Genomic DNA, 127,508 nt, shown 5'->3' on the forward strand with positions numbered 1-127,508 from the left:
ATACTAGGGTCAATAATGATATCAAATACTTTTTGGTTGAGAAAATACTAAAATATCCATACAGAGAATGTCAACATGCATCAGCTAATGTTTTAGCTTTCTATATTCCTTGATGGTAACTAATATGTAAATTGGCAATGGGCGACTCAACGACTGAAAAACCGATATGCATTGATGATATATTGATATCAACAGATCTTTGTATAAGTTAAAAATTAATCAAATACAAAAAAAAATAGATCAGTAATTCAATGGCAAAAATTTCCATATATGGTGTTTATATAACATGGCAATCAGTGAAATGGAGAAAGGTACATCTTTAAGTTTAGTATGTGTATGTAGCATAATGATGTATCCATGGAGGATATGGAGAAAAAAGAAAACTAGCTCTTAAACTAAATATAACCTCAGAGATATTGGATTGGAGCAAAACCCATATAACATCCTTGTGTCTAAAATCTACAAAAATTGTGAGCAACTGAAAATGTCAGACCCTCCAAATCCAATTGGGAACTGAAGTTATACACATTTGCAGAAGGAATACATATCAGTGAATTGGGAAAAGTAGAAGAAATGGGTAAAAAAGAAAAATGAAAGAGGAAAAATGAAAAGAAAAAAAAAAAAAGAGAGAGCAAAACAAGATCTTCAACAAACTACAAACCGGAGCATCACAGCTAGCTATGAAAATCTAGCATGTGATGGTGGTTGTTGATTCTTTGCAAGTAATTAACAGATTCTTGGGCAGCTTTCCGAATGATGTGCTTTTGAATCATCCAAGGACAATATCATCTCAAAAATTTAACCTGCAAATGCAGCAATATCTTACCTTACATGTTTGAGCATTAGGCATCACCGTCAAATCGTAAGCTCCTTGAACCCATCAATCTTTCCATTATCTGAAATGGAGTTGGCACTTTGATTGGCACCAACCCTTTCAGCATCTTTGAATATTTGATTGTTCACTGAGTTCGGTACGGCAGAACTAAGACTGCCTTCAAAGTATGTCGAGTAAGGGAATAACTCCAAACATCGGGTTTTCCATCCTAAGTAGAATTCACATAAGCAACACACAACACTAGATTAGAATATAATTATATGCCACCACATACTATTTGGTCAAATTTATGGCCAATAATATAAATCCATTCAAAACTTTAGGAGTGCACACTATGACTACAACATTGGACACATGAATTGGCAGGGATCTACACTTACTTGATGCGGCAGCATGGTCAATAAGGACTGTTTCCAGGAGCTTGTGAACGGCTATGCACTCCTTGAGCGTCCACTCCTTAATTGGCCCAAGTGCCCCATTTCTGATAAAACCAGATCTCAATTCCATTACTAATGCGAAGCTAAACATATAGGCATATGCAACATAAACAGAAGTTAATAGGACTCGGGAGGATGTATTAACCTTGGCACTATGCCGTTTGTTGACTCTTCAATCAATTTGATAGCCTCAGATTTTCTCTGAGGTTCTAATAAATTTAGCATTTCTGCAACTGCAGCTCTGTGCATTAAGGAATCTGCAATTCGAATAACGATTGTTTTAGAAGCCATAAAAAGCATACCGCAGTACATCTGGGGAGCAGTGGGCTCAGAAGCACAGATGCAAACACATTGCGTGATGAATATATGAATCCAAGCACATCATGGAGCTTTCAAAGGTTAAGAATTGTATTTGGGAAGTGTACAAGTATGTCCTGGAGTGGGTTTTTTTTTAATGTTTATTTCACCATTACTCTTTCAAGGACGTTCAGAGTTGAAAAGGGTCTGATGTTTTAATTGTTTGTATTTATAGGTTACTTTGGAACTTGAGAAATAAGACGTACTTTCTTGATAATATTCCAATATTCAAAATGAAAATTTCTGTTTTCACCAGGCGAGCGCCCCCAAAAAAAGAAAATGAAGAAGATATGAAGTGGTCAAGAACAAGATATCCCATGCATAATTAAAATAATGGTTTATGGAACTGCAATCCAGTGGATGATAACCTTTGTGTTTCTCAAGGAAAACTTCATTCGCCTCCATCAAAGATCTTCCATGCACTTGACTGCAGCAGGAGAAGATAAAACCATTTAGAGTAAACCACAGAGTGAATATTAGGTGTAACTCAAAGAAGTTCTAAAACCTGATCAGAGGACGCTCTGCATCTAAGACACTCCAAACAAGTTTTTCAGCATCAGTTGTTGGAGCAGGCATTGAGTCCACCTTGCAGAAGAACTTGATCTGCAAACAAGTACATAGGGCCAAAAAACCACAACATTCATACAAGTTAAAGAAGCACACATAGAAAACACAGATATAAGCCTTTTCAGACAATAAAACATTTATTTATAAAATATTGATCAAAATAAAGGATACAACACAAATATAGAATTTATTATGAAGTTCCATGAATTTGAAAGCGCATGTGATAGCAGAATTTGGTCGCAAAATTTTGAAAATTTAATGGAAATCAAATAATATATTGAATTGTATTTTTGAGACTTGTCCAAGATGTTAAAGGAAATAGAGAAAGTAGGTTTAGAGAGAGTAGTGAAGGATGATTGCTAGGTATATATATATATATATATATATTATATATCATGGTATAAAGATCTGATTGCACACACATCGCCTATTCTCAAACACAAGTGTCTTGCCTACTATATTTAGTCTTCAGAGCAGCCTGCAGGATATTAAATTGGGTTGACCACCCTTTACTTCCACACTGACCCTTGTTAACCACTAAGCCAAACCATCTTGTCTATCTTGTCAATAATGAGGTGCCATAAGATAGAGAGGAGGGCCCACAACCATGGATGGAAAGGGATACCAATCTAAGAGATGGAGAGGTTACAAGATTGAAGCCACTTGTCCATCTCAACATAGAGTTGAAAGAGATAACAAGCTAGAGAGTAGAGAGACGGATGGGATACTTGGAGGGAAAAAGTAGAGGATGAAAGATGCTTAGAACAAGAGGCTATGAGTTGCAAGAAAACACAGATTCCTTTTTCATTCCAATTTCTATACCTCGCTCTGTTTTTCTTTTTTATTATTTTTTTAAAGGAAACATTTTATTGATGTGATGAATTTACAATACTTATGAAAAATGAAACTCCAAAGGGCTACGAAGGGTGATAAATTGATTTTAAAGAGAATTTAATTAACACCAAGAAGCAATAGGTATATATAATAGAGGAGAAGAGATAGAGTTTCATGCCCTTTTTCAGTGAAGATAATGAACCACAAAAAGTTGTTTAGCCAAAGGTTTTTTTAACCTTTTTGAAAGGGATGTCCAAAGCATGATGGAAAGGAGATCCCAAATGTCATATTGAATGGCAGTGTGCCAACCAAAACGCCTTCAGAATCAAATCTGAAAAGGATCTAGCAAAGGTACATAAGCTGAAAAGGTGGATGAGATTTTCAACATCTTTTTTTGCACAAAAAACAGCAGCTTGAAGGAATATTTAGCCATGAAGATCTTCGTTGGAGCCTCTCGCGGGTGTTTAGAAAAACTAAACAGCAGTTTTTTGTTATAATTTTGAAATAATTAATTAAAAAAAGAAAAAAAAAAGTACTATAAAAATAGACTCGTTTTTTAGAACAATCAATCTCACAGTGTAAAGTAGCCATATAGAACCTACTGGATTAAAAAACATTAAAGCAAGAAAAAAATATATATATTATATCAAACAGCCTCCAAGTAGCTATGAAACTATTCACATTTCACGAAACATACCAAACAACGATGTGAATCTGGGTGTTCCACGTCCAACCTTAAAAGCTGCTTTACAGCCTACAGGAAAGCAGCAGCACAAAAACATAATAAATATAATAAAACTGGGAACAAAAGGAAAGAATAGCGGGCTTGGGGTTTAAGTCACAGCTAGATCAATTATTTTTATAAAAAATATCACTCAGAAAAATTAAATAACTGCCTTATACTACAGCTAGGGCCAGTATTCTGAAGAAAAGCAGGGGGGAATTCCAAGATCTGTATTTTATACGTATCACATACCTGGAAGGCAAGCAAAATTTTCTGCCTTCTTATGTTTACTTCAAAAGAAAGTACGTGTGTGTCCAAGAAATCGGGAGAATGCTTCTGAAGTAACTTCAAGTACTTTGTAGCCTCCAGTAATGGATCTTCAACCTATAAGAAAATTAAATGAAATTTATGAAACTTCACAAACTGGCCCACTCACATACATAAACACAGACAGAGAACAACCTGCACCAACTTTTCTCCATGCGGGTCTGTATCAACAGGCTTGACATGTCGTTTCCCTGACTTTGAGACACCGGAATTATTTGTTTCTTCATTCTTCACATCTGCCTCCTAATATGAAACAGAATATATTAGAAATCAACAGAGAGATAGCATCCCAACAAAAGGCAATAATAAACCACAATACTTTCTTAGCTCGTGCTTCGGCCTTTCTTTGTTTTTGCCTCATCTTCTTTTTCTGAGAAGGAAGCAAATTTGACATATCATCATCCTCTCCCGTACTTGATTTTGGAGGAGAGTCATATAATTTGATATAGCATCTGCACCTCAAATTTGAATAAAATGTTATGACAAAAAATAAGAGAAGACAACTCACATAGAAAACAAACTACACAAACATTTTTCCATTTTTCTAGGAGGGAAAGGTAAGAAACCAAGTAAACTTTCTTCAAAATAGCGGAGAAGGAAGAATGCAAATATGATAGGGCGAACAAAAGAATAAATCTCTTGATAGGTTAGACTTCTCAAGGCTCCCGAGCAATGTAATTGTTCCTTTTATCCTTCTTCAAACTAAAGTTTCAATGGCCTTTGTTATTTGCAAACATTTTTGTAACCCAAATCAATGAAACATCAGATTCACTATTTTTGGGAGGGTAAGAAACTGAACAAACATCACATCTCATTAAATTTTATCGCTAACTTTTTATTTCTTAAAAAATAACAAAGTCTTGGGGCCTTCTGCCTAAAATTATGTATACACTTGGCTACAAATTAAGGAGTAAGGTATTATAGTTCTGGAAACTTCTCAGTTCGAAATCTTGCGTTGATCTTTGGCAATTGATTGAACACGTCCACTAGATCGTATTAGATCTTTCATAATCTTTTTGTGGTGTGCTTAAAAGGAAAATTAGATTCATATCAAGGCAATGGCGCAAAATTGATTCATTGTCTCTTTTCAAATTAGGTGATGGTAGCAAAATATTGTTTTGGAAGCACCCTTGGATGGACATTATCACTTTGGAGTGTAAATTTACAAGATTGGTTAGAATCGCACTCAATCCAAATGGGTCTGTTTTAGATCATTGGGACTCTTCAACCAACTCTTGGTCCATCTATTTCAGAAGATTGCTTAATGATGAGGAAATATTAGATTTTCTGACCTTGTTGAATCGGATTTCTTCTTCACAACAAGCCTCCTTTCCAGATGAAGGTTTTGGTCCCTTGAAAACTCAGGTTTCTTCTCGGTAAAATCACTGGTTAAGCATCTTTCGACATCTTCTCCTTTGGAAAGTTCTTTGTACAAAAGGCTTTAGAAATCTAACAGTCCAAGAAGGATAGATATATCCAAGAAAGCTTTCCTCCCATGCCCTCTCACCTCATGCTTGCCCTCTTTGTGTTAAACATCCAGCATCTTTTATTTGATTGTCTTTGCATCTAAATGTTGGTTCCGCCGTCTCCAAGCATTCAATTTTTGTTGGGTTTTGTGTCATGTTTTTAAGAACAATGTGTCTCAAATTCTTGCTGGTCCAGACTTGAAGAAGAAGACAGCTGAATTATTGTGGGCAAATGCAGTAAAAGCACTTTTAGCTAAATTTTGGTTTGAAAGAAACCAAAGAGTTCCATGATAAGTCAACTTGGTTGAAACGCTATGACTCTACTCTTTTGAATGCAACTCCATGGTGCTCATTATCTAAATATTTTCAGGATTACTCTTAGCCTCCCCACCCTGAAGTTCTAGATTATAATGCCTTCCGAATCAGCCTTCTGCTCCAATCAGTTTTTGCTCAATCAAGGATTATTATTTTTGTTTTATATTCGGCTTGCTGCCTTGCTTATGTTTCTGTTTTTGATAGTTTTTTCTTCCATCTCGTTTGGCCTTGTATTGTGGTCTTTGATTTGATATTGTATGCTTTTAGAAACCTGGTATATGGGTTTTTTTTCACTTTTTGGATGTGATGAGGGCACTAAGGGGGAGTCAACCTAGTTGAGATGCCTGGGTGGGCCTGCTGATCTTCCCCTCCCCCCATCGCTCTATGTATACCCCTTATGTACATTGAGCTTTTTCTATCTATTTTCAATATTAATAATAGTATCCTTTTCAAAAAAAAAAAAAAGACAAATTAGAGAAACCCCTAATTAGTTTATTCACCTTCTCATACATGTTCAATATTTTATTCTTTTCTTATTGCGTTTAGAACATAGGCTTCTAACATGAAGAGTCGAAATGCATAAAATTTAAATGAACTTGAAGAAATATATTTTGATAACATTTGCCATCATGTCCAAGTTCTTAGAAATGGTATATCATTATGCATATGGAATCTTATTCAGAGTAAGAATAGCCAGAAGTCTTATTGGAAGTAAAAAGATGCATAAAGAGGAGAAAAACAACAAAATAGGTCCTATAGAAAGACTTCACCTGATGGCCCCTATAGCTGCTTTTTGAAAATATGGCTCTGAATGCAATCGATCTTGGAACCTAAGCATATCAACGTATGCACGCAGAGTCATCTTCCGCAAGCAATAAGAATGGAAGTCAAACTGATCTTCAGTAATATCAGCATAATGCTTCTCGACAGCCAAGAAGTTCTTTAGAGCCCGTCCAAGATCACCTTGGCGGAAGTAACTTTCACCAGATGCAAGTTCATACCTTTATAAAAGAAAAAATAAATGTTCAATAAAATTTAAATTAAGAACAATGATAGTTGATATTTGACAGACAAGACAGAGGATGAAGACAAACCACATGCATTGCATATCATGGAGGTTATTGTGCTGATCTCCATCTTTTGTGAACAAAACTGCCGTTTTTTCTGCCAAGGCCACCTTCAAGTATGATGCCATTTTAGAAACATTAATAGTAAAGCTCAGTGATAGTACACAAGCAACTAAATTGTGCATCTTTAACAATATAAAATGCAGAAATTAAGAAGGGAAAATCATTGTAAAACCTGATCTGCCTGCAGCATACGCTTGACACAATCACTATTTATGTACCGATCTGCCAAATCCATACACCTAGCTTCATCTGCCAATGCAGCAGAAGCAACTGCATCACCAGCATGCTTCAATATCCGGCTCTGTAGGATAATAATACATTAAAACAATAATAATCAAGCATGAATCTGAATCATAAAAGATGAAGACAGTGTTCGTCAATAGTTTAAAAAACTATCATCATTATTAACAATGAGATTTATTATAAAACCAAGTTTTGATAGTAAGTATCATAACATCTAAACAAGCCTACAAGCCTTAAGACATCAGTATGTAACGTTAAAGCCACCTTCTCTAGAAAACTTTGAATGCCTATGTATATCCAAAATTTATCTGCCCACTCGTTTGATGAAGATAAAATTAAATCATACCAAAACGAATCCTAAATATTTTTTTGGAGGAAAACATCCCCAACCACTGTAAAACAAGCACTATCTAGAACATAGTCAATGGCAACATTTTTTTCCCCATTCCGCATACCTTCACAGAGTACAAGTCAATGACAGTTGGAGTGTGTTTTATAGCCTCATCAATCTTGGAGAGAGCAATGTCACATTGGCCCCTTCTGTCATAATGCTGAATGCAAAATACCGTGACCATAAGAATATTTTGATGAAACAAAATCACCAGAAAAGCAATGTCAAAGTAATCGCCAAACTTACACACTAACCTGTGCCAGTAAGAACAAAATCCACATGAGTGTTGACGGGGGCTCCTTTTCAGTACTGTAGCAAAGACCATAAAAAAAAATTAATGTATAAATGATAATTGAGAAAAATATTTCTTAATCATCCTCCTCCCTATGATACGATTTTGCTTTTTCTTTGAACTATTTTTCAGAAAAACCATCCCAGGTGGATCATCAACGTCCATGGAGTAAAGGATATAAAATAATAACATAATCCCTACACCACGACAAAGATAGAAACCTTTTTAGAATAGAAGCCCAAGTTCTGTCTGATGCTTGCTCGTCAAGCATAGAAAACTTCCATTGATTTTATAGAACATACAAACTAGTAGGTAACAGGGAGATGGAGAGCCATAGGATTCAAAAACCATATAAACTAGTGGCCAGTGATCAGATCTCTCCAAAATGTTACAGAAAAAGAGCTGAACTGGTGACAGTTTGAGAGATTATAATTCCATAATAATTTGGAAACCAAAATTATTTTCAAAAAGATAAAATAGAAAACTGGATATTCCCTTGGCTGAACTTGGATGGGTCCCATCTCAATAAAGACTAGGACTTCTTAACTCAGATCCTATTTGCATTGGGTCAAAGCTGTACAAGGTTCGGATCAATGATGTTGGTTGCTATTGTTTTCATGGTCCGGATGTGGAATCATTAAAGTGAACAATGCCTAAAAATTTCAAAGAAATCTTTCAAAATTGTTGTTTTGAGCTTCTAGTTTGAGTACTTGATCCAGCTCATGGATTTCATCACAATATGAGACAGACCAAGAAATTCACATGAATGTCGGCCAAGAAGACCCCTGAGGATATTCTCCCATACTTCTAATATATTCTGCCAAATCAAATGAGAAGTTGTTTCATTTTTATTTAAAAAGATGAACTCATCTTACCAAAATGAAAAGGCCATTCAACGCACAAAATCATTGACATGATGAGCAATTACTCTTCCTTAATATTCCAAGTCCATGAAGTTCCTTCTCTTCAGCAACTCCAATGAATTTTATGGTAGAATGCCTTGTCCTTCAATTTGTACTTTCTTTTTTCTTAATAACACAGTGTATCCTTGATTCGTTGCTCTTTCACTAAAAAATATGCGGACAGACATTTTCTCCCCTTTCGGCTGGAGTACTGTAGCACAGGCAAATTCCATAGATCAGATGTTGTTTGATCATCCTTTCAAGTATGCTAACCTATCCTTTGGTCCTTTATAGAGAAAGCTGTTATTTGGAAGATATGGAGCAAAACGAATTCAAGGATATTTCAAAACAAAGAAAGATCTACTGAAGAAGTTTTAGATTTGTCCTTTTCTTATCTTTTGTTGTAAAAACATGGGTCCCTTCGCCAACTATAGTGTAGCCTAAATTCTCTCTTAGAGAATTCTTGTGTCATCCCATTGGATGGCTCTAGCCTTTTTATAATTTCATTTTATCAATGAAATTGTTTCCTATCCCAGAAAAACTAAAACAAAAAATTCTTTGCAGTTTGCACCATCAAGAAGGTAGCTCATTGCACTTCCAGAGTGGTGTACTAGAGTTAAAGAAAAACCTATTTATGATTACTATCTTAATCTTCTATGAAAGGGTGAACACTTGAGTGATAGGGTTTTTGTAATCTTCCTTTCGTTTGAGGGATGCTTTATCCCTTCCTTTCTTGAGCTTCTGGCTCTAATCCTTTGATAAATAGAATGCTATTTCTGTTTATCATCAGAGAGAGAGAGATTACCTCCCAGGGTACTGACCGCTAGTCCTGATCGAATGCTCCAACCAAAGAATTAATTGCTCTAGTATGTCAGCCTGAACAAGAATTCATTGAAAGCAACATTAAAAAAATTCTAAGAATTGATAATTATTCGAGAAATACAGACAGTACCAAAACTATTCTTTAAAGAAAAAAAGAGAAAAGAAAAAGAAAAACGAAAAGATTGGGCAAACTAACCTTTCCAGGCTGATCATACAAAGGGGAAAGATCAGAGAACAGAGAAGGAACTCCCTGAAGAAAACAAATTAATTAAAGAAAAGATTAATTGAAATCCAGCGTCCAGTAGAAAACAGATAACCAAGACACATATTGAATATCCATAGCATGAATACCTTTGTTAAGAGAGGCCGAATATAATTATCAGCTGCATCTTTAAATTTGTCACCTTGCAGAAAATCAAGGGGTATTCTCTGCCAAAGAACCATTTTCATCAATAAATTTTTCTTTTTTTTTTTTTTAAGAATTTTCATCAATAAATTTCAACTAGGAAAGATCACGAAATGGACAATAACAACATTAACAATATAACTAAAACAGTAGTAACATAAAAGACAATGACAACCGAATTATCCACAAAGTGCCAATAAGGTGCAGACATTAACAAAGGAATTCCCTATAGAAATATCTTTTATTAAGAGGTACAGAAACAAACATAAGATGACCACTCAGAAATAGGATACACAACTACCAGATTGACAAACTATTACAATAAAGAATATTAAGTGTAGGTAATAAAAGAAGAGATTGCATAAAATAATAGATTCATAAAACATGGCAGTACCAAAAACCCGCACCCTTCCAGAAAAAAATTTAAATAAAAGATGATTGTTTGTTTCTTCCAAACCCTTCACTGAAGCTCCTTTTCGTGTCAGTCTTTTGTTACTTTTGGGGGTGAGGAGGGGGAGGGGGGTTATATATAAAAGGGAGGGAAAAAACCCACTAAATAAAGGGTTGCCAGCTATGAGGAATAGGGTAAATAATTAAGGGATGAAAGATCACGACATAATTAATTTCGTTAAATAAAAAATTAAGTGAGGCAAAAGCAGTCGTGGCCCTTCCAAAACAAAAAAAAATCATGATTTTAGGTTCCTCTTAACAACTTGCATGGTTTTGAAGGGAGTAAGGGTAAAATGAGATTCTACTCAACATACTTCGAATGAACATAGGACCCTTAACTCTAGTGGTTCATCTACTTTGAGACCTCCCAACTACCAAATTCTAGAGAAATGATACTCTAGGCTCGTGGCCTAGTAAGTTATACACTTATATTACATTTAATTAATTCAAAACTTTTTTTTCAATAATACACATTCTTGACTAACATGTCATGCTAAAGTTTCATTCCACATATAAGTAGGCAAAAGTCGCAAAACATTCCCTTACAGTTTTCTAGTCGTATCAAATTCTATAAATGGCCCGATATATTTCTCAAGCCAGTCTTAAACTCGCAGAAAGAGAGTCGAAGGAAAACTTCAAAGGATTTATAAAATATCGTCAAGATGCATACCTTAACAGCAGATGACCACCCATTTTGCTGCCCCAGGGATTTGTACAGTTCATCTAACCGTTCGATTTCTTTTGGAGAATACTCCGAATTTTTTGAAAATAGCCCAACACAAACTTGTAGCCCCTCATAGTATCTAGTCAGTGGGAAGAAAAAAAAAAAAAAAATATATATATATATATATATTATGAGACTGTATACACACGTCGATGCAAACTGAAATAAAGTGTGTGTATACATTATAGTTGTTAAAATCAGCTTATGCATATCTTAATTAATCTCAAGTGTCTAACTTTGACTTGGGTTCCGCACGTCTCAACTACTCTCACAAGACTACTACCAACCCTAGTATATTTATTTTTCCTTTTTATAGGAACCATAATCATTTTATGGATGGTATGAAATAGCAGTCAACACAGCTACATTTGGTTTCTAAGTAAACTCAGGATATTTAATTGTAGGTAGGTAGTCATATCATGCTTTGAACTCAATCGCTCTTAAGTTTTTTTTACTTTTTCATCTGCCATTGATCACTGATTCACCATTATGCCAACTTATCACAGTTTACAAATCAAAGTACATATGATCACACATTTAAATATGGTTATGTAGACCTGCTATGAAATTATCTTCTCAAGCTTTTCAAGATGTTAAAAACTGTTCGTCTCTTATAGAGAAGGGAAAAAAGGCAATTGCCTTTCTTTCTTATTGTAAGACCGTTAGTTATGGAATTGGTAGGATTATAGAAAATATTAGTATGGTTATTAGAAGGAGCATATTAGTAATTAGATAGTAAGTTGGCAAGGGCTTTCAGTTATAAATAGTGAGAGAAGGTGGAGAGGAAAGGGGAAGAATTTTGTAGTGTTTTCCAATAGGATTATTGGGAGAGAATAGTCCTCTCGAAAGGCTATGTTATATTGTAGTTTCTTTATTGATATTCCAATAGAAATCTATCTTTAGTGTTCTTTGTCTGTTCTTTGTGTTACTGAGTACTCTTGTTAGGAGGTATTCTAACACTTATTTAACTCAATGTACAAATATGGAACCTACCAGCCTATGTAGTAGAAAATAAACTTTACCAATTTTATTTCGGTTCCTGTAGGACCTTAGAGCCAAAGAAATAAACCAAGCCATATAATTTGAGATCTTTTCACTCAAAGAGAAGCAGCTGCAGGAGATCGAAATCCTAGAAATCAACCTAGAAAAATAAATCCATCTAATACCTGTAGTTGTCAGGATTAATGGCAAGTAGCTTCTTGTACAAATTTTCAGCTTCTTCCAGACGTCCAAGCTTCACTAACAGAGAAACCTCTTGTTCCTTGTAAGACAATTTGTCAACCTGAAATGAGCAAGAGTGGTCAGTACTGCCGCTTCGAACTCTGTATTTTTCTTTTTTGGTGGGACAAGAAACAAAAACTTCTTTTAATGAGAAATCAAACTTCCAACATGAAAGTATTTTTTTTCAATATCCGTGACTGTTCGAACCAGCTTATGCGCACCTCAACTAATCTCACAGAACAACCCACCTAACCTTAATTCCTAGGTAGGTGGCCACCATGAATTGAACTCGTGACCTTTAGTTAAAAGCTAGATATATATATATATGATTTTTATTTAAAAGAAAAAGGCCTGAAATACTAAAGTAATTCAAAAGTTACAAGATACCAAACACCCAAAAAAAAAGGCCTAACAAGGCATAATTCCATGTTTTAAAAAATAATACTACGCAAAACAAATAAAAACACAAAATGGGTATAAAAAATTCAGTCCTAACCCATGTTAAGTGGAAAAATTAGTTTAGATAACCAATGAGACGGAATCGACAAAATCAACTTACAATTTTTGGCTCTTTCTTGTGCAACTCACCCAGAGCTCTTTCAAGAGAGCCACATTCATCCAGCAAAGAAATCTGAAAGAAGAATACAGATGGGTTATTGACCAAACTAAACTAGCTAATAAATACTGCCAACAAGGTTTAATCTTGTGACATGTATAGAAACCTCATCAAAGAACTACAAAAGCAATTATAACTTTGTTAATAGAAAAGACATGTATAAATAAAGAACAAACCTTATACAAGAGCATCTCTCCATGCTCACAACGTTCACTCTCTGGTGGATAATCATCTTCAAGCGTACCTTCGTATGCTTCCAAAATTTCAACTGCTTTTGATGGACTAAAAGTGACCCAAAAAATTTAAGCAGAAAACCGTGTGTTACTCTTTAAGTACACAAAATAATAAATACTTGCGTCAAGTAATCTGGCAACTGTTACAAATAAAAACCCAGAATAGTGAAAAATCTACTTAAGGCTGGATAGAACAATGAATTGTCTAACATATTAAAGTCACAAGGTTCTCAACTTCTTTATCTAACAAAAACAGAATTAAAACCAACCTCGAGATGGGGTTTTGAATAACCATTTAAAATGTATATTATATTTATATATACACACCTATTTTATTTTTATTTTTTTGATGAAAAAACACAACTTTCATTGAGAAAGAATAAAATAATAAACGGGCACTGAGAAGTAAACCCACAAAAAGAAGGAATCCCACATTTGCGTAATAGGCATTTTTCCATTCTCAGGAGCTCTCTGAGAACATATGTGAGCATAAAAGGTTTCCCTGGCATTGCTGGGGATGGTGATTAAAAATACTCTTCCTTTTTCTGAAAGAATAATTTTTACAATTCCAAAGTAGAGAAACCCATTCGTACATTGTAATATAAATGGCTCAAAATTCTGAATATCATACTGTGAGGCTATGCAAAATAATTGATACAACTATAAGACATAATTACAAGTCAAACAGATAGAACTGTACTTTGAATTTAAGTGATGAGCAACAGAAAATCCAATCCAGTTCATGCGATGGTTTGGTTTCAACGTCAGAAGTTGTTGTCTCGTTTCAACAAAACCTTTCAAGTCTCTCATTTGAGCCTGCAGCATTAAAGGTAAGAAACATGAGCAAAAAAAACCATACCCCAAAATAAATGAAATAGTAAGGAAAACAATTGCGAAAGAATAAAAGTCATTAAAACTAGATCAAAATAAAGATCACCCGCTATCTAATAAATGGATATCCACAAAAATATACAATTTCTCAGTTCCTATCCTTTAACTTCCCTTTTATGCACGTTCTAGACCATGTAACTTAGCAAGATAAAATCTCTAAATAATTCATACAAAGTGAAATTAGATGCATTAAGAGGCCAAGACGAAAGATATGGAGAAAGGCTAAAATATCACTTACATTATATCCTGAACAGACGCAAAAAAATAGCAAAATGATAACAATCCTAGAAGCATCCCGAGGCTATGTTCCCAGTGAAAAAGATTCATGATGAATGATAAGTCAGTATGATCCAATCCCTTGTTGCTCCAATTTGTTGCAACTCCCAACTAGAAATCTACTTTCCTCTTAATGGACAAAGCTTGAGCACCCATATTAAACTCTTCTCTTCATCTCTTCTCATCACCGCCTATCTAATACTTTTTGTCAGCTTGGAGTTGGTGCAAATTTTAGTTACTTCAACACAAATAGGTGCTATTCATTCAGAAATTGCAGTGCCTTCTATGTCTATGTCAGCACCAAGTGGAAGTCAGTGGTTAGACACAAATTTTAGGATAGAAAACTTCAATGTTTGTTTCTCTCAGTGACCAAAATTGCATATAGTTCAACGAAAATTTTTACTTGAGCTAATTAAAAGTCCTATTGTCGGAGGCTTGGTACCGTTTGGTACTACTTATACAATAAATGAACTTCCCTAATAATAACCTCAATTAGATCATTAGTTCCATTAATGCCAGTCAGAAGCTCTTGTAAATTATAATTGTTCGTAATAGTAGCTCAACTTAAACTTTACAGAAAAACAAATACTATTACCAAGATTCAGAAGTAACAAACGGAATTTCAATGTTGCACAAATATAATGCAGAAAACCATAGGCAAAAATGAGATATGGTTCAAACCTGTAGAAGTGACAGGTCACGTAAAATTTCAATATTGTCAGGATCTATTTTCAGGGCATTTCTGTAACATTTAATTGCCTCCCTGTATTCTCTATCCGAGCGGTATAAAAGACCATAAACATGCCAGCAAACATGACTTTTGAGGTCATTCTGCATCAAAACAATAACTCAGATGATCAGGAACTATGATACAAATCGGCTACTATAGAAACAAAGAATCTCGAGTGCAATGAAAAACACACAAACCTTCAATCCTAATCGAACAAGGTCATATGCTTCGGCCTTACGATCCATGCAATTTAATGTTAAACCCTTCATGGATAAAGTTTCTGATATCATGGGGGAACAACAATTATTCGAGATAGTAAAAAAGATAAAATACAAGATAGTAAATAGTACTCGTCCAATATCCAATATTTCGGCCCCGGGTGCTACATACAATTTCCACTTGAGTGTTGATTAACCAAGAGTTAGAATTACCTCCATGTTCAGGAAACTTCTTCAAAATTTGATCAGCTGCTTTCAGGCCCTTCTTGTACTGTTTTGTTTCGTATGATTTCTACAACAAACAAAAAAAAAAAAAAAAAAAACACAAGACTCAATTAGCCATTGCAACAACACAGCTGTTGGATATCGTAACAACTAAAAAAATAACCAAATCACATCATAGTACTAACCACTGAAGTAGCATACAACCCAATTATAATAAAAACTAGCTTACATATTCCCTATTTCGAAGGAAATGAGAATGTAATCAAATAATGTTCGAAGTTTCCTTTATTCTCCACATTTCTTAATGAAATAACACAAACCCAGTACAAAGTTCAGTACAAAAACTAGGGTTTATGTTCTAATAAAAACAAAAGAAGAGAAAAGAAAAAAGAAGGGGGAGGCAAAAACATTTCAGTTCGATCGAAGTATGATTAAAGTGATGAAGATGAAGGGCATAGAAAGCAATCGATGAACTTACGACGATGAGCTTGAAGAGGTTAGCCTCCTTGGGTGGAAGTGACGCACCCATTGCTGCAGATAGTGGGAGATGGGGAAGAGGATGAGAGAGAGAGAGAGAGAGAGAGAGATAAGAAAGGAGAGTGAAAAAGAAGTGAAAAGAGAAGAACTTTGAGGTTTGTATGGTGTGAGCTTATAGAGACAGGTGGGTTTGGAGTGGTGGCGTTTATCTGCTGCAACCCTACGGGGAAGGAGAAGATGAAAAAATGTATAAAATCAATCAATTAATTAATTAATATTGACCGAAAGGAAAAAAAGAGAAAAAGAGGAATTTTAGGGAATAAGCATTGATTTGTATTTCTTTTTGTAATTTGTTGTAATTTACATCGCAATGCGCGCGTGAACTTCCCCTACAATAATTTGTCTTTCAACTCTTTCCTTCTATTTTCGTTGAGGTGAAAATTCAATATTAAAGCTAAATAATCATTTTTAAAAATTACCAAAAATATAGCCTTTAACAATATATTTATATTTAGTAACAAAAAAAACACATTTGTTGTAAATAATTTGTTTAAGTTTTTTATAATAATAATAATAATATGGTAGGGTGATATTTGCCATTATACTTTTAATTTTTTAAATAAAAATTTGAGTACCAAATTTATCCAAAAAAATTAAAATAAGATACTTAAATTATACTGATTATATAGATTTAAAATTCAATATTTAGCATTTATAAACTTAAGGGCCCATTTGTTATTACTAAACATTTGAGACTTAACGGCCCATTTGTTACTATTTTAAGAGGAGTGTTCATAAAATATTGAAAATCAAACCTATTTGACAAACCAAACCGAATCGAAATCGATTGCATATGATTTGGTGTCGTTTGGTTTAATATTTTGAATCGATTCTAAAACCAAATCATATTGCTTCTTTTAAACAAATTTAAATAAATGTTCATTTTGTTTCTAAAATTTAGATAAACAAGTTAACTCGGGATCCAGTAAAATCTAAAATATAGAGGAAAATTTTATAGGACTCAGTGTTTTGGTAGCTCGAGATTGTTCAAGATTTTAAACATACAAATTTTATCAAACTTGATGCTTTGATAGCCCAATATTCTTCGAAACTTAAAACATAAAGGCAAAGTTTCCAAAACTCGGTGCTTTAGTAGTCTAAGATTGTTCAGAATTTAGAATAGATAGGAAAACTTTTACCAAACTTGGTGCTTTCATGGCTTAATATTGTTCAATATTTAAAACAGAAAGGCAAATGTTATCGAATTCGATGTGTTTGGTGTCCTGATATTCTATGGGATTTAAACCGAACCGCATGTACTATTCGATTTTGATTAGGTTTTACACACATGTTTTGTTTCGTATGATATTTTTTTACATTTTGCGGTTCGATGCAGTTTTAGCTTGAAACTAAATTCAATCGGACCGTGAACACCTCTATATTTTAAACAGCAAATTGCCGAAAATATTTTTAAATACAGCATAATGTTGTCATTTAGTTACAAACACTGTTTTGTTACTTCGTTTATCATTAGTACATATATTAGTTATAAGTGAAATTTGTATTTGTAAATGTTGTAATATGTTTTGTTATATTTTAAAACAACCATAATTTTTCTTATCAATGAACGCTTGCTCAGTTTTAAGAATATAAACTAACTTGTATTGTACCATAGATGTTTTTTTTCCTTCTTGATTGTAGTTCAATACACTTAGTGAGAAATGTGTGTTTGAGTTCCCAACTTCGAGTGGATCGTGTGAGCTATTGTACCTCATGACATAATTCATATTGCTCCAATAGTTAGTGTTTCAAACTATTGTAACCTACAAACTATCATATTGCTATTTCACGTCACTTCTTGTTACAATGTTCTCTACCCATATAGAAACATATTGCACTTAATCATAGACTAATACAATCCATATGAAAATGTATTGCGCCCAAAACACGTGCTATGTTAAATTCACATTGTTACCACCCACAACCGATGATACAGTCAAACAAGTACTTCAAACACTCTTTAACAATTAAAAAAAGAAAACCGAATTCAACAAGCATAAAATTTGTCCTACCAACTTTAATCAAATCTCTAATTTCACTCTACAAACTGTAGCAATAACAAGAATGTCCATGCAAGTGGTGCACTTTATATATTGTTGAACTAAAAACATACACAAACAAAAACAAATAAAAATGACATAGTTGTATGGTTTTACACGTAAGACTACCATGGTATATTATACGTTTTCAAGTTTAAATTTGATAAATTTAGTATGCATCATACAAAAAACTACAACATTCTTATTTTAATTTATTTCAAAACGACATGTGTGTAATATTAACTATGTACATTTTGTTTGATAATTTTCATCTTAACCATCATCTAACTATTATAATATCTAAATATATTGGATTTTGTTGTACTATGAATGTACAGATAAAATAAAAAATACAATAGTTTACCGAAAGATTTGTTTAACCATCTACTTTCAAAGCTAAAAATTTAGCCAATATATGTCTAAATCGTCTAAAACACAACTAGTTTAGTCAACTTTCTATATAAGAAAAGAATATTTACATTCTTATTTCAATAAAGACTAACTTTTAAATAACAAAATTATAAAATTCCCAAGTCATTCAAATTATTCTTTTAAGTTAATAGACTAGATATTGGAATATACTGATTTGTACACAAATAAAACAAAACAAACATGGAGTAGACTACAGTAGAAGGACGTATAAAGTAAATGGACTAAAACATATTTCAACTAAAAAATATTTTTGTTTAGACCCAGAAGTACTTTTTTGTTTTTTACCCATTTGAAAAGAAAAGCATCAATTGCCATCTTGCAACTTTTTAGATGCATATATAAGAAAACAAATGTAAAGGAAAAGAAACTCCTTTTTAAAAAATAGTTTGGGTTACTTCTATTTTTATTTTAAAATTGTAATATGATCTTTTTTCCTAAGAAATATATGAAAATTACAATATATAATTTTATGGCAAAAATATATCAGAGTAGCAATTACATTAACCATATCAATATTCTGAAATTCTTAAAACATATTAGGGGAAACCAAAAAGTTCTGATTTATATTTGTATCCAATTATGATATTTTTTATTTGCTTATTTTCTGTTGTGATATTTGAAATCAAGAAACAAACAAACAATATGATTAAACATACTAATTTCATAAAAGGGTGAAACCAAAAATAGGAAAAAAGGTTCTCATGACTCTAGAAAACCATTGGGTTACTTTTTTTTTCTCTGAGTTAAACTAAGTTTATTTGAGCATAAATATTTTTGACAAGTTCTCTAATTTGGATGTATAAGCTTAAATTATCCCTAAACTTTTAAATTGTTTAAAACAACGCATTAAAAGTATTAAAATACTAAAAATGAAATTGTAACTTCTCGCTCTAAATTTGGTGAACCACCATCGATGAATTTATGTTGTAATTTGATAAAAAAACCAATATTTTGATTGAGCATTTTGAATTAGAATTGTAATACAAAACTCATTTGGTTTGGACACTTTCAATTTGACTATATTTTCAAGTGTTTTCACGTTTTACGAACTTACTTACACTTCTAGAATTCCTAGTAATTTTCTAATTGCATTCCCGCTGTCCAAACACCACGAAAAGATAGCATTATACAGCTACAAAAGGTTAACTATTGAATGTTCAAATGTTTGAGAGCAATTTTAAAATCCCAAAATCAAAAGTGATTATAATATTTTAGAACCACTCTCAAACATGTCAAACATGTCAAGTAAGCACGAGAATATAGAATCAATGGACCCATTCTCACTTCTTTAGATTAACACAAGCATACTATGGCAACAACGCATACCAGCAAAAGCGTTTCTCTTTGTAAATCTCAAAGGACCTAAACTAAGAATTCTTACAAACTACTTTATGGAATGCCACGTCTATCTCCTCCTCAGTCATCTCAATCGTGTCATCACTATCATATTCCTTTGTTTCATGACCATTCTTCGACTCTTTCTTGACAATTCGCTTCTTCTTTCTTTCTGGGGAACTCTCAAGAAGAGAATTAAGTTCTACTTCATAAATGCTTTTAGAATCCGTGGCCTGCCTGCAAAGTTCCTCCTTTGATATCGACTCTTTCTTATTGCTAAGCTTTGCCAGCTCTTCCACCACCTGGGGAACGAACTTCCATTCTTCAGTCATCTGATTGATGTCCTGCACAAGAATTAATTGTGTTTAAAGTGCCAATCTATAAGGCTGAGAGCAGATACCTTTTCCATTTCACGTTAAATAAAATAAATGAACAATGAAGCATGCAAGCATATTGCGAGAAAGGCGAGATAATGAGAGAAGTGACAGTGGAATATTTGACAGGACGCTCGCATGAACCTTGAAGGAACAAAATCCAGCACCAGTTGAACTCAAAATTATTCCCAGCCAATAGAAATTCGTGATAAAATGGTTCTCATGCTAAGTTGCAACTGTCAGGGGTTGAAATGCCTGATCATTCACAGTATAGCTGATTGGTCGGTAATATCATCTGTTTTCTCACACTAGCGAGACACCGAGACCATTTAGAAAATCTCAATAACATACATTGATGTTTTTTTTACACGTTATCTTATAGTTAGGCAAACATTTAGTAGCACAGTGAGTGCAAAGGAGAAATAGATAGATCATAAATACATAAATAGGAAAAAACTGTCTACCTGATTTTGATGAAGAGAATCTATGGCATCTTGTAAACAAGTTAAAATTCCTTCTGCTGCTATTTTCTTTATCTCACTTGGATCTGGCTACAAAGGTTAAAAATAAGAATTAAAATCAACGAAGTCTCACAATCTATCCAAATTTGAAGTGTGAAAAACCAAAGAGCCCATACATTCCTAAGAACCAACCAAGGGATTGAGAGAAGATTCCAGGTTGCCATTGAACTCAATTGGGGTACTTTGTGCTTGAAGTAAAATCTATACATTGCATAAAACAGAAAAGCATGTGTGTTACCTTCTCTTCTTGACTCTCTAGCCAAGAAAGTGTCTTATGGTAATCATCAATAGCCCATTTCTTTAATTTCGAAGGAGAAAAGCAGTCTCTTGAAAAATTACTCCGTCTACTCTGGATATCTCGCACAATCAATGGTATAAATAGCCATATATCAGCATTTGTATGTATATGAATATAAAAGATGTAGCCGAACAATAACCAGCATCCCACAAAAGGTCAATTTTGTTTTGTTACGTCCCATATAAAGCATACAAATACTAATCAGAATGGAAAGACAAAGACGATATAATGGAATATAATTTCAAAAGAATTAGACTATTTACCTGAGCTATCTCCGGCTCATGTGGTTTTAAATGTGAAGTTTTTTCAACCACTCTCTGAGGTTTCTTGGATGGTGATGGAATATCTGCAACCATAGACCCCAGGATGAAAATGGATGATGGGAAATTAAAAAATGATTCTTCGGCATATCAGGTACAAGGTGAAGGAACGAAAGGTATCAAAACATTGAAAAAATCAGGAAAACAACGAAATGATAGTTACAAGACTTCAAGTGTCCAACGCCATGACACCAACCAAAAAAGTGGGTGTGGGGGGGTGGGGGAGGAATTTTCTTTGGTTTGCAACTGTAGAAGCCAAAGATTCAAACTGCCAAGGATATTTTGCCAAGGCATCAAGTTCTCACTCAGGGAGAGGAAATTTACTCATCAGATTCTCTTTTTGGGTCATTAGATGATTAAAGGTGTCTTTCTCTGGGTATAGTAAGCTCCCGTGTTTTTTTATGGGCCTACTTTTTCTCCTTTATTTGGCTGACTTCAATAGTTGGCTTCTGTTTCTTTCTTTCTTTCTTTCTTCTCTCCTATCTTTTTGTTTTTTGTTATTTTTTTAAAATCACTTTCTCATAGAGTTTTGTTTTGGGGTTCTTTGTTGGAGGCTTGGAGCCTTGTTCTTGAGGGCTGCCGAACCTGGATCATTTCACTTGATGGCTCATTGCTTCTGATTTTCTTTGTCTTTTTTGGTTGCAATGCTCTAGTTGAGGTTGTTTGTTTCATTTTTCTTTCCTTTTCCTCCTCACTCCATCGGGAGTTTGTTTCCTGAACATTTCCTTATCATATTATGAACGAAATGTTTCTGGTTCAGAAAAGAGCACAACACAGTAAATAATATACTGGGGGAAAAACACTTCACTACTAATTGTTTTTTAGGGTTTTGATGTAAGGCAGTGAAAATAAGAACCATATTTTACTTAGTTATAGAATCATTTACAAATGCTAGAATGGGGTTTTTAAGGAACTTAACCTTGGTGTATGGTAGATTCTCTAGTCATGAACCTTCGCTAACTCCTTTGTGGCTTCTACAGAAATCTAAGTTTTCATGGCTTTGTGTGGTAAAAACACTTCAGAATGTTCAGTAGAAAAGGAATTAAAGAACATTTTGAAGGAATGAGTAAGGTTGGGAGAATATTTTTATTTGGAAAAAAGATTAAATTCTATGTCGTTTTGGTTTACTCTCTCTTCCTCTCAAGTAATAATAACACCTTTCTCATTGTAGCCAATTGGTGTGGCTTTTGTAACCTCCTATAATTTGTATATCTCTTTGTATTTTTCATATGATCACTAAGAAGTTTGTTTCTTCTAAAGTTGGTCAATCGAAAACAATGCACCATAGTTTGACTATAGTTCTATGACTACTGTGTCAGCTGTGGCCATGGTGGTTTTGAGTCTTGTGACTAACATTAACATTCAGTGGAACTACAGCCATGGAAACATAATTATTTTTAGATCACCTTGGGTGGCTTCACGTGAAAGATCGCATCTTCTCCAAGGTTTTCCAGCATAGAGGAGGTAGCTTTCAATGTCAACAAGCCTCTTCTGTGCATAACATTCTGAAATCCACTCCTAAGAAAGAAGACAGAATGAGAGCACTTAGAACCTAAATCAACGATTTAGAATCCCCGTATCAGTGACAATCAGATATGATACAGTCAGATTTTAGACTTGATTTCTAGATACATCTAGGAGAAAATGTGCCGATATTGATATGCTTGAAAGAGAGCAATATGATATAACATGCTTAATGAAGAATAAAACTTGTTAATTTTCATGATCCAAGAAAAAGAAACCATGACAAAAGCAAGACTGAGAATATTTCAAATAAACCACAATGTTCAGAACCTACTAAAATAAGCAGAAAATTTATTTCATATCATCAACATGGTTGAATAATTGACACCAAACATACAGCTATCAAGTTTTCCCTTTAATCAAATCTAGCATCAGAAAAAATTTTAGCAACCAACTCTCCGATTCCTACATATCAAAGCCAACACATTTTTTCTTTGTAACAATATCTGGTTAATGCTCAAGTTTTTGTACAAAGAAAAAACCTTTGATACTATGGTTCCACAATCTGACTCCACTTGCCGAAATTTTGGGGTATTTGGGAAAGCACAGATCAACAAAGTGCAATCTGAGTTCCAATCAGGTTTATATTGAGCTCCCATTTCTAAAGCTTGAGATCGCAAAATGCTACGCTCAGGATTAACAAAACCTGACAACACGAAAACTACTCCTTCCTGCATTTAACGTTGGCCTTTTAGTTTAGTGCGACTGTCAACTATCAAAATATGTAAAAATAGCAGGTAAAAGGAAGACAATGGGTGAAAAGAGACAATATGTAAACCAGAAGTCTGGAGAAATCATGGTGTAATGAACTGCTCACTGGACCTTCACCATTTCCCTTCTCTTGCTTAGGCTCTTCAGCTTCGACCATCAAATCATTTCCAACAGAAGCAGAACTGTTTGGTTTCTTGCCTCGAGACGTACTTCCATCGTCCTTCCCACTCATCCATGAAGGAAGACTGCGCTTAGCACTGCCGCCACCCTCATTGGCCTTTGAATTTGACATATCGCTCCTGCTAAAGCGATTCACTTTCTACTACCAGGCTGAAATTTGTCAGCTCATCTCAAATGCAATGAAGACTTGCATGAAAACTCTAAAGACACCCGTTCTCAAAGCACTAAAGAGGTGCGAGTAAGAGCCTACAAAGATTATGGACGCTGTTTTACAATACTGAAACAACTTCAAATTATTGCCAGGTGACACAAACATAGAATCAAAATGCACTAGTTACAAAACCTAACCAAACCTAAACGAGTTCATGTCAATTTCATCTCATCAATTCTCAATACCCGATCGAACTTGAAAAACTAATGTTGCCACTTCATATCAAGATAATTACGAATAATAATAGAAAATTAACACAACATTTGGTAGCGAACCGACAGGAAAATGGAAGGTATTAAGCTCAACGAGGTCAAAACATATTAAGCAGTGCATTAAGTTTGATATGCAGTCGCCAAGCTGAAGTGAAATTTGACCACTGGCATTACAGCGTATCGTGATCGGGTAGGTTAGCAAGAAACCGGCAAAGATTGTAGGAAGATGATGATTGAAATTAGAAACGAAACGATACCTGAATTTTACTTCCAGTGAGTTGATTCGAAAGGTTCAGAGTCGATTCAAGAAGTCAGCACATAGCCCGCGATTGCAACCTTCCCATATTTCCACCGTTCAGAGTTATAGAAACTGTTAGATTTACTCTTCAATCCCTTCAATTTCATTAATTTGTATCTTTGGTAAGTTTTTTTCCTTTTTAGTTTTTAGTGAGAAATATTATGCTCAACATTTGTAACTTTAACAAAGTTATAAAAAAAAAGTAATATTTTTTGTAATTAATGATAAATATTAATATCCTATAAAAAAAACGTTTTAGATTATAAAATTGATTATTGTAATTTTAAAATTATTATAGTAGGACTATGTTAATTTTAGTTTACGTTTGAGTTTATATTAATTTAGTTTGTATTAGAATAGTATATATTTGAAAACAATTTTTTTTTAGTTAAAAAAAATAGTAAACATGTTGTTATATACTAAAAAATAATGATAAAAAATTAATGAACTTAAAATAGTCAAAACAATAACGAATAAATATAGTAGGAAATAAGAATTTTGAATCGCAACAAACACAATTTCATTGAAATAAGTTGGCTAAAAGGAGAAAGATGAAAGTTTTGAAGGACCTCATCTGCAAAACAATAAAAATTTGAACGGAAAAAAACAATACGAGTTTTCGCGCTTTGGTTCACTCTTTCGAATTTGGAGTTGTTCTAGGGTTCGGTTCAAACGTTGGAGATGATAACAATGGCGAACGAAGAAGCTCGACACTCCGATGTTATCGATCCTCTTGCTGCTTATTCTGGTATCAATCTTTTTTCGACCGCATTTGGTACTTTGCCGGATCCGTCAAAGCCACATGATCTTGGAACAGACCTCGACGGCATCCACAAGCGCCTCAAATCCATGGTATTACTATCTTTCCATAGTCGTTGCATATGATGCTTCCATTTTACTGATTTATTTGGTTTACAGTGCTTCCTGCTTGCTCCAAGAGCTCCGCCGGCCATTCAATCGCCGGTGTTTTTTCTTATTTTTTTTTTAAAATTTCTGCATGTTTTGAGGATGAATTGGAATCCGTATACTGTTCCCACGTTGTTAGTAAGTATGCCAGCGTGCGACATGGTTTTCCTTCTTAGTCGTGACGATTTAGCTCAATGGTTGAATTGGAGACTCGGGTTTCTTGTTACTGTGAAAATTTGGGGAAGTGAAATGCTCTTGGCTTTGAATTTAATGGTTTCTTCTTAACTTAAACCCAAACGTCCTGCCTACTTTGGTTTTTATTTGTAATATCTGGGTAGTTCACTTGGTTTGTGAACTTAGATTTGAGATACTTCCTGGCGTGATGTTTAGTTCGTCGGTTTGAGACGGGGCTGGGTTCTTAAGAATATCGATGCAAGAGTGATTGAAATTACAACTTCTTATGGTGTTAGTGTGGTACAGCCTTGTTTATCATTCTTCCTATCCCATCTCATCCCCATTTTCTCATCATCTTGGCTCCTCAAGATGCATTTTGTATCTATTTCTACTTTTGGTTTAACTAACGACCAACGACTCTCTTCTAAATATGTCAGGTGTTAAGGAGTCCCAGTAAACTATTAGAACAGGCCAGATCAATTTTAGATGGCAACTCAAATTCGATGATATCTGAAGCTGCCACATTTCTTGTGAAGAATGAGAAAAATGAGGAAGCTACAGTGAAGGCAGAGGAAAATCTTCAAGAAAGAAGGCCGGCCTTAAACCGAAAGCGGGCTAGGTTTTCTTTAAAACCCGATGCTAGGTAATGCTTTTAATAGTGAAATTTTCCTACTCTTTCAAGAACAAAATTAACATTCTGGCCAACTTTTATGAGATCTTCTTTTTATAGGCAACCTCCTGTGAACTTGGAACCAACATTTGACATCAAACAATTGAAAGACCCCGAGGAGTTCTTTTTGGCCTATGAAAAGCATGAAAGTAAGTTGTTCTTATGCTTCTTTTTTCACTCAAATTTCAAATAATATAGACTTGTGTCAATATTATCTTCCCATTTTGCAATTGGTCCATAGATGCCAAAAAAGAAATCCAGAAGCAGACGGGAGCAGTTTTAAAGGACTTGAACCAACAAAATCCGTCGACGAATACACGCCAGCGTAGACCGGGGATTCTTGGGTATAATCACTTATATGTTATATTATTAACAAAGTTTTGTACCTTTTCCTTTTTGTGTCACGTTTTCTTGTGGTTGACAGTCCAAAATCTTCTCGTGCATGTAGAAGATCTGTTAGATACAAGCATCAATATTCATCAATAGCAACTGAAGATGATCAGAATGTAGATCCTTCTCAAGTGACATTTGATTCAGGCATTTTCAGTCCATTGAAATTGGGCACAGAAACACACCCAAGTCCACATATAATTGACTCAGAAAAGAAAACTGATGAAGATGTAGCCTTTGAGGAGGAGGAGGAGGAGGAGGAGCTCGTTGGTAGGTATTTTATTATAGAGATTAGAGATCAAAATGCAACTTTTTGCATGCATCATGGTTCAGTTGATTTTATCTATCTCACATGCTGCCGTCCTTTTCCTCTCTTCTTTTTCATTTCTCACTGTCCCTGTTAAAACTAATGGTGGTTTGCATGGACCTCTTTGACCCTTTTTTCCTTTTCCCTTTTAGCTTCAGCTACGAAGGCAGAGAACAGAATAAATGATATTTTGAATGAATTTCTCTCTGGTAATTGTGAAGATCTAGAAGGTGATCGAGCCATCAACATATTACAGGAGCGCTTGCAGATTAAACCTCTTACTTTAGAGAAATTATGCCTTCCAGATTTAGAAGCCATTCCAACAATGAATTTGAAATCTTCAAGAAGCAATCTATCAAAGCGTAGTTTGATCAGTGTGGACAATCAGTTACAAAAGATAGAAATTTTGAAATCTAAGCAGGACAATGTAAATTTGGTTAATCCTGTTTCTACACCATCATCAATGAGAAGTCCATTGGCATCGTTATCAGCACTAAATAGACGGATTTCACTTTCAAATTCATCAAGTGATTCATTTTCAGCTCATGGCATTGACCAATCTCCATCAAGAGATCCTTACCTTTTTGAACTCGGTAATCACTTATCTGATGCAGTTGGTAATACAGAGCAGTCAAGCGTTTCTAAGTTGAAGCCACTTTTAACCAGAGATGGTGGGACTGTAGCAAATGGAATTAAACCATCCAAAATTCTTTCTGGAGATGATTCCATGTCTAATATATCTTCAAGTAATATTTTAAATGTACCCCAAGTTGGGGGCAATACTGCTTTAAGTGGAACTTATGCCAGCACGGAGGCTAAAAATGTTAGTGTCAGCAGCACAGACGTGGAAATAAATGAGAAATTGAGTTGTCTTGAAGCCCAAGCAGATGCGGTGGCTAATATGCAGATTGAAGATCACGAAGGATCAGCTTCTGAGCAACCAAAATTATCTGAGGTGGATCTAATCAAAGAGTACCCGGTTGGCATTCGGAGTCAGTTGGGTATGATCTTCAATGCCAGTATCATTAGTTACTAGCTGATAATTTCTTTTATTGTCATGTAAATAGGAAATTAAAGCCCAACATTATGTTACTGCCAAGTGCTCATTTTAGCACGTTTGATGGTTGAACTTTTTTTCTTTTTTGATAAATTTTGAACACATATGTTTTACTTTTACTAAATATATCTGAGAAATAATAGATAACTTAATGAGAAATACATCTCGGATATTTAACTAAATTTTAGTAGTTGAAGTGTACCATTTAATGCTTCACATTTTGAAGAAACCCTATAATTAATATTTTGTTTCTCTGAATGAAAAGACACATTCCAATTTTTTTCAGTCATGTCATAGTTCTGAATTGGCTTAAGCTTTCTCCTATGAAAATCCATTTCCTTTCTTCATGGATTTAGCTGTGCTTATTTGTACTTGTATTTTACATTGAAAAAGCAGAAATTTATTCATGTTTGCTTATCAATTCCTAGTAGATATTGATGATTTCAGGCTCTGTTCTTTGTTTTTTAACAGATCAATCAGCTGCTACTTGTACTGAAAATATTGTTGATGGGTCATCTAGAAGCAGTGGTACAGAACACCGCGATGAGGTTTTTGACCTTTTCTTCTTTATCATTTGGGCCTTTATTTCCAGTAGCTCATGATTGATGACTCTGAGTTCTTTGTCAAATTGTGGTATTTGTTATAGATGAAGCTTTGCAGATTATGTTTTACAAAAAAAAAAGCGTTATTGGGGTTATCATTGTTAAAAGGAAGTGTTCTCAGTTTCATTAATCATTTTGTCGGGCATATATTAGTAACTAATGGTAAACGCTGATAATATGCAGATGGAAGATCATGAAGGATCAGCTTCTGAGCAACCAAAGTCATCTAAGGTGGATGTGATTAAAGAGTACCCAGTAGCCATTCAGAGTCAGTTGGGTATGATCTTCAATACCAGAATCATTAGTTACTAGCTGCTAATTTCTTGTATCATCATGTAAATAGGAAATTAAAACCTAACATTATATATTTATGTTACTGGCTTCAGCTGTATGCTCATTTTTGTGTGTGAATTTTGGACATGTATATTTTTGTTTCATGATAGTTAACTAAATTTTAGTAGTTGAAGCGTACCATATTTTGAAGGAACTCTGTTTGATATATAAATAAACTTGCATTCACCCATTTGCATAAGCTTTTGGGTCAATCGGTGATTTAACATGTTGTCGGACCTCGTGGTCCAGGAAGGTCCCATATTCAAACTCCTGCAATGCTATTTTCTCACCATTTAAGATTGATTTTCACTTGTTGGACCTTCGGCTCACAAGTGAGGGAGAGTGGTAGATGATATATAATTAAATTTGCCTTCATCTATTGGCTCAAGTTTTTGGGTCAATTGATGATTTAACAAATCCTGTATTTAATATTTGTTTCTCTGAATGCATAGGTAGATTTCAATATTTTTCAGTCTTGCCATTTTTCTGAATTGGCTTCAGCTTTCTCATATGAAGACCCATTTCCTCTCTTCATAGATTCAACTGCTTATTTTCACTCCTATTTTTATGTTGAGAAAGCAGAAATTTGTTCATGTTTGCTTATCATTTCCCAGTAGATGGACTAGATGATTTCAGGCTGTGTTCTTTGTTTTTAACAGATCAATCAACTACTACTACTTGTGCTGAAAATATTGCCGATGGGGCATCTAGAAGCAGTGGAACGGATCACCATGATGGGGTTTTTGACCTTTTCTTCTTTTCTTTTTTCTCATTAATCATTTTGTCTGGCATGTGTTCGTTTCATTATTCTCACAATTACTATTATTGTATGTTGACCATTGCTTGACTACCTGTGCTATATTTTGTTAACGGTATATTGCCATCTACAATTTTAAATTGGGAGTAGCCTACCATCTCCACTCAGCTTCCTCTCTGTACATAATAATAAGGTAGAAATAAGTCAATTAATTTACTCTGCTACCCCAGGAAAGAAAGAAAATGATGAGAGTCCGCCAGTTGTTAACTCTACTTGTTTACTAGAACATGGTTATTTCTGGTTTTTACTTTTGAGAGACGATCAAGGATTTTTTTTTTGGTTGCTGATGTAGGAACAGGTCAAGCCAAAATCTCGTGCAAACAAACAACACAAAGGCAAAAAGATTTCTCGGAGGCAAAGCCTTGCAGGTGATTAGCCGTAAATTTAACCAATAATTAATCTTTATAGTATTTAGATTTTCCTTTTTAAAATACTTCGTTATCTACCAATCTTCCTAGGTGCTGGTACAACGTGGCAAAGTGGGGTGAGAAGAAGTACCAGGTTCAAAACACGACCCTTGGAGTACTGGAAAGGTGAAAGGCTGTTGTACGGACGTGTACATGAGAGTAAGTGAACATCGGAAGAAATCCCTTTTAACAATTCCACACTTATATATGTTTTGGACTGATAATGTTTTGTTTCAAATCAAGCGAAAACTTTTTAAATTGGTATAATAATAATGAGAAGCATTCCTTCTATCTTATACTCCACGATTCTCTTTTTTCACGTGCTTGTAAATTAATTACCGGATCATTTTTGTTAGGCCTGACGACAGTAATTGGGTTGAAGTATGTGTCTCCAGCAAAAGGAAATGGCAAACCAACCATGAAGGTGAAGTCTCTAGTCTCCAATGAGTACAAAGATCTCGTCGAGTTAGCAGCCCTTCACTGAGAGTCATCTACTAAAAGGAACAAAAAGCCTTGAAGCTTCTTAGATTTTGCATGTATAACAACAAGCAATTCCCTTTGAATACAAACAACATCCAGTCTCTTTGTAAAAACTGTAGAGGAGAATTAGGCTTATGACATTGCATTGTATATTTCTAAGCCTTTTCTCTATCATATATATATCTATCAAGCTGTTTCGCTTGTGTATTTGAGCTCATGTACTTTGTCATAAGATTTCATATTTTACCCATTGACAACTAGCTTTCTGTACCAATTTTCTAGAATGAGTTGTAATCCTTGGGTGAATTTGTTTGACGCTCACTCTTTCTTTTTGTCTCGGGGCGAAGGCAACTAGTTTTGTACTATAACATTGTAGGTCGCCTGATGTGTATGTCTATACAATATCATTAATTCGTCCCAAACACTAATATCAAACTTTTATAAATTAGAAACATTACAAATATAGCAATCATAGTCAAACTGTATAATGTACAGTAATAACCTTTAGCAAAATCTGTCGAGTCTATCAGTGATTGTCAATGATAGATAACATTACAAATATTGGTACACTAAATTACTAACCATTATAATTACCCTATCTTATTTCTTCAGGTTGAACACCCTCTTACATTCTCTTACATTGCATAAGATTGAAGTGAACTATTGAAATTTGGTTAATATATTTGGTTTAAAGCTGTCAAATGTTAGATATAATTTATTCTATTGGGACCTTTTGTATTGTAGTATGCTGTACTAATCGATCTCCATCCTATTTAGATTTTTAAGCTAACCATTCTAAAACAAAATGATAGTAATTTGACTAAGTTTTGTGAATTCCTAAACTATTTATTGATTGGGGATTGCTCAAAACTTTATTGAAACTTGATAGTAGATATTCAAATTAATTTTGTTTTAAAAGTGGAAGGGCCATCTAAAACATTCTCTGAATTCATCTTCTAAGATTGAAAAATACTAAAGTATTACAAAATCAAGTTGTAGCTTATAAATGGAGTATATATGGGATTAGCTCTACTGCATGTTTTACATTTCTTGAACATCAGCACAGAAAATCACAACATATTTACCAAACTTTTTTTTTTTTTCTTTCTTTTTGTTGTTGCCTTTCTGACTCAAGCAATCAGACACTCCCACGTAAATAAATAAAAAAAGAAAAAAGGAAGAGGGGAGAGAGAGAGAGAGAGAGAGAGAGAGAGAGAGAGAATATAAGGAACACACATTGAATGCAGATTAACCTATCCAAACTCAGCCAAGTAGCCAATTTGAATCTTCATATGACGTATGCTATAAGGCCCTTCAAATTTTGAAATCATCTACCATTGAGATTAGAAAAATGAGCAAACATTGCACTTCCTGAATGATCATCAATGGCTTGAACCTCTGCTGGTTGCCTATTCTGTTCTGGCTGCACGACAGAGCGGTTGTCGGAGTTCGATGCATTTGTCGAAGCTTCGACAGCGGGAGGTGTGGCCGGGGTGACAGTTGCCGTCGTACTTGCAGCTTTGTTTTCGTCTTCAGTTTTGCCTTGTGAGAAAGCTTCTTGTAGTTGTAATGCATACTCCAAATTCCACAATACATCCCCCATGCTTGGCCTGTCTACACCATGTTCAGCTAGACATTTCTCTGATGCTTCTGCAAACTTTTTCATGGACTCAGGATTTATAGCTCCAACTAGAAGTGGATCCATTATCTTTTCCAAACACCCTTTTTTCTTACACTGCATTGCCCAATCAGCTAAGTTCACTTGTTCTCTTGTCAAAGATGGGTTGATTGCTGGCCTTGCACACAAAGCCTCAAGCAGAACAACTCCAAAGGAATAAACATCTGATTTTTCTGTTAACTGTTGTCTCCTAAAGTACTCTGGATCCAAATATCCAAAACTTCCTTTCACTGCTGTACTGACATGTCCTTGCCCCATTGGAGCATCCTTCGACAATCCGAAATCGGCAACTTTCGCGGTGAAGTTTTCGTCGAGTAAAATGTTGGTTGTTTTGACGTCACGGTGAATGATTCCTTGTGCTGTTCCTGTGTGCAGGTAATGGAGACCTCGAGCTGCCCCGATACAAATCTCCAGCCTTTGCTTCCATGACAATGGAGATATGTCCTTTCCATATAAGTGATCTCTGAATGGACCATTTGACATGAACTCATATACCAAGATCATTTCAGCATTTTCATCACAGTACCCAATCAAAGAAACCAAATGCCTATGTCTAAGTTTTGAAAGCATTTGAATTTCTGTTTGGAATTCTGTTATGCCTTGTTCAGATTGTGGATTTCCTCTCTTAACTGCTACTTTAGTCCCTTCATCAATCACTCCAAGGTACACATTTCCAAACCCACCAACACCAATTATTGAATTGGGATCAAAGTTCTTGGTGGCTTCTTGAAGTTCTGCCAAAGTAAAGAACCTACCAAGGCCTAAAGTAGAGGAATAAATGTTGGTCTTATGTGATCCATATGAAGTCTTGCTTGTCATAAAGCTTGAATCACCAGCATGTACAGGAAGCAACCAAGAAGAGAAACTGTTCCTCTTCTGCCAATCCTGAGGCCTTTTATGCCATTTCATCACCATCGCGCCGAGCCCAACAAACGCTCCAAACATCATTGCAAACCCAACGGCAGCAACTGTCCCACGGTTAGATCCATTTGCAGACTTACCATCCACTCCAAACTCTCCATCCAAACTATTAACAGAGTTGCTTATTTTCAATACCTCTATACCATTTAGAATGGCATTCGAATCACCGGTATCGACATTAGCCGGACTAATTTGAACTGTCAGTCCATCTACAATCAAGGAAGCATTAACCACAACATCCTTGTAATATGCAGTTGCCAAACTTCCTAGCTTGTGTGACAAATCCAAGTTGGTTATAGCAGCTTTCCCATTTACATAAACATTGAAATAGATATCATTGAGTACTTTGCTGACAATATCACAAAAATGGAAGCGAACTAGATACCCAAATGAGGGATCTGCTTCAAATTTCCACGTGATATTGAAATTTGGTACACTAACTTGAGCATCTCCCATTTGAACTGCACTTGCATACACACTTGGAGGAGCAATTAACATGCCTGTTTCTTTCAATCCTCCTTGGTATTTGATGCTATTAGTCTGAACAACCACACTACTACCAGCAGCTTTCGGTGTCCTATAAACTTCATCTGTCTCCCATGTTCTCCCAAGAGTGTCATTTCTTGGAGTAATTATAGGACCTCCCATGTTTAACCTATACAGTGTCTGAAATGCATATTTTGACAGGCCCTCAATAGTTCCAACTGGAGACAACTCCACGTTGGAATCGGCAATCAAGTCCACAGGAGCCGAGACGACCTCGATGGCGTTGATGAAAGCAGCTGAATTCCTCATAGGCAAGAACTTGATTGAGAGTTTTGGTTCAGTGATATTGAGGAGAAACTCCTTGAGAACAAATGTGGATTCATTGTTGATGTTAAAGCTATGAAGCAACACATAATTTTCAGTAGCTACTGAAAATTTGGCTTGCAAGAGATCAAAGTCATTGCTTTTAACAGGAAGGAAATGTAGGCGTAGCCAATGCCATCCAGGCTCTGCCATTTGAAAAATGTAAGTAGCTTCTTGGAGGAAGACTCTGGCTGTCAAATCGACTGGCGACGGTGCCTTCATCTCCGGCGTAGCGGTTGCTATAATGTCATCCTTGGCATCTAAGTATTGCTTGGATTGCTCATCAGTTTTGAAAACTCTCCCATCAGGGAGTGCACCAACTTCCTTGTTGGCACCACAGTCAATGAGAAAATTATCTTTGGGAATGAAGGAAGCGCCGGGGCCGGTAGCAAATGCGATGTTTGGACAGTTAAAAATGAAACAGAGAAAAACCAGGAGGATAGCCATCGAAGAAGATGACATTAATGGAGAGGAGATAGTCGAAGTTCTCTTCTTTTCTTTAATCTCCATTCCCTCCTGGGTGAGGAGGTCTGAATCAAAAAAGAAAAGAAAAACAAAACAAAGCTAAGAATTTCTAAAAAGAGTTTGTGTATTATGCCTTTTTCCTAAACCAGTTGGTTATTTTTATCCATCTTTTTTAAATGGATGAGATGTAGCTTTGAATCATTTCTCAACAATATTCAGCCAAGAATTGGTTGTCCCAACAATTTTGGCCCACTGAAATTCTTGTTGGTTTTTGGCCAATTCCTTTTTTTAGCTTTCACTATCCAAATCACAAGTAGCTCACATTTGAAATAGTCAAAATGCCATCACTTTTGTGGTTCGCCATTCACCTCTTCGTAGTTTTTTGCATTATAAATTCACTTTCATAAGTTATCTTTTTTCCAAATATTTTTAGTATAAGACTGTCAATTGCATAGTATAAGACATACAGCATAATGAAGGTCCAATTTTGTGGGGGAATTAGTTTGTTGAAAGAGTACATATATATCAAACAACTAAAATCTTTTTTTATTTTATTTAATCTATTGAATAATGAGATTTATATTTGGATGGACATATCAAACTCTAAACTAAATATTTCAAAACCAAACCAAAAGCCACCAGCACTCATTACATGCAAAAATGGAAGTTTTTTACACTGTTAGAGTCAAATAGGGGTACGAAAGTCATATTTTGTTCAAAGGACTTTTCTTTTTTTAACAAACTGAGGTACTGAGTTATACTCAGGACTTCATAAAAAAAAAAAAAGTTATTTGTATCTATAATGTATTGACATATTGATTAATTGAAATTCTTAGAGAAAACATAACATTCTTGAAAGTGCTCCCATTAAATTTCATAACCATATATTGTAATCCTTTGATTGAAGTATCATTCATCATGTTGTAGTGTCATCGGAATATAGTTGATTCTTTTGCCATTAAACCTTTTTAGATCTCATTTATTTCAAAAAAGAAAAAAAAAAAAGTTTTTTTAGTTCTATGTAAGGCGTTGAATAATCCTTAGTAAGTCGTATGGTAAAACATTAAATTTCTTTTTTATTACAAGTGCGTATTGGAGATCAAAAAAATTTCGAAAATTGAATAGATAAAAAGACGTAGGGGATGTTTGGTACGCAAAATTGAGTTGATAATAATAACGAAAGAGTGGTCTTTCTTTTTTCTCCGCTCCTCCAAACCCATTTTGGGGCCAAGCGCGCTCTAATGATGTATTTAAAGAGAGAAAAATATAAAAGGGTAGACCAAATTATGTACATGTACACAAGGGAAAGAAAAAGAGTATTACTTAAGACGACAACATTTATGTTGAGAAAACCGAACCTGATAGAATCATATTACAAAATTTCAACTCAACCTTTGCTTTTTAAAGCAAACTGAATGTTCAATAGGTAGATGAATCAATATTTTCAAGTACATTAAATGTTTGAAATATATATATGCGCGTGTGTGTGTGTATCACAATACTTAATAAATAGAAAGTGAGATTGACATAGAACTCGTAATGGTAAAGTAAAGCAAGACTGATTATTATACTGTCACGCAAATCGAATACTAATGGTCTCATTACTTGACAGCATCCTAAGTATTGAATCCCACATTAGAGAAAATACCATATCATACAAAGAAAAATACTCAAACCATAGTGGTAAGGTAACAAACAAATAAACTTCTTAACCAAAGCACTATATATATTATATCATATATTCATTCATATTATAGAATAGAGAATAATATCAAACTCCAATTAGCACATCATAGCTATAGCTTCTGCTAAAACAAATTTTCTTCACCATTTCTCTCATTTTTCTCATATTTGGGGAAGCCCTTTTTTCTCACTTGCTTCATTCAAAAACCAAACCACAAGAAAAACCTGGCACCATGGAGTCAACAACACCCAAACATAAAAGTTACTTCTTCTGTATATTATATAACTTCCTACCAAACAAACTAAACTGAAGCATGCATTTAAACAAACGCCGTACCGCAATTTAAACAAGGAAAAGCCCACACGTCAAGCTGAAAAATACTGTTCTCAGATTAACGGCAGGAGAGGAGTTCGTCGTATAGTCCTGTGAGATGAACAGACCAAAACGTATATATATATATATATCTATGCTGCCTGTGACTGTCAGTCCATATTTATTTATATCTTCTTTAAGCCAAACTAAGAAGAAGGATCTAATTCATTTACCTAATACTTATTGGAACCTATAGCAGCCCAAAGTGCTCCAGAATAAAGCTAGAGATCACGAAGGGCATAGAAGAAGGCCTGCAAAATATAAAATATCAACTGTTAGAAACTGGATAGAGATGCATATAAACACATATAAAAGAAGTTTGGTTCATTTTTTCAGTTCCAAACCTTTGATTATTGAAATAGGCTCCGTCACATACGCTTGCTTACTTCATTGGCCAAAGTTCATCTCTGAATATCTGAAACGAGAAAAGTAAAGGCAGAGTTTTACATCAAACCCAATCAAAATCTACACCATGATATCTACAAGTGAGCCAAGGAAAATAAGTTTTTGAACCTTGTCTTCTACTCAGAAAAGAGTGAATAGACAATATATCCAAAATTACCTGCGTGGCTTATTTTGTCGTTGTCCAACATCATCACTTTCGAGTTCTGCAAAGGAGAAAGATCAGTTGTGCCATAACTATGTTTTTGCCATCTAAGAAATATACAAAATCAATCATGTTCTAGTAAAAATAAGACAATTTTACCATTTTGTGGAGGCTTTGACTCATTACTGGATTTGTTTGAGTTATTTTCTTTGCTGCAGAGAGTAGAAATAAATCAAGATCTAATGATCAATGGAAAAACATATGTCGAAGTGGATTCATAAAATATATCAAGAAAGAAGTACTAAGTAATCCCTCTGGTATATAGATACATATATACATATATATAAAAGAGGCACCATCTTTCTAATCTATCCCCAAAATAATTCTAAACAAAGAGCATATTGATAGTAAAAACTCTACTAGCTTTCATACAACATAGTGAGAGTGCAAGTGTGACAATCTCAAATCTGTATCTGAATAAAGCACAGCTCATGAAGTGTATTGAGGCAAACAACATGATGCACTGACAAGACAACAGCATCCAGAATTATCAAAACCAGTACAATATATACTAACCTCAACATTCCTGCAGATGATGTCTGTCCTGAGGGTCGAGCATGATAAGCCCCATCCATAGCTATATAAGGCGAACAATATGTAGCTCCCAAAGCCCCAGCTGCACCAGCCAAAACTGGTAACCTGAAGAATATATAGCTCCTTAAATGAGAACCACCAACAGGCGATAGGGTGGTAAAATGAATTTTTATCAGAAAAAGAGAAAAAAAAGGAAGATTCAGAGGAATTGCATGGAAGAATCAAAATCGAGACATTGAATTGGATCCTTTTTCTTAAGTTTTGTCAATCTAATCACATAAAACCAATTAGGCAATTCCATCCAGAGATTCCAGACAATAAAAAAATGGAAGAATCAAAATCAAGACAGACATCACAAATCATTAAATACAATGAATGTAGAACAGCATTTGCTTGGTGAATTAATACATTTCATCTCAATGTTTTTTATTGAACAAAATGAACTTTGCTTTGCTTTGGGCTTGGGTCTTTTTATAATTTCATATATATGAAATTTACCTTATAGAAAAAAAGGAAAAGAAAAAAATAACACACACGTATATATACATTCGTCTGTGTTAAAAAAACTTCAGTTCATTGGTCACCAAAATATTGCAAGATCAACAACATCCACCAGAGCACAGCATATTTATGGCATGCAATATAACATCCTCATGAAAATGACTACTACCATGTCATTTCTGAATTTCCCATGCCAAGTTGGGACTGAGCAACATATCCTGGAAATGCCATGCCAACAGCAGGAACTCCAATGCCACCAGGATGCTGACCTCCAAATTGCATAACTTCGCAAGTATTCAACGATAAAAGATCAATAGCATAGACAATAAAGAGAAAAAGAACTAAAAACATTATTTAAAATAACAAATTCTTCATTGATCAATAAAACTATAACAAACCAAAACAAAACACATACTTCATGAACTCAATTGCACATGGCACCATATCAAACTCAGGTAATTTTATTTTAAATGATATAACAGGGATCCACAAGAACCCATGCATTTTATTATTCTCCATTTCCCATAAAGATAAAAATTAGGTATGCAATGTAAAGCTTTACCTGGCAAAAATGCTGGAGTATGAGGAAAGTTCTGGTCTCCATGAGTAATATTCATGTTCCCAGAAGTTCCCATCATCTGAGCACCACCATAAATGAAAGAACCGGCACCAATACCCTGGGCCACACCCTTCCCCTTTCCAACCAAAGCAGTTTTCAACTTACTTGATTCTGAAGAGGAATCACCCTCGCCAGATTCAAGTGAGTTAACTGAAGTGGAAGTTTTTGGTGGAGATGAAGACTGAGATCCACTACCAGGTCGTTGACCCAACTGCTGGACAGGAACCTGAATGGCAGATTGAACCCTAGTTTGACCAGGAGTTCGTGCTACACCATGTGATTGAGCAGGTAAAGAGACCTTGTTAACTTGGCTATGGAGTGATGCAGGAGGGTAGCCAGTTGGTCCTACAGCAGCACCCCTTCCATGAGGTCTAGATTGGGGAATTTGACCACTATTGACCATGGAAGAACCAGAAGATGGCTTGGATAAAGGATTTCCTAGAGATGGATTGGTTGAATCATTTATGTAAACCCTCTCCATGGCAACAGTATCAACTACATGCTTTCCATCTACCATTACAGTTGATTGTGGCAAAGAGCAAGTATCATCATACATATTCTTTTCAGGAAGTCCAGCTTGTACTTCACTTTTTTCCACTTTAGGGATGTTTTTACTAGACGTCCCTGAAGGGTAGAAAGGCGGAGAAGCATAATTCAGGCTTGATGCAAAGGCATGTTTCCTAACAGAGATTTGCTCACCTTCGATGTTTGGAGAGGGTGCAAGGGATCTCCCTGTATTATTATAAGATGCTTTCTCAATAGGCTTCACAGATCTGAGGTCATATGCAAAATGGACATATACTAAATGAGTAAGCGCCCATGAGCTGTAAAAAAATTCTAACAAGTAAAAGCTATTAAGATTCATTTATAAGAATTGATTACTTACTGTTTTTCTTGTGAAGGAGAGGATCTAGCATTGTTGTTCATAGTTGGTTCATACCGTCTAGGTCCTCTTCCTCTCACAACTTTAGGAGCAGCATTGCTTTGAATGTTATTTTTATTGTATGCTCGAGATCTGTTCCCTCGAGCATAACCATGATCCATGCCTCTGCTTTTACCCCGACCTCGTGGGTGACCCTTGGAAGTTCTCCTCTAATATGGTGTAAAGAAAACAACACATATGAGAGAGATAGAGAGAGACTCATGTTTACATTTAGTGCAAATAACAAACAAATCATTACCTCATCACGATGCCTTTCTTGCAAAGTCATTTCTTCAAACTTGTCATGCCCCCATTTCATGTCATCCTTGGACTCCCACAACCTCCTTCCACCATGTGTTCTCCTACAGATGTTTTAAAAACAAGAAGGTAAAGGGAAGTACAGTTTGACAGAAGTTGTAGCAATAGATAGGCTAAGAGCTTGAAGTATGAAGGAGGTATGCAAGTCCCCATAGTATTTCTTAGAAAATTGGAATCAGTAAAGTGCCTTTATCTTCAAAAACCTGTTCCAGAGCATAATTTCAGACCCCCCAATTCCTAAAAAATAACTAAATAGAATTTTTAGAGGTGGAGTTCTTCATTTAGAGGTCGACTTTAGGCTCTTAAAACACAAACCATGGAGGGATAAAACTTACCTAATATATAGACTACGGAAAAGTGGACAATTAAAGAAAATCTCGTTCTGATGGGTCAACCACGCAACTCCCAAGCATAAATTGCTCCCTAGGAATGATAACACTCAATTCTAAAAATTTACTTAAGAATGCCTTCAATTATGTTTGTTCACAATTTCAGCCAAATCACAATTTTTTGAAGGGAAAAAAGGTTTAAAACACGCGCATATAAGAGTGGCTTAACCTATAAAAAGAAAAACTGAACTGGTTCTTCACTAAATGAGAAAGAGAGTGAGAGCTATACCTGTGTCGACCACCTGCATTGTCTCTAAACCTATCATCATGCATATAGAAAGCCCCGGCAGTGGGAACAGCGAAGGGCTCATTCACCTTCTTCTCCTCATCAAATTCCCCCTCTAAATTTTCCTCGTGCAAATCAGTTTGTTCTTCAGGTAATGGTCTTCCATCATCATCCAACTCCTTCGCTACATTGCCGGAGGCAGCATCCAGTTCAACATGATCGCCCAACTTCCTCTCCTCATTATCATCTTCCTCAACTTCCTCCCCCTCATCAACATCCTCAACTCCTTCACCAACCTCATCTTCATCTACATCTACATCTTCCCCCAATTCATCCTCATCGTCGTACTCCGCAGCTCCACCTTGACCATCCGAATCATCCGAATGAATCCCCATCCTCCGTATCGTCCTCCTCCCTTCTCCCCCTTCTCCTTCACCCTCCTCATCATCACTCGCCTCCCGCCTCCGCATCGCCAGTGACCGCTTCGCTTCTTCCGGATCACTCTCATAATCAACCTCTTCTTCAGTCGCAGTAGCCATCAATCAACTCCCAAAAAAAAAAAAAAAAAGAAAAAAAGAAGAAGAAGAAGAAGAAGAAAAATAAAACAAAAAATTATATCCGAACCCTCACCCTTCCGATCAAACCAAAACACAAATCTTCGTGCAGAAATCAATCAACAACAAATCCAAAATCCTCAAGCACCAGAAACCAGATAGGAATTCGATAAACCCCTTGGAAGGAAGTTGAATTGAAAAGTGACAATCTAAGAGAGGGAAGTGAAAAGATATTCCTAAAATGAGTAATTAGACACTAAAATTGTTGTTGAAATCTAGGGTAATACCATCGGCCGGAACCCTAGAATTAAAGACAGTTGAAAGATTATGGAGTTCTTTTCTCTCTTTTTAGGGCGGAGAAGACCGAGGCTGGAAAAGTAATCCTTAATAGAGAAAAATTAGGGAGAAATTGTTGGGAATTATCTAATTTTAAAAGGGTAATTTGGTAAATGTGTCAGACTGAGGAAAGAGAGATATGAGATGTGAATCACCAACGACTTTGGGCTCCGGCTAAGTGAAAAACGTGAATCTATGTACCAAAACACTCACCAATTACACCTCCCCACCTCAGCTCTCGAATCACGAATGCCTTTCTAACTCAAGTGGGTTCCACTCTTTTTTTGAATTTGTATTCACTATTCAAGTCATCTCCTTCACACACACACACACCGAACCCAAGTCACAACTCAAGCTCTCTATCACCCATAAATTATAATATTTTCCTAATATTTTATTATTTAAAACAACTTTTTTATTTGATTAAATTCTTATTTTTTTAGATTTTATATAGATATCAAATAAGAAAACAAATACTTCAGTATTAGATATATCAACTATTGCTTAAATATATAGACTATTGCGATTGAGAATGTAAAACTTTTTTACATTCATTAATGGAGTATCATTCATAGTATGAGTTGTTTCCACTTCTACCAATAATCATTCTTATCATCTGTTACCATCCTATTCTCGTTTCACCACTATCATATATCTCACCTTAATTCATTTACTCTACCATGATTTGGTCAACTCTTTCATCTCTCCATACTTTGTTGTTTCTACTCAATTATATTGTTATATTGTTTTATTATTTGATTTAGAGATTCATCTACGTTGTTCTTAATAAAGAAATCTAATCTATATTTTTTTTCAGATAGTCTAGGTTATTTTTTTAAATCAAATTGACGAGGATAACAACAAAACTCTCTGTATATCTTATGTCATAACTTACATAGTACATAAACAAAACCCTTACAATTCTTTATCTTTAGAACCATTCAAAATGGCTCGTACAAGTCCAAATAATCTAATAAAGAAAGCAAAGAATTAAAATCCTTTAATCCATTTGTTTCACAAACTTTGCCATGAAATTTCAAATAAACGTTTTGTATTTGGTAATTTTCACAATATTTCCATTTTAAAAACTGATTTGTTATTGAGTTTTGTAATATGGTCCATGCATGCATGTGAGAGAATACTAAAAGTATATTATTGTTATTGAATAAGTTAGTATGAATGAGTTAAAATTAATTATAAGATAATATAGTATAAATTAATATTTTATGTTATATAAAGTACGTCATCACTTAATCGTTTTCATCGTAAAATAACATTACTCATCTTCAAAACATTTTGCCTCTAAAGTGTATAGTAAACTCGTAACGAACAATAATGTCCAATCCGTTTGATAATTAGTTTAATGGATGATAATGATCGGATATAATTTTTGTTTTATGTAAGATTTAATGTTAGTTTAGATTTAAAAAATATTAATCTTCAATTTCAAACTGTCAGTTAATTAATTAATCAAAAGGGTAAATTACTATATCTATTTCTTATGCTTTTATTGATTGAATCTAAATAATAATAGGGGTTTTTATGGTCTATTATTATAGCTAAATTTTAGCACAAAAAACACAAAATTAGTTAAAACTAAATTTAAAAATAGAAATATTTAAATTTAGGCTGAAATGAATAGATCTAAAGTTGCACACCTATTTAAGTGTGTCCACATGCAATAGAAGAGGATCAAGAGAGAACAAATATATTGTTAAAGAGAAAAGCTTTTGATTTAGAGAATATCCTCCGTCTTCATCAATTCATCCATAATTAATAGAGATGGGAGCAGCAATGTTATGGCAATCAAATGTGGTTTAATTGTTTGTCTATTCCTAAGCTCGCTCTCCATCGCCCATTCCTTCTTCGACGATAAAACTCAGGTTGAAATATGCTTCAAATCTTGTTTAAACGTATGTCTCTACGATAAGAAAAGCATTCGTTTTTTGTGCCCGTTGAAATGCACCAAAATTTGCGTGGCCGACCCGTGGACCAAAAACTTCCAAGCCCTACTGACCAAAAAGGATTCGTCGTGTGAGCTCGACTGCGCAACTTCTAAGTGTACCAACTCAATTAGCACGAACGATATTATAGGTTTGAAATTTACACTCCTCCACTTTCTCACTTTCTTTTTGTTATACTTTATTTGCTAATAAATTTCTTATTTGAAGCACCTATCATACAAAGACTATAATAACAAAACATATATACGGTACCGTGTTTATTAATAATTATTTTCACAAACTAAAATACCTTCTTATATTTTCACAAACTAAAATACCTTCTTAGTGAACATTAAGTTGTTTTTGGAAGATTAAGTTTTGTGATTGATACACAATATTTGAAGTTAATTAGCTTTGTTTGTTTTTGTTGATGCAGATGAAAAAGAAATGGGGAAGTGTGTGGATTCTTGCACTCAAAAATGTTCCAACAATGAGAATTGATGATGTGGATCTCCTAAATCAACCTTTACCTCTTTTTTTTCTTTCTTTTTCTCCACAAAAAATATAAGTCAGTTTTGTATGAAACAAATTTATTGTTGTATTGTTTCATCATATTATAAATGAAACTCCATTATTTCTGTTGGAAGAAAGTTTATGTTTTTTAAATCGATTCACACCTTTTATAAATTTAATTGATAGAATAAATTCATATTTAAATTGATACAAAAATCTTTTTTTTTTTAAATAAAAATTCTATAACATATATGCTATATAAAATTCAAATTTTAAAATATATATCAATCATTTTTTTTCTTGGATTTTGGTCGCTTACTTCCTTCTTTCGTTCGAAACCCTAAAGAAAGTTTGAAAACCATTTGAAACCACCAATTCATCAAAGAATTCAAAACGAGAGCATTGTTGATATTATAATAAAGATAAAATTTAAACATAAGTTTTATGAATTAAATAAATAAATATTTAAATTATAAAATTTAAATTCAAATTGTTATTAAAAATATTGTCATAAGTTTATTTAGGAGAAAAACGCCATTGAGGAAATATTTATTAAACATAAGTTTTATGAATTAAATAAATAAATATTAATTAATTTGATTTAAATACTAAAAAATCCAAAATTTAGTTTATTTAGTAGATATTGGGAAAATTTTACTAATCCAGAAAATAAGTGTGTAATCATAATTAGCACGATTGTATGGATGAAATATAATGACTCAGGAATGGTTGAAATTGTCATAACCATTTTTTATATTAACCATACTTACTATTTATTACCAAAATATAAATATAAATCATACGAAAAATACTGAATTAGTGATTGTCATTATTTTAGAGATTAGATTTCATAATATTTGAATTCAAAATATTATAAAATGTAATGAATAAGGACCGTTGAAAATCTAGCAATATTTTAGAAAAATCTTTATTAAACATCTTTTATGAATTAAATAATGTTATAACAAAAAATGTCTCATCATCCATGCTTTTATATACCGTAGAAAAGGAAATATATATTCATAGAAATTAAAGAGGTTAGCTTAACGGGAGTAACATACCCTATCATTTTTTATTTCCTATGTTACTTAAGTAAATAAGAAAAAAAAACCAAGTAATGAATAATGTTGTATTCTTCTTGAGTATGCATAGCTAGCTAAAGTGAGTTAGGGCCTAGGATTGTCAAGAAATTAAATGCATCTTTGCCTCTTTACCCTCTCTTTATATGAATTTGATCTTCTTCAAATGAACTTCCATCTTCACATGCTGGATATTGAACTTTTGAAAAAAAAAATTGAGAATGAAAGAAAAACAAACTAATGGAATAAAATATTCAATAATGTTTGTAGAAAAAAATCAAGAAAACTCTTTATATAGTAATGAAAGTTGAAGAAATGTAAATGAAAAACCATTAATCTTCTGTAACTAATTATATTACAAAAAATTAAAAATTAAAAGATATTTAATTTCTAAAATGTAGATGAAAAACCATTAGTCTTCCCTAACAAATTATATTCTAAAAAACAAAATTAAAAATGAAAATATATTTAAGTTTTAATTGATTTCTAAAATGTAAATGAAAAGCCATTAGTCTTCCATAACTAATTATGTTATAAAAACAAAATTAAAAATGAAAAGATATTTAATTTTTAATTAATTTCTAAAATGTAAATAAAAACCATTAATCTTCCCTAATTAATTATATTACAAAAAAACAAAATAAAAAATGAATTTACCACAAAACCAAAAAGTAAATTAAAAAATAAAATTAAACTTAAAGGTATAACGGAGAAGAAAAATTTTCTCCACATTCACGCTTTATATATATATATATATACACCGTATTTTGTCATGCATTTTTTATTTATTTATTTATTATTATTATTATTATTTTAAAAGAATTCAATTTTAAATTTTAATTCTTAATTCCTAAAATTTAAATTTATGTTTTTCGTTCGTCTGGATATTAAAATTAAAAATAAAAGTTTTTTCTCCCTATTTTTTTTTCAACCATCTTCGTTTTCCTTTGTCATCACGCTCTTGCTCTTTTTCCCACTATCTCCGTTTTCGTTCGTCTTGCTCTTTTTCCCACTATCTCCGTTTTCGTTCGTCTTGCTCTTTTTCCCACTATCTCCGCTTTCGTTCTCTTTTTTCCACTATCTCCGTTTTCGTTCGTCATCACGCTCTTTTTACCACTCCCACTACCATATTCACCTTATCCCACTATGCCATATTCTCCCATTTGTTTGCCTAGTCTGCACTTCACTTCACTATCTAAAAAATTTGTCTTATAAAAAGAGAAGAAGAAGAAAGGATTTTTTCAGGAGAGGATTTTTTCTGGAATTTTACGGTTATAAAATGAATCTCGAATGTATGAAGAACTTGAAGAAATCGCACCGATGCATATCTTGCTAAGATGTATATAAGTTTTGAATTTTATGGTATAATTTTATGATTTTATCTTTATTATAATATCAACAATGCTCTCGTTTTGAATTCTTTGATGAATTGGTGGTTTCAAATGGTTTTCAAACTTTCTTTAGGGTTTCGAACGAAAGAAGGAAGTAAGCGACCAAAATCCAAGAAAAAAAATGATTGATATATATTTTAAAATTTGAATTTTATATAGCATATATGTTATAGAATTTTTATTTAAAAAAAAAAAAGATTTTTGTATCAATTTAAATATGAATTTATTCTATCAATTAAATTTATAAAAGGGTGTGAATCGATTTAAAAAACATAAACTTTCTTCCAACAGAAATAATGGAGTTTCATTTATAATATGATGAAACAATACAACAATAAATTTGTTTCATACAAAACTGACTTATATTTTTTGTGGAGAAAAAGAAAGAAAAAAAAGAGGTAAAGGTTCATTTAGGAGATCCACATCATCAATTCTCATTGTTGGAACATTTTTGAGTGCAAGAATCCACACACTTCCCCATTTCTTTTTCATCTGCATCAACAAAAACAAACAAAGCTAATTAACTTCAAATATTGTGTATCAATCACAAAACTTAATCTTCCAAAAACAACTTAATGTTCACTAAGAAGGTATTTTAGTTTGTGAAAATATAAGAAGGTATTTTAGTTTGTGAAAATAATTATTAATAAACACGGTACCGTATATATGTTTTGTTATTATAGTCTTTGTATGATAGGTGCTTCAAATAAGAAATTTATTAGCAAATAAAGTATAACAAAAAAAGAAAGTGAGAAAGTGGAGGAGTGTAAATTTCAAACCTATAATATCGTTCGTGCTAATTGAGTTGGTACACTTAGAAGTTGCACAGTCGAGCTCACACGACGAATCCTTTTTGGTCAGTAGGGCTTGGAAGTTTTTGGTCCACGGGTCGGCCACGCAAATTTTGGTGCATTTCAACGGGCACAAAAAACGAATGCTTTTCTTATCGTAGAGACATACGTTTAAACAAGATTTGAAGCATATTTCAACCTGAGTTTTATCGTCGAAGAAGGAATGGGCGATGGAGAGCGAGCTTAGGAATAGACAAACAATTAAACCACATTTGATTGCCATAACATTGCTGCTCTCCATCTCTATTAATTATGGATGAATTGATGAAGACGGAGGATATTCTCTAAATCAAAAGCTTTTCTCTTTAACAATATATTTGTTCTCTCTTGATCCTCTTCTATTGCATGTGGACACACTTAAATAGGTGTGCAACTTTAGATCTATTCATTTCAGCCTAAATTTAAATATTTCTATTTTTAAATTTAGTTTTAACTAATTTTGTGTTTTTTGTGCTAAAATTTAGCTATAATAATAGACCATAAAAACCCCTATTATTATTTAGATTCAATCAATAAAAGCATAAGAAATAGATATAGTAATTTACCCTTTTGATTAATTAATTAACTGACAGTTTGAAATTGAAGATTAATATTTTTTAAATCTAAACTAACATTAAATCTTACATAAAACAAAAATTATATCCGATCATTATCATCCATTAAACTAATTATCAAACGGATTGGACATTATTGTTCGTTACGAGTTTACTATACACTTTAGAGGCAAAATCGTTTTGAAGATGAGTAATGTTATTTTACGATGAAAACGATTAAGTGATGACGTACTTTATATAACATAAAATATTAATTTATACTATATTATCTTATAATTAATGTTAACTCATTCATACTAACTTATTCAATAACAATAATATACTTTTAGTATTCTCTCACATGCATGCATGGACCATATTACAAAACTCAATAACAAATCAATTTTTAAAATGGAAATATTGTGAAAATTACCAAATACAAAACGTTTATTTGAAATTTCATGGTAAAGTTTGTGAAACAAATGGATTAAAGGATTTTAATTCTTTGCTTTCTTTATTAGATTATTTAGACTTGTACGAGCCATTTTTTAATGGTTCTAAAGATAAAGAATTATAAGGGTTTACTTTATGTACTATGTAAGTTATGATATACTATAGTGAAGATATATATATATATATATATATATAATATATATATATATATATATGTAAGTTCTAGAGTTTTGAATCTAATTGCTAAATTTGCAACTATCTATTTTCTTAATTCTAACAAAGCGGGAATGATGATGGCGTTAAGGGGATATCCACTTAGGAGAGATGTGCAAGTGTATCGATTGAACCATGTATTTTTTTTTTAAAAGAATACATGTATTTTAGAGGGTGCTAACTCACAATGCACAAATTGTTGTAGAGGCATCGAGAACAATACATTATTTTAAGGAATATTTTCGCACCCTCCTCGGTAGTATTCGAAAATAAATATATCCATTAACGTTTGTAGAGGCATTAAGAACACATTTAAGGATGCCTCCTTGCTGGTATTAAAGAATAAATACATTAATGTTTAATGAGTCTTTTTCCGTATTTATATTTTAGCATTTATTTGGTTGCTTTCAGAAAATATTATATGGTAGATTTCAATTATATATGTGTTGAATAAGAAATTTTGAGACCAATCACAAGTTGCCACATCATTTATTATGTTAATGATGAAAAGTACAAATAATTAAATTTGTAACTAATTAAAATTGACATATGCCCCAAATTAAAGAGTTAAAAATAAATAAATTGGTCTTTCTAATAATGCCACATGTTTTCATATTAATCGTTGGATTAAGTTAATCATTTTAGTTCAATTAAATATTATTTACTTGGACTAAGTTCAATTAAGCCCAAAAATAAGCTTAATTGAGCTCAAAGACTAAATATAACCTAAGTCCATATGGTTGAGTCCATGAGTCTGGTCCATGGACCAACCAGGTTAAAACCCATAAAACCCACCAGTGAACTCTATAAATAGAGGAATTCTCCTCATTTGTAGGGGTTGGAAAATTTTGACTGATCTAGAGAGAATTCTTCCCAGAGCTAGAAGACCCCCTAACTCCTGAAGTCGACCATGCTCGAAGATTGAAGCTTCTTTAAAGATACAAGCTTTCTTCCAAGGCTCCAACTTCAAGAACATCACGTGCTCCGCTTCATCCAAATCAAGCTGAAGCATCCAGTCGAGAGAGAATCAGAGGATCAAATTCTAGAGATTGAACCGCATCGCATCAAATCAACAAAAATACAACATCAACCCAAGTTCAAGTCCACGAATTAAATTTCTTCGGAAATCTCGTGTGAACAACATCCACAACTAATGAAAGGATTTCTAGGTCCTTAGAAAGGTAAATAATATTATTTTGCTAAATTTTCAACGAGGAAGTCAACCAAGGGTACTTCAACCAAGGATATGTGTTTTAGATGCACAATTGAAAGAGACGTTTGGTGTTTGATAAAAGAGATGAAAAATTGTTTGGCAAAGGTATAGTTTTCCATTATCCAACAAAAACAAGTAAAAATTATCGTTGCTTAGCTTTAACAAAACTCTAGAACTTTATAAGAGTTCATTAAAAAAACATGCCTTATGGACGAGAGCAAGAATACACACACCTCCCCACTTCTTCTGCAGCTGCATCAACAAAAACAAATCAACTAATTACCTTCAAATATTGTGTATCAACCAAAAAAAACTTAATGATCTTCAAATATTGTGCATTGCTAGCACTTCTCTGCTGCATCAATCAGAATATATAGTATAAAAGGCTCCATCCTGTTCAATTACAATTGCCGTGGTCCATTTGGGTCGAGAGAAATAACAGAATTTTCAAGGACAAGACTAGAACTCAGTTATTATTTTTAACACAATCCCTCTTCGACTTTGTCTCCCACGTTTGATTAGCAGATAAAAAAGAGCAAAGTAGTGTAAATTTCGAACCTGGATCTTCCTTTGTGCTAAACTTGGTACACGAGGGAAATGCGCAGTTGTGCACGCAAGAGAATTGATTTCCCTGCTGTGACCCGCGGATGAGATTGGCGCTCTTAGATCAGCAAGTTTTGAAGCATCTCTTGAGGCATTCGGAGACAGGAATGCCGGGTGTGACGGCGCAGGTGACGACGCAGGTGCCGTAACAGTCTTGGAAAGAGGTATAAGAATTGGCCATGGAGAGCAAGCTCAGGAATAGCCAAGCAGTTAAAGCACATTTCATTCCCATATTGCTGCTCTCCATGATATTGATGTTTATTGATGATTGATGATGGGGATCTAAATGAAAAGGCCTGAACTTTATTGCTGTGTTCTTCTTCTATTGTGGACATTTAAATAGGTGTGTGGAACTTTAGACTTTTTATTTGAGCCTAAATTTAAATATTTCTATTTCAAAGAATACTTAACTAACTCTTTGTAATTACTTTTTTTTTTTTAAAATTATCTATAGTAGGCATTCTTTTTAAAAAATATAACAAAATATTTACGTATAGAACAATTTCGAAAACGGCCGCATACCCATAATAAAAAATACAAAAAATGTTCATGATTAATTGACATCATCCCGTGCGTAATATATTTGGGAAACGATCGTTTAGATTTGTCTATTCTTTTCCATACGATCGTTCATATTTTTTGGTACGCGATCATTTAGATTTGACACACCATCGTTTAATTCAATCGTTTAAATTTGCGTGACAAAATCTAAACGATTTTTTTAAAATTTTTTTGGTATATGATGGTTTAGATTTGACACTAAATTTGATCATTTAAATTGCTAGCCAAATCTCAACAATTTTTTTTACACGATCGATTTGGCTATTTTTGTACACGATCGGTTCCATTTGTCAATCCAACACAGGATCTTAAAAAAATCAAACAAAAGTTTGAAAAAATATAAAAAAATTAGCAAAGAAAGAAAAAGACATGAAAAGAATTACAAAAAAGAGAAAGAAAGAAAAGAAAAATGGCAGAACATGAAAAGGAAGGGCATGCAAATGGAAATATTTAAAAAAATTGTAGAAGAAAAAAAACGATGAATTTTTTTTTTTCGCAGAAGCGAAAAAGAAAAAAGATCGTATAAGAGAGAAGAAAGACGATGATAGGAAGGATAAACTTTAAAATTTTAAAAAAACAGTAAATTTAATGTACTTTTTCAATTTGTCACACATATTGTAAATATTTGTCCGTTCATTCTATTTAGAAAAGTTAACCTTAAACAAATAAAAAGACGAAAAAAAAATGCATAGGTGAGATGCTTTCATCTTCTAAATCTCAAGAGCGGCATCAGTTCAAATATTGTCAAGTGATATTTTGATTTTTTCTAAAAAATTATTATTCTTTAAATCTTTTATTTGTGTCATAAACAGGAAGGAGTGTTGTAATTCGAACTGCACTTAATCATTGTTCAATATAAAATAATAAGAAAATACATATAATTAATTACTTTTAACATCCATCTCGCTCTTAGCTAAAAATATATTAATTAGAAAATCTTGAACAAAACTAGAGTTTGGTCTGTGATTCATAAATTATTTTACGAAGAAATACACATTTTCGATTCTAATTTAAAATTTTGAAAATTAAATTAAAAAAATACAATTTATGGTTGATGATGAATTTGAAATCGCAAGTGTTTCATATACATGAATTTTCTAAAAACAAAATTTAAATACAAAGAAAAGACTTATTGTTTTTTTAAAATAGGTAATTTGAAAGTTTGTTTTGGAAAAACCATTTATCAAAATAAGTATACCAAATACGTTTTAATTGTTTTCATTGTGTTTTTTGTTTTGAAAACATAAAAACAAAAACAAATCTAAAAGTCCCGATTTTCAACCGATTTCAATATACAACATAGAAGTTAATTGGTAGTAGGGAAGTGTCCACCTAGTGTGTGTGTTTTTTTTATAAAGTTAATTTGATAGTTGGAAAATATTAATATTTTTTTTTTCTAAACTAAAATAAATTTGTCGTGAGAATCTAGACTAATATAAAAGATAAATTATCCTAATGGAAAGTTAACTGGATTTGAAAGATTAATTAGGCATATCATCAAGAGTTATCAATGATATATACTAATATCTATGGTGGTAGAAAGTTCTATTAACGATAAAACTCTAAACATTTTTCTATATATTTACAATTTTTTTATAAATGTTGTTAGCTTGATATAATATATATATATATATATATATTATATATATATATATATATATATATGTATTTATTTAATATTAGCTATTTGTTGGCCTCTCAAATCAAGTTTAAAAGAAATTCCACCAATATATAAGTCTTCAACCCTAGAAGAGGAAGGGGAAAACAAAGGCTTTATTTTTACATATCCTCATCAATGGAGAACGTTTTGGCAAAGAAATGGGCTTTAATGGCTTGGCTGTTGCTGACCTCGCTCTCCACCGCTAATTCCACCTCTTTTCAAGAATGCTACGCCACCTGCTTCGTCATATGCGCCATCACACCCGGCGTTGCCTTCTCCGACTGCCCATTGAGATGCCTGCAAGCTTGCATCGTCCCGTCTTTTCCTATTGACGATGCCGATGTCGTCCATCGGCAACAACAGCAAAATCATTTCTTCTGCAAGCTTGGCTGTGCAGCTTCCTCCTGTACTAAGTTTAGCACAAAACAAAATCCAGGTTTGAAATCTACCATTCATTTTTAACAATATATCGTTTGTAAAATACACTTCAAAATAAATGTTAAAAGTTATATAATTTTCTTTCAAATAATTAAACACTTGAAAATGTATATCAAACACGTTACTCGTATCCAATAACTAACTCATTACCTTACTTACGGCAAAGATGAACATTTTCATATTTTTTAACCTGAAATTCTGATAGAAAGCGACTTAATACATAAAATTTATCTCTAATTTGGTTGGTAAGCATTTTTATTTGGAAGATTAGGAGTATATAACAAAGTTGTGACGAAAAGTAATTTTTTTTAATGAAATTTATTTGCTTGGTTCACATGTGAAGTTTTATTTATTAATATTATTATAAATTTTTGTGTGATGCAGGTGAAAGAAAAGTGGGGAGGTGTGTGGATTCTTGCTCTCAAACATGTTCCATGAATTGATGAAAATTGCATCTACTAAATGAAGCCAATGTACTATTTTTTTTTTCTTTTGGAAAAATAAGTGCATAGTATAAGTAATATATATATTATTGTGTTTTATTAGAAATTAAACTATTATTATTGTTGTTGCAATTTCTTTCTATACTAAATTAGAAAGAATATTGGGTTGAAGTGTGTTAAAAAAGGAAAATCAAGTTAGCTTTATATTTTAATTGTTATGGTTACATTTTAGGCCCTTTGACATTTTCTTTCTTTTGAAAATAATGGAGGCTATAAAACAATTAATTACTTCACTTTTAAATTTATTTATTTGTTATCTGCTTTTTTTTTTTTTTTTACGGACCTTTTAGAAATGGAAGCCAAGGTTGGAAAAGTAGAAAAAATGTTTGTTTTTAACTAAGATAATATATATTATTAACTTTTTTTCACTCCATCTACTTAAGTCTTTTTTTTTCTTTAGTCAATTAGTGATTTAGAATGGCGTATGATGATCATAATAGGTGGTCTATATTAAATTTACCCTCGCTCCAATCAATTCAAACTTTTGAATCAATTGATAATTTAATTAAAATGATGAAGTTAATAAAAAATATAAAGAAATAAACTTAATTAAAAAGAACCAAATTATTTGTTATTTAAAAAATTAATCAAAATAAGCTATAAATATATTTAGCTGAAAAGATGAAAGAAAAGCTATGGAAAAAAGTTGTAAGAAAACAATCACAACTAAAAAAGCAAACAAAATATAGGTTTTTCTTTTTTTCTTTTAAGATAAGATTTGAATATTTTCTAACCATGTTATTTTGGGGTAGTGAATACTAAAACCACCTCAAAACATACTTATACATAAAATGTGTATAATGAAGGGACGTAAACCTTTAATATTAGAGGTGTGAGAATTTTAGTGGTGTAAAAATATTTAAATGGGTTTTGTGTTTTGGAGAAAGTTTATTGAAATTATTATATCATATGGTAAAGTAGAGAGGGTTCACGTGTGGGTATGTATTATTGATATTACATTGGAAAGGCCAATTTTTCTTTGGATCTTTGGCAGTATATAAGCCCGTGAACTTTCCTTGACCAATGGGGATACCAATGACAACTCACCATTTTTAAACTTTTAAGAAAAGGATTAAAATATTAATATGAATTTGATATATTTGAAGAATTGTTTTTTTTATTTGATTTTAATTTAGTCTATAGATTTAAAAATATATTAAAATTTTAACTTTTGAGATTGATGAACATGGATGGAACATATGACCTTTAGATATTTAGTCTAATGCTCTCTCAACTAAGCTATCTCCACCATTGATGTAATAATTCTTCATCATTATATATATACAGTGTTTAATATATGAAAGTGGTATATATATGTCACGCCCCGCCCTGGCCTACATGTGTCCAAAAACTTGCAATGTGATAATATGCAACATAACTTGAGCAATCTTGACACCTCTAAAGTGAAAAGATAGAACGCTCAGCTTAGGTCTATTTTTTTATTTAAAAAAAGATACGATGGGTCAGCAGGTGCACCTAGACATCTCAATTAGGTGGACACCTCTTTAGGACCCTCATCATCCCCACTTTCATTAATATGAAGAATTAGTATAGTTACAGCAGGGGACAAAAGCCCCACAATAGCGCATAACCTAAAGGGCTAGAGTTAAGCCCATAACAAAAAATTTTTAGAAAGCATTTAAATTGATAGCGATAGAAGAAGCCCTATAATTTGCAAACATAGAGGATTTGCTAGCACACAATCTCGAGAGTGAAAGAATGTCTTCCCAAAGATCAATGATAGATTTTTCCTTGTCCTTGGAAATGCAATTATTTCTCTCCAACCATAAGTTCCACAACACCGATGCAATGATATTAAAAATGATGATACCCCTTTTGTTGCGTTGATTCATTGAGCAAAGGTTAGAACACAAGGATACAACATTCTATTGTTGGTTTTTCCATCCAAGAAGACCTTCAAGATTGTTCCAGAGAACTTTAGCAGTACGACAATATATGAAGATATGATTAATCTCCTCTAAGTGTCTTTTACATAAAGAAGACCAATTTGGACTCAGATTGAAAGTTGGAATTTTCTCTTGAGAATGTGAGCAGTGTTAATGCAACAGTGTAAGAGAGTGACCATAAGAAGAAACAATATTTTGCTTTATCGCTTAGCACCTTAAATACATAAGCTTAAATGCAAACTTTTAGGCGATAAGAAACTACAACATTACATCATTTAAAACGGACCAAACAAATATTCAACTACTTTTCATTAACTTCCAGTAATGCAGTCTACAATACAATTTGTATACTTCTCTTAGAATACAAAATATACAACTTAATGCAAATCGCCTTGCAGGCTAGGCTTCCTCAGCTTTAGCCTGCTGATCACCTGGAGAGTGAAAACTTAAAACGTAAGTCAAAAGACTTAGCGAGTAAAACTTTAAGAAAACATTTGAGAACACATTTCACAATTAGTCATTTCAATTACATAATAAACCTTAGTCTTGCATCCTTTTTGCCTTTAACCTTATGTGCAAATAATAGTTAACTCTTTAATAGGAGTAAGATAAGACTAATGCTTTTAAATCAACACTTTCACATTCATTGAAACACATAACATTGCTTTTAAAAACATAAACTTTCATTTAAATCTCTTTATAAACATTCATTACAAAACATAAATTTCAAAGAAAAAGCCTTAAGTATACAAACACTTGGAAATATCACTCACAAAAACTCAGTTCTTTCTAAGCTAAGAACGCTTAATTTCACTTCTTCTTCTCACCTAAGAGCAGCTCAACACTTAGTTATTCTTACAAATTCTTAGAGCAAAACTTCTAAGCACTTGTCTTCTTCCCTCTTTTAGTTATATCCTTGAGTTTCTCTTAACTTGCCAGCACCAATTTATAACTGTATACGTGCAAGCTTAATATTTCACTTAACTATGTTTAGCTCTTAATCTTACATTTAAACCTTTGTCAAATCAAGATTAGACATCTTTTCGCTTGGCTTCATCTTGCAAAGTTCTGATCGCCCAATTGTCCTTTAATCGCCAAAATCCTCCTCGCATCGCCTTCCTTCATCTCGGACTTAAACATCTAAACGCCAATCTTCAAAATGCAAGCTTCTTCTCAAAACACCTATTCAACACTTGGTTAAAATTTTGACCCTTCTATTCCAAACACGAGTCTCACAATATAAAGGGTATTAGTATCTCATTTCTAGTAGAAATTATTACACGATCTTCATAAAACCTAACCATATCTCTTTAGTCAACAAAATACATATAGGTTTTTCTAAAAAATAGAAAAAAATTGACAAAATATTTACGCTCCATAATGCAAAACCACTAAAAGACAAAGTTTACTACACTTGATTTTTCTACGAAGTTTATATATTTAATCAAATATTATATTTTTGACAATTTTCGAACCCTAAAAAAAAGTAAGCAATAAAATGTGGAAATAGATAACATTTAAATTGATATAGTTATTAGTTGATACAATTTTAAAATTTTAAAAGAATAATACGATAGTTTTTAGGGTTTGGAAACCAATGCATTAGTGCTGATATGATCGCACCTAAAAATATATTCAAAATTTAATCATGTCAAAGGAACTTAAAATATGTGCTCTATCGACTAAAAATGTTAAAAGGCTGGAATCTTCGTGAACATTAACATTGTTAACTTAAAAGAAAAGGGTACCAATGAAATAATTTCAAAGAAGGCACCAATTTCATAAATCCTTAAAATCAAGAAAATCACGTAATGAACCATTATTGTAGTAAAGTAGGTATCTATATATAAATTCATATATATTGAACACAAATAATTACCACCATTCTAATCCACTATCTTTGTGGAAAAGGATGTAAATGAAATCCTTGATTATGTTTTTTTGCCAGCATATTAATTAGTGGAAGTAATTTAAGATAATACCAATCAGGTTTGATAATTACCACCATTTTAATCCACTCTATCTTAGTGGAAAAAGATGTACTAAATCCTTGATGATGTTATTATCCAACAAATTAACTAGTGGAAGTAATTTAAGATAATTAATACCAAGCAAGTTTGATAATGGAATTTTTTAAAAAATATAAAAAACTGGTAAAACATTTACGCGGTAGAGAACAATTTCGAAAATAGAAAAAACCCGCAGATCTACAATAAAAAATACAAAAAATGTCACGTAGTTAATTGACATTCAACGCGTAATATATTTGAAAAACGATCATTTAGATTTTGCTATTCTTCCCTGTACGCCGTTTTATTTTGGGTAGAAAAAAAGATTTTTTTTTGGTACGCTAGATTTGACACACGATCGTTTAAATTTGAGTAGCCAAATCTAAAATGATTTTTTTGGTACACAATCATTAGATTTGATCGTTTATAAATTAAGGTAGCCAAATGTCAACAATTTTTTGAAGACTTTTTGGTGTAACGATCATTTAGATTTGGTACATGATCGTTTATATTTGAAACACGATCGTTTAGATTTGACTATTTTTTTGTACATGATTTTTTACCTTTGCCAATCCAATATCCCAATGATTTTTTTTAACGATCTTAAAAAATCAAATAACAATTTGAAAAAAAATAGCACGATCTTGAACGAAATAAAAATTTGATAAAAAATAAAAAAAGTTATGGAAGAAGGAAAAAAGACTATGACTGGAATAGAAAAAAATTACAAAAGAAAAGAAAACTATGAAAGGAAAAACAAAATTGCATAAGAAAGAAAATGAAAAAGGAAGAACAAAATATCACAAAAGAGAAAAAAAATGATTGCAGAAGAGAAGGAAAGAAAGACAATCTGGAATTTTCTTTTCAAAAGATAAATTTGATGGAATTTTTCATTTTCTTACATATCCAGTAAATATTTAATTTTAGAACAAAACTCGTGACAGTTCATAATTTGAAATTTGTTAATTTTGCAATTTTGAAAATATAAATCACATGGACTCTATTATCATAAACTTTTTGCTATTTTTACAAACTTCCTCTTTTCTTTTATAAGAAGTTCTCATTTTTTCAACTATATTTCTTACTATATATATATTCATATAAAGAAAATTGCATCAAATGACCAAAACGTTAAAAAAGAACATCTCAAGGTACTAATTTTTTGCATATTGCAAATATGATAAAATTAGTGATATTAGACGACTGTCAGACGATAATAATAAGTTATCAGAGGGGTGCCAAACACTAATCATAAGGTTATCAGATGTTTATCACTTAATATTTTATTATTTTATATATTTTTATTTTAATATTAATTTAAATAAAAAGAAAAGGAAAAGAAAATTTCTTTATGTGGACAGGACGAAAATTGTAGATTGTGTTTGTATGAGATGCAGATGCAGATGTGAACTTGTGATTTTCGTTTAGATTGGGTGTACGTTACGCTAAAGTATGACTGTGTGCTGGTGAACTGAGGGGTGTATTGACTGTATAGTTTGATTGATTGACGTATTAGTATATTATTGACAGACATATGACTAAAGTGAAATAAGTTGACTGTTAGGACGTTGAGAGAAAGAACTTTATGTTTTTGAAGTAACTGAAAGATGGATTGAATGGAATGAGGGGAAAATTGTTAGCTTTTATTGGGATGTGTGCCTTGTAGGTGTCCCACGGGATCACCAATTTATTTTGCACCTTCGGGAGCATTAGACTGATATGTGTTTCTGCAGAACACTAGACTGATATGTACGTCCCTCGGGGCGTTAGACTGAGATGTGCATCCTACGGGATCACAAGACTGCGACTGTACAGGGTGTCCCAATAGAACGTTAACAATTTATTTTTCCTTGACGAGACCAGTAGAGGGTCTCTTACTGAGTATTTTTAATACTCACCCTTCTTATGTTTAATTTTCAGACAAAGGTAATAAAGGCGGCAAACCGGCGAGGGGCAGGAAGGAAACGTGATTGCCATAGGAAACGTGTTATTTGCTTCCGCTTATGGTTTCTTGTGAGGTTTAAGATGTATTGAAACTTAGTTTACAAACGTTTATTGTAAATAGTATTATTTTTATGTTTTCTTGAATATTTGAAAATCAGGTCTGACTTAAAGTTGTTTTTAAATTGGCTTACGTTTCATTTTGTATTAATCAAAGTCTTTTATTTGTTAAAAATTATTGACATCGACTTACCTAGAAAAGTTGGGTCGTTACAGCGCTCTTATGTAAATGACTTTGGCATTATTTGACGGAACCAAACGCGCTTTGGAGGAAAACTATTAGTGCCAAATACTCATCTAATTCATTCACTGGAGATATCCCTTCAACTCGAAAGCACTGCCGTTTAAAAGACTCTTGGATGTCTATAATTAAAAGCAGGTTACGGTTTGAAAGCAACTTCAAATGGAAAATTAACAGCGGAGAAAACATTTTTTTCTCGCATGGGAGATGGAATGAAAAAAGTCTCTAGCCATTACTTACCCAAGACTTTATGCGTTATGCAATTCAAAGAATGAAGCGGTTAATGAACTGTGGAACCGTAGCTCCAATGCTTGGAATATTAAGCCTAGAAGACCTTTCAATGATAGAGAGATCGCTTTATGGGACAGCATAAAGCCCCTGCTACCAGCCCCAACCCTTTGAGAGGTATTATAATTAGCACACCAACTTGGATATTAAATGGAAACAAAGTGTACACCATGAGAAAATTAATACGATGGATGTCATTCAAAAAAAGTGTCCGTCTCCATGTCTGAATCCAAACATGCGTACTTTATGCTATGCAAACAATGAAGAACAAGATCATCTCCTTCTAGATTGCATAGTCACAAAATTGTTGTCGTAGCCACCTATTTTTATCCTACATATATATCTTTTTTAAAATACTAATATTAGTAATAATGACTAAATTTTTTTATTTATTTTAAGAAAGGTAAAAAATTACTGATAACGGAACATCTCATTTTTATCATTTTAGAAAATAAAAACAAATCAGTTTATTTTAAATAAAATCTCTTAATATAAAAAAATTATTTAGTTTTAAATAAAATATTTTTAAAAACTTATTTCTACTCATTTTAAAAAAAAATAAATTAATAAAATCTTTGACTTATTTGTATCATTTTAGGAAAAAAAAAGGAAAATCAAATTTAAACAAAAATATTTTAATATCCATTTAATTTATTAATTAATTTTTCATAAAATCTGAAAATATCTCATTTAATTTAATTTATTTATTTTAGGAAAATAAAATTTTATTTTGTTAACATAATATCCAATTTTGATTTTATTCTTATTCTATTTTCCTAATTTATGGTATACCCGAAGTCTATAAATAGATGTATTTGTCATTTGGAGAGGGGAGAAAGTTTCTTAGAGAGAAAAAAATTCTTTAGAGAGAGTGCTTAGAAATTCTTTTATTATTTAAAGCGAATCTCTGCGAACCTTATTGTCTCTGTTTTTTTTTTTTAAACATTATCTTAAGGAAATCAAATCTCGTGTAAAAATAAACTTAGTTGGAGGTTGCATTTGGTAGAGATTTAATCCCAAGAATCTGCACCTCATACAACAAGTAATTTCTTCGAATCAGATAAAGAGAAAGAAAAGAAAATGTAGGAAAATTTTAGAATTTTTTTTACTTTTTTATCTTTTATCATCATTTTAAAAAAATTCTTTAGTTTTTTTCTTCTCTCTTAAAAAAAACAGGGAGAAAGGAAACGACATAAGAAAAATGTTTGTTTTCTTATTTATCTGTATTTCACTACTTTTTTTTAACACAAGTCCTAACCTTTATTTTCTTTTCTTTAAAACATAGAGAGAAATAATGAGAATAGAGAAACTTTTATCATTATTATCGTTATTACCATTATTATTATTAATAAAAAAATTATTATATTTTATTTATTACTATTACTATTACAATTACGGATCTTTTTTCTTTTTACTTGTTGTTCTTATTATTATTATCATTATTACTATTTTTATTATGATTATTTTTTTTTATTTTTTTTATGGGGTCGCCAACCCTCTACCATTTTTCTTTATTCATTCCTTTATTTTTTCTGTTTCTTTCCTTAACTTTATTTATTGTTATTATGTTTCCTTTCTTTTTACTTATTCACATTACTATCAACATGCACTTAAAAGTAACTTTTTGTATTACAATTGTTTAATGCTTTAAAATCCTTCTAATTGAGATGCCTTGAATTTGTTACGCGGTGCTACAAACAACCAAGTATCAATGCCCCGTTTGTATTCAGAAACCATTCTCTCTTACAACAATTTTTCTCTCTATCTCGTAAATTTAGCTAACACACTATTCGTAAACCACGTATATCTTTGTGTCGATTTTTCCATACGTTTTTTGTAATTTTGTAGTTCGTCTTTGATTTCTTTAACAAAAATTGTGACATCTCTCCTTATCTTTTCAATGTGGGTGATTCTCAACTTACTCCAAAATATGTAGCCTATTAGAGTTCACGAGTCCTTGATCGAATATAAATATCTTTTTGTACTAATTGTTACATCAACTTTCTCTATTTATACTAGTCGATCTAATATTGAATTAGTAATAATTTTGGAGAAATATGATGTGGGTGCAGTGATTCAAATCATAAACCCCATGATCGCTTACACACGTCAAATGTCAGTTGAGCTATTTATTTTATACTAATAAAATTCTTTATGTCGAATGATAACTCGGCTAATTAGGTGAAGGATCATGTTCTACTGAAAAATAAATAAATAAATAACTGCAACATAGTTTATATCTAGGTTTAATAATTTATGCATATGGTAATATTTTGAAAAAAAAATACAAATATAACAAAGTATACTAATCCTATTAATTGAAGTGGTCTAGGTATATGTGTGTTTATTTGTTATATATACAACTAAAAAAATCAGTTGAAAATGTCAAAGATAATTTGAGGGTATGTTTAATTAAGTAAATTTGTGTAATGGCAACTTTGTAAACTACAAATGGATCTTCCACATTCGTAGGGCTTTAACGCGTATTAAGCCATTAGAGGAAATTAAAATTTGTCAAAAACCATGAGGGGATCAAGGAAATCGTGGCAGTGTGTCATCGCAAGTCGTTCGTTTTCCGATAATATCGTAATGAATACCGTTTCATCCTCAATCCGATTTGTAGGGCCGTGGTTTAAATTAAGAGTGCTTATTTTTTGCAATATATATACAGTGTGTGTGTGTGAGTTTTACTCAAACTTATTTTCTATAAAACAAGTGTTGAACTATATATAAATTTGAACAAAAAAAATTGAAATTGAGAATAAAATGAAATCAATTGTAATTTGTTTGATTGTTCTTAGCTTATTTGGTGGAGGATCCACAGCCACATTGAAAGATTCCCCTATGGATACCAACCATGTGGTTGATGCTCGTAAATTTTGCAGACTTGGTTGTTCCCTTTCTCTCTGCACCAATCTTTCCACACCAGAAAACTTGAGTGAGCTAATTTCTAGTACTCTTGTAGTATGTCTATTTTAATCTTGTAACTCTTTTGGGCTTCTGACATCTCAATCTAAATGCTAGTATGAGTGACATCCTTTGGTGTGGTTCTTTTCTTCTATGGGCTTCTATAATATTGTTCCTTTCACATGGCTTTTTTGATTATATTTATGAATGTCACATTCTAATTGAGTTATTCGGATCCACCTATTGAGTCACATTTTCTTTTCTTTTTAACAAAAAAACAATGAAGTTTTAGGTCGATTGGTGATTCAATGTTTCTTTTTATATTTTAAGCACTAGTACTAATGTTGGCAAACATTTTCGCAATGAAAATAATTTCGTTGAGGAAGACATTGTTTGCTGGCATGCATGGAGCAGAAAATGTCATTAGAGGTTATATATCTTACTCATGACTAACATTCAATTAGAGTAGTATTCATATACAAAATTTTCATCTCGAACTCACAATCAATGAGAGATTAGTAGCAATGTTAGTATATACGAAAATCTGGTCCCTTTCTTTAATCATTTTCTCTAGTTTTGATGGATGATTATCTTTTTTAAATTGTTTTATTTTCCTTTACTAAATTGGCAGATATTGAGAAAGTAGACAGTTGTTTTAAGGGATGTGATCAAACGTGCATGAAGTACTGATGCTAAAGAACAAAAGATGAAGTGTCCTGAGAGGAGAAAAGGAACAAGGATTGGCTTTTCAAGATATACCTATCATATATGAATAAACAAAATTCAATGGTGAAAATTAAAACCATTGGCTTAAAAGCATATTATTTCATATTTAAGCATATGTTTTGTTTCGATATAAATGTAGTTTCAAGTTTTTGCATGTAGTTGATTATGAGCAATATGTCAAAAACATCAATGTTTCTCCTTTTAAGCAATACGAGAATGAAGAGTTATGTCACAATTTTTGCCTTAGTATAGATTATGTGTGTGCATTTGTGGTGGAATGGGTGATTAAGGGTTGAATAATCTCACAAACAAATTTTATTTCAAATATTTCTAAGGCACCAAATTATCTTTTCGATGGTTTTGTTGAACTTATCTCGGTCCACATGCACCTTATAATTATTGAACTAAAATTTATCAATACAATCATAATCATTATATATATATATATATATATTTTTTTTTTTGGACAACTAAGGTTACACCTAATCTTATGCCTCCCATATTTTAACCTAATATTATTATATTTGACTTTTTATAACAGATTTATATAATAAAATATTTTTACTTGCATTTTCTATAATGTCGCAAAAGCACTGGTTTTTTTATAAAAAAGGAATTGTATTATTTTTAGTGACGCAATGCAATTTGTCGCAAAAGATATTTGTAACGGTTTAAAATTAAATTTTAGCAACAACATTATTTATCATTGAAACATCATCTTTAGTAGCGAGTGGAATAGTCACTATAAACGATCAATAATCACATAACATATAATCAATATATATATATATATATATATATATATTTATTTATTTATTGGGACTATTAAGGTTGCACACCTTACCTTAATCTTATGCCTCCCATTTTTTATAACTTTGAATATTTAGTGATGTGTCCTATCTAATCTTATAACCTAAAACAAAGCAGAAGCTGCAAGAAGCTGCAAGATGTAATGTGTTATCGGTAACTGCCGTAAGGTGGCTGCTGAGGGGCATAACTACCAGCACCCATCATCGGGTTGTATACGTCGGGCAGGGGTTGCTGCATATAGAATCCTTGTTGCCCCCATATCCACATTCGTTCCAATGCCACCCGTACCTTCATAGCCTCTCATCCCCATCCCCATCCCCATGCCCATGCCAGAATTGGGGTTCATGCCCATTCCCATGCCCGAACCGGATCCTGACATTGCATTTGGAGGTGGCCTTAGCGCACTCCCTATTCCAGAAACCAGATCCCATAGCTTTAACCATGTTAATGATAGACACGATTGGAGCTGTACTAGGCTTCTCCATCCTCTTCTCCTTCCTATTGAGGGCTTCATTAATCAACACCAATGTATGCCAATGGGTTTGGTTTAGGTCCAGATATGTTTAAATTAGAAAAAATAGAATAAAACTTATGCCTCCCATTTTTTATACCTAATAAACAAAAATATATTTCATAATCAATTTTTTAACGATGAATTGTTTGAATGTAACACCCAAGTTTTATTCAAAAAAAAAAAATTCCATTAAAAGACTTGTTTATAGAAAAGTTTTGAAATTCTAAAAATAGTTATGGGGAAAACATCCACTTCCTACCCAAAATAAATAAGAAGAAAATATTATTTTTTAATAGAAAAAAGAAAAGATCATTTAGGGACACATGCTATATATACATATGTGCCAGTTGCTATGGAGGCTTGTGCTACCACACCCTTCATTCCCATTAATGTGTGTGGTGCTTAATTAGGTGAGAATGTGTCTTTCAGTTCATCATATAATTCTCCTTATATATGGATTATTCCAACCATTTTTGTAAATATTATTCCTATAAATTATATTTATTTTTTTTTAGTTTGTGCCGTTTGGTACAATTTTTCATATTCTTAATCGCGTCCAAACGCATCCGTCCACTTCTATGTTTCACCTGTTTTTTTAATTGCTTTATACAATTGTCCCTTTTTCCTTTTAATCACCCAACAATTTTCTCTTTTTTCTTTTCATCACCCAACCATCTATAGTTGGATAACGATTTAGGGATGAATTCATGTAGCATTATTTTTTAATTTGTTGATTTGTTGATGGCAGTGAATTTCACAACAATTTTTTAAACCACTTTTATTGGTGTATCAATTGCTTGCACTAAAGGTGGGAGATTGGTTTGTTTCCAAATCAAATTCTTTTTTACTTTCTCAATGATAGATAATAGAAATGTGTGTGATTTAAGAAACACTTCTATTTTTTTTTTAAAGGTAAGCGTGTTTAGACGTTTATCGTAATCTCTAACTTGTTTGATTATTTATAAAAGAAAAGGAAAATTTAATCAAAATAGTTAAAACTTTAGGTATTAGTGATAGGTAGAGCTTGCAACCTTCAAACTTTAAGATTTTTTTTTCAGTAGAACCTATTTTAATGTAAAGAACTATTTTCGAAAGGAAACTTGCAACAATTATTTTTAAAAATATATAGAAAAAAAAGTTATTAAAGTCAAAATTCTAAACATATTTATTTTATAAAAAGATTAAAAACAACTATAAATTCAACCACTTGCCATGTGTGATGTTTTTAATTTTTAGCTAATTATATAGATTGAACGATCATGCATTCTTGAAAACAAATACGCTGTTTTACTTTTTTGTTTTAAAGCTAAACTATAATTTAAAGGGAGAAGAGAAAATATTTTATTTATTTATTTAGTTATATGAAAATTTCAATTAATTTGTTTGGTAGAAGAAGAAATAGGAACAAATTATTTGGTATATATAAAAAATCATGACATATATTCTCTTGGTACAATATTTTTTATATTTTTCCACAATATATCTAAAAGTTTTAACGCTATATTTGCAAAAAAAAAACAAAGGTACGTACTTAAGGTATGTTTGAATTGAATTAAGAAAAAAATATTTTTCCAATAATACATTTTCTTTTAAACTTTTTTTAAAAAAATGAATTTAAAATTTAAACACTTAATGTTTGGTTAGTGTTTATATGTGAATTTTGGTTTTAAATATTTCTCCAAAATAGATTATTTTATAAATATTTTTTAAAAAAATCCTTTATTTTAATTTGTCAAACACTACCATTTTCTTCAAAATAGTTTTTTCTTTTTTTTTTTTACAAAACTAAACACTTTATAATCTAAACCAAACACCACACTCTTAGTCTACCAACTTTTTTTTCGTAAAAACTCAAAAGTGATTTTCAAAAGTTTTTTTTTCTTCTTTTCACTGATTTAACTTTTCCATGCAAATATCTTCGAGAGAAAAAATATATTTATATTTTAAACGTTTCATTTTACAAATATGTTGGAGAAAAGTTATTTTTCTAATAAAGTGAAAAATACTCTAAAGTGCTTCGGTGAGAAAGTAGTAATTATAATATAGAGTGAATTTGAGTTGATTGTTTAATTTAAATACTTTTAAAGGTGTAAAATCAAATCGATTGATTTTAAGCATTTGAATTAAGTTCTTTTCTCTCTATATACAATAATTAATGGAAAATAGTTCTTATATGGATTTCATGTTTACAACTCTTTAAGGCTATGGTACCTAAAATTGGAGTGGATAATAATTTTGTTTTTTATTAAAAGGTTTAAAAATAAAGATAATGCTTATAAACATTACTTCTTCCTTGACTCGTAAATTCTATATTTTGTTATTAACTTTTTACTAATGTTTAAAATATTTAAAAAACGAGTATAAAAATAGTAGTTTGTTTTTAATAATATTTTTGGATTTTATAGTTTGACTAGAAATTTTGAATTGTTTTTTTTTTTTTTCAAAAACGATGAAACCTATAATTAAAAGTTGGTATGAAACCACCATTAATTTCAAAAACATAAGATGGAAACCATTATAAAGTGAAGTAATTAAGTATATAGTGAGTTGTTAGATGAAAAAAAGGTAACTATAATTTAAAAGGAAAACTAAAGAAAGAAAAAGGAAAAGTAAATGGTAAAGGATATGTTTAATTATGCCATTCTCCATACTAAACCTTAAGAAAAGAAAAGAAAAACGAGAATCATCTCACATGTAATAATATAACTAAGCATCATGATATACTTATAGTTTCCATGGAACAAATATAGCGAAGAAGATGGAAAATTAGAAAAAATCTAAATTAAAAAGAAAAAAAGTAATTATTCAACGAGATCGTCATAATATATAACAATTCTTTTAACTATAAATGAATAAAGATTAAAAAAATTTGTTCCCATAATTTTCTAATAATCAATAGATACAAATTCGAGATACTTTTGTTGTTTCTCCCTCGAACAATTTAACGGATGAAAAGAACTAGAAAATATAAAAGAAGAAAGTTGGGTGGTAGGTTTAGTTTTGATTTTGGAGTGATAGAGATATTGTCGAGGGGTGAAATCTAAATAATATTTATGGTATAATTGTCTAAATGAAATGGATTTGTGAGAAAAACTAAAATTAGACATTGGTGACCTTACGATATGGGTCGGGAGACAACCCGGGATATGAATTTCCTCTCTTCTTTGTTTCACTCTTCTAATTCTATTGTCCAACTCCAAGGAATCACATGCTTGGTTCCTAACAAACATCTCTCTCTTTCTCTCTTCTCCCTTCTTTTTGCTTAATATAACCATATACTTGATCGTTAATGGCACAGTTAGCCTTTGGTGTTCCAAAATTAACGATCGGATAAAGCAACAAAGAGTAAACTCAAGAGAAATCGATATAGAGATTTATTTACTTCACTAATAGTGTGTTTAACTACGTCCTTTTGCAAATAGAAAAATCATATTTTATTAAGTTTAACATTGTGTTAACAATGGGTTAGTTGGTCATCTTTCTAAACCCTAAAGTAAAAAACACAAATAACATAAATATGAAATAAAACTACGTTTAAGGCACTGACGTACAAATGCTTAGTGGTTTGAAGCACTAGATAACAAATTTAAGACCACCTCAAAATTAATTTAGAATAATTTTTAATTTTATTTTATGTTTGAGTTGTTTATTTATTTATTTATTTATTGTGTTATTTTATTTGAAATTAGTTAAATGTATGTATGTAATATGTATATTTATTTAAGATTATGGTTTTTGGTGGAAATAGTATCGGTTATGTATATATATTTGATGGTGAAAAGAAAAGATTATCGTTGGAAGATAATTAATGGGGGAAGGGTTGATGTGATGGGTGGTGATGAGATAACAAAAGTCGAACCTCTCGTTTGGATGGTGAAAGTATAACCACTATGTTAATTGAGTTATGTTCGTGTTGACATGTTGACATTTTATCACTAAGTTATGTTCATGTTGGCATTTTTATTAAAAAAATAAATTTAAAAGCTAAAGAGTTCAAATAGATATGGTTTTTTAACTTTCAATATATTAGTGTCGTCTCTTTTTTACTTTCTTTAATCTAAATTCAGTATTGCGTAATTTATTAGACACAACATTTGAAAGTTTAATAAAATAATAAAATATATAATTATATCGGCTTCATCAACATAAAATACGTTATAAACACTAACACAACCGTTTAAAAAGAAAAAGTATGTAAAACTACTGTTAACAAAAAGCAAAATTTGCAAAATTTTCTAGTACTCATTTGATTAAAACTATATTATAGCTAGGATATAATCTTAGATTTCAAATTTCAACAAAGAAGTGAAACTAAGATACAAGTAATTTTTTGGACAATATATACTTAACAACATTTTGTCAAAATTCATTGTTAAGCTAAGGTAAAGCTTACTCAACGATAAAGATGCACTCTAGCTAACCCAAAATAAGTTAATTTAAAATTAAAAAGTGTATATATGTGCAAGGTACAGGGTAATACACTAGGTGAGATTAAATAGGAGTTGTAATACACTAGGTGAGATTAAATAGGAGTACTCCTCTTCTTGATTTTTCATCAAATAACATGTTTTATTCACTATTTTATGAAAACTATTTATGTGAATCACATAATATGTCAATTTCTCGACATAAAAAAGAGAGGTTAAATTACTATATCTTATTAATTTGTACTATCCAATTTTCCGCATCATTTTTTTAATTAATTAAAGGTCTATCTCGAACCGTAAAAATAATAAGTATATGATAGTTAAATCAAGTGATTATCTTCTTTAAAAAGTGATTGTGATACTTAGATAGAAGGGTGTTTTATATTTTAATATAAGGTTAGTTGCAAAATATAACAATTAGATTTAAAATAATTAAACATATAACATTTATAAAAAAATTGCAAATATAGCAAAATCTGTCATTATAAGTTATGTTACAAATATTGGTATATGATTGATAAACCATAAGAATGTATCAGTAATAATCTATCACAGATGAACTTTTCTATATTTGCAATTTTTAAAAAATGTTGTTGTATGCCTAATTATTATTATTCCTAAAATTACTATCCCTTATAATTTCGATTACATTAACTTATAAATTGGTTTCTAACTCCACACAGAAAATGTGGGCTGTTAAAGTTCTTACAGGAAAAATGGGACCTACTGTTAGAAAAAATAATACTAATTATACAAACCATAACTAACGAACACCTTTATTGAATTTTGCTTGCTTATATAATAACTTCCTACCCACGACCCAAAACCACACAAGGATAACTCACATCCAAATTTGAGCAAAAATGAGGTCAGTTGTTCTCATTTGCTTCATTTTGAGCTTAGTTGCCGGAAAATCCACAGCTGTAATAGAGGTGTCGAAGTGCTATCTCAACTGCATGGCAGTGTGTGCTGTCCCATCAAGCCTTCTCACGGTAGGCCTTTGTGCTTTAAAATGCACAGCTGATTGCATTGCCATTGCTTCTTCCCCTATGAATTTGAACCGTGTGGACACTCGTTACTTTTGTAAACTTGGTTGTGCCACCTCTTGTTGCACCAAATCCAGCACCAAGAAAGACTTTGGTCAGTAACTTTCTAATACTTCCGTTACTACTTATTTTAATTATTATATATATATATATTCTGTCATTTAGATTTTCTGTCGATTGATTCTGTGACATAACACATTATTTTTCTCAAATTTCTAGAGTTAACCCTTGTCATGAGTGACAGTCAATAAGACTGGTAGTATTTATATATTAAATTTTTATCTCATTATTTCTAGAGTTTTGATGGATGTTTCAATCATGTTGGATTATTTTTTATGAACTTGGCAGCCGAGAAGAAAGTAGAAAGCTGTGTGAACACGTGTGATCAAATATGCATGAAAGCTTAAGAAGCCAAAAAGATGAAAGGAGAAAGAGCTGGGATTGGCTTCAATGAATAAACAAAAATCAGTGGTTAAAAAAAAACCATTGGTTTAAAAGCCATATTCCAAATTTAAGCGCATATATATATATATAGTCTCAAGGTTGTTCACGTTATGCTTTACTCAATATGAAAAAAAATACGGTTGTAGTGCTTTTTCTATGATTATATGAGAAAATGAAGTGTTATGCTTTACTTTTACCAATGTCTATTCATTAATTACATATTTAAGTGTGTGTGTTTGAAGTGGTGTTGTAATTAAGAGATATATAATTAATAATCTCACAATCATATACTTTATTTATTCTATTAAAATCCTACCAGAATTAATCTAACACAATATTAGAAAACCTAAAGAGAGGTCATCTTTGATCACATAGACTAAAAAAATATAGTCATTAGTTCCTAGAAAGACGGTGTTAATTTTTCTTCTATTGAAGTATTATACGAAACCTATTTGGGTTTGTCGTCAAGTAGTTGATATGTGCCTTTGTACCCCTACTTATCTATATCTTCCCATTCATATATACATTTCTTCAAAAATTTAATAACTCATCCAAAAATTATTTATCCTAATTAATTTCATACTATTTTTTTGGTGTGAGAATTTCCTCGTAATAATATATAATCCCTAAACCGTCAAAGTTATGATTAACAAACAAATATTAGGGTTTAGGATTTAACTTCTGCAACACTTCCACTATTTTCAGTCGGAGGTACCAAGCGAATTCCAGCAAAAGGATTTGAAGATGGGGCAGAAGCAGTAGAACCACGACGTACTTTGACAATTCTTCTTATGGCTAGCACCTCTTCACTAGTACTTAGTCTACCGACACTTTTTCACAAAAGCCCAAAAGTGATTTTTAATTTTTTTTTTCTGTTCAATTAATTAACTTTTCCATGCACATATCTTCAAGAAAATAAATATATTTATATTTTGAACGTTTCATTTTAGAAATATTTTGAGAGAGGTTTTTTTCTAATAAATAATGAAAAATACTCTAAAGCGCTTGGGTGAGAAAGTAGTAATTATAATATAAAGCAATATGTTTGAGAAAGTTTATTTTTCTAATAAATCAAAAATACTCCAAAGTGCTTCGGTGAGAAAGTGATAATTATAATATAAAGTGAATTTGAGTTGGTTGTTTAAATATTTTAAGGGTGTAAAATCAAAGTGGTCGATTTTAAGCATTTGGACTAAGTTATTTTCTTCTCTATATACAATAATCTGTGGAAGGTAGTTCTTATGAATTTCATGTTTGCAACTCTTTAAGGTTATGTTACCTAAAATTGGAGCTGATAATAATTTTATTTTTTTATTAAAAATTTTAAAAATAAAGATAATGCTTATAAACATTACTTATTACTTATTACTTCTTCCTTGAATTCCAAGTTCTATATTTTGTTATTAACTTTGTACTGACGTTCAAAATATTTTTAAAAACGAGTATAAAAATAGTAGTTTGTTTTTAAAAATATTTGTTGGTTTTAATAATTTGACTAGAAATTTTGAATTACTTTTTTCAAAAAAGATGAAACCTATAATTAAGAGTTAGTGCCAAACAACCATTGCTTTCAACAACATAAGATTGAAACAATTATAAAAAGATCTAAGTGTATAATGAGTTGTTTGGTGAAAAAAAAGGTAACTATAATTTGAAAGGCAAAGTAAAGAAAGAAAAAGGAACGTAAATGGTAAAGGAGATATTTAATTATAACGCCGTTCTCCATACTAAACCTTAAGAAAAGAAAAAAGAAAAACGACGTGTAATAATATAACTAAGCATCATGATATACTTATACTTTCGATAGAACAAGTATAGAGAAGAAAATGGAAATCAGAAGAAACCTAAATTAAAAAGAAGAAAGGTAATTATTAAATGAAACTGTCCTAATATAACCATTCTTTTAAACGATAAATGAGTAAAGATTAAGAAGTTCGTATGCATACTTTTCTATGGAATAGTTTCTTGACGTGAAAAAGAGAGGTTAAATTAATATATCTTATTAATTTGTACTATTCAATTTTTTGCATCATTTTGTTTTAATTAAAAGTCTATTTTGAACCGTAAAAATAATAAATATATGATGGTTAAATTAAGTTTTTTAAGATTTAAATATATTTAATGTTAAATCTATCTATTTTGGATGTGTGAAACAAGTGATTATCTTTTTTAAAAAGTGATTGATATACTTAAATAGAAGAATGTCTTGTATTGTTGCAAAATATAGCAATTAGATCCAAAATAATTAAGTATATGACAACATTTTAACAAAATTGTAAATATAGTAAAATCTGTCAAAGTCTATCAATGATAATAGTCTATCACTTATAAACTATGTTACAAATATTGGCCTATTACTGATAAACTCTAAAAGTCCATCAACAATAGAAATCTATCATAGATAAATTTTGCTATATTTGTATTTTTTTAAAGAATGTTCCTATATACTGTACTTAATTATTATTCCTAAAATTTCTACTAATAAAATGTCAGTTCATCTATTTATTTTATACTAATAAAATTCTTTATGTCGAATGATAACTCGGCTAATTAAGTGAAGGATCATGTTCTACTGAAAAATAAATAAATAAATAACTGCAACATAGTTTATATCTAGGTTTAATAATTTATGCATATGGTAATATTTTGAAAAAAAAATACAAATATAACAAAGTATACTAATCCTCTTAATTGAAGTGGTCTAGGTATATGTGTGTTTATTTGTTATATATACAACTAAAAAAATCAGTTGAAAATGTCAAAGATAATTTGAGGGTATGTTTAATTAAGTAAATTTGTGTAATGGCAACTTTGTAAACTACAAATGGATCTTCCACATTCGTAGGGCTTTAACGACTATTAAGCCATTAGAGGAAATTAAAATTTGTCAAAAACCATGAGGGGATCGAGGAAATCGTGGCAGTATGTCATCGTAAGTCGTTCGTTTTCCGATAATATCGTAATGAATACCGTTTCATCCTCAATCCGATTTGTAGGGCCGTGGTTTAAATTAAGAGTGCTTATTTTTTGCAATATATATACAGTGTGTGTGTGAGTTTTACTCAAACTTATTTTCTATAAAACAAGTGTTGAACTATATATAAATTTGAACAAAAAAAAATTGAAATTGAGAATAAAATGAAATCAATTGTAATTTGTTTGATTGTTCTTAGCTTATTTGGTGGAGGATCCACAGCAACATTGAAAGATTCCCCTATGGATACCAACCATGTGGTTGATGCTCGTAAATTTTGCAGACTTGGTTGTTCCCTTTCTCTCTGCACCAATCTTTCCACACCAGAAAACTTGAGTGAGCTAATTTCTAGTACTCTTGTAGTATGTCTATTTTAATCTTGTAACTCTTTTGGGCTTCTATAATATTGTTCCTTTCACATGGCTTTTTTGATTATATTCATGAATGTCACATTCTAATTGAGTTATTCGGATCCACCTATTGAGTCACATTTTCTTTTCTTTTCAACAAAAAAACAATGAAGTTTTAGGTCGATTGGTGATTCGATGTTTCTTTTTATATTTTAAGCACTAGTACTAGTGTTGGCAAACATTTTCGCAATGAAAATAATTTCATTGAGGAAGACATTGTTTGCTGGCATGCATGGAGCAGAAAATGTCATTAGAGGTTATATATCTTACTCATGACTAACATTCAATTAGAGTAGTATTCATATACAAAATTTTCATCTCGAACTCACAATCAATGAGAGAATAGTAACATTATTAGTATATACTAAAATCTGGTCCCTTTCTTTAATCATTTTCTCTAGTTTTGATGGATGATTATCTTTTTTTTTAATTATTTTATTTTTCTTTATTAAATTGGCAGATATTGAGAAAGTAGACAGTTGTTTTAAGGGATGTGATCAAACGTGCATGAAGTACTGATGCTAAAGAATAGAAGATGAAGTGTCCTGAGAGGAGAAAAGGAACAAGGATTGGCTTTTCAAGATATACCTATCATATATGAATAAACAAAATTCAATGGTGAAAATTAAAACCATTGGCTTAAAAGCATATTATTTCATATTTAAGCATATGTTTTGTTTCGATATAAATGTAGTTTCAAGTTTTTGCATGTAGTTGATTATGAGCAATATGTCAAAAACATCAATGTTTCTCCTTTTAAGCAATACGAGAATGAAGAGTTATGTCACAATTTTTGCCTTAGTATAGATTATGTGTGTGCATTTGTGGTGGAATGGGTGACTAAGGGTTGAATAATCTCACAAACAAATTTTATTTCAAATATTTCTAAGGCACCAAATTATCTTTTCGATGGTTTTGCTGAACTTATCTCGGTCCACATGCACCTTATAATTATTGAACTAAAAATTATCAATACAATCATAATTGTTAATTTTGATAGTATGGGGTTTCATCTCAAAACCAATTGGCTATCTGAGGAGTGACCAATCGACCTTATATGGAGTATGAGTCCCCTTGGTTTTTCCAACGTCTGACTCTCAACTTCTCAAACATGCTCCCTCAAGATGGTACCTCTTTGTGTTCACCTATCTTGGACAGAATATCGTTTGAGTTTACTGGCGCTAATACCATGTTAATTTTGATACTATGGGATTCCATCTCAAAACCAATTGGCTATGTGAGGAGTGACCCATCTACCTTATATGGAATATGAGTCCCCTTGGTTTTTCAAATGTAGAACTCTTAACTTCTCCAACAATAATCATTGTATATTATATATATATATATATATTTGGACAACTAAGGTTGCACGTAATCTTATATATGCCTCCCATTTTTTTAACATAATAAAAGAAGGATATTATAATTTATTTCGAAAAAATAAATTATCACAATATAAACTTTTTATCTCTGAATTGTGTTGTGTGTGTCAACTAGGTGGTTGCTTTATCCTATTGTGATCCATATCCATGCATGCATTTTATGTTGGATTTTTTATATATATTCATTCACTAATTTCTCTTTAAAAAATTAAAACCTAAAGGAAATTCTAGAAACCTACACGCCTACGTATGAATCAAAAGTAAACCTCTATCGTTAGTCTCGCGGCCACCTGATTCCATAGTGTGTTTGTGTGTATTGTCAGTTTGAAATTTTGAGTTTTGATTCCCCCACCCCATTTATTGCTAAAAAATATATGAAACTATTTTCATTTCATTTTTTTAAAAGAAAATATTATAGAGAAAGAAGGAAAGTGTGAAAATAATTAATTTGAATTATCAGAGAACAAGGGAAGGATAGAAATAATTTCATTTTATCCAACAACAATCATGGTTATTTCGTTAAGACGACTTTTTATGTTTCTCCCATGGCCTCAAGGTGTAATGAATCGTTTGTCTTCCAAAATAAGAAATGTTATTTAACATCTCGTGAATGCGACATGTTTCAACCTGAAGACTTAACAAATACTATAGTGTGCAACTAATTTGTAGATAAAATGACAAAAATGAAGAGAAAAGAATTAAGGGAGCTGTTTTTTTTTTCTATTTCTTTTAAATCGATAAGAAAACCATATATTTATAAATTATTTGTATCCATTCAAATCTTCACACATTTGAAAGAAAAACATATCCTTCAATTAATTATAAGCTTTTGGGGTGTCCTTTGAAAAAAAATTTAGATATTCTTTCTAAAATGAAATATTAAAATTGATGAGCAAATGACATAAGAAAACAAAAAAAGTCCTCTAGCCATTACTTACCCAAGACTTTATGCGTTATGCAATTCAAAGAATGAAGCGGTTAATGAACTGTGGAACCATAGCTCCAATGATTGGAATATTAAGCCTAGAAGACCTTTCAATGATAGAGAGATCGCTTTATGGGACAGCATAAAGCCCCTGCTACCGGCCCCCAACCCTTTGAGAGGTATTATAATTAGCACACCAACTTGGATATTAAATGGAAACAAAGGGTACACCATGAATTGGACCGAAAAGGCACTGCAAGATACTCATCAACAACATTACGCTCTTAGGAAAACCTCCAAATATTCCAAATTATTTGGTCCTCGGTTGTGCCGAAAAAATGCAAAATTTTCCTGTTTACTGTATTCCATAGGAAAATTAATACGATGGATGTCATTCAAAAAAAGTGTCCGTCTCCATGTCTGAATCCAAACATGCGTACTTTATGCTATGCAAACAATGAAGAACAAGATCATCTCCTTCTAGATTGCAGAGTCACAAAATCCTTGTCGTAGCCACCTATTTTTATCCTACACATATATATCTTTTTTAAAACACTAATATTAGTAATAATGGCTAAACTTTTTATTTATTTTAAAAAAGGTAAAAAATTACTGATAACATAACATCTCATTTTTATCGTTTTAGAAAATAAAAACAAATCCGTTTATTTTAAATAAAATCTCTTAATATCAAAATATTATTTAGTTTTAAATAAAATATTTTTAAAAACTTATTTCTACTCATTTTAGTAAAAAAATAAGTTAATAAAATCTTTGATTTATTTGTATCATATTATGAAAAAAAGGAAAATCAAATTTAGACAAAAATCTTTTAATATCCATTTAATTTGTTAATTACTTTTTCATAAAATCTAAAAAATATCTCATTTAATTTAATTTATTTATTTTAGGAAAATGAAAATTTATTTTATTAACATAATATCCAATTTTGATTTTATTCTTATTCATTTTCCTAATTTATGGTACACCCCGAGTCTATAAATAGATGTATTTGTCATTTGGAGAGGGGAGAAAGTTTCTAAGAGAGAAAAAAAATTCTTCAGAGATTTATAGCGAATCCTGCGAAAAAAAATTCTGCAAAAGGTAATTTTTTCTTATTTTTTCATTACCTTATTGGCTATGTTTATTTTTTTTACTTTATCTTAAGCAAATCAAATCTCGTGTAAAAATAAACTTAGTTGGAGGTTGCATTTGGTAGGGATTTAATCTCAAGAATATGCACCTCGTACAACAAGTAATTTATTCGAATCAGATAAAGAGAAAGAAAAGAAAATGTAGGAAAATTTTAGAATTTTTTTTTTTACTTTTTTTTTTATCATCATTCAAAAAAAGTTCTTTAGTTTTTTCTTCTCTCTTAAAAAAACAGGGAGAAATAAAACAATTCATTTTCTTATTTATCTGTATTTGAGTACTTTTTTTAATCCCAACTCCTAACCTTTGTTTTCTTTTCTCTAAAATATAGAGAGAAAGAATGAGAATAGAGAAATTTTTATCATTATTATCGTTATTACCATTATTATTATTAATAAAAAATTATTATATTTTATTATATTTTTCTTTTTACTTGTTGTTGTTCTTATTATTGTTATTATCATTATTACTATTTTTATTATGATTATTATTATTATTTCTTTTATGGGGTCGCCACCCCTCTACCATTTTTCTTAATTCATTCCTTTTTTTTATTATTATTTCTTTACCTACTTTATTTATTGTTATTATGTTTCCTTTCTTTTACTTATTCACATTACTATCAATATGCACTTAAATGTAACTCTTTGTATTATAATTGTTTAATGCTTTAAAATCCTTCTAATTTAAAATTCCTTGTTTCTAATGTTATGAATGTTTTATGTTTTTTAAAAACTTTCAAAATTTGACCTATGATTTCATAAGGTTTTCTAAATCATTCATTTCTAAAAACTTATATCGTTTTCCTTAAACAAAACCCTACGACAGAATCTAGGAAATTTGGAAGTCCGATTTTCTAGACTTCTTGAGGTGCGGGATTAATATCTTTGGGTGTTCGAGATTTTTTCTCAAGAAGAAATGAATTTAATCAATGTTTTAAAAAAATCTTTATTCAAAGACTAACCTATGATAAATTTTGAGAAATTGTAATAATTTCTCATTTTCTTAAGGTGTGAAACTTTCCTTCAATATATAGTCTAATTAATATGGAATATTATTTCACTTATTTAATGAGATCATTGTTTCAAATATTGGAGTAATGAGGGGTAAAATAAGACATTAGTTTTAAAATAAATTAAAAAATATTTTCAATTCAAGATTTGAATTTTGGCGACTGTTTTTCTAAATGGGTGTTGTGGGGTGCTAATACCTTTCCCACACACAAATGGCTCCCAAACTCAACTCTATTTTTCGTAGACCATTTTTCAAAAAAATGTTTACTTTATTTCAGTGTCCAATCACACCGTAAAAATGATTGGTAGCGACTCCTAATTTTCTTTTAAAACTAACTCTTTTGAGGAGGTCTGTTGCTCAGCGTCGTCTCGGACACGTGGCGACAGTTGTGGAACAAAATGGCGAGAGCACTTGGAAATTTCTCAAACTTTGAAAACTTTATTACCATATGTAGAACGATATCCAAGCTAAAGCAATTAAGTAGAAGAAATGTCATTAGAATCAACGTGATAGCTGACTTACTTTGGACTGTCTTTATAGAAAGAAACAATAGCATTTTTAAGAAAAAATCAAAATCTATTGTTAACTTATGGGAAGATATATGTAACTTGATAAGAGTTTGGTCTAGGCGTCATTCATCTTGTAACCAATATGATTCTACTACCATTTCTCTTAAGTTTAGAGCTTTGTTAGAATAGGTTGTTGCAGACTTTCCTCTAGCCTTTCAACCTTGTAACTTAACTGTTTGTTAATAGATAATGCTTCTGATTCTAGGATTATCCTAGTTTGGAGGGTACGGTTTCTTCCCTTAAAAAAAGTCATAATATTAGATCATAACTACATGAGCTAGCTTTTCATTTCATACATCAATTGAATAGTGAAAGAAAAGTAATTGTATAACATATAAAAATAGTTGAGATGCCTTGAATTTGTTACGCGGTGCTACAAACAACCAAGTATCAATGCCCCGTTTGTATTCAGAAACCATTCTCTCTTACAACAATTTTTCTCTCTATCTCGTAAATTTAGCTAACACACTATTCGTAAACCACGTATATCTTTGTGTCGATTTTCCATACGTTTTTTGTAATTTTGTAGTTCGTCTTTGATTTCTTTAACAAAAATTGTGACATCTCTCCTTATCTTTTCAATGTGGGTGATTCTCAACTTACTCCAAAATATGTAGCCTATTAGAGTTCACGAGTCCTTGATCGAATATAAATATCTTTTTGTACTAATTGTTACATCAACTTTCTCTATTTATACTAGTCGATCTAATATTGAATTAGTAATAATTTTGGAGAAATATGATGTGGGTGCAGTGATTCAAATCATAAACCCCATGATCGCTTACACACGTCAAATGTCAGTTGAGCTATTTATTTTATACTAATAAAATTCTTTATGTCGAATGATAACTCGGCTAATTAGGTGAAGGATCATGTTCTACTGAAAAATAAATAAATAAATAACTGCAACATAGTTTATATCTAGGTTTAATAATTTATGCATATGGTAATATTTTGAAAAAAAAATACAAATATAACAAAGTATACTAATCCTCTTAATTGAAGTGGTCTAGGTATATGTGTGTTTATTTGTTATATATACAACTAAAAAAATCAGTTGAAAATGTCAAAGATAATTTGAGGGTATGTTTAATTAAGTAAATTTGTGTAATGGCAACTTTGTAAACTACAAATGGATCTTCCACATTCGTAGGGCTTTAACGCTATTAAGCCATTAGAGGAAATTAAAATTTGTCAAAAACCATGAGGGGATCAAGGAAATCGTGGCAGTGTGTCATCGCAAGTCGTTCGTTTTCCGATAATATCGTAATGAATACCGTTTCATCCTCAATCCGATTTGTAGGGCCGTGGTTTAAATTAAGAGTGCTTATTTTTTGCAATATATATACAGTGTGTGTTGTGAGTTTTACTCAAACTTATTTTCTATAAAACAAGTGTTGAACTATATATAAATTTGAACAAAAAAAATTGAAATTGAGAATAAAATGAAATCAATTGTAATTTGTTTGATTGTTCTTAGCTTATTTGGTGGAGGATCCACAGCACATTGAAAGATTCCCCTATGGATACCAACCATGTGGTTGATGCTCGTAAATTTTGCAGACTTGGTTGTTCCCTTTCTCTCTGCACCAATCTTTCCACACCAGAAAACTTGAGTGAGCTAATTTCTAGTACTCTTGTAGTATGTCTATTTTAATCTTGTAACTCTTTTGGGCTTCTGACATCTCAATCTAAATGCTAGTATGAGTGACATCCTTTGGTGTGTTCTTTTCTTCTATGGGCTTCTATAATATTGTTCCTTTCACATGGCTTTTTTGATTATATTATGAATGTCACATTCTAATTGAGTTATTCGGATCCACCTATTGAGTCACATTTTCTTTTCTTTTAACAAAAAAACAATGAAGTTTTAGGTCGATTGGTGATTCAATGTTTCTTTTTATATTTTAAGCACTAGTACTATGTTGGCAAACATTTTCGCAATGAAAATAATTTCGTTGAGGAAGACATTGTTTGCTGGCATGCATGGAGCAGAAATGTCATTAGAGGTTATATATCTTACTCATGACTAACATTCAATTAGAGTAGTATTCATATACAAAATTTTCATCTCGAACTCACAATCAATGAGAGATAGTAACATTATTAGTATATACTAAAATCTGGTCCCTTTCTTTAATCATTTTCTCTAGTTTTGATGGATGATTATCTTTTTTAATTGTTTTATTTTCTTTATTAAATTGGCAGATATTGAGAAAGTAGACAGTTGTTTTAAGGGATGTGATCAAACGTGCATGAAGTACTGATGCTAAAAATAGAAGATGAAGTGTCCTGAGAGGAGAAAAGGAACAAGGATTGGCTTTTCAAGATATACCTATCATATATGAATAAACAAAATTCAATGGTGAAAATTAAAACCATTGGCTTAAAAGCATATTATTTCATATTTAAGCATATGTTTTGTTTCGATATAAATGTAGTTTCAAGTTTTTGCATGTAGTTGATTATGAGCAATATGTCAAAAACATCAATGTTTCTCCTTTTAAGCAATACGAGAATGAAGAGTTATGTCACAATTTTTGCCTTAGTATAGATTATGTGTGTGCATTTGTGGTGGAATGGGTGATTAAGGGTTGAATAATCTCACAAACAAATTTTATTTCAAATATTTCTAAGGCACCAAATTATCTTTTCGATGGTTTTGCTGAACTTAACTCGGTCCACATGCACCTTATAATTATTGAACTAAAATTTATCAATACAATCATAATTGTTAATTTTGATAGTATGGGGTTTCATCTCAAAACCAATTGGCTATCTGAGGAGTGACCAATCGACCTTATATGGAGTATGAGTCCCCTTGGTTTTTCTAACGTCTGACTCTCAACTTCTCTAACATGCTCCCTCAAGATGGTACCTCTTTGGGTTCACCTATCTTGGACAGAATATCGTTTGAGTTTACTGGCCGCTAATACCATGTTAATTTTGATACTATGGGATTCCATCTCAAAACCAATTGGCTATGTGAGGAGTGACCCATCTACCTTATATGGAATATGAGTCCCCTTGGTTTTTCAAATGTAGAACTCTTAACTTCTCCAACAATAATCATTGTATATTATATATATATATATATATATATATATATATATATATATATATATATATATATATATATATTTGGACAACTAAGGTTGCACGTAATCTTATATATGCCTCCCATTTTTTTAACATAATAAAAGAAGGATATTATAATTTATTTCAAAAAAAATAAATGATCACAATATAAACTTTTTATCTCTGAATTGTGTTGTGTGTGTCAACTAGGTGGTTGAGATACCTTGGTGCGCCTAGTGGATCATACATTGTTGTATCTTCTTTCAAAAGAAAAAAAAAAAAAACTTACTTTTAATCTTCTCAAAATTTGATCAGAATTTTTATTTTTGGAAATTAGAAGATATATTTTTGGTCTCTTAGTTTTGGTTTAGTTTTAATTGGAACAAGGTCATAAACAAGGCGTTAGGGGTGTGTCAACTAAGTAGAAATATACGGGAGCACCTTCTTATCCCACGATTTCTAATACTTAATTAAAGAAAATTGGAAGTATAGTCTCTATTTGGTTCCTAGGCTTCAAAATTGAGCTTGATTTCACTTTTAGGTCTTTCAATATTCATTGATTTTGTTGAATAATATACTAGAGTTTGCTTTATCCTATTGTGATCCATATCCATGCATGCATTTTATGTTGGATTTTTCTTCCACATAACCCAAATATCTCTCGACTCCCTCTTCTTCATCCTAAAGAAGTGGGAAGCTGGAGTACGATGGTGGAGATCGATTTTCGTGATTGTGTGTACTCTGCAAATCTCTCACAGAAGATAAATTCTTTATAACAAATTTCCTTCCAATTTTGGGTTCCACAAACCAAATCTCTCTCTCGGATGATAGAAAGGTCTCTAAAGTGGTGGTGCTCCAATAATTTGGTGTTTGACAGATCTAGAGTCATCAACGACGTAAGTGTTCTTTCCTCTTCTCTTCTTTAGATTTTTTAAGAAGCATGCTTAGCTTTCAGGTTATAAAAATTGATTTCAATAATTTGTCAATGTATTTGATATTTTTAAGATTTGAATTAAATTGCATAATTGTCTCTATTATATTGTCTGCTAGGTAGGGCTCTTATCCCCTTCAGGACTGACCCTAGCCCACCCAATGATGAGGCTAAACTAGAGATCCCTATTGTTTCGACATGTCATGACAAGTCAAATTGTGAGGAACACAATTTAACACAGGACTAAAAGAGACGCCTTGTAAGCCCTCATTCCACTCTCCTTTTATTTAATTTAATATTTTTTAAGTTGTAAAAAATAAGTCAAACCCGAGTTTTAAGTCCTCTAAAGGTTAAGCCATCGTGATAAGGAAATTGCAACAAAATTAGTTTAGAATAAGATTTGGAAATTTTATTAAAAGGATTTGAAAAGCATGAAAATAAGGGCAAAAGGTAAGTTAAATTTGAAGTGAGGGGTAGTTTGGTCATTTTCAATATTATTATTAGTTACTAAAAAAGGAAGGAAATGGAGTCTTCTTCTTCGTGAAAAACCGACAACCCCCCTTTTGGAAAATTTCCATATGCTGACTTCCTCCTCTTTTTGTCATCTCTCCCTATTCTCTCTATCGCTCTCTTCCACTCACCTCTCTCTCTTTCGTTGTCTACACGCCACAATCGATAGGCTATGCACCTCTGTTGTTGATACCCATGAACACCACCACCCAGCCACTCTCGTTGTGTTGCTCGATTTGTCAAATGAGAAACGCCACCACCCTGCCACACCACATGTCATCCATGCCAGATTTAGAAACGCAGCACCACCTTTGTTTGGTTTTGTCTAAGTCGCGTCGTCCTCAGTTGCTTCAATAACAACTCACACTACTAGTGTGTGGGTTTTGAATAAATCTCAATTGCAACAATATATATTTCCTCTCACTCGAAGCTTGTTGTTTGTAGTTGGATCTTGAAGTTTTGGGTGAGAGTGACAAAATTGTCGACTTAATATGATTATCATTTTGGAGACAATACCAATTGGGGAGCTGAGAACATAATCACACAAGATGAAATTTACTCATTCTCGACTTTAGGGTAAGTAGAGGAGCGATCCCTTAAATGGTATCTCTAGAGCTTGAACAAAGGGCCTTACTCTCTCTATGACACGAGAGGAATTTTTGTTTATTGGTTGGATCATAAACATGTTGTTCATTAGAGGAGCACCGATATTTAAGGACTAGAGGAAACCTAGGAGTAAAATGATCATTTGACCCAGCCGGTGTTACGAGCACTCGTGAAGGACTAACTTACTGTTATTGGTCTATATCCATGGACACAGAAATATATCTACAGTGAGAAGAGTTCAGCTGTGAGTCTATAGTGGAGTGTACACAAAGTTGACAAATATTGATTAATTTGGTTAATGACTTTAGCCAATTAATCTCATATCGTTGTAGCTTCTGATCTGTAGGTCCATTGGGTCCTATTCCTAGCTTGTAAAAAGCAATGAGATTTATTTATATTGGTTGTACGTAATTTGAAATGTTCAAGTTTACTTTGGGAATTAGTATAATGTATGGTGATACATTATAATATAAAGTCTATATTTTAATCAAACTTTATTATATAAATTTAATTTTTGATATGATTCAAAATTAATTTCTAAGAGATAAAATATTAGGATGAGTCCAAATAGTAATTTAATATGAATTGGATTCTTATTAAAATTATTGGCTATGAAAGAATTTATATTTGAATATGATTCAAATTTAATTTAACTTCAATATAATATATTTAATTTAGTATTAATTAATCCGGGAATTAATTAATAGTTTTATTTTATTTTATTTTATTTAGTTAAATCAATTTAAGAGTATAAGATATTTGAGAGATATTCATTAAATATGATTTAAATGAAATATTGATTAGCTATAATTTAATTAATTAGTTTATTTGAAATTTCTATTAATTTAATCTTTTTTAAATTAATTTAAAAAAGTTTAAATTAATAGAATCTTATGATTTTCTCGTATTCTCTTTAAGGAGAGGGAGTTATAAATATGCAGAAAAAAAAACAGTTTTTCTTAATTAAGCCAATATTTTTGTTTTTTGCAAAAATAGTTTGTCTCTAAACTTTTTTTTATCTCAATTGGTTCCCACAAACCAATTTCATCCCATAGGATAGGAAGGTCTCCGATGGGTGGTGTCCTTTTAGAATTTTTGCAAATTCAGAGGCGTCAAACTACGTAAGTTTACATTCTCTGAAAGGGTCAGTGGTTATCACCAAACATTATTTTCATGACGATTGGAGTCGAATTATGGCTACACTGAAGAGACAAACTAAGATTGAGTTCTCCTACAAACTATTCCACGCAGACAAAGCTCTCTTGACAATGGCTCCTGAACATGCTAAACTACTATATAGCAAACGGTATACAAATGGATGGACCACAGTAGGAAAACATTATGTTATATTTGATAGATGGAACTTTGATGTCCACGACTCACAAACCTTGATTTCAAGCTATGAAGGATAGCGAGAGTGGTGCTAAGGACTTGTGTTTTGAGATATCCCTCATTAATTATTTTGTAAGTGATATCTAGTTTGGTCATAAACTCTAATTGAAACTTTGGAATAGTCTGGATGAGTGTGTAGTGAGACACACTTGCTGTGATGTGGAGTTTAAAGATTGTATATGTATATATAGAAGTGAAATTTTCTTTCTTTTCAGGTTTCGCGCCCAATCCATATTTTAAGGGAGATTGTCACACCCAAACCGTATTGTCACTAAAACACTGAAGTAGGGGGAATAGGATCTGAGTTGGTTACAACCTTGAAATTTTCTCATCGCAACTCTTATCCTCAACTCCTTTTAAACTATCAACACTCAAAACGCAACAGAAATCGCATCGAACACCAAACACATTCAAAGACATTCCTAATGCGAAAAACTAACGCGATCAAGTCGGCCAAAACTTACACTTTATTAATAACAGACGTTTAATTCAATACTATAGAGAAACAACTCTTAACCAAAAGTTACATTAAATAAACTCTTTAAACGCTTAGTAGCTTCCTCATCTTGCCGCAAATCTTTCAGCTTTCTTCATCCACTTAATATTCCTCACGATCTAACAAACTTTTATTTGCATAGAACTCTGATCGCAAATATAAACTCCAAGGCTTCCTCGCAGACTTCTTCTCCACGAAACACTTGGTACTTCCCGCGAAGACCACCCAAAATGCCTAGTCCAACACTTTCAAAACTTTCACTTCTTAACTTACCCAAAGATTCTCTTTTTATCACATAACTTCTTTCACGATTATACTTAACCATAAAAGATTTTATCGCTTAGTCCTTTCCACGGATTTATTCAAACACCAACTTCTTAATACTTTGTCAAATTTACTTCTTATATCCAAATTAGAAATGGGTCTCACACAAAACATGTTGAAAGGACTTGTGTTGGTTTGTGGGGAGAACTTTCACTCTAATAAACCTTTAAGAAAGTAAGAATGATGTCGTCATGTCGCAGGGGAATATCGGTGATCTGAATTCTGAATCCTGGGCCTGGGACGTTACACTGGAATAGTCTGCATGAGTGTGTGTGGTGAGTCACACTTGTTGTGATGTGGAGTCTGAAGATTGAATATGTATATATAGAAGTGAAAATTTCTCCCTTTTCTAGTTTGACACCAAACCCATATTTTATGGGAGATGCTACCAAAATTTTTGTAGGATTTATAATACATATCATATTATCGTTAGTTGAAGTTGAAAATGATTGCTTTCAAAAAGTGTTTTCATGCTACGATCTAATCAAAATATGCTTTAACTCCACCATAATCAAAGTGACCTTTCTTTAAAGGTTAGATGTTCGAGCCTAGTATGTATACTAATCTCTCTCATTGAAAAAGTCATGCAGTATGCTCTAGTTCACTTTAAGGTTGGGAAAAATAATAAGATTTAATTTTATTTGTAGAAATTTTAAAATTGAAAGTTAAAAGAAGAAGCTTTGAATTGTTACACTTTTTTAAAATGGTGCAATCCGAAAATTTTCCAAATAATCACCCAAACTTATTACCACTCTCATCTAAACACGCTTAAATGTGAAGTTTGGATGCATTAATGTTTGTACAACTGCAACCTTTGAATTGTTATACTTTTACAAATATGAAAGCATAAAATTTCACTACACCTCCCTATCCCACTAAAAGAAAGGACCACCAGTTTCTAGAACTTTTATTATTATTCAATAGTTTTTAGGATTTTATTTATTATTATTCAATAAAAGTATGAGGTAGTTATAATTTTGGACAAATGATGCTAAAAATGTTTACATATTTTTTATTAATTTCGTTCGTGAAAATATCCATGCACTATCAGAAGGTTATCTATGTTTAAATTGACTATCTTTACAATTTAGAAAAGAAATATAGTTACGTAAGTCCTATTACCATTAAAAAAAGAATACTATTTTTGCAATGTTCCTTCCTAATATACTTTTATAAGCAATAAATAAATAAAATTGTAAACAGAAAACAACCAAAAACTTTCTTTCTTTCTTCTTTTTATATAAAATTTGGAAACATTATTCCATAATAAAATTTGTCACTGACTTTGAAATTAAGGAAGTCTACCTTAAACTGTTTTGGCAATTATGGAAGACCCATCTATACAAATCTTCCAAATGTTATATTAAAAATGGTGGGTTTCTATCTGATGCATTGCCTAATGGGAGAGTTACAATTTTATATTCTCTCCCAATATTATAAATTAAATATTAAATTATTTGGTGGATATATCAAGCTCCATTTTCTCTGATTTTATTCAACACTCTAAGCATGGCAATTGGAATTTTAAAATTGAAATTTAAGTGAAAATATGTCAAAGCTTAGTGGGAAGAACTATGAGATGACCATGCAATAACATTGTGACATGTGGATTTCCAATATAGCAAATAAGTGGTAGTAAAGAGGGTTGGTGATGTATTCACTAAAACCAAAAATAATCATTCTATTAAATTTTATATTAAAAATTATGCTTATTTAAGAAGCATTCTTCCCCACAACCTCAAAACCACACCAATTAAATTAAGTCTTAACTCACATCCAAATTTGAGAAAAATATGAAGTCAGTTGTTCTAATTTGTTTCATTTTGAGCTTAGTTGCAGGAAGATCCACAGCCTCATTTGGGAAGTGCTACGCCAAGTGCTTTATAGTGTGTGCTATCACACCAGGCATTCCCGTTGGCACTTGTGGGGCAAAATGCTTGGCTGATTGCCTTTTCATTGCTTCTTCCCCTATGGATTTGAATTATATGGACACTCATTACTTTTGTAAACTTGGTTGTGCCACTTCTCGTTGCACCAAATTCAGCACCAAGAAAGACCCTGGTAAGAAACTTTCTAATACTTCCGTTACCACGTATTCTAGTTATACAAATGTTTATAGAGAGACATTTAGATTTTTCATCGTTTGATTTTAAATGTTGTTGACCGTAAAAGTCACATTAATGTATGTAAATAATTTTCTATACTATTATATTCTATTAGGGAATTAATGTTTTCAACCCAAATCCTTATAATTTATGCTTTAAGCATTATGATGGTTGGCAAAAGGTCTCTCCCGATAAAAATTCATTAGAAGACCATTTTGCTGATCTCGAGCAAAACGTCATAAAAGGTTATCTTGTTGTGAGTGACAGTCAATAAGATTGGTAGTATTTATATTAAATTTTTATCTCATTATTTTTAGAGTTTTGATGGATGTTTTTAATCATGTTGGATTTTCTTTTAATGAACTTGACAGCCGAAAAGAAAGTAGAAAGCTGTGTGAACACATGTGATCAAACATGCACAAAAGCTTAAGAAGCAAAAAAGATGAAAGGAGAAGGAGCTGGGATTGGCTTCAATGAATAAACAAAAATCAGTGGTTAAAAAAAACATTGGTTTAAAAGTCATATTCCAGATTTAAGCATATATATATATATTTATAGTCCCAAGTTTGTGCATGTAGTTAATTATGGTCAATATGAAAAAAAAAAAAAAGGTGTGGCTTTTTCTATAATTATATGAGAAAATGGTGTGTTATGTCAAAGACTTTTACCTATGCCTATTCATATGATTAATTACATATTTAAGTGTGTGTTTGAGGTGGTGGTGTGAGTAAGAGATATATAATTAATAATCTCAATATCATATACATTATTTATTCGGTTAAAATCCTAAAAGAATTAATCTATGTAACCTTAATAAACTTAAAAAGTAGTAATCTTTGATCACCTACACCAACAATAAGATTACCTACACCAACAAAATATAGTCATTACTTCCTAAAAAAAGACGGAGTTAATTTTTTTTATATGATAGTTACAAATTTAGCAATTAGATTCAAAATAATTAAGTATATAACAAAATCTTAAAAATTTACATAAATAACAAAATTTGTCAAATTCAATCAATGATAGAAGTCTATCACCGATAGACTATATTGTAAATATTGGTATATCATTGATAGACCATAACAAGTCTATCAGCGATACAAGTCTATCAATGATACAAGTCTATCAACAATAGTTTTGCTATATTTGTAATTTTTTTTTAAATGTTGTTATATCCTTAAATGGTTAACCATTACAATTACCCTTTTTTTATTAAAATATTATACAAAATCTATTTTGGTCGTTTGTCAAGGAAGTAGTTGAAATGTGCATGCATACTTGATCTATATATCTCCCTCTCATATATACATTTCTTCAAATCTATTTGGGTTTGTCAATAGAGTATATTGGTACAAATCGTGAACCTCATGAATACTAACACATATTACATATTATATATCAGTTGAGTTATGTCCGTTTTATTGTGTTTTATATTAATAAAAAAAAATTGTCGAAAGATAACTCAACTAATTAGGTGAAGGATTATGTTTTCCTCTCAAATAAATAATTGCAATAAATATCACTTTTAAGTTTAATAATTTAGGTGGGTAGTAATATTTTAAACAAATATAGCAAAATATACTTCTTTTAATTGATGTGGTCTAGGTTATCATTAATGTGAACTGTATATGTGTCTCTATTTGTTATATTTACTACTAAAAAAAATCAGTTGAAAATGTAAAGATAACTTAAGGGTATGTTTAAGGCCGAAAAAAATATGTCCGGGAGTCGATTTTTATTTTCGTCCCAAAACGTTGAAAAAATGGCCAATGTTATAGCCTATGAAGAAATGACCCAATTTAGAACGACGTTAAAGGTCTCGAAAATTCACATCTAACTACTGGGTGCCCTCATCTTGAGTGATATTAAAGTTTTTTGCCCATAAAGGATGAAAAAAATATACCTGGGAGTTAGTTTTTATTTTCATCCCAAAACGTTGGAAAAATGGTCAATGTTATAGCCTACGAAAAAAGGACCCAATTTAGAACGATATCAAAGGTCTCGAAAATTCACATCTAACTACTAGGTAGCCTCATTTTGAGTGGTATTAAAGTTTTTTTGCCCATAAAGGCCAAAAAATATGTCTAGGAGTCAATTTTTATTTTCGTCCTAAAACGTTGGAAAAATGACCAATCTTATAGCCTACGGAGAAAGGACCCAATTTAGAACGATGTCAAAGGTCTCGAAAATTCACATCTAACTACAGGGTAACCTCATTTTGAGTGGTATTAAAGTTTTTTGCCCATTAATGCCGAAAAAAATATGTCTGGGAGTCTATTTTTATTTTCGTCCCAAAACATTTGAAAATGGGCCAATCCTATAGCCTACGAAGAAAGGACCCAATTTAGAACAACGTTCAAAGTCTCAAAAATTCACATCTAACTATTGGGTGGCCTCATTTTGAGTGGTATTAAAACTGACATTGAAGAGCCCAACAATGTCGGTTTAAGTTTTGTTTCAAGGTCCATTTTTACAAATTTATTTTTATTAAATTATTGTATTATTGTCCATTTTTTTATTTCGCCAAATAGTTAAAAACCGACATCATGGATCGATAAATAATTTTTCTTATGCCAACAAATAAATAAAATAATATTATTTTATAAACTATAATATTTCTCTTTTACATATGTATATACATAATGAAATCTTAATATTGTGTTTATATACACATTCTACAACAATTACATGAAACAAGATCTTAATACAAGACTTAAATAAGGAAATCCTAAACGCATTCTCAATCTTCAACCTTCAACAATTGTTTGGCTATCTACACAATCGCTTAGCTTTCAACCCAATATGACTTCAATCATTCTACAAACAATATTTAATCAATCGTTTAGGTATACAAACTTCAACAACAGAAGTACATCATAAATTCATGTAATTTGGCACAGAAATACAGCAGAATGAAAGTAATAAACGTCCAAAACTGCTAGTTCCAATTTAAAAGTGGCAAGAAGAGAGAGAACTAACAAAAGTACATTATACTAAAAAAAGTGGAACCTTCTCCAAAGCAAAAATAACATGCCCTGTAAGTAAAGTTAATCAGGAGCTTAAGAAAGAGTGGAAAATTAGCACTCTTGTGGAAACTTAACAGTGAAACCAAACTTCAATTTTAAGCTAGTAAACAAGAATATCAAGAACAAGAAACTAAAGAGCTCGATCTTCATCATGTAGCAAAGAAAAAGGAAAATGCATGAAATTTTTAGTTGTTTGAAGAGCTCAAACTGAAAAGTATATGACTGTTTCAAACTTACAAGAAATAATATACAAGAAATAAATTTACCTGAAGCTCTTTAGCAACAACCACCACTTCATCGAAGTTTGCATTAGTTTCCTATGAAAATCATACAAACAATAGAAGCTTAGTTTGCGAAATTAATGTGATCACAATCTTTTCTCTAAAAGACAATTAATATACGCTTTGAATTCCAAACACTATAGTGAATAAAGAAACAAAACCTTCATTTTCTTCCCAAGAATTTCCTCAGCCTAGCTAGTTATAAAGTAATAAATTTCAGCCTGGTTATAAAGTAATAAATGACCAAATGAAAAACTAATTCATTGAAAAAAACAACATAAATATCTTATGATCTAGAACTCTGATGAACTCTAAGGAAACAAGAAGACTTCTTTGGCTTCCCATCGGTGTGAATTACCCGTAGCTTGTGCATAACTATAAAAAATCATTTAAAGGGTTAGTAAGATGGACATTCCTAATGTATTTTCAAATATAAAGTCAATTAAATTCTAGTACATCAAACCAAGTTTTAGTTCATAACTAAAAGATAGTAGATCACAAAAAAAATCAAACCTAGCAAACGAAAAGATGATCAAGAACAAAGCAATCAAGGAACACTACAGAACTGAATAGCTTCCAATAAACACTCCATAACTCAATCAAGAAACACTACAAAACTCTTATGACCGATATGGTCTATTACTAATAGATTCCAGAAGCTAGATCTAATTCTTATCAATATAACATGATTTGTTTTTGTTGAAATAGTGTGTGATCTATATTCAAAGAGTCTAAAAATTAAACCCACAATTATTATTAGTTTTGAGTAAATAGTTGATAATTGAATAGTTGTTAAATAAATCCTCCAAACAAATAATGTGGATTCAGTTTGCCACATCCTTAACCTTAATTCCTACAAATCATCCTTAACCTTAATGATTGCAGGAAATATAATCCATCTAGTAAAAAAAGGCATTCCAAAACAATACCCATATAAAATGTCACATTCCAAGCCATATGTGTGAAATGAAAAGTTAGGGGAATGGAGGTGAGGGGTGGAGAAATGAGACCTGAAGCGAGGCATCAGGAGCACAACCAAGGTCCAAGATGGAGGAGCCTAAAGTAATCAATTTGAAGTTAGTAAGTAATTCCCTAATGTCTTGTGCACCAAATTTTGACCTGTTAAAAGGAAAAGAGCGATGCACCTGAGAATATATAGTATTAGAAAAAACATAATGGAAAGAACCTAGTATTATTATAACTTGAGTAATACACCGTTTTATTGGACAATTTATACAAATCATGTGGTAGTAACAGTTTCAGCATGGATCCAAAATTATATTGTCGAATTTTCAGATACGACTCAACAAAGGATATCATTTTTCAAGTGCCACAGTTGACAAGTCAAGTATCCTCTGCTACAAATTTAACCATTGAAAAAGATGAAAAAAATTGCAATGCAGAAATTAGGGAATTATAATGTTGATTGAGTCATGTGGTTCACGTGTTTCTTTCGCATGTTAGTAATATGTATTATTTTGAAAGAAGATTAATTTATAACATGACCTTCAGCACCGTTAAAAAAAAAAAAAGAATCTCTTAAAAGAACAGTGTGAATTGTAGGTAGCCCGTTTGATAATGCCCAGAAACGCTTGTGAGATTCCAAGACTACTAATTATCACATATGAAGGCATAGTCGCAATCAAATTTTGAAGGTAAAGATCCCCAAGCCTGGTAACCAAAAAAGTGGCAAATTGCATTGAATTTCTTCTCCTTATAAGTCCCTTCTTTCCGTTAAAAATGCAATGAACAAAACAATCAAAGAAGTTTAAGGAACATGGCACAGACCAAAAGGCAAATCTTGTAAATATCTCCACAAGGATGCCCATAGAATAAAGTTAAAAGAGTAAATACACACGATTACACCAAAAGATAAACCAAACATAACATTATCAGATGCTTCCTAATTTCAGCCTCCACAAGATGAAATATCTAAAGATGTCCAAAAGGACTTATTCAACAGCAATACAGAAGATGCTTTCCATTAGCTACATAATTCAAAAGTTGAAAGAAGAGAGGTCCTATTTATTGTCCACAGTCAGAAGAAGGGTAAAGTTCAAAAGATGTTTCCTCTTGATACTTGAACAAGGTAAAAATTTGTATCTTCACATTAAAGATAGAATTATCATTTATGGAGGGAGGACAGAAAGCCAAGGAGACTACGTAAACAACTTCAGGGTTCAGAGAAGAGCCTGAAGAAAATGAAGAGTTATAGAGTTCTCTTAGAAAACACACCATAAAGAGGCCAAGTATTTCACTAATTTTCAAAACCCCAGTCCTTTACCATTTTTTATAGGATGAGCACATAGGAGTTGATCAATAATTTTCTATATTCGCAATATGTACAACTTAACTGATGAGAGATATCTGTAACTAAAGGAAACTAAACAAAATTGTGTGGAAGGATACTACAATTTTGTAATGATTTAGTGGCTTCGAATTGTCCTGCACGTCATACATTTTGACGATAAATAAATAATTTGATGGCAAGTGGGGTAAGTGGATTCGAACCATGGTTCTCACGTTTTATTAGGAGATTTTTTTTAAAAAAAATTGTGCATTTTACCTCATAAGAGTAACACATATTTAATATTTTTTCCAACCTCAAACCACAAAAAAAAAAAGTAAAAACAAAAACTTACGGACGAGGGACGAACGGAGACAATCGTGAAAGGGCAGGAGTGGAGAACGACAATAAGGAGAAAAACACACAAAAGAAGGCTTTGATAATAAAATAAAAAACATATGTATATATATATATAAACAAAAATTATATTTCAACTTTTCTTAAGAAAAAATTATCACATAATATATATTTTAACGAGGAATTGTTTGAATCTAACCCCCATGTTCTATTTTTTCCATTAAAAACTTGTTTACATAAATTTCTTAAATTATAAAAATAATGTGGAAAACATGAACTTCTTATTAAAAAAAAAAAAAAGAAGAAAGAAAAGATCATCATCAAGCATGGGAAAATTGAGGGTTTGGTTTGGCATTGATTGAGAAAGCTTTAGAGTTAAAACTAATGTAATGGCATAAAGTTTGGCGTTCCTATTCCTAGGTATCTAAAAATAGTAGAGAACTTCCCATAAAATTAAATAAATAAATAAATAACAAGAAAATATTTTTTTAAAAGGAAAAAGAAAAAAAAGAAAACTCATGGCTGCCTATCATTTGAGAATGTAACCTTGGAAGAAGCCACTTTGTTTGAAATTAATAACGCTCAAGAATATAAAATATGATGTCCAAATTTAGTCCATATTATATATATCAATCCTAAAAATAATAGTACTTTATATTTGTGGTTCATGGGTTATTAGTGTTTCCATTACATGAAGATTGTCCTAGTAGTTATTGTGAAAATCATACTAGTACTTTTTATGAAAATCAATTACATCAAATAAATGATTTTAAAATTTATTAAAAACACGGGAGACTAAATTTAAATATTTAAAACTAACATGATTGAAATGAACCAAACGAAAACACTACATACTTCAATAAAAAATAAAAATCTTAAACTTCAAATTTAGTCCCTAAAATCTATTTAATCCCTCGACTGTCAACAAATGTTGACAAATATTAGTTAAGTTACATTACACAAAATTCATGTTTATATATATTTAATATATCAACTATGTATCATTTTTAAAATTTTAAATTTATTAAATACAAAATTGAAATTTTAATAAACTACAAGACACAACACACAACGGTTAAACGCTTCACTATTAAAAACCAAAAACTCAAAACCTAGGATGAAAACCAGGAAGGCAGTTTATAGAATCTCAACTTTCAACGGACAGTATATACTTGTTTGTGATATCATCATGATCCCATGTCCAAACAGAAGTAGCATTTTTCCATTTCATTCTTTTTTGCCTTTCTATATGTGAAGAAAATATTCAATCTTAGAGGGCACGAAAGCTGGTTCATATCGCAAAGTTAAATGGAAAATTATGAGATTCTGCCAATTCCATGGTTTGGGAGCATATTCAAGCCTCAAGATATGTTCCATCCAAAAGATATGCGTAGAAGAGGAGTCTATTATGACAAATACAGCTACAACAAAATGAGTAAGATTCTATGACTCTGCTACATAATGGCTTATGGTACGCCGAACCGGAAGAAAAAAAAAGCTACTTGCTTGAGCTGTCCTTCGAGATAGATGCTCCCACTACAGAGTAGAAAATATGCACCTTTTCTTCACCATGTGTAACTTTCAGATCGTCGAGTTCTTAAGGAGAATTCTCAGGCGTTTTCAGAACTGTAGAAGAAGCTTTACCTTTATGCTCGGTGACTGCTGCTCGAAACTCCTCCACTATGGATACATCCTTGAACTTCACACCCAATGTTGAGAGACCAACCTTCCCATCGTTGGTGCTATTCATGCAGGCAAAGGTGATACCTCTCTTGTCCATGTTTGTGAGCTTCATGTCAGGGTAAAGACTTGCATTCAAAATTAACCTGTAATTTCCCCTAGCTCTCATAAGAATCCTCCCTCTGCCGATCCCACTCGTAGGGACATTGACTTTCAGCTCCCCCTTTCCACGTTCTTTCCATGATCCATCGATGAACTCAAACAATATAGAATCAGCATTGAAAACCACTTTTTCATTTTCTTCACCAGTTTCAACTGCGACCTCTTGCATTGATGGAAAGCCACTTTTCTCACTCTTGGAAACAATGGAAGACCCTGAAGTACCAAAGAGGGCGGAGCTCCCATTATTAGAGAGACCAAAACTAGTAGTTAGGCCAACCCCATCCTTAGGTATGTTACCAAAGGAGAATGTAGATGTCGAAAATCCAGTACCCGCAAGACCAGTGAACGCATTCTGGCTGCTCGATAATTGTTGGAATGAGTTCAAAGGAGCAGCCTCCTTACTAGGCTCTCCTTCACTTTTGTCTTCTTTGTTTTCTTCACTTTCTGTTTTTTCTAGTTCCCCAGTTTCCTTGTTTTGAATCTCATTTCCTTCACTGGGTTCTTCACTTTCGTTCTTATCACCTCTTTCAGGATCTGCATCTTCATTCTTATTACCACTTGCACATTCATCATTCTCAGATTCCTTCTCAGCGTCTCTTACAAGCTCCTCATTGCCGGTCTTGTCTCCTCCCACTGGTTCTTCATTTTCAATCTTATTGCTTTCAGAAACTAGGTTATCATCTACCTTAGATATGGCAGATTCACTTGAAACAGTGCTATTCTGATCGACAGGCTGCACCTTTGGAACAGACTTGGCCTCTGATGTGTCAATTTTAGATTGGACTGGATCATCACTATGATCCCCATCTTTTTGAGTCATTTCATGGGGAATGTCTTTTCCATTTGCCTCATCTGAACCTGCTTTCTCACCAGCTGCCTCTGTATCGCGTCTAACTTCTGCAACACTTCCACTATTTTCAGTTGGAGGTACCAAGCGAATTCCAGCAAAAGGATTTGAAGATGGGGCAGAAGCAGTTGAACCACGACGTACTTTGACAATTCTTCTTGTGGCTAGCACCTCTTCACTAGCCCGCTTAAAAGTTCCAGTCTCTTGCTCAGAAACATCTTCATCATCGTCAAGCCCGGGGTTATCTCGTGATAGCTCCCTTCCAGCAGCCCTCTTCTTAGTAGATGTTGCATTTTCAGCATCCCCCATTGAAGAGTCAAGCAAATCAACAAGAGCTTGGAGTTCCGCTATAAAGCAGAAGCAGAAAATATATATCTGGAAATTGCACAAACATTATAACTCAACAAGATCTAGGGAAGAACTTCTTACAAACACAAACAGATTAAGCTAAAATTTAAAGGTAAAGCCTAGAGAAAAGTGAAGGGGGTGATTAACGGCAACAAAACTAACAACTAAGAGATGAGAACTACACAAATAGACAATCTCTTTTTTAGCAAGATAGTAGCAAGCAATCTCTTGTAGACTATTTGTTTCAGATGTTTGAATGAGACTCAGATGCAAGAAATAGGATATCTGGATCTGGATATTAAGCATACATGAGAATAAAAATTCCTCGGTTTGACTTTTACAAGGAATCACTCAGAAATTCTTATGAATAGAAGTTGTTTGTCCTTGTGTTTGACATATTTGGAATTTCTATTTTGGAACTTATTTATCAACTAAAGTTATTAAAAATTAAGTACCCCTACTAAAATAAATCTCAATTCATAATAATCAACATAAGCTATGCCTTGATCCATAAATAATAGTAATCCCAGGGCCAAAAGGTTGAATATGGTGCCGAAAGAAATAATCATTAGTGACTACAATAGAATAGCATTGGAGCCAAATATATTTATAGAACATTTCGACATATTTATTATATTTAAAATTTCAATAATTTTACAATATTAATTATGTTGATATGTCATCCAACCCCTAATATTTCAATCCTCATATTGCTTATGGGGCATTATTTTTTATTTTTTATCAATTTCTTAAATAGTAATTATATCCAAAAAGATCCTATCTCTCCCCTATCTTTCTGCCTCCTTCACACCACCAAAAAACACACTTGTGTTCTCTTTCTCCATCTACTCAATTTCCCACCCACCAGAAACCCTCGTTGCCTCATACTTGACATAGCCTGCCATAATCTTCTCAAGATAATCTATAGCACCACAAGATGAGGCTAATCAGAGACAGCTATCTTTATGATAATAAGGGTTGATGCAAACATTAATGATGGTAATGAGTTGAGATAGATAGGGTAACGTAATCCTCAAAACCATCTAGTACCAAGCATTCATCATTTTAAATTAACCCAATTCAACCCTCATTCTTAGATTGAATGATGAATATAACTCTGAATCCTGACAGGCAGGTACAGTATAAATGCACCAGGAACTTTTTGATGGGTCTTAACCCAAGTCTAAAGGCATAGTAACCATATAGAAAATTGCCTCACAGACATTTAATGTAAATAGAATGAAGTAGAAGATATTGAATTAAAAACAAAAAAAGTTTAAAAGATCAGTTACCACCCTAAACTATTTAACCACCGCTTCATTTTAAATTTATCTGCATGTATATTCCAACCACAGAAAATCATATAACAGTCGTTACAGCATAAATAAGAACTCAAACAAGAAACAGATGGCCGTCTGTCAAAAGAAGCCAAAAATAATACAACACACAATAAAGCACTTTCACAATTTAATTGAACAACCAAGCTACATTGAATATGCATCCGTGAACAGTCAGTGACAGTAAACAATAGCCTTGTAAAAGCCCAAGAGATTGAAGGGTTTCCATGATTGATAATTCAAAACTGCATCTACGATGAGAAGAGAAGACTACTAATACATTAGCCACCAGCCATTGTATAAAAAAGCTCAAAGATCAAGAGAATTATCCAGTCAAGTAGTACAGCCAACAGAATTCAACAATCCACTTAATAACCTCATAATATTCACTAAACTCATTAGTGCAATGATTACGCACAATATCAAATAATTAACTAAAAAGGTGAAACTCTTGGGATTGCATCTTAAACCTCCAAATCTTTTGAAAGGTTCTGTTTATTAATACCCTAAAGTTCAATACCGCATCAAACCAACATTAATTGCTTAATAAAGCCTCTGTTTATTAATACCCAAGATAATAAAAAATGAATAATAAAAACCCAATCAGTAAATGCCTTTGTTCACGGAAAGAAATAAACAACAAAGATCAATAACAGATAACGTAATAATAATCCAAAAAAGTTCAAGCCAACAACTAAATGAATAAAAGGAATCTCTAAATTGAACATTCCATTTTGGGGGTTCATTTCTTTCGTCCCCTTTTCCCTTTTCTCTATAGCAGAATAAAATCACCCAATACTCTCCCTGGCTCTTTATGTTTTGTATTCACCCACAATTGAAACCCAAAAACCAAAAAAAGGGCGCAAGGGGTTGAAGTGTACCAATCCAAACACAAATTAAGATCAATAACATCGCCACCAGCTATCATTATAAAGAAAAAGCTACCACAACTCTAAAACACAGAAAAAAATTCAAAGATTCAAAGAACAACGAAACAGAAAGACAGACAGACAGAGAGACACAGAGGCAGTGAAATTAGAAAATAGAAACAGCAAAAGTAGAAGAGAAAATCGAATAGAATAACACATCTAAACCTGCTGTGCTCATAAATGGAAAAATTAAAAAAATAATAATAATAAGGGAATGGAGCAGGAATTACCGAGAATGCAAGCAAAGCTGTATGAGAAGTAGAAGAAATGAGAGAGAAACGAGGGTTCGGAAAGAGAAAAAAGAGAGACTGAAATATGGAGGAGGGTTTTTGGTTGGGTTCTCCTTCTTGCGGCTTTCTTATTTGTTATTATTTTTTTTAATTGTACGTTTTTTTATCCATTAATTTACGGCGAGCGAGGTAGCTAAAACGACGTCGTAATAAGAAGAAAAATGCGGGTGATTTGATTTCCAGTAAATTCATACCTTTGAAATTAGTTTCTAATTTTATAAATTAAAATTTATAGAACTTTTATTGATGATAGAATTGAAATTATATTCAATTTTGCTATATTTAAAAATGTTTTTAAGTTAAACAACCTAATTTGTTAAAATATATATATTTATTTATTTATTTATTTATTTATTTATATGTTGGATGAAAATAAACAAATATTATTATGGTCAAAGAAATTATAATGCTTATCCACAAATATTATACTTTTAATTAAAAGTATAGAAAATGACAGATATTAATTTTAAACTGTAATTTGCTAAAAATAGAGAGAGGTTGGGAGAAAGAAGTAGGGGCCCGGGTCGGTTGCATCGAAGGATTTTGCGGAGCTTTCACGCTACCCGAAATAAATTGGATGTTGGGCTGCCTTTTTGGGCTTATGTATTCTTGTGGAAAGTCCATTGGCTCAATAATGTCAACAAGTAAGTCACGTTAATGTTAAGAAAGGTTTTCGTTGTGCGTTTAAAATAAAAATGAAAAAATAGAAAGAAAATCGAACAATCATTGCGACATGAGAATTTCTGTTCTTCATAAAATTTGAATCAAGTTTAAGTAATGTATTCAATTTGTGCTACTGAATTTGCTAAAATGCCTCTCTTTCTTTGTTCAGCTTGCACTCAGTTGAGTTTTATGGCCATTGGGCATCCACTAATAGAAGGGGAAAAAAACAGAAAGCTTGATTATTATACTGTTCCACCACAAACATGTTTATGATGAATAAAATCATTTTTGTGTACTGTAACCAAATAAATTTTGTTATTAAAAATACTGATGCATTGCACTGTAGGTTCACATCAGTAGAATCAAATACTTTATTCCTAGGAACAAGCACGTCTCAGAATCTAGCAATAAGAAAAGCAACTTTTTGTTCTAGCTATAATAATAGCATTTGTTCGTTCTTCACAACATGAAAGAAGGGTTCCTTGCTCCAGAACCTATTTTGAAGGACTTAAATGTACTTCCAAAGTTATTCCAAACCAGTTTATACCCTACAAAAACATGATAGCAAAAGCACTAACGAATAGTCAAGAACAAAATAGGCAAGCGAGTAAACTATATTTGCTTATTGGTATTTCAAATTTTCAATGAGTATCAATAACCAAAACAACTTGAGTGGGGCTACTAAAAGTAAGATACAATAACATACTGCAAATGGGGCTATATGGCTAAAATGGAAAAATAATCAAATCTACATGCACAACCTATGCTCTAAAGAGGCAATGTCCAAAAATGAAATAGTAGCAGTACAAGGTAAACTATTCTAGAAAAAGATTGGAGTACATATATCTATAGTTACAAAAATTGACTTGATAGTCAAAAAGAATGTAAAATTCATTAAATTTTCTATTTTCCAAAACGAACCATCATATAATTGAGTATCCACGTCTGCACAATACCCCATCTGGCTTCGGTAAAGAAATTTTCCTCACTTCAGCATCGTATCAGCAGTAGCTGAAACCTAGTGATGTGATGTTAACACTGCAAAATAAGGAAATTAATACCAAGTGAGAAACAACTGTGAAATGACAATAAGAAACTTGAAGATAGTGAAGGCTTCTTTCATCGTAATCGCATAAGCAATGTCACATTATTCATCAAGAAGACACAAAAGTAGCACGAACTACATTATAATAATCATCATCTGAGCTTGTGTGATTTACAGCGAAGAATGGCCTCGGAACTATTTCAATTTTCCATAGGATATGAGAGAAAATTTGATTACATTCTGAAGTGAATATACCTAAATTAGGATAATGCATATTAGAAAGGTACAAGTAAGCAAAGAATTATGAGCGGGGAATTCCTATCAAATGCTTTCCAGGCATGTGTCAAGAAAATGCTGCTATAAAAAATTATAATGTGAGATGCAAGAAAATGGTGGCAATATTCTTGTGAACTTCAGTAAATATTAGGAGCACTGATTCGTGATAATCTAAAATGTTATCAATGCTTTTGCTGCTTGTTGTGGACAGAGATGTTCAGGTAGTAGTAATACAGAAAGCAGGTTGCATAAATGCATGCAAAGCTAGCATTTTAGAATCAACGAATCACCAGAGACAACAATTGGATTTTCACACTTGTGCAACCAATTGCCTTTAAGCTGACTGGGTTCCTTCATTATTCGTACCCCACTCTTCATCAGCCTCGTTACCGTTAACAAGAACGGCACCATCTGTTGAATCAGCATCCACCACAACAGGATCCTCTTGGCTATCTTCTCCATTTTGGTGCCCTTCAGTTTCTTCATCTCCATTCTGATCAAGAATCACCACAACTCAGAAAACTAAGCTCTAAACCTTAATCTTAATGCATGCAGGAAATAAAAACATATCAAGAATATCAATTCCATCGCATGGATATACAAAATGAGACAAAATGGCTGCAACCTTCTAATTCGTTCCCACTACTACCTTGTACCTACTTGCGTGATATTCCTAACAAGCCCATAAAAGGGCCATACAACAACACAGCATGTACCCATTACACCAAAGGCCCGTCCTTCCTTGTCCTACGTGAATTTAAGAGCTGGGTGCCTACTCTTAGGTTCAATTTTGATGGGGAATTGTTAAAAGAGCAGAAGGAAATCATTTGGAACAACTTCATAAGGGCCTTTCTTTCATCAATAATCGAGAGAGAGAATTGAATCGTCATCGACAAGGAGCAGATTTGTTATTGTTTTTCAATAGCTGTCTTTTAGATTTAACTTGGTATAAAAAATTTAATCTTCCTTTCATGGCTAGTTATAGAAGAGTACTTTTTAATTCTTAATTTGTAATTTCATGTTATCAATAATTCTCCACGGAAGTCTCTTTCAACAAAATAAATAAATAATAAATAATAAATAATAAAAGTAATAACTATCTACCCACACCCTACTGAATTCCTTCCATAAAGCCGTGTACTCACAATGCCAGCCTTTAAAATGGTGGTCTAACTGATAGTTAAACGTAGCTAGAAAAATAGGAATGGCCAAGAGCAAGTGTAGAATCAAAAGGCACCATTTCAAAGCCTTTTTGATAAGCTCGAACCCGAAAAAGAACTTTTCACCTTTAAAGTATATTATGAAATTTGCATACAGCACATACCTCAAGATTTGTGTCTCCATTTTCAAGAAGCTCCTCTTCATCCACCTGCATATTCCTAAAAGCCTCAACAAGTGTTGTATGTGACCTATCAGCTTGATTAGCATACTCCAACGCAGAAGGATAAACACCCCTAGAAGGAAAGAAATGATTGTACTTTCAGTAATCAAACATTCAATACCTTGGCTGACACTAGTTCTTTTTATAACTATCATTGAAGAAAAAGAATCGCAAAAAAAAAAAAAAAACAGCCCATGGAAAGGGACTTCAACTATACAATGATTCAGTATTAGTGAAATACTCCATTATTAGATGGGCCAATCATACAAGTGTAGTTAATAACTACAATGGATCAACATTAGTGGCTAATGATACAGACTATCAAGGTTGGAACTACAATGGATAATTCATTGGAACACTAGAATTATCAGAGGGCATGTAGAAACCTGAGGTCGTGAACTTTTAAGCAGAAGCACGCGCACATACAATTTTTACAAGAAAAATACAACGTTTCTACCAGACATAATTCAGGGAATGTGTATATTCCTTCTTAGGTTGCATAGATAGAACCAAAATAAATGGGAATTCTTGTCAAAGTATAATCGGTTTTTTCAGCCTCCTTTTTGTTCACACAAGGCCTAGTTATAAAGGATATCCTTTTTTTTTCCTGAAGAGAAACGAAAGTTATAACTTGTAAGAAAGATCTTGTGCATATCCTAGGCATCATCTTTTCTGTAATGGTGCTCCCCATCATTCATACCAATTCTATTTTCGACAATATTTCAATTTCTCAGAACATGTGCATGTAAAAATTATACACAAAAGTACCTGGTCTCTGAAAACTTATATTCAACAGAAACAGCTAGTTGCCAATCATCAAACAGATTAGGATACTCTTCAGGATCAGCTAGTGAATCAGCTGCCTTTGGATTGACCTAAAATATTTTCAAAATTATATGAAGAAACTGTCAAGGTCAATGGCATCTTTGATCAAACATGAAATAAGCATATAACAAGAGTGTCATTAAAAAATAAGAACTGTTAGAATGAGTGGACTTGGCCCAAGGAAGGGTTTACCCAAGCATCCTTTATCCTCTTTAATCATAAGCTGTAACCTATTTATCTTCCCTCTTGTATCCTTTGTTAATGAGAAATTAATAAAAAAGTTAATCATCGTTTTTCTCCCGATACTCAAGTTTCGCATAATAAGGTGTCTACTTTACTTTACCACTTCAAACATGGTATCAAAGCGAAGTAAAGATGAAACCCTAGGCAAACCCGAACAGAGACAGCCGCCGCCACCATGGAAATGCTACTCCACCAGTTTTAGAAGACACCAGCAGTCACGGTGGGGCTACCCTCGAGTCAGCCACGCAGCCCAGTGGTGGAAACCAGCTGCACACGCTTCCACTAACTGCCTACATGCCGTCACTGCCAGGCGCGTACCCTCAAGCAGTGCCATCCAACACCTCCAATGCTCAACTGGACCACTCCCACCTATCTTCCCAAGTCCAGCCACAATACTCTTTTGGTCAGCTGCACCTCCAACCACCACCGTGGCCCTCGGTTTATGGACTGTCATCGTTTCACGCACCACTGTCTTTTGACTCTTTACAGCAGTCGCATGTCCATGGTACCAGGATCAATCAAGTCCATAATAGATCAAGGTTCGAAGTTGGTGAATTTTTGGTGCAATCCAAACCAACCAACTGGTCGATGTATTCCAAGAGCCCAGTAACTTTGCTCCCTAACTTATCCTCAAATTATATAATGAGTTCTCTGACAGTATCTATAGGTGCCTTTTCAAGAGAGAAGCTAAATGGCCAGAATTACTTTTCCTGGTTTCGACTCTTAATCGATCAAGATGTTTCTCGAGGGTCGTAACCAATTCAGTTTTCTAACAAGGGAGACTCTTCATCCCCCACTCAGTGATGCTCTAGAATGTTTCTGAAGAGGGGAGGACTCCTTTATTTGGTCCATGTTGATTAATAGTATGGAACCACAAATAGGCAAACTTTTGCTTTATGCAACAACTACGAAGGATCTATAGGACACAATTCATAAACTATATTCAAAGCATCAGAACACTTCTCGTTTGTATACACCGAGAAAACAAGTCCATGATTGCAAGCAAGGAACTCTTTGTGTAACCTCAATAAACTCTCTACTCTAGCAAGAGATGGACCTGTGCAAAGAGATCGTATGGCATACTCCGAATGATGGTATACAATATGTTAGACTTAAGAAGCAAATCAAACTTGACATTGTTTGTGGGCGTATACTTGGACAGAGACCTCTTCCCTCCTTAATGGAAGTGTGTTATGAAGTCTGTCTTGAAGAAGACCGTACAAATGCCATGAGTGTTCTGACTACTCCTACTACTCACTCTGCTACCTTCAGTACTAGACCCTTGACCCATAATAGTGAGAAGAATAAAGGGAAACCAATCCTTATCTGTGAGCATTACAAGAAACAGTGGCACACTAAGGATCAGTGTTGGAAACTTCATGGTTGTCCACCCAGAGGTAAGAAATGTTTCTCAAATGATAAATAGAATTCAGGGCATGCTTATATGAGCGAGTGTGCTGGCACTTCTCAACCATCTAGCCCTACTGTAAACCAGAACAGTCCCAATCCACCCTCCACTCTATGAGCCATTGCTCAGTCAGGTATGCCTCAGTCAGGTATGCCTCAGTCCCTTAGTCATATCAGTGCTGATGGAAGAATCTCTGGATCCTAAACTTGGGGGCTACAGATCACTTAACAAGTTTCTTAGAGAATTTTGTTTCTTATACTTTGTGTGCTGGTAATGAAAAGATCATAATAGCTGATGGTTCTTTAGCTCCAATTGTTGGGAAGGAACAAATTTTTCCTTTTGAATGGCTATCCCTCCAAAAGGTTTTGCATGTACCAAAGATTTCCTATAAATTTGCTATCTATAAGCAAGATTACTCGTGAGTTGAACTGCAAAGCTACTTTCCTACCTAAATCGATTTCTTTTCAAGACTTAAACTCAAGGAGGATGATTAGCACTATTCGGCATAGTAGAGGACTTTATCTCCTTGACGATGATATCCCTGCAAGTAGTATCTCTAGAACTAGTTTATTATCTTCATATTTTACTATTTGCGAACAAGATTGTATGTTATCACATTTCCGGTTGGGCATCCAAACTTTACATATATTAAGTCTTTATTTCCCCATCTCTTCTCTAAAGTTGATCTCTCCTCTTTATCTTGTGATGTGTGTATCCAGGTCAAACAACATCGAGTCTCCTTCCCCTGACAACCATATAAATCAACCCAACCGTTCACCTTATCCTTATTAACGTTTGGGGTCCATTCAAGGTCATTAACTCCTTTGGAAAACGATGGTTTGTGAATTTTATTGATGATCATACCCGCCTTAACTTGGTCTTTCTTATCACTGATAAATCTGAAATTTACTCTATTTTCCAGAACTTCTGTCGCACCATTAAAATGCAATTCAATGTGAAATTGCAATTCTTCGGAGTGATAATGGTCAAGAGTTTCAAAACCATCCCCTTAGTGAGTTCCTAGCCTTCAAGAGGATAGTTCACCAAAGCTAATATGCTTACACCCCTCAACAAAATGGGATTGTCGAGTGGAAAACCGTCACCTTTTGGAAGTAGCTCATTCCCTTATGTTGTCTACTTCCCTTGCTTCATATCTGTGAGGAGATGTTCTTTCTGCAGCTTATCTCATCAATAGGATGCCTACTCGTGTCCTCCACTTTCAAACTCCCTTAGATTGTCTCAAGAAGTGGTATCCCTCTACTCACCTAACTTTGAGGTTTCCCTTCGTGTCTTTAGGTGTACAGCCTATGTCCATAGCTATGGCCCTAATTAGACAAATTTACCCCTCAGGCTCAGACATGTGTGTTTGTTGGGTATCCTCTTCATCAGTAGGGCTATAAATGTTTCCCTCCTTCCCATAAATACTTTGTCACTATGGATGTCACCTTTCGTGAGAATCAACCCTTCTTTTCTGTTAGCCATCTTCAACAGGAGAATGCAAGTGAAGAGTCTACTATACCTTAGAGTCTACTTCTATTACCTTACCTAACTCTGATCCTCATCTCATGGTCCTATCCACAAACCAAGTTCCCTAGAAAACTTACTATAGAAGAAATCTCATAAAGAAAATTGAATCCTCAACTGATCAGCCGACTTTGGTGCAAGACTCTGAACCTCCTCGAGGTCAAGGTATGACTAATCCTACTGAATCATGCGTTAATGGTAAAATGAGTGAGAATGGAAGGTCTGATACTGTTGTTCCTAAAGATATTGGAGAAAAGGACAATGTTGATGAGACTGAGGTCAAAGCAGAAACTAGTGGCAAGGAGGTTAAACAGGGTCATTCAGGTAATCTTAATGGACATTCCCATTAAGCTGAGAAAAGGTATCAGGTCCTACACGAAAACCACATTTGAAACTATGTTTCCTATGACAATCTATCTTTACAGTTCAGAGCCTTCACAACTGGCCTTGACTTTACCATGATACTGAAAAATATTCACATTGCTTTAGAGTGTCCTAGGTGGAAAGTTGTTGTTATGGAAGAGATTAAGGCCCTTGAAAAGAATAAGACTAGAGAAATTTGTGCTCTCCCTAAGAGACATAAAACTGTGGGATGTATATGGGTGTTCACAATCAAATACAAGTCAAATGGAACCCTTGACAGACACAAGGCAAGATTAGTTGCAAAAGGGTTAACTCAGACCTATGGTGTTGATTACTCGAAAACATTTTCTTCAGCTGCTAAACTAAATACAATTAGTCATGTTATTTGCTGCAGTGAACAAAGCCTGACCTCTATATCAGCTAGATGTTAAGAATGTGTTCTTGAATGGAGACCTGGAAGAGGAAGGTTATATGAGTTCCCTTCAGGGTTTGAAGACCAATTTGGTCATCAGGTTTGTAAACTCCAAAAATCTTTATGTGGACTGAAATATTCATCAAGAGCGTGGTTTGATAGGTTTACTACCTTTGTCAAGTCCCAAAGATACAATCAAGGGCACTCTGACCATACTTTGTTTACAAAAGTCTCCAACGTTGGGAAGATCACAGTATTGAATGCTTATGTTGCTGACATCATTTTATCTGGGGATGACACTACTGAAATCATCCAACTGAAAAAGAGGATGGGTGATGAGTTTGAAATCAAAGATTTGGAAAATCTGAAATATTTTCTTGGGATGGAGGTAGCTAGATCTAAAGAAGGTATCTCTGTATCTTAGAGGAAGTATACCATTGATTTGTTGACTGAGACAAGCATGCTTGGATGTTGCCTTGCTGATACTCTCATTAAATTCAACCGTAAACTGGAAAATTTAGGTGATAAAGTTCTAGTTGATAAAGAGCAATATCGACGCCTTGTGGGTAAGTTGATTTTCTTGTCTCATACTCGACTAGATATTTCCTATGTTGTGAGTGTTGTTAGCTATTTCATGCATGCTCCTTACGAGGAACACATGGAGGCGGTTAACAGAATTCTAAGGTACTTAAAAACAACTTTTGGTAAAGGATTAATGTTCAGAAAGACAGACGGGAAAGTTATTGAGACCTATATTAACTTTGATTGGGCAGGGTCTGTTGTTGACAGGAAACCCCACCTCCAGTTACTATACCTTTGTATGGGGCAATCTTGTAACTTGGAGGAGTAAGAAGTACTGGGTTGTGGCCAGAAGCAATGATGAGGTTGAGTACAAGGCTATGAGTTTGGAGATACGTGAGGAAATTTGGCTCCAAAAAGTTTTATCTAATCTTTATCAGAATAGTGAGGTGCCAATGAAATTATTTTGTAATAACAAGGCAGCTATTAGCATCGCCAACAATCCAATTCAACATGATAGAACTAAACATGTGGAGCTTGATCAAGACTTCGTTAAAGAAAGAATGGACAATGGTAGCATATGCATTCCATATATTTCCACAAGCCAACAGGTTGTTGATGTTCTTATCAAGGAGCCTCTCAGACATAAATTTGACATTTGTGTTAGCAAGTTGGGTCTCATTGATATCTACGTCTCAACTTGAGAAGGAGTGTTAGAATTAGTGGGCTTGACCCAAGGAAGGATTTATCCTAACATCCTTTCCTCTTTAATCATAAGTTGTAACCTATTTATCGTCCCTCTTGTATCCTTTGTTGAAATGAAAAATTAATAAAAAAAAGACAATCATAGTTTTTCTCCCAATACTCGAATTTCTACGTACAAGGTGTCTACTTTACTTTACCGGTTTTAACAAAAACGCTATATTGTTACCCAATGACATGAAAAATGGCCACTTGAGCCAAACTTGCATGTCATCATCCACTCATATCTACATGCATCTAAGTTTGCTAAAGCATGAGATATGAAGCCTTCAGTTTATACTGCTCCCTCATCATATATCATATGATAAAGAACAGAGGTAAATTTATGTGTGGCATACATTTAACACAAACTGTTTATGATAACATATATCACACATTTAACAAGAACTGTTTATAATAAAATATATAGAAAACTGTTAAATGATGTATCCACTATACAGCACATATCAATGTAAAGGCTCCTTGCCTCTCTGCCCTTAGGCTATTCTTTTTTGTGATTATTACAGCTTCTTCTTTCTTATCAATGAATATATATATATATGTAAACACCAAACCAAGGATCGTATTATTTTAAACTGGGTAAGGGAGAAAAAAACGGTTATTATGAGGACTTGTGGGTGTTATAATACGGCTTTAAACACTCTTTCCTAAATCCAAGCCCTCAGACACAAAAGGCCTCAGAACAATCTCCCCACTAACCAAATGCAACCATTTTTCCTCATAAACCCCTCCCACCAAAATTTTTTTAAAAAAAACAAATGAAATCTAAAACCTCATAATCTTCTTGGGGTTCTTACTAACCAAAACAGCAGTTCTAAGAAGGGAGAGACAGTAAAGCGAATAAGATTACATCTTGCTTAACTGATAGAAGGTATATTTCGGCCTTTTAGCTTACAGTTTGCTTACTGTGTCTAGTAAGCCTTGGACCCGTCCAATGATACAATTCTTGTTTAGATTTTTTTATATGACACTTTACTTGATCCTCAGCTCAGTTCTCTATGATATGCAAACAGTCGTACAACTTTAGTCGAACGACTAGTTGATGTCAACAAAACATAATAATTAATTACTAACCTTGTTCAAGTCCTTTCTCCAAATAGCAACTATCTCAGACACTTTACTTGGAAGATAAGATCGAGCCATTAATGCAGCTTCAGGTATCCGATTACTAAAAAGGAGGGTGTAAGCATCTATACCAAAATACAACAATTTCATAAACAAACAGAAAATTCACCTTTCGACCAATAGCTGGAGGCAGTCTTCTAATTTACCCAATGTAAATAAACAAAGGAATGCAACATTATTCTTTCCTTGTTCTTTAGCAAGGGAAGCAAGCTTCAATATTCCTTCAGCGTCTCCTAAAGAAGAATATAGCAGTAACAGACCACTCAGGTCCATGGCAAATTTTAGACATTCCTCTGCCATTTCTAGCTGCAATAACATGATTCAACAGAAATGGATATCAGAGAATTGTTAAATATATGTTGCAGCAGAGGGCAGCAGCAGAGAATATTAAATTGAACACCTTTCCATTAGACATGGCCAATTCTCCAAGTTGCTTCCATTTAGATTCACTATGCACAGTTGTCGCAATTTCCTACAAGATATCAATTAATCTTCTATTTGGATCTTAATTGAACTGTTATCGAACACCTTGTCCCCATAGAAACAAGGAGAAGAAAGCAAGGAAACTACACATTGATCAAAACAAACTGATAGCAGCACCCTACATTTGTTTAGCACCAGCCACCAACACGAGTGAAACATACCTGTGCAACATCTAATCTGCCAAGCTGTATCGCTAACTCAAATCTATAATCCGGATCAGTTGCTACTTCCAGTGCCTCTTCTATCATACCTCGGGATTCTAAAAAGCGAGCCACACTGATAGACGGCAAAAACTAAGAATATATTGATACTTTTTTCCTTTATGAAAGAAGACATCTTTCATTAACAAATAAAGAGATACAAAAAAGACAAGTTTTCCTCAAAAGAACCCCAGGATTTTACACATAAAGACTCCAAAGGGTAAAAATAACAAAAGGAAAGATTACAAAAAGATCTGCAAATCAGAGGAAAAAATAAGTTGATACTCAAAATTTCAAATCCAAGATATTTCTCTCTTTAATTCAAGACTAAATTGCTTGTCCAGGAAAGAGAGAGAGAGAGGAACTACATGAATGTCAAAGCATCTATGCCCGATTAGGGAGAACAATAAATCGGCATTTTCAAGAGTCAAAGTGGAGTTATGAAAATTTTTTAAATGATTAATAAGTTCTACAAATTCTTATGGTAGAAAATACAGAAAATGTAATATAGCTTTGGCGTACTAAGTTAAAGATGCTAATACTAATAGTACCAGATTTTTACTACTTTTAAGACAAGAGGTAGCATTTCAGAAAATAGCATACTACAAATTGAAAGCATATTATAAGATTGAGGTTTCCAAGCTACCTATTATGATGCTCCTTGGGAATTGAAGGTAATAATTCACTGGCTCTTTCCAGATCTCCACGCATTACAAGTGTCTTGTACTCAATCAAGCTAAGAAGTAATGTATACCCTACGACACTGCAATAAAGTGATCATCACATCCTAACATCAGATTAGATGATCGAAGTTATCAGTTCCAAGAACATACAACAGTATCTGCTTACTTAAATTCTTTGTCCATCAAATACACTCGACTGTGACTGGCAAGATATCCAAGTAAATACATAGGCCGATCCAGATGAAACATTGTAGTAACCTGAAAATAGACCATACATCAACGGGGCCATGACTAATGCCTTTATTCTCTTCTTTTGCATCGGTAGGAAGTATATTTACTTAGATTTAAAGAAACATTGGGGAAATGTCCAGGAAAAACTGGGGGTGAGGGGAGATTAGGAATCACAATTACCTCACCACCAACACAGTAATTTAGCCTCCAAGAGGAATTATTATAAATGAAACAATCCCCAACCCATAAGCCAGTCCTAACACGTTCACTTGTTTCATGCAGAAGCTCAAAAGCATCCTCAACACCTTGTTCATCAACTGATCTCCCACTATCAAGATAAGAAGAAACAACATCCAGCTGCATCATGAAATATACTTATTAGATAAAATATTTCAAAGCACTAACCGTAGTCATACTAGAGATTACTTGAGAAGCATTCAGCACGAAACATCTCGCTAATGCAACTACAAAAACAAAAATTCCAAACACAAGCTTAAATTGATGGCAACTTACATTGTACTTCAGGATATAAAATGCTGAATCACTGGAAATTGCCACTAGGTCACCACTATCAGCCCAATAGAGATTCTGACATTTTAATATAATAATAGAAAATAAATGGATTAGCAAAAGGTCAGAAAAAATTATACATAGTGCCTATGTGTCTATGGAGACAAGAAGTCTAGAGAGCTTCTTAAGGAATAACTGCACTCACTTTCACATTAACATCGATACGTCGAATTAACCGGCACTCAGCCCAATCATAAAAGCAAATAAAATCATTTGAGCACATGGCTAAAAGAGTTCCTCCATAAATACGCTCTGCAGAAAATGTAGGTCGGATGCTCTTCTTTTCCTGAAAGAACATATTTTCATCGAGTCAAGAAACTCTTGAACTGTCATATTATTTACAATATTTTTTAGACCTTTTCTTTTTGGATGAGGCATATTATTCACAATATTTGATAGTTGAACTTAAGAAATTTTGGAACAAAAACCTATAGGAGGTTTGGTTCATGGTTAAATATTCATAACACAAAATAAATACTGCATGGTTTACTTTTTATGTGGTTTCCTGGTTTCCTCTCAACCAACCACTTGAACAAGCACAATGCATTGTTGTATTGTTGCAAAGTTTCATTGTTCCCCATTGACATCAAATAAAGCATAAAATGCCATCCCCAAGTATAAAATGTTATTCCAACATTCAACTTGAGTACTTACTAAAATGAACACAGACCTGGAAGTTTTTTGTGAAAATTTTTATCTTTGAAGTACTCTCTCGAGCAGCATATTCTCCATCAGATGACCAAACGATTTCCAATGCTGAACCAAATGACCTGTTCCTCCATGCCAAAGCTGTGTAGATAATATATTCACCATCTCCACATACAACAACAAATCGTCCATTGGGGTTGTGCTTTAAGCTCTGAAAGAAGTTGTGAGAGCAAACAAATTGAACATGAAAAAGGGGGAACAATCAACAAAAAGAGATTCATTCTAATACATAAAGTTTCATATTAACATGAATTTTACAGCTAAAGTATCTAAAGTTGCAGTATAGAAAGATGGATCACTGCAGCTGACAACAAGAATAACTCCAGACAACAAGGATACGGTTAGAATACTGATTTGTGTTAATCATTTAAGTTCTCCACGTATACATCAAACACCACAAACATTTATAGTGACAAAACCACAAGTTTCATGTAAACATAATTAGGTATGCTCTCAATGCTGCATCACTTTAAAGTGAAGTGTAAGTGGTGAACTTACATCAAGAAAACACATAAATTAGATGAGAAAACGTGTAACTAAAAAAGAACCATATGTGCACAATAACTTACTTGCGGATAAAGATCACAGGTCCCCAATTCCTTGACAGCCAAAGGCAACCTCTCCCCATCAGTAACCTACAAAGAAAGATAAAAGAAAATAAATAAATAAACAAGCCAATCGCCATATATTAGGATATAAAACAATGTGCTATTAATTTCAAACCTCATAGTCTGCTCCCACACTCTTAATATTCACTGTTTGAATTTCATTGTGCTTAGCCCAAATGATTTTACCAGTGTTATCCATGCTGGCTACAGGTACCTCCCGGCCAAGTTTTACCATAATGGTTCCTTCATCATAACCAATCACAACCCTGCAGGAGAAAGGATACATCATTTCCTTTTTTTTCTTTTTTTTTCTTTTTTTCTTTTTTTTTTTTTTTAATATTCGTGATTGTAGAAAGGATACATCATTTCTAACAATAAACAGACAAGATATTTTTTTTTTTCATTTTTGGATAAGAAACAACTTTATTGATAAATAAAGTATCCAAAGAGATACAAAGGAGCACAGCAGATAAAAATATTATTTAAACATGATCTTATAAGTTTAGTACTTTTTTTACTCCCTAATTAATATAGTAATCAAGTGAATAGGGCAGAGCCAAATTTTAGTGCACTACCTAACTAAAAGTTCCAAATGTGTCCAAAATTATTTACTTATTATTCAATAATTTTGCATTTAATTCATATTCTCTGACTAATGATTAATGTTAGTTTAGTAAAATTTTAAGGCAAAAAATTATGTACAAACTTCTTGAATGGTTAACTAAACCAGTTCAGCATTTTTAATGAAATAATTATATTAATTTTTTTATGTTCGTGAGTATTCGGGCCCAGTTTCGTGCACCTCAACTAATCTCATGGGACATTTGATCTACTCTATACATTGGGATGCAAAAAAAAAACTTGTAAAATATTAAATCCTAGGTAGATGGCCAACAATTATGTTATTATCAAAATATACATTAATTACAATATTTTTCTCATCTTGTGTTCTACGAGTGCTTCCAAGAGTAAATTCTTAGATTAAATATTGGATAATGTACGTCTAACAGTTTACATTCATTATTAGAGTTTAAGTTTAGTTGAATAGTTAGAAAAAGTAATTAAGATAAGACCGCTTTACAAAAAGTGAGTCTTCCACCACGAGATAAGTTAAAGTGTTTCCATCTATCCAAAGTTAAACTAAGCAATTTAATAACGTCTATATAAAACATGAGAGGAATAATTATCAATTTGCACTTTGCATTAACTTTCACGCATACTTAGCGGTTAACATTTAGTCAAATCGATCTGAAACTTTTTAGGACAAAGGAAGATTAAGAATTTTTCAATAGACTAGTATTTCAATTGTGGAGATGGGGAGGTTAAAAATTAGAAATTTATCAAGTAGAAAATGAAATATGAAGATAAAATAAAATTGAAATTTTCCAATACCTTCCATCCCTTGGGATAAGAAAGTAAAAAACAATGATTGTATAAAGAAAGGAAAATTAACAGCCATTTAACTGACTTACCGACGGGAACCCTTGATATATCCAATAGCCCAAACTCGCTCAAGACCATAATTCAAGGTGTTCTCAAGCCTGAGATTTAAGAACGTGGATCAGAAAAAAGATCTCGCATGAAAGAACCATTCGAAAACATTTAACTCAAATTGAGATGGGTGACAAGATGCTTATGACAAATAAATTAAGGGAATGTCAATTTTTGTTTATGACCCTATTCAATCAAATTTCAATTATTATCCAGCCTATAGTATTGAATGTCATAAATGTGTCAACAATACCCATAAAGATTATTACAAATCATGAAAATTAAGGTCCTCGCCAAACTATCACTGTCATCCCTCACTGCCAAATTATTTTGCATGCTTATTCAACTTAGTCAAATTTAAAATCATGTTGACAAGTATACAATGGATCAAAACAAAACGTGTAAATCTAGATTTCAAGAAATTAGATAATAAAAATTACCTATACGTGGTTGCATGCCATATACGAACAGTCCCATCCTCAGAACCTGTGATAATAATAGGAAGTTCCGGATGGAAACAAACAGCAGACACATTGTGTGTATGTCCTTCAAGTGTTTGAACGCAACTTTTGGTTTGATAGTCCCACACCTGTTTTCATATGATTTAATGAAATGTTTTCCATTTGGATTCAATGAGAGATGGGTTACAAAGTAGAATAATAGAGACCTTAGCAGTGTGATCATCAGAACCAGTAATTAGATAGGGTTTGTCACCGCCAGTAAAGTAATCAACACAATTTACACCCTTCTGATGGGCATCCAATGTAAAATTAGGGTCAGGAGAGCCAAGATTCCAAATCTGCCATAAAAATTTACCATATTTTATTCAGCATCATCATACTGATTAGGAAAAGATAAGAAATTTCACTGTTAGGAAATTTTCAACATTACCTTAATAGTGCGGTCAAGAGAAGCACTTGCAAAGGTGTTGGTGTCTTTGGGATTAAATGTTACTTGCATCACATAGTGAGAGTGTCCCTCAAAAATTTGAGTGCACACCCAACCCTTCTCCCAATCCCAAAGCTTTATGAGCATATCATCTGATGATGACAGAACATATGGAAGTGTAGGATGGACTGCAACACACCTAATGTAATCTGTATGAGCCTCAAAGACTTTTATTTTATCCATTGTATTATAATTGTAGACACGAATGAACATGTCATCAGCACCAGCAACGACCCATTGCTTCCGCACAATAAACTTGGCTGACCTAACTGCCAACGCAAACACAAACAAACACTTCATAGCATATTCTTCCATCCCCTCACCTTTACCTCGCTCTCTCCATATTGACTTTATTGCTTACCTGGTAATTCAGTGACCTCAAAAGACTTGACCATGATCTGCAGAAGTCCCCAGAGGATTCATTTAACTTTTAAAGAATTTCAAAGTTTACAAAAATAGACAATAAAATTATTAAGAGAATTCAGAGATGGAAGGAGAGGCATTTGCGGCATTTGCATAAATCCACATTGCATGGGACTACCAATATCCGAATTAGAACTTGCTTGTATAAGCTTTTGAGGTAGATCGTGGAATCATAATGAAAATGAAGTAACAAACTTCTGAAAATACAAGAACTCGTTGATGTAAAAAATAGTTGAGTAGTTAGAGAAATCTGGTTTCCTTTTTTAACATTTCTGAAGTACTTTCAGTAAGAGATTTAAAAAAAAAAAAAAACCCATTGCTTCATCATAATAAACTTGGCTGAACTCATGATGTAAAGACGGTATTGAGTGTTAGGACAGTATTTTTCATTAGATGTATTTTGTATTGAGATATGACAAAGGTGCCATGGGCATGTCAACTTAGTTGAAATATTCGGGGCACCTGCTAATCCTTAGTTTGCGAGTTTCATATATATCTCATGTTCCACTGTAATTCGAGTAATAGTCTCTTTTCATTATATGAATGAAAAGTTTAAAAGCATCCATGTACTCATTAATGATAACAAATCCATACCTGGGACTGATAGTTCCAGATGCATACAGTTCCAGAATACAAACTCGCCAGAATCCTGCATTAAGTAAGGTGTGCATCAGAAACTTCCCGTTTTCTTCATCTCATTTGCAGTATAAATATAATATAATCACACTTCATTGATAAGTCTCAAAGTTCCAAACCAGATGAGAAACGAATAATCATGGGATACAATGTTCTAACATAACGCCATAATTTTAACTGGCTCATAATAGCCAAAGATGTAGCATAGCCATTAGCCCTATGCCACGGTAAACAAGCACCTATGGCCACTCTGATTTCCTATAAAGGGGGAAGATAAAACTATAGAGCTGTAAACCCATATAGAATGAAAAATGAATAGTCCAACTTACCATGGTTCTGTTGGATGCAAATCCACAGATTTTACCCTTTCCGATCTTTGAGCGAGTTTCCTCTGATTCAAATAACAGGAAAACGTATTTTAAAACACATAACAAGAATCATAAATAATCAAAATGAAACACATTCTATTCATTTAACTGGAAATCAGTTTACCTTGATTTCTAGTCTCAGAGGCTGCAAATACGCAAACAACCAAAAAAAAAAATCATAATTAGTATCAGAAATAACAATTCGAAATCGTACATATTAATAAAAAGAAGTTTCAGCAGTAGCCGCGAAATTCATTAACATAAGAACTGCAATGCACCAAACATTATAATGCCAGATCCTAACGTCCATCTTCTCTCAGAAATGCTAAGAGAAAGATAGGAAGAGATCAATTTCGTATCTATATCCCAAACAAACACAAGGCAGAACCAATTCAAGCCGCCGCACTCAACTTTAGAAAACGAAAAATCATAGAATTCGGAAACCAATTCGAATGTCAACAGAAGTGAGGAATTGTGATGAAATCGTAGTAGATTTCAACCAGATCTAAGCTCGATGCGTTCAAAAAAATGGAAAGGAAATGTTGAAACTCACCATTATTAAGCAAATGAGAGGTTAGAGAAGTGAGATCCCGATCGTTACAACCAAGCTATGAAGGTGATCGCAGCTTGGAGAAGAGAAATGTGGAGAGATGTTTCAGAGTTGAACCATGGAAGTCTTTGTTTCGTGTTAATATGAGGAGGGAGCGAGAGTAGATCGAAGCTTAGCAGTTACGTCATAAATTTACGATAATGCCATTCGCGGCGGAATGATTCAGCGCAGCCGATACTACGAAGAACAACCAATAAAACTCATGTGATAGTCAAGATCGAGATCCACGATTCCACGTCAGCATTACTCATTGCCCACGCTGGCACCTCTTGCAATTCCGTCCCTATCTTGGACCTTTAGACGTGACTAAAAGGCTGAGCCTACGGGCTGTCTCCTCCTAAAAAGGCTTTCAAGTAACCCTGAGCCTACGTGACAATCGATACATGGGCCTGATAGCCCAATCTGCAATTTTTATTTAAAACAATTTTTAACTAAATTTCACCTTATGAAACATTTAAATATCTCCTTCACTAAAACTATACTTCAATTTGATTTAACAATTATTCGTAAATTATATTTTATGAGAATTTAAAAATCTATCAAGTACATTTCACTACGTGTATAATATAATGTGCAAATATTTTCTTATTAATGATTATTTAACAAACGTGTAACTATTATTTTCCTCCCCAAAGAAATCAAATTACTTCAAGGGTTCAAAAAATACATATATACAATGTTTTGTTTTTCTTTAAAGAAATCATATATACTATCCTTATACAACATTGATATTTAATCTATATGAATATGTATATATATAAACAAAGCAAATCACACCCATTTATTTCTAAATCTAATACATACAAGGTTATAAACAACACCAAAATATATCTAATACAATAATATTTGTGATAAAATATTAAAATCTAATAACATGTAATCCATATCATAGAGAAAGATTATATTATCAAAATCATATCAGAAAATATTTGAATAATACCTAGTTATCATATAAAACAATGTTAAAAAATTAATATGCATCTTATATTATCAAAATCATATCACAGTAATTTAATAATATATCATATAAAGCAATGTTAAAAGATATTCATAATATTTCCAAACATCGATTCATACGCATATATTGTATATTGTATATTACATGCATGAACGTGTGGGTGCGCTCAAGGTTTAATTTGGAATGTTTTGCTTCCTCATGTCGAGTTTAATGGAAGATTATACAAAGGTTGCTTGATAGAACATATAATATGAATATTGTATTTTAAACTATGATGTGTTTTACATAGACAATATATATTTCTTCAAAAATGGGTGAAATCAAAGGTTTCATTGGAAAAGAAAAAGGAAAAAAGAAAAACCCTACCAAGACTATAATGATTATCTCTTTTTAGAGTAAATATACTATTTTATTTAGTTCTTAGTTAGCTACAATCACGTTATTTCAAAATCTATCATTTGTGACGGTTTTACTATATACTATAATTATTACTATTTTATATTCGTAATGTTTTTCTCTAAGTGTGTTTTATTTCATTCTAAAAACCAATATAATTTACACTTCAATTACATAATATTATAACTCAAACTAAAACAATTTACACTCAAAACATGAATCATTATAACTCAATTATAATATCTTATAACTGTAATAACTAACTTAAATTTATATTACATATGTTCTCACTTTCTCTTGGTTGATTGATACAAATTTTCTTCCCATGAAAATTTTTCTCTTTTATCGAAACAAATACAACTTAATTGGCGTTGATAATTAGTGTTTATACTATGAAGGTAAGGTTGGAGATTAGATTTTCACCTCTCACTCTTTAATACATTACCTTTGCAAAAATATTTATATTACTCTTTTCATGATGGTGGCAACGGAAATATTGTGTAGATTTGGTGGTTTTAGGAGATAAGTTTCCTTTTTGTACTTGAATTGGAATGAATAATCGTTTTGGGAAGTCAATTATTTCATGCATGATTTGTGATAGTTAGTTTTTTTTTTTTTTTTTGTTATTTATTTAAGTTTGAATGAGAATAAGGGTTAATTAGTTTGTAAATTGTGTCCAACATTTATGAAAAATTGAAGCATATGTTAGTCCATTATTAATGAAAAAAAAAATAGTATGGTAATTTATGTTATATATAGAACCTACATGTTTAGGCTATATGTGTGTATAAAATCTTTTATTTTGCTTTTTTTTTCTTGTTATTTTAAGACAAAGAACTAACAGTAATTATCGACGTCACATTATTATTCTCTGATTTTTGTAATGAAGTTCAAGTTAAATATATTTTTCTTTTTTGTATCATGTGTTGTTGAACGTTCAATAAAGTATGTTGTGCGTCATTGTTAGAGTGATGCCAAGAATCTACATTTGTTAAAAAAATAAAAGATAATGAGTATATAAGTAAGGGACAACATCTCGATTGATATGAGAGTTTTTGGGGGACAACATATCATACTGTTATCGGTCTGTCTCAACAACATAGTAATAACGATATGTGGTTGATCGAAGAAAAAAGTCATGTGTATATACAAGTAAGATATAATATCTCCAGTGGTATGGCATAAGTTATGTCTGGGTAAGACAAGAAATATACCCGTCATGAGAACTTATGTCTAGAGATATATTTGGAAGCTAATTAAGGTTCCATTGTTCCTAACAAGTGATATATCGAAGTCATGCCCTTAACTTAATTTATCCTCTAATAAAAAGTAGTCTGGTTAAAAGTGGTGTTTGAGAATAATACACGAAGCATAATTATTTTGAAAGGAGACTTTGATGGTCCTTTAGTCGAGGCAAGACTTATATGTCCCAGTGCAGATCAGACAATTGCATATTATATTGTAGAAATATATTTTAAAGGTTACTGTCCTTGACAATCATTAAAACAGTTTTGATCTCAAATTGACATAGGAATGAGTTCAAGATGAGCATTAGGTCTACAATATACACAAACTTCTATTGATGTGGTTAATATATACACAAACTTCTATTGATGTGGTTAATTTATACAAGTCTAATACATTAGTCTTTAATAAGGCATTATCCTAAGTCAACAATGAATATTTAAGTACTAATTAGATTAATTTTATAGGACAATGTTGAAAGGTATACCATCTTACTTGTCATCCAATAATGATAATGGCACACCACCCTCCAAACATTACATAGAGAAAAACAATATAATGAACTTCCTAAAGCAAATAAACAAAGGAATTACTAAATGAGTACTTTGGTTTATTCCAAAAGTTTAAGAAAAGTGTAGGATTTCTTTAGGATTTTGAGCATATTTTCTGCATCCAACATGTTCTCTGACTTGTAAATATAAACCATCAAACTCTTCCATCACTAAGAACCAATGGAGATGAAGGCATATTCCCTAGAATAAACCATACATTCATTTTGTAATCTCTCATTATGGTGGCTTTAATTCAAATGATGAAGTCTCTTTTTTTAAAATTTATAGGGTAATTGATTAGTCCTAATTGTTCGTTAATATAATATTTGGAGAGACTAAAGGCTTTGAATTCAAGCAACATATATAGTTAGTGAAAACAAAACCACTCTTTTAGTCCTTCGTTTTAAATTGAAGAAGGGACTTTTTGTTGTTGATTGTTGTAGGTAAACATGTCAAAATTGAGATGTGGGTTAGGTACACTCATATGCTATTCTCTTTTTTTTTTTCTTTTTCTCTTTTATGAGAAAAATTTGGGATTAGATGATTGTAATGAAAATTTGTCAAATCATGACTATTAATTTTCTTTAGTTATCATAGGCAAAATCATTCACATGTTTTTGTAATGTGTGATCTCATTCACTTTAGGTATAATCATCTCATGGTATGTTACATTTAGTTTTAACCTAAAGACTTAACGTTCTCTCATATATTACCGATAAGCTTATCTTTTCTTAACGAATAAGGGAATTTGGTTTTACTCCCAACAATTTTTTCTGCAACAAATAACATGGAGCTTCCATTTTCCAATGCTCACAACTTTTTACTTATTTTTTTTTTAGGGTGTTTAGTACTATGTAGTTAATTAAAAGGTCATTCACTTATAATTACAATGGTATGATGTTGTCTACTTATGATATAATAGTAATCGTGATTTTAGTTTTGTTTTCTCTTAAAAAATTGTCAGGAAAAATATCATTTCTATGGCAGGAAATAAGAATAAAAATAACAAAGAAATTAAACGAAAGTAATAAAATTAGAAACACAAAAATTAACATGAAAAAACTCCATAACTGAGGGAAAATGGATTGTTAAAAATTTGTTGCAATCATATAAAATAATAATTTTCTCTCTCAACCTCAATTACAAAAGCACTTTCTCATAACTTTTTGGCTATGCACATATCTTTTTCCCACTCTCAAACTAGAGAATACAAGGGGAGTTTAACCTAGAGTTAGTAAACTAGGGTTTAAAGTGTTTCTAACACGATAATTGAGAAGCAAAGACACTCCTTTTATAATACTTGGAGCACGTGACATTCCTAAACCTTTTCAGTGTAAGACAACTACTTTCTTAAACCGTTTCGATGTCGAAAATCTTTTCTACACCTTTTTTATGTGAGACAACTACACTTTTAGTATTTTGTGCATTAAAGACAACATTGTTAATTTCTTAGTTCTATATACTCTATTCTTCTCATTTTCCCCCCTGTTTAGTTAATTTGAAACTTTGGCTATGCTCTCAACAATCTCTTCTCTAAAATAAAGTGACATAAAATCTCTCATTTCTAAGGCTCAACATTTCTTTATTTGGATATGAGGATTCTATCAACATGACTAAGTCAAAGGCATGGGCTACCCATCCACATATCTTCATAGCAATATGATTTCTTTTCTTACTTTAAGGTCATAAACACTCATGAATAATTTTATTCATGTTTCACTCAAATTGCTTCATACAACCATATTGTAGAAGTCATCACTTTACACATACGATTGACCTATCCCTACATTAGTCGCACTCTCAGAATCAGCAACGTATTCCATTTGACGTATAAGCAGCACCAAATCAACTACGAGAAAGCAATCTAAGATTCTGAACGAGTCTCTGAATGACTGATCGTGAAATGACAATCTCAAACTCAAAAGAAATAATATATTATAGTATAATTACAAAAAGAAAAAAAAGAAGAAGAAGAAGAAAGAATTGTCGTATCTACCCAATGAAATTTCCCATCATCAAGAAACCACAAACGAAGGTGGAAAATGAAGGAAAGAGTGTGGTGTATGACATTGAAGTTGACCTTTTAGGAAAAGTGGGTTATAAGTATATAAGCATTATTTGGAAATTAGATAGGGATTAAAAAGTAAGTGAAAAAAAAAAGGGAGGCTAAATTTCAAATAAAATCATCATGATTTTTGAAAGAGAAAACACTGTTCATTTAAAACGGTATATACCCGAATAAACCCGTCCACTTTTTTTTTTTTGTTGCATCATTTGTCTTTTCACTTTCACCTTTTTACCCTTTGGTGGATATCGTGGTCAAACTTTAAACTTAATACTTAATACAACAAAATATATTTAGATTAAATAAATAACCACATGGTCAAATATTTTGCCTTTTTATTTTTTCAAAAGAATAATACTTGGTGTGTTAATTAAAATACTTACTAACTTTTAATAAATTCTTAGATTATATATGAATGACAGAGATCGATAGATTTTTATTCTTTCTATCATGTTAGTGCTTATTTATTATTAATAGAATCTGAAATTTTACTCTACGTTGTCATGTTATAAAACACTATTTCTTTTTTTTTCTTTTGCTTTTGTGTGTTAATTTAAATAATAAAAAAAAGTATGTAATATCTCAAATTATGATTAGACAATTGGATGTGATCGGTAATGTAACTAAATATTGTTCTTATCGAAATAGCTTATTTATTTATGTTTTTTTGTGAGTTAATTTTACTTTAATATTAATATTAGTGAATTATATGGTAAAATTGGAAGTTATTATGGATAGAAAAAAAATGAAACTATTTATAAAATATAACGACTTAAAAAGACGGTAGAGATGGATGAATTTTGGTATATTTTATAAATAGTTTCAACCTTTTACTATTTTTGAAAATTTTTATCATTATATATTTCTTTATATTTTTATGATTGGTTAGATTTTTTTATCATTTATTGATTGAACAATGTTTTTAACCAATTTGTTTTTCTAATTTTAGTAGTGTAAAGCAATTTTATTTTATCATTTATGATTAAATAGTAAAGTATATAATTTGTAAAATATGAAATCTTATTTTGATTCATGAATGAGTTTATGAAAACTTACGGTTAACCATATAAATCAAAAAATTTCAAATCATAAATACACAATAAATCACACAAAAACTCAAATTTCATTAAATTTAGAAAAAAAACCATTCTTCACATGAGTTAGGTTTAGGGAACCGAATCTAAAACGCATTTAAGTTACAGAATCAAGATTTTGTTCAATTAAGCATCGAATAATAGTTTCCAAGAAGCAAAGAAAAAAAATAAAGAAATATAAAAAGGAACACTTTTGACGTATGTATCGTGTTGTTTTGGATAAGTATTTTTTTTCTCATTTTAGTGTCAATATGCAACGCCTCAAAGTATGTAGTAACGAGAAGAGTGGTAGCATGTGGTAAGGCAACAAAAACAATTAAAAACAATATAGTTTTCCATTAGTCAAAATGAAAAAGCAATTTTGGAGCATTATGGCAATAAAATCTAAAAAGTGAAAGAGAAAGCACTTAGAAGCTTCAAAAGAAAAATAATTTCATTTTTTGAGAATTGAATTGAATTTAATAAATAAATAAATAAAAAGTAATTAAATGAAGTGGCATTTGCTAAGAGGAGGATGCGTGTAGCTCTTTTTTATCCTTAAACGTGCCTTGCCGCTTCTTTCTATGTTGCTTCCATTCTTTCTCTCTAGTGCTTGCTTTAGTCACAACCTACCTTTTATTATTATTTCTTTTTCTATGCTCAACCAAACACTAACCCTACTCAAACATTCAACTCTCTCTTCATAACTTAATTAACATAAAATTTATAAACTTAGAGATTAAAGATTTAGAAAGAAAAAAAACAGTGGTAAATATAGCAATCTGACCTAAAGTGTTTGCAGATATAACACAATGAAAAAACATTTACAAATATAATAAAATTTAACCTTAATTTTTGTCAAAAAAAATTACTATGATGGTATTATTTTTTGTCTAATATTTTATATGCAACTATTAAAACTAACTCCCTTCATACAAAAAAAAAACTAAAACGACATTTTGGAAATGTAGGACAAAAAAGTAAGAAAATTTTTAAAAATTGGGTGAGAAAAAAATACACTTTACTGAAAAATTATTTATAACCAAAAATAAAATAATTCAAATATTTATTTATTAATATTATATATTTAAGTTACATTATAAATTATTTACTTATAGGAAAAAGTTAAATTTTAGTTTTTATAATTTATCATTATAGATGGTTTGATAAATTTTGGTTAAATAATTCCTGTTATAGAGATTTTGTTCATGAATAATTTATCCACCTATCGAGAATTCTAAAAATTTTCAAATTATAAGAACAAAATTTGTAATATAGACTTTGGTTTGATAACTATTTAATTTTTTTTTCTTTTGAAATTTAAGCTTTATTTTCATTTCACGTCTTTCAATGAATAAAAACAAAATGGTTATCAATAACCAATTTAATCAATTTATTTGTGATTGTGTTTTGTGCTTAGAAATGGCCGCACATTGGGGATGGAAAGGAACGGAAACCAGAATGAAAAGACACTGCCATTTCAAAAGCTGGAGTTGGCTTAGCTTTTCTTCTTCTTCTTTTGCTTGTGTTGTGTTTCCTTTTTGGTGTGCTCCAAGATATTTTCCACTCCACCAAAAGAATTGAGACCAAATTACGTGCCCAGTTTCTTCTTCCTCCTATTCTAGCCATTCGTTTCTCACACCCTTCTTTCCACTATCCACCCTCTTATGGAATCCTCTTTGACCCTACAAATTTCTGGCCTTACCCCAACTGATCTACGATTAACAATGGCATGAAGTTAGTTGGTAGGTCTTGAGTTATGTCCGAATGAATTAAACTGATATATAAGTAATTCTTCTCAGCTTTAATGGAAGTTGAAGCTTTGTGTTTTCGTACTCGACTCATTTATTGTACTAAAAAGAAAACTATAGTTAGTTGAGAGATGACGATGTAAACGACTAAACTCTATATTTAAGTTGATATGGACTCATTAATTTGCTTGAGGTAGAGATATTTTAAATTGAACTTAATAAGTTTAGTCTCTATATTTTTCAAGTTTATGTATCTTTGGTCTTCGAGATTAAGAAGAGTTTAATAGGTTCTTATACTTTTAATTTTGAGTCTTGTTACGTAAACTTTCAATTTGTAGGACACCGTCCTATGAGTCTCTGAATTTTGAAATTGTTAATTAATTAATGTGTAATAAATCATAGACCTATATTCAACATTTTTAAAATTTGGCAAACACGTTATCGATACAAAATCAATAGTTTAGAGTTATATCAAGCATAAAATTCAAATCTTATATAAAAATGTCAAAAATCTAACTAGACACAAACATGAT

At 32.2% G+C, this 127,508-nt stretch overlaps 9 protein-coding genes and 7 long non-coding RNA genes across 25 annotated transcripts; 8 read left to right on the plus strand and 8 right to left on the minus strand.

Moving 5' to 3' along the window:
- Window positions 1-252: 252 nt before the first annotated feature.
- LOC101221599 (N-terminal acetyltransferase A complex auxiliary subunit NAA15) lies at window positions 253-16,374 on the minus strand. 2 transcript variants are annotated; one of them, XM_031888736.1, is made up of 26 exons: window positions 16,111-16,374; window positions 15,621-15,699; window positions 15,387-15,469; window positions 15,141-15,290; window positions 13,993-14,108; window positions 13,236-13,341; window positions 13,003-13,074; window positions 12,389-12,504; window positions 11,169-11,301; window positions 9,994-10,071; window positions 9,839-9,892; window positions 9,626-9,696; window positions 7,881-7,935; window positions 7,691-7,786; window positions 7,165-7,293; window positions 6,957-7,039; window positions 6,633-6,863; window positions 4,401-4,533; window positions 4,217-4,321; window positions 4,007-4,138; window positions 3,728-3,784; window positions 2,135-2,232; window positions 1,998-2,056; window positions 1,418-1,529; window positions 1,216-1,316; window positions 253-1,043 (listed from the first exon to the last, which is right to left on the minus strand). In XM_031888736.1, exons 1-26 carry the CDS (start codon window positions 16,159-16,161, stop codon window positions 856-858), a joined length of 2,688 nt encoding a protein of 895 aa, XP_031744596.1. In that variant the 5' UTR covers window positions 16,162-16,374; the 3' UTR covers window positions 253-855. The 2 variants fall into 2 exon arrangements, with proteins under 2 accessions (XP_031744596.1, XP_031744595.1); XM_031888735.1 differs by having other exon boundaries at window positions 4,217-4,324.
- Window positions 16,375-19,789: 3,415 nt separating this feature from the next.
- LOC101221358 (DNA-repair protein XRCC1) lies at window positions 19,790-24,739 on the minus strand. Of its 2 annotated transcripts, none has more exons than XM_004135775.3 (8): window positions 24,584-24,739; window positions 23,791-24,149; window positions 23,495-23,683; window positions 22,895-23,006; window positions 21,432-21,514; window positions 21,109-21,219; window positions 20,814-20,900; window positions 19,790-20,319 (listed from the first exon to the last, which is right to left on the minus strand). In XM_004135775.3, the coding sequence occupies exons 2-8, from the start codon at window positions 24,013-24,015 to the stop codon at window positions 20,008-20,010; spliced, it is 1,119 nt and encodes a 372-aa protein (XP_004135823.1). In that variant the 5' UTR covers window positions 24,016-24,149; window positions 24,584-24,739; the 3' UTR covers window positions 19,790-20,007. The 2 variants fall into 2 exon arrangements, with proteins under 2 accessions (XP_004135823.1, XP_031745260.1); XM_031889400.1 differs by having other exon boundaries at window positions 23,791-24,042; window positions 24,584-24,725.
- Window positions 24,740-25,206: 467 nt separating this feature from the next.
- LOC101218908 (centromere protein C) lies at window positions 25,207-31,088 on the plus strand. 4 transcript variants are annotated; one of them, XM_031889275.1, is made up of 12 exons: window positions 25,207-25,476; window positions 26,142-26,347; window positions 26,435-26,523; window positions 26,616-26,718; window positions 26,799-27,034; window positions 27,224-28,072; window positions 28,600-28,676; window positions 28,914-29,007; window positions 29,723-29,802; window positions 30,173-30,248; window positions 30,339-30,446; window positions 30,644-31,088. In XM_031889275.1, exons 1-12 carry the CDS (start codon window positions 25,306-25,308, stop codon window positions 30,769-30,771), a joined length of 2,217 nt encoding a protein of 738 aa, XP_031745135.1. In that variant the 5' UTR covers window positions 25,207-25,305; the 3' UTR covers window positions 30,772-31,088. The 4 variants fall into 4 exon arrangements, with proteins under 4 accessions (XP_031745135.1, XP_031745136.1, XP_011659552.1 ...); XM_031889276.1 differs by having other exon boundaries at window positions 30,179-30,248; XM_011661250.2 differs by having other exon boundaries at window positions 26,823-27,034.
- Window positions 31,089-31,851: 763 nt separating this feature from the next.
- Window positions 31,852-34,793, minus strand: LOC101220967 (probable receptor-like protein kinase At4g39110). Its single transcript, XM_004135774.3, has one exon. It carries the CDS (start codon window positions 34,723-34,725, stop codon window positions 32,095-32,097), a length of 2,631 nt encoding a protein of 876 aa, XP_004135822.1. The 5' UTR covers window positions 34,726-34,793; the 3' UTR covers window positions 31,852-32,094.
- A 1,424-nt stretch (window positions 34,794-36,217) lies between these two features.
- LOC101218669 (protein MLN51 homolog) lies at window positions 36,218-41,803 on the minus strand. Of its 3 annotated transcripts, XM_011661253.2 has the most exons (13): window positions 40,856-41,795; window positions 40,179-40,281; window positions 39,884-40,089; window positions 39,697-39,770; window positions 38,941-39,621; window positions 38,548-38,662; window positions 37,860-37,982; window positions 37,443-37,495; window positions 37,299-37,344; window positions 37,081-37,151; window positions 36,910-36,987; window positions 36,701-36,787; window positions 36,218-36,588 (listed from the first exon to the last, which is right to left on the minus strand). In XM_011661253.2, exons 1-10 carry the CDS (start codon window positions 41,389-41,391, stop codon window positions 37,124-37,126), a joined length of 1,965 nt encoding a protein of 654 aa, XP_011659555.1. In that variant the 5' UTR covers window positions 41,392-41,795; the 3' UTR covers window positions 36,218-36,588; window positions 36,701-36,787; window positions 36,910-36,987; window positions 37,081-37,123. The 3 variants fall into 3 exon arrangements, with proteins under 3 accessions (XP_011659555.1, XP_011659554.1, XP_031744573.1); XM_011661252.2 differs by having other exon boundaries at window positions 38,941-39,770; window positions 40,856-41,794; XM_031888713.1 differs by lacking the exons at window positions 36,218-36,588; window positions 36,701-36,787; window positions 36,910-36,987; window positions 37,081-37,151; window positions 38,548-38,662 and having other exon boundaries at window positions 37,316-37,344; window positions 38,941-39,770; window positions 40,856-41,803.
- A 1,731-nt stretch (window positions 41,804-43,534) lies between these two features.
- On the plus strand, window positions 43,535-44,335 carry LOC116405271. Its single transcript, XR_004218407.1, has 2 exons — window positions 43,535-43,836; window positions 44,122-44,335. It is a non-coding gene; the product is annotated as an uncharacterized LOC116405271 (long non-coding RNA).
- A 2,611-nt stretch (window positions 44,336-46,946) lies between these two features.
- LOC105436199 lies at window positions 46,947-47,849 on the minus strand. The gene is made up of 2 exons (XR_970142.2): window positions 47,448-47,849; window positions 46,947-47,160 (listed from the first exon to the last, which is right to left on the minus strand). It is a non-coding gene; the product is annotated as an uncharacterized LOC105436199 (long non-coding RNA).
- A 4,902-nt stretch (window positions 47,850-52,751) lies between these two features.
- LOC101218437 (thionin-like protein 2) lies at window positions 52,752-53,860 on the plus strand. Its single transcript, XM_011661254.2, has 2 exons — window positions 52,752-53,191; window positions 53,578-53,860. The coding sequence occupies exons 1-2, from the start codon at window positions 52,891-52,893 to the stop codon at window positions 53,634-53,636; spliced, it is 360 nt and encodes a 119-aa protein (XP_011659556.1). The 5' UTR covers window positions 52,752-52,890; the 3' UTR covers window positions 53,637-53,860.
- An 8,956-nt stretch (window positions 53,861-62,816) lies between these two features.
- Window positions 62,817-64,024, plus strand: LOC116405227. Its single transcript, XR_004218390.1, has 2 exons — window positions 62,817-63,080; window positions 63,681-64,024. It is a non-coding gene; the product is annotated as an uncharacterized LOC116405227 (long non-coding RNA).
- A 6,310-nt stretch (window positions 64,025-70,334) lies between these two features.
- Window positions 70,335-71,216, plus strand: LOC101206178 (thionin-like protein 2). Its single transcript, XM_004152919.3, has 2 exons — window positions 70,335-70,666; window positions 70,921-71,216. The coding sequence occupies exons 1-2, from the start codon at window positions 70,390-70,392 to the stop codon at window positions 70,977-70,979; spliced, it is 336 nt and encodes a 111-aa protein (XP_004152967.1). The 5' UTR covers window positions 70,335-70,389; the 3' UTR covers window positions 70,980-71,216.
- A 2,855-nt stretch (window positions 71,217-74,071) lies between these two features.
- LOC116405228 lies at window positions 74,072-75,204 on the plus strand. The gene is made up of 2 exons (XR_004218391.1): window positions 74,072-74,326; window positions 74,861-75,204. It is a non-coding gene; the product is annotated as an uncharacterized LOC116405228 (long non-coding RNA).
- A 5,636-nt stretch (window positions 75,205-80,840) lies between these two features.
- Window positions 80,841-81,993, plus strand: LOC116405285. Its single transcript, XR_004218440.1, has 2 exons — window positions 80,841-81,058; window positions 81,651-81,993. It is a non-coding gene; the product is annotated as an uncharacterized LOC116405285 (long non-coding RNA).
- A 6,527-nt stretch (window positions 81,994-88,520) lies between these two features.
- On the plus strand, window positions 88,521-89,586 carry LOC105436200. The gene is made up of 2 exons (XR_970143.2): window positions 88,521-88,840; window positions 89,256-89,586. It is a non-coding gene; the product is annotated as an uncharacterized LOC105436200 (long non-coding RNA).
- A 1,922-nt stretch (window positions 89,587-91,508) lies between these two features.
- On the minus strand, window positions 91,509-94,918 carry LOC116405231. Its single transcript, XR_004218400.1, has 4 exons — window positions 94,837-94,918; window positions 93,205-93,313; window positions 92,180-92,230; window positions 91,509-91,704 (listed from the first exon to the last, which is right to left on the minus strand). It is a non-coding gene; the product is annotated as an uncharacterized LOC116405231 (long non-coding RNA).
- A 1,120-nt stretch (window positions 94,919-96,038) lies between these two features.
- Window positions 96,039-100,523, minus strand: LOC101221145 (nuclear pore complex protein NUP50A). The gene is made up of 2 exons (XM_011661256.2): window positions 100,372-100,523; window positions 96,039-97,902 (listed from the first exon to the last, which is right to left on the minus strand). Exon 2 carries the CDS (start codon window positions 97,834-97,836, stop codon window positions 96,436-96,438), a length of 1,401 nt encoding a protein of 466 aa, XP_011659558.1. The 5' UTR covers window positions 97,837-97,902; window positions 100,372-100,523; the 3' UTR covers window positions 96,039-96,435.
- Window positions 100,524-101,690: 1,167 nt separating this feature from the next.
- LOC101202844 (coatomer subunit beta'-2) lies at window positions 101,691-119,045 on the minus strand. Of its 3 annotated transcripts, none has more exons than XM_004141731.3 (25): window positions 118,880-119,045; window positions 118,451-118,471; window positions 118,288-118,349; window positions 117,917-117,971; window positions 117,261-117,297; window positions 116,843-117,168; window positions 116,619-116,750; window positions 116,392-116,540; window positions 115,933-116,001; window positions 114,576-114,726; window positions 114,422-114,487; window positions 113,815-114,003; window positions 113,290-113,430; window positions 113,088-113,162; window positions 112,755-112,931; window positions 112,510-112,601; window positions 112,307-112,423; window positions 111,622-111,736; window positions 111,378-111,449; window positions 111,087-111,283; window positions 110,927-111,020; window positions 104,565-104,671; window positions 103,740-103,869; window positions 102,782-102,908; window positions 101,691-102,132 (listed from the first exon to the last, which is right to left on the minus strand). In XM_004141731.3, exons 1-25 carry the CDS (start codon window positions 118,880-118,882, stop codon window positions 102,113-102,115), a joined length of 2,724 nt encoding a protein of 907 aa, XP_004141779.1. In that variant the 5' UTR covers window positions 118,883-119,045; the 3' UTR covers window positions 101,691-102,112. The 3 variants fall into 3 exon arrangements, with proteins under 3 accessions (XP_004141779.1, XP_011659560.1, XP_031744358.1); XM_011661258.2 differs by having other exon boundaries at window positions 102,706-102,908; window positions 118,880-119,042; XM_031888498.1 differs by lacking the exon at window positions 101,691-102,132 and having other exon boundaries at window positions 102,256-102,908.
- Window positions 119,046-127,508: the final 8,463 nt, after the last annotated feature.

Source organism: Cucumis sativus, chromosome 7, assembly GCF_000004075.3.
Source record: "Cucumis sativus cultivar 9930 chromosome 7, Cucumber_9930_V3, whole genome shotgun sequence".
In the NCBI taxonomy this organism is placed as follows: Eukaryota; Viridiplantae; Streptophyta; class Magnoliopsida; order Cucurbitales; family Cucurbitaceae; genus Cucumis; species Cucumis sativus.

Excerpts from the sequence above, each read along its gene's own strand:
- LOC101221599 (XM_031888735.1), bottom strand. The coding sequence starts at position 16,161 with ATGGGTGCGTCACTTCCACCCAAGGAGGCTAACCTCTTCAAGCTCATC. Across the intron at positions 15,700-16,110 it reads ACCTCTTCAAGCTCATCGTC|AAATCATACGAAACAAAACA; the intron begins GTAAGTTCATCG and ends TGTTTGTTGTAG. Across the intron at positions 13,075-13,235 it reads GAGAGATGCTCTTGTATAAG|ATTTCTTTGCTGGATGAATG; the intron begins GTTTGTTCTTTA and ends TTCTTCTTTCAG.
- LOC101221358 (XM_004135775.3), bottom strand. The coding sequence starts at position 24,015 with ATGTCAAATTCAAAGGCCAATGAGGGTGGCGGCAGTGCTAAGCGCAGT. Across the intron at positions 23,007-23,494 it reads GTGGAACCATAGTATCAAAG|GAGTGGATTTCAGAATGTTA; the intron begins GTTTTTTCTTTG and ends CTTCTTTCTTAG. Across the intron at positions 21,515-22,894 it reads TTCACGTGAAGCCACCCAAG|ATATTCCATCACCATCCAAG; the intron begins GTGATCTAAAAA and ends CTATGGTTGCAG.
- LOC101218908 (XM_031889275.1), top strand. The coding sequence starts at position 25,306 with ATGATAACAATGGCGAACGAAGAAGCTCGACACTCCGATGTTATCGAT. Across the intron at positions 27,035-27,223 it reads GGAGGAGGAGGAGCTCGTTG|CTTCAGCTACGAAGGCAGAG; the intron begins GTAGGTATTTTA and ends TTTCCCTTTTAG. Across the intron at positions 28,677-28,913 it reads GTACAGAACACCGCGATGAG|ATGGAAGATCATGAAGGATC; the intron begins GTTTTTGACCTT and ends GATAATATGCAG.
- LOC101220967 (XM_004135774.3), bottom strand. The coding sequence starts at position 34,725 with ATGGAGATTAAAGAAAAGAAGAGAACTTCGACTATCTCCTCTCCATTA.
- LOC101218669 (XM_011661252.2), bottom strand. The coding sequence starts at position 41,391 with ATGGCTACTGCGACTGAAGAAGAGGTTGATTATGAGAGTGATCCGGAA. Across the intron at positions 40,282-40,855 it reads AATGCAGGTGGTCGACACAG|GAGAACACATGGTGGAAGGA; the intron begins GTATAGCTCTCA and ends AAACATCTGTAG. Across the intron at positions 37,983-38,547 it reads GGAAATTCAGAAATGACATG|GTTACCAGTTTTGGCTGGTG; the intron begins GTAGTAGTCATT and ends TATATTCTTCAG.
- LOC101218437 (XM_011661254.2), top strand. The coding sequence starts at position 52,891 with ATGGAGAACGTTTTGGCAAAGAAATGGGCTTTAATGGCTTGGCTGTTG. Across the intron at positions 53,192-53,577 it reads TAGCACAAAACAAAATCCAG|GTGAAAGAAAAGTGGGGAGG; the intron begins GTTTGAAATCTA and ends TGTGTGATGCAG.
- LOC101206178 (XM_004152919.3), top strand. The coding sequence starts at position 70,390 with ATGAGGTCAGTTGTTCTCATTTGCTTCATTTTGAGCTTAGTTGCCGGA. Across the intron at positions 70,667-70,920 it reads CAGCACCAAGAAAGACTTTG|CCGAGAAGAAAGTAGAAAGC; the intron begins GTCAGTAACTTT and ends TGAACTTGGCAG.
- LOC101221145 (XM_011661256.2), bottom strand. The coding sequence starts at position 97,836 with ATGGGGGATGCTGAAAATGCAACATCTACTAAGAAGAGGGCTGCTGGA.
- LOC101202844 (XM_011661258.2), bottom strand. Across the intron at positions 112,602-112,754 it reads ATTACTGTGTTGGTGGTGAG|GTTACTACAATGTTTCATCT; the intron begins GTAATTGTGATT and ends GTCTATTTTCAG. Across the intron at positions 104,672-110,926 it reads GGAGAAAGGACTTGAACAAG|GTCAATCCAAAGGCAGCTGA; the intron begins GTTAGTAATTAA and ends AAAATATTTTAG.